General features: G+C 44.3%; 1 protein-coding gene across 1 annotated transcript; it reads left to right on the forward strand.

Annotated features, from left to right (window-relative positions):
* The first annotated feature begins 13,404 nt into the window (after positions 1–13,404).
* On the forward strand, positions 13,405–116,928 carry MIMS2 (mitochondrial inner membrane scaffold 2). Its single transcript, XM_085619264.1, has 3 exons — positions 13,405–14,008; positions 74,470–74,642; positions 115,136–116,928. The coding sequence occupies exons 1-3, from the start codon at positions 13,751–13,753 to the stop codon at positions 115,347–115,349; spliced, it is 645 nt and encodes a 214-aa protein (XP_085475390.1). The 5' UTR covers positions 13,405–13,750; the 3' UTR covers positions 115,350–116,928.
* Positions 116,929–144,179: the final 27,251 nt, after the last annotated feature.

Raw genomic sequence — 144,179 nt, forward strand, 5'->3', positions numbered from 1 at the left:
TGACCGGGACTAGAGAAAATCTGAAGCCGACATACCCTCACCGGATCCGGCTACATGAGGAGCATCGAGAGACCCCGCGAGAAAAAGCTCCAGAAAAGTTTCTAAGTCCGCTCGTAGAAAAGGTGACCGGGAGCAACCGCGAGAGCCAAGCCGCCTCCCTTCCATCGCGTCTCAGCCTGGATTCCTGGGTTGTCCCGCTGAAGCAAACTTGAAATATTTTCTAAGTCCACTACAGGGAAGTTGACCGGGACCTCATCACAAGTCAAGCCGGTGAACCCTCACCGGATCCGGACTGGCTGGGAGCTTTGAGGACCCTCAGGAAGAAAAGCTCCAGAAAAGTTTCTAAGTGTGAAGGTAAAAACTGAGACCGGGACCTGCCGGAAGCTGTAGACGCGCAGGGCTCCAACGCGCCCGGCCTGAAACTTTGACTTTGCCCCGGTCTATCGCGAGCAGGTAGCACAATATGGTGCTATAACCTTCTAAATGCTATATTTTATTAAATCTTTGGAAATTCATATCTCCGGTTCCCTACATTGGATTTTTGTCGTTTTGGTGTCATTTTAACCCCTTCAGTGCCCATGATGAGATAGTCTCGTCATGGAGCGCGGTTGCGCTGTGCCCATGACGAGACTATCTCGTCATGAACCCCGCCCGCTAATTCAGGGCAGGGAAAGGGCGGGGCACACAAGGGGTTAAAGATAAAAATATTTTTATTATGTGTTGTGTCTTAATTATTTACTGAAATTGTGTTTTTAAATGCTTTACATACCTGTCTCTGAAGTTAAGCCTGTCTGCTCGCAGCCATGTTACCAAGGGTTGAGCATAGGAATAATTTTCCAAGACCTATGCTGAGTCGTATCATGTGTTAGTGGCCTTATTGCCAGTGGCAGACCTACATTTGCCCATACCAATAACCCACTTTCAAACACTTCCAAAATGGAATTCCTTCTTCTCTCTACCTTACTCTCTCCTCCTCCTGTTCTATCATGGATGAACAATCTGAACATACTTAACAACAAACCTATTGTAGTGGAGACGGGGTTTATGTGCACACAATGCTATATTAGCATAAGCGCTTTAGAAGTAAAACGCCATCTTGCCACTTTTCTGCTTTTGCACACAACCCTACAGGTAGCTGTTATTGCATGTAAAACTATTTGCTTGCTTTTTCTTCACATGAGAAACGGTCTGTTGTTCGCATCCCTGGATGTGCACCGCGACCTTGGTCTGAACACTGTGTGCAGAAGCCGTCAGGGTCAGGTAGCAGTATGTGCTGTTGAGTTCGGTTTGGTCGGCCCACGCTCTGGACGCAACACGCGCACAGCTGCAAGTGTCTGAAACTTGGGTGCCTTTGATATTTTATTTGCATGCAGACACTTAGGGGCCGATTCCGATCCGGGTCAGAAAGCACTCCGACTGAGTCGGATCCGGAGTGTTTTCCGACCGAGCCGGACCCCTACAGTCCGACCGAGCAAGTACGATGCGCACATATGCTGTCGGACTCGGTTCGGTCGGACTCCCATAGAAGTCAATGGGAGCCAGTTTTACGACGCGTACATGCGCTCCCATTAATTGAATGGGTACGTCTCGAACAAGTGCGCCCCCTACAGTGGGTACGCGTTGGTGCCATCCGCGCCGTACATGCCTGTGTGGGGGAGACCCATGTGTCTCTCCCTATGTGCGAGTCGTACGGCTGCAGGTGTCAGGGGGTCCGACTCGGACCCCCGAAGTCCGACTGTGGGAGCTTTTGCGAGCCAGACACTCCTGCTGGCACAGGCTGTCCGACGCGTGCATCGTACTGGCTCGGTCATGAAACGCATCCATTGCACGCCACGGTTAGCTTACGACCGAGACGTACGGAGCGGTTCAGACCCGGAAACGACTCGGTTGGTGAATTTCATGTAACTCGCATCGTACTGGCTCGCTCGTACAGCTGTACGAATCGGGCGGAAAACACGCGTACTGCTCGTTGTTTTTCCGGCCGGATCGCGTTCGGTGCCCTTCCAACTTGGATCGGAATCGGCCCCTTGGAGAAAACCTTTCCAGACACAGAGAGCAGAGCTGATCCTGTGATGTGATTCACCTAAGCTGATCTTTGAGGTATGGGGTTCCCCATTCAAACCTAGAGACCTTCTATTAGTTTATAAAACTAGTTTACTAGCCAAGGGAGGGTGGTTCACAAAGTGTTATAGGACTTGTTTTCCACTATCATTTGTAATATGATTTCTCCCTTCATTTGCTATGGTATTGTAACAATGCTGATGGTTTTATTTTTAATCATTTGCCTGCTTATATTAGCCAAAGTACTTCATCTTAGAGCACGTAGTTAAAAATAAACATTTTAAACATTTCCGTGTCTCTGATTACTCTCGTTGTGGACTGATATGAGAATAATAATGAAAAGGTGTTTCTGATTCCCACCATTCCTCAGAGTACTCTAAGTCGCTTGTTCTGGGTTGTCTAATCATTGTTAGCTTCGAGATGATACGGAGAACGAATGAGACACTGATGCTAGTCGGATAGGGGTTCTGGGTACTGAAGTGAGTTTTTTGGTACACCACAATTCACTGAGGTCCTGGTTTCCTGTGCATAGTTCTGTGCATGAGCAGAATCCCCACAACATGGCGCACCCAACGTTTTGGTCTAATGATTGAGACGCCTTAGTAGTGCTTATATTTGTCCACAACACCCTCACTCTTGTTTACGGTTGACGGGAGTGACGGTTTAAACCTACCTAAATAGTTAATATATAGGTTCTCTCAAGCTTAACAATTAAAAAGGTTTCATTTTAAATTCTACCCTTTTTGTGCTACGATTTAAAATAGATTGTTTTTCTTCTCTGTATCCTTATGGCTGAAGTCGCTATTGCAGCACACAGTCGCGCACCTCTCAGGCATCAGTTGACGCAGTTCGGGGTGCCTGACGATGGCATGTCTATTATCTCTGTAGTGAGTGCCGATGCGTCGTTTCCCTATGAGCTGTTTTACTCTTGGGTTACTTTGCCGGAGGTGAATGCGGATGATAAGACGTTTTACACATACACTCCTACGGAGGTCCCAACTAATTACACACGGTATAGGACGCAATAAATTCCCATTTCTGCCTGGCAGCATCGTATTTGGTTCAATGGCACCCTCCCCCACACCGTTACACCGATTCGTTTGGGTCCCTTGTCCATTCCAGGGGCCACTTGGCCAGTCTTGGCCGGATTTACACCACATCCACATCATTTGCAAGCCCCGCTGGATGACTTACGTCAACTCCATACCGCCTTGATTACGGTACATAGGGCTTTAGTGCAATACGTCTTTCGCAATGTCCAGGTGGGAGCACCTGGAGTTGCGGCGCAACCAGCTGGCCCAGCCGGGATTACTATTAGTCCTGTCATGGTTAATTCGGTAATGGGCAAGCGCCCCCAGATAAGGACGATATGCCTTATTGGCTTGCTGAGAAATTTGACCAGCTGGAAGCAGTATTTTCGAATTCTACTCCTGTGGAAAAACACAGGATCCTTACCATTAGTTTGCAGAAAGACTTGGTCCCTGAGGTTAATGATTGTCAAAACTGGGGTAAAGTGTTTGCAGCAGTCTACTCGAAGTGCTTTGGCACACCGTCTATGACTGTACTGACCCTCCGTGATGAAGCACGTTCAAGACCAACACAGTCCGGAGGCGGCGGTTGAGTTAGGAATGAGGCTTGTCAGTGTGTTCGACGTAGTTGCTGATCTCATCCATGCTAACGTCAAGGTAGATGCGGTTAACTTTCAAGTGTCAAATGAACTGCGCCTCATCGCTGACGTCGATAAACCCAGACAGTTACCGAAACTATTGTGGAGGCTTATAAGACCATTGGCCGCAATAGTTTAGGGCTTAAGCCTTTTGCTAAAACAACAGCACAACCGTAAACTCAGACGGTTACGTCTCCTAAAGACAACCGTCCAGCTTTTTCTAAACAAAATTGGTAAACTAAGAAACAGGGGAAGCAGCAACAGAAACAGGGGTCTCGGCCCGCGTCACCAGTACAAGTGACTACTGAACGCACATATGAATTGGGTGATCGCACTAGAATTAGGTCTCCTGATAGATTTCAGGTTCCTGAACAACTTTCTCCTCGTTCTTCACAGGAAATATCGGTCACCCAGTCCGGTGGAGGAGAACGCGTCAAAGGTCAGGTACCCAACAAGGACGTGAGCAGCCCCGCCCACCTGACGGTAAAGGCAAGCAGGAAGAGTTTACACGTCAGCGACCCCCGTTTCAGAAAAAGAAGGTTGCTGCACTAACAGCGAGGTATGCCACAGATAGTGAGAACGCAGCTTCAGAACCTGACATGGGCACTAACACTGCTAGACAGCGCAGCGGAGGTTACAATAGTGCGGCAAGCACTGCGTCCATATCTGAAGGCGACAGCAACTGACACGTTTATTACTGTAGAAACTACTGACACTAGAGTGGCTCACCCTGATAGACTATATGACATAGTCCTTTTAATTGAAGGTGACATACAACGTACCATAAAAGGGATTTTTTGGGAAGATCTGACCTGTACATATGATTCTGTTAGCAGAGGCGGACTGGCCCTCAGCTTTCGTTTTGGCAGCTCCCAGAGGGGAGGAGGTAATCCTCCCATCTTTCGCACACACTGTGCTGAAGGAGCAAGCTCAGAACTTTGCAGAAGAGTGGGCACAGGTGCTTGCACCAGCGTTGTACCGTACTCAGGTTGGGTGGGATAAATTGTCGCCGAGCCATGAGATTCCATTACTGTCTATGCCCCAGCCACAACCCTAATATCCCATGCGCCGAGAAGCTAGATCTCACGTCGCAGAAATCCTTGAACAGCTGGAATATCAAGGTGTAATTGAAACATGTGTGTCACCCATGAATAATCCTCTTTTCACTGTAACCAAACCTAATGGGTCGTACCGCCTAGTTTTAGATTATCGGCTTTTGAACTCTCATTGTTGGACCTGCGCGGTACAAAACACCCACAGTTCTGCCCTCATTGATAGTCTTGTGAGAAAAAGGTTTAAGACCACACTTGACATCTCCAATGGCTTTTATAGCCATAACCTGTCCTCTATTAGTAGTCAATGGACAGCCTTTACATCTGGCGGCAAACAGAAACAGTTTAAGAGATTAGCCATGGGCTACAAAAACAGTCCAGGTGTGTTTGCCGCACGTGTAGTCTCTCTGTTAGAGAGCATTGACCCTGATGCGTACTCGTATGTTGATGATATCTATCTCACAGACGACGAACTATGGTCGCATCTGTGTCGCGCTGACCGCATCATTGTTATGTTTGTGGACTTCGGTTACAAATTTAACTTTGCAAAATCACACATTGCAGAGTATACAGTGTTGTTTTTGGGCTATGAACTCAACAACGAAGGTTGAGATTTAGCACCTCACTTCCTGAAGAAATGCGCATGTTTGCGCGCTCCCACAACTCTGAAAAACCTACAATCTTTGCTGGGTTTTTTAAATTTCGGGCGTACTTACATTCCCGGTTATGCCCTGCGTATCAAGCCGCTATATGCCTTGGTACAACCTACTTTTTCCAAATCGAGCTGGCTGCCAGAACATTCAGCTATTCTGCAATCTTTGCAGGCTGATCTTTTGGCTTCTAAATACTTATTGACGCCTGATAACCACACAAACCTGGTAATAAGAATTGTGCCTGGCGCAGTGGGTTTCACGTACTTAACGTTCAATGAGGGCGACACAGTCCCTATTGCTTACAAGTCACACCTGTACACTTCGGCTTAAATGCGCTTTTCCACTGTCGAAAAAGTTTTGACTGCAGTGCAGATGGCGATTCTGAAAGAGAGAGCACTGTCGCGCAAGGGAAACGCATGTTGGTTGTCACACCGTATCCTGCCCTAGAGGCAGTAACGAAAGCCAGTGTACCACACTCTAAAGCTTTGCATCCGCGTTTGATCCAATGGGCCACTTCTTTGACGTCTCCGAATGTCACTTACATCTTTGATGCCTCATTGCAGACTCAGGAGTATTTGCAGTATGAATTTGTTCATCCAGCTCCTCTGTCCTTGCGCCCGCTTGAGGATTACCATTGTGTCATTTACACTGACGGTTCGGCGCAACCGGCGACGGATTCTAAGCATGCTTATTCGGCAGCCTGCACAATAGTGGCTGGTATTTTCGGGAATGGGGAATTCAAATCTGATGTCGTGCACACGCAGACATTGGGTGATTGTACCGCTCAGTTGACAGAGCTTTGTGCTCTGGTGCTTGCACTGGAGTATGCTGATCCTCGTGTGACTACTCTTATAGTGAGTGACTCTTTCTACTGTGTTCAGTCTTTTAACGACAATTTATTCTTTTGGTCTCAAAATGAGTATCGTGATTCCAAAGGCAGCACAATCAAGCATAAAAATGCTTTGGGTTCGAGTCGCAGAACTTAAACAACGTCTGCCGCTCGTGAATGTAATTCATACTCTTGGGCACCAGCGCGTAGGTGTCCACACTGTTGGCAACAGTTTTGCTGACGAAGCAGCGAAAACAGCAGTGGCAACATATCTAGTAGCAGCAGTTACAAGATCCAAAAGTAAGATTGATGATGACATCTTAGCAGCAATTGCTGCGACAGAGAAGGGTGATAATTACCCTCAGGGTTTCGCTTCTAAATATTCTTATCATTTAGTCATGATAAAGTTCCCTATGTGAGAATTAACGACGTTGTTGGCAGATTGATTCCCAACGTGGACTGCAGACTTTCCTTGATAACAGCCGCTCACCAAGGTATGGCTTCTGCCCTTGCCGGCGTTTCTGCAACTGTTACTATCTTACAACAACGTTACTGGTGGCGCGGGTTGTATAAACAGACTCGTGCTTATGTCCTTAATTGTGACATTTGCCAGCAGATTAAACCTTCGACTGTTGCGCGTCCACCTCAAACACAGTTGTACATATCTAATAAACCACTTGGGTGTGTTTATTTAGATCACTGCGGTCCTTTCTCCTCTGATACTGCGTATAAGTACATCTTAGTTGCAGTGGATTCATTTCATGCACACGTTTTCTATGGGTCTGGTCACAACGGAGTGCTGATGCTCGAACTGTCATCAGGGATTTGCGTGTCTTTGTGGGAATCTTTGCATGTGGTACCCTTCATTCAGACCAGTGTCCAGCGTTCGCCTCTAAGGCGTACAAGGATGCCATGAGATCTTTGGGGGTCCAAGTCAAATTTTCGTTTCCATACCGGCCTGAGGGCAATAGTGTTGTGGAATTGAATGAACTGTTACTTAAAGCAATCCCTGACAGCCAGGGTTTTAGGTACTGGCAGGAACTGGTTGGCCCATTTGTGTAGTGTTCAACGTGCACTTAATAATCTCCCTAGAAGGTCTCTGGGTGGGCGGACCCCATACGAAATACTCTTTGGCATAAAGATGTTTGTCCCGGACCTTGATGGTCTAGACATGGCGGCATCGGCCGCACCCTTTGACGTAGATGATCATTCTGCTGTATTACAGAATCTACAAGAGACCCGAGACAGTCTTGCAAAGGAACACTTGCCCTCCACAACTGATGCTGCACTTCAGATTCCGGTAGTTGGCTGGCTACCTCGAGTTGGTGACCTGGTCCGTGAGAAGGTGGAGAACAAGAAGGAGTTTGGCCCCTCTTATCGTGCTCCAGTTCTGGTGCTTGGCGTGCAGGGTACAAGAACAGTCATTTTACCTACACTTCCTGGTCGCATGGATAACAGGTACATCTCCATTGACAATGTCAAACTACAACGAGTGGCCGATTCTTCTTAGTATGACTCCAGCGGTCTCTTGTCCAGCAATGCTGAGAAATTCTGTTTTGGCTCCGGCAAATACCAACAGGCCTGACGTAGCCATCGAGATGCATACAGTTACTAATCCTTTATTGACTCCACCAGCTGGTGGTCCAGTTGAAGATACTGAGTATACTTATCCCGCAGATGTGTCGTTGCCTGGTTTACAATCAAGTGCAGTTGACAAGTCACGTTTTTCATTTGACACTAACTCTATAACTTTGAATGCCCCATCGAAAATTTCTATTTTTGCTGATTGGTTTAAAAGACATTTTTTAATTCCCCCTTGGACTTACATTTGGCTGGTGCTCATAACTATTTTTTTGTTTATGTCAATTGAATTTGTGGTTGTATTTTTTCGTCTAGTAAACGGACACTATCTCACCGAAAGATCTGCAATTAGATTAATTGATGGAACTTTGGCTCCCCACTCCTCATCACACATCATTAAGAGGGGCCAGACTTTTGTAAATATTACTGCCTGGCCTGTGTTGGATGGGATTGTATGGGAAGTTGTCAAATTTCAAATTCATGGTCCCACAGAGGTGATAAATGTCCCCAATGTACTTTGTGTTTCTATGGGGGATGTTGTGAAACAAAACATACGCTCTGATGATTGGGATGTCCAAGCCGTAGAGGCTCTTTTTTCTGATTTGAAATATTATGCTGCTTTTGATGCTAAAGATTTGTATTTAGACACAGAAAATTATGGAGAGTTGTTTTGCTACCAACACTATGGCAATCATTTCCTGCATAAAGCAAAAACATTTAGAAATGTCGTCAATTATACCCAATGGGAACATTGTCCAGCACCAATTGAAGGCAGCTCTAAAACTCTAATGAAAAAACTTACATATTTTACTGATTTCAGTGTTTCTGAACTTGAAGCCTTTTTTTTAATGGCTGCTGAGTCAGCATCCAAGGTTACACTGACCGACATGGATGAATTAGCTATAGGGGGCTATGAGCTGTGGAAAGATACCATTGATCTTAAATCTGTTTGGGGTTCTAAAGCTTGGCAGGTACGAGGTACAGAAGCTCTGCATTGTGCGTGCCTTATCCCAAACCACATGTTGTTTTTGAATTCTACAATTTTTCAGACCACCTGCTTTGGATTGGCTACTTCTGGGAAGATGGATTCCGCTGCTATTCCTGGTCTGTGCGCTTATCCGAAATGGGATGATCGCACAGAGTTGTCCCTTGATGAATTGCAGTCATTCATTACTGATGCGTCCTTCAACGTTTCCAACTTAGATCCTGAAGGATGGTTAATATGGCAGAAAAGTTCAGATTCCTGTAAACATCGTTTTCTGGGTATGTACCATGGCTATACACAGGTTGGGGTGGACCCCCGATTTGCGTTTTCCCATTCTGTTGCTGCCTATTCTGTAGGAAGGTTATGTCAAACCTGGCTGCAAGATTCCACTTTGGCATCTGTTAAACTTAATTTATCAAAATTGAATGACAAGGTAGATTTGAATGATTTTGTTGAGGGCCCTGTGGGTGAGAGGTCCAGGGGATGGGTGTATGCTGCTTACAACGAAGTTTGGAAATTATCTCAAATTGAAGCTGCTTCTAGATTAAGGGCTATTGATCAAGCCAATTTACAAAAAGTGCTAGCTGTCATCGATAATAGCATTAACACCCTTTCTTCCAGAATTTACACGTTAGATAATATTGCTTCATCTGTTGTGGATATCGTACAGGATGATATGTCTGTTTTATATGATGGTCAAAATCAATTGCGTTCTATAATGCAGTTTGCATGGACTTTACAAACATTGAAGGCTGGGAAAGTTCCCTGGGACTACATGAACACATCATCTTTATTCCTGCCGTTTAATCTGACTGATAAACAACAGTTCATATCCATGAAGGATGCAATATACTCATTATTGCATATTGAAAAGTTGGAACCTTTACCATTCTCTGTGGCTGAATCGAACTCAGCTGTGTGGCTTATCCATGGATTGATCACTTTACTATTTCCATTGTTTAAGTTCAGTTCATGTATGAAACACTATACCTTAGGCAGGTACGAATCGTTGGGTACCGCTTTCCTCCATGAAGTTTGGTCACTTCCATTTACATACAGATGCCTGAGAGAGGGTAAAGAGGTTTATTTAAAAGGAGAGGAATGCACTTCCACATCTGATCACTCAGTAGTCTGTAGAAACATACAATTGCATGGCACTTGCAACGTTCACGCACCGAATTTAGCTTGCATTCTGAAGGGAAATCCTGTGCCAGCAATTACACCTACTTTCACGTTATTAGCTAACGATAGTTATTTGCATATAACTAATAAACCATGCTGCGGGATGCTAGTGGGGATTCCGTACATTGTAACTGTCTCACAACGAGTAGTCTGTTGTAAGAATGTCCTTTTCCCACCCCCACATGGGAGACTGGATGTATCCCTCTGGCCTTCTATACCAACCTTGAAGGCAGAGTTCAACAAGATGAGCAGAATAAGGGCTCTATTGTCTCAAAAAGAAGTCGCTCTGACTTCCTCCTGTGAAACATAGCAAACACCCGCACCGAGGTGCATGCACTTTTAAATACTGATCTCCCCCTTCATTTCGGTGCTCTGATTCATACTATATTCAATGCCTCGTCAACAACTGGCTTGGTGCATTTTTTCAAAGTTGTGGGCTCCGGCCTTGTGACCTCCTTCCAAACAATATTTGGTGTGATACCAGCATTTTTTCATTCTATTTTTTCCAGTGTCTTCGGCGGGCTTCCGTTGATTCTCACCTTGACTGCTGGTGTGCTCCTGTTGGTTTGCTTGCTCCGTAATGACTGCACAATCTGTATCACACGACAGCCTGCCCTGGCTGCTTCAACTGCGCAACCGAATGCTTGATTACTATGGAACATTACCACTGGCCACTTTGAGCGTAGCCTATGGATTATCCTTCTGGTTCGTATACTTTACTTGCGTGCAACCTGTTTTCCATTGCCTAGATTGTCCATTCGAATGGGCTCTGGATTTGTGCCTGTCGAACACCGCGTCTCCTGCCCCGGATTATGATCGACTAATGAGTCCCTTAGTGGCTCATGAGTTGGACTGTTCTGGTATCGGGATTATGGACTGTGGAGCGACGCATGGAGTCCTAGGGAATTGGGATATATATGCGGCAGCAAATGACTTCTTGGCGAGAAGTTATCTTGAAGAACACGCAAGTTGTCCTCTGATGGTGCTAGAGGCTCCGGTTATCGAAGAACATGTATGTTCATTTACTTTACTTGACTGGATGGCTGACTCTTTTACTGAACATTATAATGACTTCCTCTTGGAGGCAGTTGCAACTTATTGTGCCTACACATTGATGGATTAAATTGGCAGTTGTCCATCTTCCGCACGTTCTACTCAAGATTTTTTAATTGTTTTACTCCACATTGGGCTGTGTGACGCCCCAGAAAGAGACAATTTAATGTTTTACTTTTTCCCAGCAAATGTTTTGAACTTTCACTACCAATTACATGGATTGGCAATATGTGAACTTGGTTCTGTCTCACTCGAACTTGAACTCTGCATTCCCTATTCTGTTCATGGTCCGATCAAGGGAGGGTGTTGTGGAGACGGGGTTTATGTGCACACATTGCTATGTCAGCATAAGCGCTTTAGAAGTAAAACGCCATCTTGCCACTTTGCTGCTTTTGCACACGACCCTACAGGTAGCTGTTATTGCACGTAAAACTGCTTGCTTGCTTTTTCTTCACATGAGAAACGGTCTGTTGGTCACATCCCTAGACGTGAACTGCGACCTTGGTCTGAACACTGTGTGCAGAAGCCGTCAGGGTCAGGTAGCAGTGTGTGCTGTTGAGTTCGGGTTGGTCGGCCCACGCTCTGGACGCAACACGCGCACAGCTGCAAGTGTCTGAAACTCGTGTGCCTTTCATATTGCATTTGCATGCATGATTCAGACACTTGGAGAAAACCTTTCCAGACACAGAGAGCGGAGCTGATCCTGTGATGTGATTCACCTAAGCTGATCTTGAGGTATGGGGTTCCCCATTCAAACCTAGAGACCTTCTATTAGTTTATAAAACTTAGTTTACTAGCCAAGGGAGGGTGGTTCACAAAGTATTATAGGACTTGTTTTCCACTATCATTTTTAATATGATTTCTCCCTTCTTTTTCTATGGTATTGTAACAATGTTGATGGTTTTATTTTTAATCATTTGCCTGCTTATATTAGCCAAAGTACTGCATCTAAGAGCACGTAGTTAAAAATAAACATTTTAAACGTTTCCGTGTCTCTGATTACTCTCGTTGTGGACTGATATGAGAATAATAACGAAAAGGTGTTTCTGATTGCAACCATTCCTGAGAGTACTCTTAAATCACTTGTTCTGGTTTGTCTAATCATTGGTAGCTTCGAGATGATACGGAGAACGAGAAAAAAGACACTGATGCTAGTCGGATAGGGGTTCTGGGTACTAAGGTGAGTTTTTTGGTACACCACAATTGACTGAGGTCCTGGTTTCCTGTGCATAGTTCTGTGCATAAGCAGAATCCCCGCAACACTATCATTGTTAACAGGGCCAAATCCCTAGATGTCATCTTAGACAAAAGGCTCAACTTACATTCCCATATCAATACCATCACCAAGAATGCATGTTACCAACTGCACCTTCTCTGGGGGGGTTTGATGTTTCTTTACTGAGCATGACCTAAAAACTTTAGTCCAATCATTGATTCTCGCCGGATTGGACAACTACAACTCTCTCCTTGCTGGCCTCTCCAAAACCCTCTGAAATCCATCCTCCATTTAGCAGCACGTTTCGTATATGGGCCCAAAAGAAATTATCACATCACACCCATACTGTTATCTCTTTGCTGGCTTCCCATCAAAGCTAGGTCAGTTTGCAAGACTGCCTGTATCATCCACAAAGCCTTGCACACTTCCACCCCTTGCTATCTGACGAATAAATAAAAAATCTCAGGCGGCTCTAGACCTTCACGCAATGTTGAAAACGTACTGCTCGAACCTCCTCTGTTTGAAAGGGAAAGATTTATGGCTCACTCCTTCTCAGGCAATGCAGCCAGAATTTGGAACTCGCTTCCTCCAATCCTCCGAACTACCGCCTCTTTCCAGACTTTCAAAACAGGTCTTAAAACTCTTCTCTCCCAAAGACACTTCCAAGAATAATTCAACCCATTTCATGACCCTCAGGGCTGCTTGGCATTCACATGAGATCAATGTAGTAAATATATATTCTATACCTGCATTAACCTAATGTTGCCACCTTTAATTTTTTTTATAATCCTGAGTGTATATGTAATTTGTAGGTGTATAATTTCCATCATGTGTACCTTGTGTAACTTACTTGGTTCTATTGTAAAGCGCTCTGACACCTTTGGGTAAAGTTCACGCTTAATGAAACTGCAGTAAATAAATAAATAAGCACCACGCCAGAACGGCTTGAAGCGGCCAAAGAGTGTGGCTGCTAGCGCTGTGGGACAGGCTTGTTGCAAGGAGCCGCGCCCACCGTGGTTATCCTACATCGGGAAGAGGCGGGGCTGGCAGCGTTTTTGGGCGGGGCTAGCCTGAAAGAGCCGCGCCCACCTTGGGAGTACAAATTTGACAGGCACGGGGTCGTACAGTAGTGTCGTGACTAGCCCGCTGGGAGCCACGCTGCCACTTGTATGTGCAATGCGGGCAGGGGGCGGGTCCGACAGTAATACGGGCGTGGCTAGGCTAAAGAGCCGCGCCCACCATGAGAGTCCCAGGGCGGGCTCGGGGTGGGACAGGCAGCGCGGTGGTTGGTGCTAACTTTATGAGTGCAGCTCCCAGCGTGCCTGCCCCCTTGTCCGGAGGGAGTTCCCAGTGTATGGGAGGATCTCCGCCTGCCACTCCGCCTGCACGGAACACAGCACGCTCTTTGACGCCGCCGTAGCAGGTGTAGTAGGCGGCAGCAGCAGCACATCCCGGAAGCGAGGACCAAGAACATGCACCCGTTGTTGGTGCCGAGGATCCCCGTTGCCCTGGGGTGGGCCGGGTGCTCCCTCAGGTCCTACGGCCTCCAAGCCGGTATGTTGAGGTGCCACAGGAGTCCCCTGCGACTCGTGCACGGCGGACTCTTCACCGAGGAGGGCAGCAGGCTGCGACTCTTGGCCCTTACCCCTCATCTGCTCCAGATTCCGGCAGCCGCCCCGTACCCTGCCCGTGGTTTGTCTGTAGAGCGAGGCAGCTCCGCCCCGGAGAAGGTGGGTCCCGTTTCCAGCTTATCTAACAGTGTGCAGCCTTTGCACAAACAGATGGTGCCAACACAACGTATGTGCTAACATCTTATCTAACAAGCTGCCCTTTTGGACAGGCAGCATGCTACCTCTACGCATATGCACACATTGCTCGCACACAGTTAGTGTTCAAACACACAATCTAACCTAGGCACGCTGCACTGACTGTATGTAGCAAATACATGTAAACATTTTGAAACCAGAAAGTGGGAGTATCTAATTTTCCCCATTGTCGTACATTGAAGCAGGCGGGAGAGAGCTTAATTTAAGCCATTGTTATGGCTTAAAAAAACTGCAGTCCCCTGCCAGAATCGGGTGTGTTGGCTTGTATGGTAACTTGCATAGACTATATATCTTAACTAACACCATGCAGCCTCTGCCTGCGTGCAAATTAACTGCCCAGATGTGACCTCTGTCGAGTTTAGAACTTCTGGAGGGCGCTGGCAAATAGCCACCCATGTGGTCTTTGTGTACGCATCTGTGCATCCTTTGCATGCACGCACAAAGATATGCGTTCACTGTGGCGGTAACGCACCCGATCTATAAAACGTCTACCCTGGCATAACTGCTATCTGGCCATAGAAAGCCTATTCGCGTGCACATATACCTGGGCCACTGTACTCATATAATCCATGTGCACATATAGTACTGTTGGCCCTGTGCATTGCTCTTGCATACTACACTTGTAGGCTCGCTGCCCATACAGATAGCCATATAGTTCTCGTTGCTTTTACATGCAGGGCTTACGAGCGTAGCACTCATTATGTACCTGCGTCTTGAACACTATTGGCCACAGTCAGTGGCGTCTCTGAAAGTGTATTTTAGGTGGGAGCACACTTTGGACCACATATAAAATTGGTGGGATACATACCAAGGTTATTTATACACATATATATATATTTGTTCAAAAATCTGAGATTCGTTGGCTAGTGCTTGTCTTCAGCGTTTGCGGCCTCTGGGCCATGGGGCAGGTTCTTCAGTACGACAGCAACAATCTTCACAGGATACGGGGTAAACCCAGTCTAGCAGGGCACAAGTCCTAAAAAAAGAAGTGGAGGGACATCACAGGAAGTGGCATCATAAGAAGTGACATTTAATCTTAAGCCCTCACATATATGTTTAACATGTCTATCATGAGTACATTGGAGCACATTTCCAGTATACATGGAAACAAACCCTCCTGAAGAATCACAAGTTTGTTGGGGGCAAAGCTTACTTTTAACAAGCATTGACATGGCCAATAGGTCTTGCCTGTGCAAGATCTATTGGCTATGCCAACGTGTTTTAGCCATGTTGTACAGCAGCATGGGTAAAAGTTATTGGCGTAGAGAAGACTGGTGTGGAGTGGCAGAGCGTGTCGTGTATCGGAGTGGCATAGAGTTGAGTAGACTGTTCAGTGTTGCAGAGTGTGCAATGATGTAAACTGGAGTAGAGTGGCGTAGAGAGCAGTGGCATAGATTGCATTGGCATAGAGTGCAGTGACGTTGAGTAGATTGTTTCAGAGTAGAGTGCCAGATCCCCATCCCAAAATATGTACCAAAATTGGCACAACTTTAGATACCTCTGTTAATCCCTAGTAAGTGGTACCCCTGGTGGCTAGGGCATGGGTACTGAAGAGGGTCCTCTGGGCTGCAGCACTGGCTGGGCCACCCCAAGAACCCCTCACCAAGTCTATGCATTATGCCTCTGCAGGCCGAGTGTCTTGGTGCAGAGAAATCCCAAGAGTCGACATGGCTCACATCCTGTGTGCCATGCCTCCGATACATTGCATATGGTATAGCTAAGTCACCCTTACTGCAGACCTTTAGCCGTAAGGCAGGCTGCACTGTATCCTATGAGTTGGCATATAAGCATGAGCAGATATGCCCATACAGTGACTAGTCTATGCTGTTGTAAGTGACCAGGGGAGCCATATAGAGTACATCGGCTGGATACTTGTAAACACAAATGTCCTAGCTCCATGATAGCTTCACTGAATTCCAAGGTGGTTGGTACCAAACATCTTGTCTTAATAAATCCTCATTGATGCCAGTGATGGGTATATTAACCACTTCCATGCTCAGGACGGCTCCTGGCCGTCATGAGTCACGGTAGCCGTGTGCTCATGATGGCCGGGAGCCGTCCGACCGTTGCCGCTCCGCCCACGCGCGGCAAATTCCCCGCCTGTGCGGGCGAATTAATTAGTGGGCGGAGTTCGGACGGCTCCTGGCCGTCATGAGCACACGCCCACCGTGATTTATGACGGCCGGGAGCCGTCCTGAGTACCACGTCCAGCCCCCCCATCACGGCAGAATTTGCAGCGCGTGGAAGGGGTTAATAAATGCACACAAGATACCCTTTTAGAGGGTCCCCTGAAAACCTCTCAAACCCTGGTGTGGTCTCTGACTTGTTTTCACCTGTCTGACACCACCAGACATGTTTCTGACCTCATGGGGTGAAAGCAAGCACCTTCAAAGGACAGAGACAAAGCCTGCTCTGGGCGGAGGTGCTTCACACCTCCTTCAAGACAGGATGGCCTTCCTGGGCGGGCAGCTTCAGAGGCAATGCCACCTTCAAAATCCAGCCCAGGAACCTCCATATAGTGGAGGAGGCTATGCCTCTTTTTTTCTACTCTACTTTTGGCAGGACGAAAAGCAAGAAAATTAGCGAGGTGAAACCTGCTCCTAAAATTCCACCATCTTGGGATCGTGGAAAAGTAACCTATCTGGGTTAGGTTAGTGCCCCTTGTCACAGGAAGTGGTCACTAGAGGGTATAGACACCCTAAATGTGGGTAGTCCATTGGCTTTTACCAGTCTTCCCTTGTAATGCCCCTAAATTCAGTATTTAGGTGGCTCCTGAACATAACTCAATGGACAAGAGAAGACCAGGACAAAGAAGACCAGCAGCATGAGAACTGAAGCCCTGCTGCAGAAGAAAAATGAGCCAAACCCTACCAGCTGCTCCAAGGACTCGACAATCGCTGCTGCTGTGCCGTCCTGAAGCCTGAAAGGACTCCAAGAATTTCCCTTGAAGTGAAGATATCACTCCTCTGCACACCGCAGGCACCAATTCTGTGGAGTCCGGTTTGTCGACTTGCTACTCCTCAACGACCTTGATGCACCACCAAAGCAAGAAAAGGTCAGATCTGCCTCTCCACCAAGTCTGGAGGCACCAGGACATACTGGAGTCACAGCGCACCGGACCCTCAACAGCAATCACTAACAAGAAGAGGCCACTCCGGACTCCCAAAGCATCAGAAGGAAGAACTCCTCGAGGAACAATGAGACACCCGATACCCACTTCCTAAGTGGCCCATGTGTCCCAAGATCGCCTTTCCAAGTTGCCCGCTCCTGACTGCAAAGACCTCAAGACGGGCGCCTCTGTGAGTACAATAAATGCTTAGCACTACCCCCTGAAAAGCCTAACTGCTCGCCCACACTACCACAAAAAGAGAGTTAGTATTATCTACTTACACCTCTGTATATCAATTGGGGATTCACTGAGCTCTCTACATAGTGTACTTAATTTTATTTCACTATACAGAGAGCCAGCTTACTACACCTTGACTGGAGTGGTGTAGAGTGCAGTGGCGAAGCGTGCATTGGCACAGAGTAGAGAGGTACAGGGTAGAGTAGAGAGGTGTGAAGTGGTGTAAAGTGCAGTGGTGTAGAGTTAAATATTCATGGTGTGATAGCACACTGCCATCAAAGACAACACATTTTCAATTGAAATGACCATTACATTTGCACAGACATACCGTTTTACTAATAAACTCTGCAGTGCACAGATAAAAATGTGTGGAAATGGCATCACCTAATGTAATGCTTGGTTTTGATCATATTGAAGTACTTGTTTCCAACACACTTAAGAAATATCAAACGTGCTTCATTTGTGTTCCTAATTCTGACATACATTCTGAAATACTTACACAGTTCATTTAAATGTTGTCTTGTGCTAGAAAAAAAGTCTTTCCAACCCCCAGTATCCGATTGTCACATAAATCCTCCCACTTTGGAGTCAGAGAAAGAAAAGTAAACAAGCGCCCTCGGTAGACAGCGCCTGACATTTGACTTCAGTCTTTGAATGCACAGCAAATGTGAGGAGATGAGAACAAGATTTAAAGACCTGTTTACTGAAAGGGAGCACTCTGAAGGATACTGTCAATAAGATTTGGGCAAGGGAAGGTACGAACTGAAGCTGGACAGCCAAAAACAAGTTTAAACCAGAAAGCTGGCAAGCAACAAGCAGAATGCATTGCTAGGTCAACTTTTTGAATGCCCCCAAGGTGTCTTCAGCTGGTGGGCTGCAACCTAAAAAAGCATTTCTTATGTCAACGCTGACCTAACTACCCAGTGGCAATCGCCAAAGTGTAAAATACACATTTTTAAAATTTTAATAAAATGACATATATAATCTACTTATACAGGCTTTCTTCATCTATCAATTAATTGGTCTGATAGTGTGTGGTTCACATTTTTGTTCACCCCACCTCCGCATAGAACGTGGGGAACAGGTCAGCTCACTTCAGCCATTGGCTTACGTCTCTGTGAGTGACAACATTCTGCCCTTGAGCAATGTGCATTTATACATAAAAAGTAGCCCATTTGTACAAAAACGTTCACAAACATTGCAACTTTAAACCATAAGTCAGCAGCCAACCCAGACCTTTTGTTGTTATCTAGTTTTATTATACCCGTTTCATGTGTTGCTCACCTGTCAGTCCTTGTTCGCCTCACATTAGGGCCTGGCGCCCTACAAACCTAACGATCCCCCTGGCCAACTGGCCATCCCAAAGAGGGACTCAAATGCCCTGTGTCCCAAACATCGGGGGGCGCTGCCTATGCAGCGAAAGTCAAGGGTGCGCACTTTTGCGCAGACCTAAACGTTGCAGCTGGCACGAAGTGCTGCGCAGCTGTGAAGGTCAGGGGCAAAGGAGTGCAACTCACTCCTAACTCAGACATGCCCCCAAAGTCAAGAGAGACCTAAACGTTGCAGCTGCCCACTACTTGCTGGGCAGCAGGGAATCCAATGAGGCCTGGCACCACTGTGCCGCTCCTGTACCTCTCAGGGACTCCTAAATCAAATTCTTGCGCAAAAACGTTGCAGCTGCCTGCGCTCTCGCAGGGCAGCTGAGATCAGCAAAAAACACGGGCACCACTGTGCCGCTGGACTCAATGTGGCCCCCACATGGGGCGAAGCCTGGGCCCCTCTGGGCATTCTATCAAAACAATGGTGCCATCGTTGGAGCCACCTATGCTCTAAAACCATTGTACCCCACGTTGGAGCGGATGGGGAGCTGCAAACAACAATGCCCCCAAGAACGGTGGCACTCTGGGGCTCCTCCCAAACTGGTCTGCCCCCTCGTAGGAGCGGATGGGGAGCTGCAAACAACAATGCCCCCAAGCCCCCCACGGGGACTTTGAAAACAAATGGTGGCCGCCCGCCCGATGTCAGACTCACTCACCGGGCTCTTTCTCGTGGTGAGATTCCTCTTTACCCAGGCGGGAAGGCACAGCCCTATTCAGGTCCCAGGTGCAACTCCTCCCTCCCATCTACATGCAGATCTCTCCATTCACCACCGGGCAGACTCACCCTGGCTCCTGGAATTCCCCAGCCCTCTCCGCTCCTGTCAATCACAAGCCAGACATGCACTCCACATCAGGCAGGCAAACACACAGTACACAGAAAGGCCAACTTCTAGAAGTGGCACTTCTCCGCCCGTCACCATAAATCTGCGCACACCATTGCGCAGAATTTATTCTCACGAGTTCGCACATACCAAACTCGACCCTGCACTCCTCTCACACCAGGAACTACCAGGGACACACATATCCCCCATGCATGCCTATGGGAGGGCAGGCCCATCTCACCACACATACACAGAGTGCACGCACTTTACACTGAACCCCAGTGCTAAAGTGCTCAGAGGCCTAAAATCACCAACACCAGGTTACAGAGAAAGGCTAGGAGAACGCAAACAGTTTCGGGGTGAACCTGCCAAAAGGGCCAAGTCCAACAACTAGTAACATGCAGGGCCTATATCAGAAGTTAGCCAGAATTGGGGGCGTGGCTTGAAAGCGAACATAGCGGTCGTGTGAGCCTGTAGCTCCGCACCAGCCCGTAATCGTCCTGTCACCCCGACGGCAGACGGGGTCCGTAAACTCACCCTGGGACAGATCGGGAGCTCGGAGACGCCCAGGAGAGGTTTGCGGATCTTTCCGCTGCTTGAGGGCCTTGATGCGCTTTGAAACTGCGCAGTAGTGGAGCCGGCCTGCTGGTAACAAAATGGCGGCATAGCTTCTTCCGGCGGACCGGAGACAAGGCCTGGGAGCACCGTGATGCTGCTGTCGAGCGGAGATGTGGAGGGGGCCCCCGTGGCTGCTGACTGCAGGCTCAGGGGAGCTTCTGTGGGGCCTGGGTCGTGGCCCACGCAGGAGCAGTGAGGCCTGGTGATTCCGGGGACCGCGGAGCAACGAGATCTCACGCCGGGGGCTGGCGACTGTCCCTGGGATCTCGAGGGATCGCTGGAGTGGCCTAGGGGCTGCCGCACGTCCGGATGGGCTGGAGCTGAACTCCTGAGCGGTGTGAGACCGGAGTTGAGGATCCCTGGCATAGCGGTTCCGCTTATGTCCGCTTATGACCCACCTGGTGGCTGAGGGGGCATGAGAGTACTACCTGCTGCGGAGAGGAAGTTGTGAATGTGCACCGGCGAACTCTGGTCATCTGGGCTGTGGGCTACAACCTGTGTGCTCTGCTGAGACACCCAGTGGCTGGGCTGAAGACTCCGGGACCCAGCGCATCCTGGTGAACCGGTGCGGAGCCTTGAGAGGTGCGAGGCCTGAGTAACAAATCTCTGGATTGGTGGTTCTGCCTCCTGCCCGCTTTACAACTCGTGAGGCCCTGAGGAGGATCCCCACTGCGGACGGGTGGTGGCTACGGACATTGGCCACCAGGAATGCGGACACATCCCTGAGTATCCTTCTGTGCTGCCTGGTGGCCGTGCTGACAGCTTCATCATACCAATGACGCTGCTATAGCGGATATCCAGGGCGAGGTGGGGCACTGAGACCCAGACAACAGGGTACTGCCAGGACACATGTGAGTACCTTAATAGGACCCTGTGGCCCATGTTTTCTCCCAGAAAGCATTGCTAATGAACGATTGTGGCACAGATAAGGATTTTTTACCAGAAACACCTGGTCACCAAAGCAGTGTTCCGTTTCTTTTAGGTCTCGCCTATGCAGCGCGCATGCGCTGCATAGGAAAAAGACCTTTAGCAATCACTTCGGTTTTTGTCCCAAAAGCGTGCACGCATTCCATTGCCTTCAATGGCAACGCGTGCACGTTTGGCGATTCCCTTGCGGGAGCGAGCTTGGCACCATATGTTTGTAATTCACTTACAAACACATGGTGCCCCTGGAGCGCGCCCGCAAGGGAAACGCTTTGTGTGCTCTTGGCGTAAACTTGATTCCACCATTTCAGCGCTCATGCCCACAAGGAAATTGGCTCGATCCCTTCCCGATCCGCGAGCCCTGTGATACTTAAGCCTTCCTCCCGCTCTGAGAGCGCAGCTCCAGCAGCGCACGTTGGGCACCGGCTCGCGGCAGCACACAGAAGGCCTGCATTTGCTCTGGCTCGGACCATCGCATCCACCCTGTGGCATACTTTTGTGATGTATTTTTAAGTTGCTCTGCTTCTGTTAATATCCCCATGTGAGAGAGTCGCGCTGTTCCGAGGGCCGGCAGCAGCCCGAGAGAGCGCGCGCTGCACTGCAGCTGACACGTCTGCAATCCGGAAACCACAGCCACACGTACAGGCAGGACGAGGCCCACAAATAGGAACACTGCGAGGCAGCAGGTGCCAGCTGCCTTTCAAAACTGGCGCACGCTAGCCAAGGGACTCCAAACCTTCCCTCTCTCCACACGCCCGCCTCCGCCACTGGTCAATAATAGTAAAACCTAAGCAAAGCGAGTTAAATCTAGGCAGTGACATAAAATCCTTCTGAGGTAAGCCTGCAGATGCATTAAAAACAGGGCCGTAAGACCAGAATGGTGTATAGCACGTGACCACTGTCAGATTGGCCCACAGTGGAACCAAAAGCAGCCCTGGGAAAATGCTCAAACCAGTCCCTCTCTTTTTGTCTCCTCTTGCAACCTCTCTCTTTCCATCCATTCATCCATCTTTTAACTCTCCTTCTCTCAGGGCCGTAGCAGGGCTAGCCCATATTTTTATCTGGAGCCACTAAAACTGACGGTCACTCAGTAGAACGTTACGTTCTGCCAAAGTATTGTCATCTTCATGGAGGGTGTGGTATAAAGGCGTATCCAAGCCCTTTGTTTGTGGCTACTCAGGCAGAGCTTTCAAGTTCCTCAGGCCCATACAAGATTAGGTCATCCATTCCAGGTTTATTCATTGCATTCTGGGACTTGCAGTTCTGTTTTCATAATGGGATAAACGGGCCTACACACCCCAGATTAAACAGCAAAAATCTGAACTGGGCGAGCTATTCATGCAATGCCCTAGGAAACTTAGAACCTCTGTGAAAGAGAAGTGCTGGCACTGAAGACCTTCGATTACACTGCTGGTGCCACTGTTGTGTAGCAACTGCCCCTGCAATATAGAGTGGAATTGTTGAGTATAGCCTCTATATCACCTTTGTGTGGCAAACCTATGTGAACACTGAACTCACTGATGTGATCTAGTGACTTGTTTTACAGGTATGAGACCCAGAGACTAGTATTTTAATTTTGGCTTTCCCAGGTGCACAAACTGTGTGATCCTGGATTAATCATTTTACTCTTATGCACTTCAAATGCTGTTCCTCCCTAAATGCGGAGCATTTAAAAATAGGGTTAGCAGACCAATGTAGTTGAAAGTGGACCTTGACGTTTGCATATACTCATGCACACACACAGATATTTTCCCCTACAATCCCTTCGTGCAAAGACCAGACATGCAAGCATGCACTTGAACACTTGCACAGGCAAACATACACAACTGCACTAGCCATGGATTCTTTTACAGGCTCACACCATTCACACGACACACACGTGCTTTGTCAATCTTTATTACCCCTTTGCTTTCGGTCTCTCTCCTAATACCTCTCACTCTCAGAGTGCCTCTTCTAGTCATGCTTTACACCTTTTTATATTTCAAATTATCTTTATTGAATTTTATGGAAAAGAAGGTAAAAAAGAAGAAAATAAGAGGATCATAACAGGAGGTGGTAACATGGTCAAGTATCACAATGTACATAAAATGGTATTTCAAATGATCATAAAGCAATTACTGGCAATAGATGTACATCTTGACAATAAAATAACCTCTTAATCACCAGCTCAAGAGAGGATGAAAAGATAGAATGAGTAAAGGAAAGAGGAAAAGAAAACCAGAAGGGGAAGAGAAAAGACAGAAGAGACTGTCCAGAGCCTCGAGCCCTATACTTAACATAGCATAATACAGCAAATATCTGGCAAGCACAAAATTCATAAATGTAAAGCCCACATAGAAATTAGCGTTCAAAATAAAGAGTTCATGGCGGCTTATGAGAAGCAAAGTATTTGTCCAGGGTAGACCACATTCTCCTCGTTGAGGGTTTCCAGGGCGAATTTTGCAAGACAATGTTATCTGCCCCCCTGAGGTGTATGACCCAGTTCATCCAGCAATTGTAGGAGGCCTTGCTAGTATCTTTCCAATTGGTGAGTACCATTTTAACTGCAGAAATCAACAATAGATCAAGAAGAGCTCGGTCATCCTCCGACTGCAAATCCTCCTGTAAAAAAGCAGTTACCACGGTTGGCAAATCCCTGGGAAGTACACAATTAAATAGTTTATTCAAGAATAAGTAAACCTTATCCCAGAAGGGTTTCACTACAGAACAATGTAAAATAAGGTGAGCCAAATCTCCTCTGCCTTGATTACAATTCCAACACATGTCATCCTCCCGGATCCCCATGGAAAACAGCCTAGCCGGTGTCCAAAAAGCCTTATGTAATAGCCAGAATTTAGTTTGAGATAGAACTGGGGAAATCTTATTGTGTGAAACTGAACTCCATAATGAGGACCACGAGTCTTCGGTTAACTGAGTAGACTAAAGCAAGTTCCAGTAATCAACTACCTTAATATTAAGCTTTGAGGATTTTGGACGCAAAAGTTTGTAGATCTGGGAGACCTGATGGCCAAGCCTATTAATTTTTGTTACAAATGTGGGTAACGATGGGGAACTAGGGGACAGTCTGGATTTCGCAATGGCAGCCCTCACTTTCAGGAAATTATAAAATTCTATATCGGCTAATTGATATCTAGTTTGAAGTTCCCTGAACGTCAATGGGTATGCAGTATTTTCCAATTGATGGAGCAAAAAAAATACCTTTTTTGCACCAGGAGTCAAGGAATAGGGGTTTACCATTATAAAGAATTTTGGTGTTTAGCCAAAGCGATTCCATGTTGGAACCCTTCCTACTGACTTCCATGGCCCTATCTATTTTCAAGAGAGCTAATTTAGTGTTCTTAAAGATGGACCTAGAATGGGTGGCGACAAGACGATTGGCCGCGAGAATCGAAAGGTGGTTTATATTATTGAGGAGAGCCATTTCCACTTCCAACCACACTGGTATATAGTTACCGGGAGGAGAAACCCAAAATAGGCCTTGTTTCGCCAAAAAGGCGTATTGGTAGAGACGAAAGTCAGCCAGGTTAACGCCTCCCAGCGTCTTATCGAGCCTCAATTTTTGAATGCTAGTTCTAGCTTTTTTCCCGCGCCAAAGGAAGGATGGTAAAAGAGTATCTAATTTATGATGAAAGGAGTCAGTCAGTATAAGTGGAAGCATACATATGAGGTAATTAACTAAAGGGGTAACCATCATCTTGATAGTCTCAATTCTCCCCCACCACGTGATAAATTTTGGGGACCAGGCATCCAAAAGTTTCTTAATTTTCTCTAGAAGCACCTTCTCATTTTGATGCAGGGTGTCCATAATGTTGTTTCCAAATTCAATCCCCAAGTATTTAATGTAACCCGATTGCCATGTTAAACCAGAGTCCCCCAAAATATCGCTAGTGCAAAACACGTTTAATGGTTTAACTTCCGATTTGTCTCTATTGAGTTTATACCCGGAGTGTATAGAATATAATGCTATTGTTTCCATCAGGGCTGTTATTGAAGAATCCGGGCGTTCTGTAACTATCAAAATATCATCCACATATGCGGCCAATTTGACTCGCACGCCATTGATATCAACTCCTGTAATATCTGTGTTGAGTTTGATGGCCTGAAGAAGAGGTTCCAATGCCAAGAGAAAAAGTGATGGAGATAAAGGGCATCCCTGTCTGGTACCCTGATAAAGAGGGAAGGCCTCCGAAAGTGATCCATTAACAGCTATACGGCCAGTCGGTTTTAGGTACAGTGACATAACCATCTTAATAAAATCATTACCCAAATTAAAGAAATGCAAACAACGTTCCAAGAACGCCCAAGAGACTCTGTCAAAGGCCTTCTCGGCATCTAACGTGATGGCAACAGAGGGTTCATTTTTAGTTGCAGCATTTTCTAATACATGGCATAACAGACGTGTGTTATCATTGGATAAACGGTTCCGGAGAAACCCCACCTGGGAATTGCTTATCAATTTATGAAGGACCGAATTGAGCCTAACCGCAAGAATTTCGGCATATATTTTACAATCAACATTTATAAGTGAAATAGGTCTATAATTTTTGGGATATACAGGGTCTTTCCCATCCTTGGGGATAACGACAATGTTCGCTTCGGACATAGAGTCAGGCGTGTGTCCTGTGGTGGCACTATGGTTAAAGACCTGTTTCATAGTAGGACCTAATTGAACTAAAAATGATTTATAGAAGGTTGCCGTGAAACCATCTGGCCCTGGCGCTTTATTCTCTTTCAAGGACCTGACCGCCTTTTCTATCTCCGAGCTATTGATTTCCATACCTAACATGCCAGAATCCACTTCTGGGAGTTGTGGCAGATTGAGATCACGGAGGAAATCAGTGCACCTCTCACTGTCAAAAGTCTGATTATTTGAATACAGGTCTTGATAAAATTGTTTAAAAGTACTGAGAATGCCATTATGTGTCGTATGAGTTTGATTATTGGCATCTTTGATTGAAGGGATGACATGTTGGTTTTGTCTATGTTTAAGGTATGAAGCTAAAAGTTTCCCTGCCTTGTTGGCCTCACATAAATTCAGAGCTTTAAATGTATTAATCCACACCCCCGCACGTTCACTTAATATCTTATTGTACTCCTATTTCTTCTGTGTCAAAGTCAGCAATAGACTAGAATCATTTAAGGAAGCAATGTGGGCAGTCTCTAAATCTCTAATTTCTCGTTCTAGCTGGAGTAGTCCTTGGTTCAGGCGTTTATTTATTTTTGTTTTTATTGCAATGACTAGCCCCCTTACAGTGGCCTTCAATGCATCCCAGTGTATATTTATATTAGTATCAGTCACCTTGTTATGTCCAAGATAGTCTGTAATGGCCTCCGCAATCTTCTCTCTGTCCTCAGGGTCTGACAAGACATCGTTGTTAAACCGCCATCTTTTAGGAGTTTGTTCCTTGTGACTTCCCGTTAATTTAAGAGGAATGCAAGAATGGTCAGAAATCAACCTTGGGGCTATATCAGTAGACTCGATGAGGCAGGTGTATGCCCCAGACACAAGGATATAGTCAATCCTAGTGTACGAATTGTGAGGGGCCGAATAGAAAGTGTAATCCCTTGTGTCTGGGTGCTGGAGTCTCCAGGGATCTTTGAGATTAAGTTTAGAGCAAATAGTTGTGAGTACTGCATGTGAGCTCGTGGGTTGATAATGGCAGTTGGACTGCCTGTCAATTATCGGATCCAAGGGTAGATTAAAGTCTCCTGCCATTACTATAAGATCTTCCTGAGGTATACTATCTAACCTGTCTGAAACGCTGGACCAAAAGGAGGGATCATCCGTGTTAGGACCATATATATTGACCACGTGTAATAAATCCTCGCCTCTCCTCAAGTGAGTGATCAAAAAACGACCTTCATTGTCGTGTGTATAGGATTCTAGCGTTATGTTAGCTGATCTCGAAATCAAGGTAATAACACCTTGTTTCTTATCAGCTGGAGAGCATGCCATTTGCGAAATCCAGTTACATTTAATGAGCTTATTGTCATCCTCAGAAAGCTTTGTCTCTTGTAACATCACAATGTCACTTTTTGTCTTGGCTAAATACTCAAAGACCTAACGTCTTTTCACAGGGTGATTAAGACCTTTAACATTTAGAGACACTAGCTTCAAATCACACGATAGGGCACATTGTTTGTTAGTGGCCATCAGGAACGGTTTCAAATGGTGAACTCAATAAGTATGGGTCTTGACATAGGAACAAATGCGAATATTTTAAATACCACATAGCAGGGCTCATATGACAGCCATCAAAATCATATATCTTCAACAGCATAATAAACTTGAAAGCCAGATATTCACATCCCGAAAATTGTACTAGGGATCCAGGGCACCAGACATGTCTAGCGAGTAGAAGAAGCCAGGAAAGGAGAAGAATGAAGGAAAAGGAGAAAAAGAAAGAAAAGAAAGAAAGAAAAGTAGATGGAGAGCAGCCAAAGAATCAAATATAAAATCAGTGAAAACATTATTGAGATCTTGGGTGCTCTCAACCCAATCACCCCCCTTCCCCTCCCTCCCCACCCCAACCTGAATACTTAGCATGTGGGAGGTGCGACGACAGGAGAGTCCACCCGCACTCCAGAGGAAACAACATAATCAGCTCATATGCAGACCTTCCCAATATCTAACTATCAACCAACCTTCGGCTAATATACAAGCCTAAATAGAAACAATTACCATCACAACCAATAAAGGACGTGTACATAATATCAAATTACTTATGAATAGATACAATACACCGGATCTTCTGAAGGGAACAATGTTAAAAGGTACAATGGAATCAACACTCGCGTTACGCCGGACCTGGCGAGGACTTCCTCTTACTGGCAGAGAGCTGTGATGAATCCATGTCCTGAGTAGGAGGGCCTTCTAGATAATTCGCAAGGTCTCTGGGATCGTTGAAAAAAAGGTGTCTTCCACCATCAGTGATCTTAAACCTAGTAGGGCCAACAAAAGAAAACTGGATATTTTTGCTCCTCAACTTGTCCCTTAGGTTTAGGAAACCCCTACGTGTATCAACAGTTGGCTTCGAAAAATCTTGGGTAAAAATAATTTTTTGACCCTTCCAGATGAGTTGATGGTTTTTCCGGGCATAGCTAAGTATTGCTTCTACCTGTTGAAATCGCAGAGGTTTACAGATGATTGGACGGACCCCCTGCCGTGATGAGGTTTTAAATGAAGGGATTCTGTGTGCTCAGTCTAATTCAAAAGGATGATCAAACGTTATGCCAGTAAACTTAGGAATCCAATCCTCTAGAAAGGCTAAACAAGAGCCTAGAGCCTCCTCCGATCCCTCCGGAACACCAAGGATTCGGATGTTGCCTCTTCGATTACGGTCTTCCAACTCAGCTGTCTGTCTCATGAGCATAGACGACACATTCTTCAAGGATTTTGCTTCATTACATGACTTGGTTACAATGTCCTCAACATCACTGATCCTCTGTTCAGCTACAGAAAGTCTGTTGTTCACAGTGTTCATATCTGCTCTAATGGCCGTTATCTCCAGCTGTATAGTCTCTGTTGTTTGGTTGATTTGGCCAACTCATGGACATCAGCCAGCTTTTTAAGGATCAGGTCCAATGTACTGTTGATATCTGGTTTCACTTTGATGGGTGATTCTGACTGTGAGGGTTCGCCTTTATTTCTTTTGTGCATCAATTTGGAATCGCGGTCAGACATTTTAAAGATTTTAGGGTTGTAGTATCTAATTGGTTAATTAGTTGGTTGTCTGCTTGGTTAATGAAATTGCTTAGAGACTCCCAAAAGCGTCGTGCTGGAAGAAAAAGAATGTCTCAAGAAGGACCCCTATAAAGATAGTAGCGGCTCCCTGTAGCGATGCATGGCCATTATGTGGGTACTTATGAAGCTCCAGTGGGCCAGGTGGCCATAACACATGCTGATTGCCGTTAATTTGCCCAGGTGTGATAGAACTAGCTGACAGATGGCAGTGTAGCAGTTTGTCGCATATAAAAGGTATTGACCCAAGTAGGTAGCCGGTGGTAGCAGGTAGTATGGCAGCTTGCACAGATGAGCCCGGAAAAGAGAACAATCCTGTCTCCAGCGTGGTGTGCAGCTCCCTCCCTCCGCAATTCGCACGTAGAGACAAAACTCACAACAGATAGAGCACACTAGAGCATCAGAGCTCAAAGACTGGACCCCAGCAGAGGGGATAAACAGGAATGCCAAGGCCGCCACCAGTTGTTAAATCATGAGCCATGCATAAATTAAATGGCATTCAGATGTTGAAATAGCGCTGTAAGAGGACATCAAACGACTCTTAGGCAGTCCCATGGCACACGCTGGACTCGCGCTGGTCTCTCGAGGTCAAACGATAATTTTGGATGACAGAGTGTTTATAAACGTTAGTGTAGCTAGAAGTCCTTCGGTATCGCCGCCATCTTAAAGTCAGGCATGCCGATAAACTAACATACAGCTCGCCAAAGTTACTAAAGATGCTGAAAGTACCGTGACATCAGCACGAGCGATCAGCTATGCTCCGCAGATAATTGTAGACCTGCAGTGAGACGTCGGGTCAGCCGAACGGGACCATCTCATCGAGACCTTCGGGTAGGCACCATTTTGTTTTTCCTTCGTAGCGCGTCGCAAAGAGAATCCTCTTAAAAATCGACTATTTAGCCTCCGCAGTCAAATATAGAGGGTTCTCCAAACGCCAGACAATTTGCAAAGCGCTACCTGCGCTACCTGATGCACGATCAGTTGGTCACAGGGCTCGGGAAAAACAGCGTTTTCCCCCGGTCCGATGGAGTGACTAAATCAGGCGGCCATCCCCACTGCCGTCCATGCTTTACACCTTTTTGAATGCTCCCAGGGTGAGGTTTTTAAAGGGCCCTTTGCAAACATTTTGGGTTCCAGCTGAAAGAATGCCTGAGGTGTTGTAAGGTGGCAGAGGGCCTGAATTACATCACCTGACCATCCTGTCACACGTGATTTTGATGGTGGTGTAGAGGGGCCAAAGTCTACTGCACTTTAGTGGATGTCATTCCTCCTTGTAACAGGAGAGACAGATGTTGTTAAGTCCTCTTTCCCAAGGAGTCCTCACCATACCAGACAGAAAAAGTATCACCGTAATGTAATCCTAGGTCCTTCTTCTAAAAATAATTACAGGTAACAATATGGAGGAAATCATTTCAGAGAAAGTAGAACTTTTTACGTTCTCCCTGAATGCCCTTATCTGTGAACCCCAATTTGGGAAGCAATTGCAAAAGTAGAACCTTTTTGTATTGAAACGATTTGAAAACCACTTTTATAAGGTCTCTTTCTGAGGACTTTCATGTGCTCTACTGGAGCTTGAGGATCAGTCCATATGAGCTGCCCTATCCCATAAGAAGTAAACAAACATGAAAAAAAACCTGTGGAGCTACGCATTTTCTCTGATGTACAGGCAGGAATGGAGTGGGTGGGTGGGGGGAGATTGGTGCAAGAAGTGAGAGCATGGGCCGCAAACAGCAGCCTCAAGAAAGCTTTCTTTAAACTTTATCGCCCAAGAAAGCTTGGTTCGAGAGTCCTTGTAAACCTATTGTGCTGGGCGTATGGCTCAAGCTTGTCACAAGCCTTTAGTGGCTCACCCAGCTCTATCCACACAAGGTACACCTGTGGTCCTAACCAGAAGAGTCAAGAAATCACTTAAAAGACCCAGAGACCTTCAGCAGTCCCATCCCTTACAAATGCGTGCTGCACTGGCAATTAAGACAAGCATTGGCATAGCCAATAGGTCTCGCCTTTGGGACCTTGTAAGAAAAAAAATAAAGTGTAAAACTTCACGTTTACGTTTACTGCATCCTAAATAGGAAGTGAACGTGAAGTCTGATACTTTAATTTTTTTTTACTTACAAGGTCCCAGAGGCGAGACCTATTGGCTATGCCAATGCTTGTGTTTTTTTGTTTTTTTTTGGGAAGCAGTGAATTTTTCATAGCTTTGCTGTCTAGCTAACATCATGATTTATTGGGGTTATCGTGACCACTGCTTTAAAACCAGATGCAAACACCTGTCGCAAAATAACATTTGTGCCAGGTGTGCCTGGAGACATGTGATAATCCTTTGAACGTCTTGGTGCCAAAAAATGGGAACAGTTATACGAAGAGTATTCTTGTGCAAATTTTGCACATGTTACTAATCCAATTCTCATTTATGAGCACACAGTCCTTAATATAGTTATAAATGAGCCTACCTACTCTTGGTTTGTATGTTCAATACCTTTGACTGTGGGGGACATCTAGAGGTCTAATCTTGCTCTTTGTCTCGACTAGTCCATCAATGACTGGCATTCCATGTTACGATTTTCAAAATTGTTATGTCTAATCCTTTTCTTTCCATCATTCATTGTTACTTTATGAAGCTGGTTGTCATTATGAGCATCCAAGAACTTTGCAACAGAAAAGGGGAGAGTAGTCAGAACATTTAGTTTGAGGCTGATCTCATATGCCAGAATCCATAGATATAGCTTTACGCTGACCGGTCTGAAATATCTGCTTCTGTTCTGATAACTTGGTTAGAAACCAGGAGCTCCTCCAGCTATCATCCCCTCTTCCACACCCAGCCTTTGATCGCCACCTCCTTCCAAGCTCTCTTTGCTGTCTACAACCCTCTGGCGCTCACGGTCTCCCGCACACAGCACCTATGCTCCTCTGCTAATGGCTTTGTTAGAAAATCACTCTTGTTGTATGTTATGTCATCTACATTTTCTCTTGCAACTTGGATGCTGTAGTTCACAAATGGAAAACCCTCACTGCCTGAACATTGGTGCTCTGAACAGAAAGCAGACAACGTGTGGGAGCTGCTGATTTGTGTCCTGGGGATGGCAAATAAAACCTGGACCAATATAAGTTATTTCACTGGGCCATACAGGTCCCTGATCTGACTGAATAATAGCTGCTGGAACAGGGATCCTGCTGGTTCCCCCTTCATGCCAGCACTGTACTCGAGGACCCCTAATAATGGCCAAACGTACAGCAGCTTGCACCTGGAAATGTGTAGATATCAGCTTTTCAAGGGCCCACAAATGACCCCTTTTTCAAAAAGCGAGACCTATTGGCTTTTGCCTATGTTTGTTTAAATATAGTTGTATTTTACCATTATTAAGTTTGCCTACTTTATTGCTAAACTGTGCACTTCAGTTCCACAGCTTTTAGGTCGCGCATCAGTCCACATGCGAGACCTGCTTTAATCACTCTACGGAGTGTAATTACAGCTGCTGTTTGCCATTGGTTCAAAACTCTTTTGCTCTTGTTTCCTGGCTCCTTATTGGCCGGTGCTCCCAATACATGTCAGTTTGTAAGCCAGGAGCACCAGCCAACTACAGTTTCCTTACACTGTAGGTTTTTATCTATTAGTTTATGGACTACTTTTTTTTTTTTTACAGGAACCCCCCATACCGTGCGTTACCTTTAATGGGGGCTGTGCCACTTTCTTTAGACGCGGCTCGTCTAAAGAAAGGTGGGCAGACGCTATAAAAGTGAAAGCGCGGATTGGGGCACTTTTCACCCCAAAAAGCATTTGTTTCTCAAGTTGAAATACAAATTCTTTTTTTTTTTTTTTTTTTTTTGTAAGAGTGCCCCATGATAGCAGCAGCGCAACTTCCTTTAAACAAACCGTATCTAAAGAAAGGCTGCCATTAAAGTGATGGGGCGCTTTTACAAAAAAAGCATACTTTTTCAACTTGATAAACAAATGCTTTTTTTTTGTAAAAGCGTCCCATACTATGCTTTCACTTTTAATAGCTGCCCGCGCACCTTTCTATAGACCGACTCGTCTAAAGAAACGGAGTTGCCTGCCGAGACCTATTGCATTGCATATGCTTTTTAGGTCTCGCCCAACCCAGCGCATGCGCTGGTCTCGTGAAACTTATTGAGAGGGCTCCAAAAAGTGCTACCAGGCCAGCCTAGAGCTACAGTGCATGTGCGCGTGCGCGCGCGCGCGCCGCGCTTACTTTCACTTTCGCGGCCGCTTTGATGTTTGATCGCGGTCACTTTAGCGGCCGCACGGCCACTTTGCATAGCCAATAGGTCTCGCTTTTGGGACCTTATAAGTATTTAGTTATGCACTGTTGCATAGCTAAACACTTGTATGGTCCCAAAGGCGGGACCTATTGGCTATGCCAATGCGTTATATTTAGCGATCGGATGCGCCAGTCTAAACTGTTAAACTACGTTTGCGCTGACAAGCTAGGCTGGTGCGTGGAATTCATGTCTACAAACACTGCCCTGTCTGAAACAGCAAGCACACAGCTGCATGCTTCCTTGTTTCACACATTCTCAGTGAATGAGTGACTGAATAATGTTTTTGCACGCCAGTGTGAAGTGGATAGATCCAACTTGCTTCGGTGACCTCTTGGTAACAGACATAATCTTTCCGGGTGGGTGTTTTTGCACTCATATGAAACAGGTTCTTGAGATATAACTAGCAAGAATTACGTGTTAGAAAATGGAAAGCATGCTTCAAGGTATTTTAGGCGAGTGCCTAATGCTTCCACATTTCTTCTGCCCTGTTATTTTGGAACCTGCAGCTCTAGGGAGTTTGTGTTGTGTGATAAATTCCTGCTCGTGCGAGATGTCCACATGTATCAGAATTAACATGTGTTTTTAGGTCTCGCCTGAGACAGCGCTTTAGCGCTGCTCTGGCGAGACTTATAGTAAGCGACTTTTGGAAGTGGAAACGAGTGCATTTCAGGCCGCCAACTACAGTGCATGTGCGCCGGGCGCGCGCACCATTTGGCAGCCTGAAAGCACTCGTTTTCTTTCACTTTTGCGGCCGCACGGCCGCTTTGATGTTCGATCGCGATAACTTTCACATTCGCGGCCGCCTCCCTTCCTCCCTCCATGAATACCAGAAAATCGATAGTCATGTTCCCACGGTGAGCCAATCACACTCAGAGACATCCTAACCAGGCAACTTCAGAAGCAAAACGCTTTATTGCAGGAACGCACTCTCTCGCTTGTACGCTGAACACAAACCTCCTCTTCCAGTTCTAGATTTAGAAGAATCTTTTCTATTCCTTTCCTCACTCTCACTCGAAGCCACTAATGCAAACTTTATGCTGGAGGCTGCAAGTGAGCTGTTCATTCTTTAAACATTACACGGCAGATACGCACGCACAAGTCTCTCCCTCGGCAGAGGTCTCAGTGAGCGTTAAGGAAACCTAAAACACACACTCAGAGGATCTGAAGAGGTCTCTTCCTGAAACTGTTCAGCGGAATGCCAGCCCACTGCAGGCACGCGAACATCCGATTCCTAACGGAGGCTGGCTCGGGACATTTCAAGCCCGAGCCGCCTCTCATCAGACAGGAGCGCACACGCCGGTGCTCGAGGCACGGTCTGCAGGGAGTCGCAGCTTCACGTGTTTTGATTCACTCCCGGAGCAGTGCCTGGTGTCACTGCGGAACTAACATCACGGGGTTCGTTATCCCTTCTAGACATCTCAAAATGTTTCAGAAAACACAAGAAGTGAAACTACTTACTTCGCTCGGTGAAGCCAGGCAGGAACTAGGGGAGGCGGAAGTGTTGCTGCTTGCCTTAATGGCTTTCAGATGTGGGAGAGATGGCACTGAGAGCTGCTGTGCACAGCGCACTACATCATGGGTGGAACTGCTGAGGCGTTCAGACATCTAACATGCCTTCCTGTTAGATGATTTTGGGATCCGCGCCAAACATTACTTCTTTAACAAGCATTTGCAATGCAATAGGTCTCGCAGTTATACGAGTTTGAGCTATTGGCATTATAAATTACAGTGCCTTTTACTTATGTTTTAAAAAAACCAAACTTAAATAAAAGGCATTGTCATTTACAATGCCAATAGCTCAAACTCCTATAAATGCGAGACCTATTGCATTGCAAATGCTTGTTTAATTCAGACTCTATGGCAGATGCATCAATTGCATATCACATTGGACTGTGGCATTTTCGGTTAATGGCGTGCATGTGATGGAAAGTCTATTTGACTTGTGGGAAATTGGCAGTGCTGGAATGCTGTAAGGGAGTCTGGTCCGAGTGGCAGTGAAAGGTGGTGTTTCTCGTTCAGCTGATAATGAAAGTCTTTTTCGGTGCAGTATTAACGTGTATTTCTACAGTCTGCTGTAAGCGAAAAGGAATCCAAGTTATATTCACGGGGGATGGCGTCCAAATTAGTGTTTTTTCTTGGGATGCCTCTAAAAAGAACGGAGCACAGGAAGCATTACATGTTGACTGGTGCAACATTAATGCCATACGATATATATATATATATACACGTCATTATGTTTTTGCCATACCCCAGTGATTTTAGGTCCATCCTAGACAGGCATTTGAACTTACTAAGTTTACAGAAAGTATACTTTATTTTTTGTTTAAACTTTGCTCTTGACATGTTCCTATGACAAATCTTTTCTTGTTAGAAAAGTAATTATGGTCTTTTTTCTTGGAATTTAACTTATTACATTTAGCTTTTTTCTGTAAATCCGTGTACTTGTTTGTATTTAATTTAATTTAATTGTGGGTTTATATAGCGCTAGAATCTCCGCGCTTCGACCGCTGGGGAACCCGTCCTGGCTCACCCTGAGAGATGGTCCCTAATGGGTATTTCTAAGGTGCGACCAAGCATCCCCAGTGGTCTGGGGGGGCCGTTGTGAAGATGAGGCAAGCTAATGCCCAGAGTTGCCGAGTGTGGTCCCTGACTGGAGTAGGCACCGAGGCGAGAATTATCGAGCCCGCTGACCCTGGTCCACGACCCTGCCGCGTCGGGAATCGAACCCTGGTCCCGGGCCGTCCTCTGCTTACGGGTCTGCCGCCTCTAACCAGTGAGCCACACCTCTCATACTCAGTAGGAGTCCGATTCATTAAAGTAGTTCAGCATCACAAATGGATTAACCCATTGTTCGATCTGAAGCCCACCCACTGCTTACTGGTGTTTGGCTTTATTGCACTTGTCACTTCTTTGCTTCTTATTTGATGGTTTTTCTTCCTCTTTTTGTGTTTGTCCATCCATTGGAGCAATAACTTCTTGCTATCATTTTGATTGGCTAGCTTGTATCCTTTCACTGCTTGCATTTAAGGATTTACTTTTCTACATTTTTCATTCAGCATTCTGTAAAAGTGTCTCCATTTTATAGCTATCTCCCCCATGTGCTGTGCCCCCCCCCTAAAAAACCTTCCCCACTGAATTGCTCCCCACTCTTACAACTAATCTTTAAGTGCATAGCAACATTGTTAACTTCTCTCTGGGGTGTGGCTGAAGATCAGGCGGGTTGTTTTTGCTGTGGCCCTTTTACCTCTGTTGTTACACAGTAGTCTGTAAGCAATATGTTCTTTAACCCCTTGCATGCCCGCCCCTTTCCCCGCCCAGTGCCGCGCTTTGTATTAGCGGGCGGAGTTCATGACGAGCTGGACTCGTCATGGGCACAGCGCCACCGCAGCCCATGACGAGTCCAGCTCGTCATGGGCACTGAAGGGGTTAATGAGTTTCGCCTACTGTAGGCACAACATGCTTTCCTGCAAAATTCAGTGCACCATATGCGCTTTCACTTTCCAGGCAGCCCAGTACAATGACGGATGCTGCTTTGAAATGAAATAGGTCTCGCATTTACAAAAGTTTGAGCTATTTACATTGTAAAGGACAATGCCTTTTATTTGTTCATTATAAATAAAAGGTATTGTCATTTACAATGCCAATAGCTTAAGCTCTTGCAAATAAGAGACCTATTGCATTGCAAATGCTTTTTTTCCCCTGCTGCGTCACTGACGTGAGCTTGACTTTTGGATTGCATTAAAGGGGAGTGTAAATAGTCTCGGAGTACTGCTTGATTTTCTCCTTTTTCGTTCGCTAAAGGTCTCCATATCTGGCTCTTCGTATTCTGATTAGGTGGTCTGCAAGCTGGCCTTTGAACAATGGCCTTCACTGAAATCGCATCATAGTGTTTTTAGGTCTCGCCTGACCCAGCGCATGCGCTGGTCTGGCGAGACTTATTGAGAGGGCTCCAAAAAGCGCTACCAGACCAGCCTAGAACTACAGTGCATGTGCGCGGGCGCGCACGCCACGCTTGACCGCGATTACTTTTACTTTCATGGCCGCTTTGATGTTTGATCGCGATCACTTTCGCGGCTGCTTGGCATAGCCAATAGGTCTTGCTTTTGGGACCTTATAAGTATTTAGTTATGCAACTGTTGCATGGCTAAACACTTATAAGGTCCCAAAGGCGAGACCTATTGGCTATGCCAATGCTTGTTCTTTCTCTTCTAAGCGTGTGCGTCACAGCATTTCTCTGACTGCTATTGCACCCGAGGACCAGTATTGCAGCTTAATGCCGTTGTGCCCTTCGCCTCTGTGAAGCTGCCTATCCATTTACCGATGTGTTCCTTTGTACTTGGAGCTCTACCAAGTGGCATGACTCAGTAGAGTAACTGGGTTACAGACCCACAAAGTTCAGGTACGGTTGATGTTTTAGGTGTGCCTGGTTTATTTCTCAATAACCAGGCTTCACATCGTGTACGTGTAACAGCTCACTTGTGTTAACACTCTTGCAGTCTGCAAAACAGTTATTTTCTCTTGACAGCGTAAGTGATGTTTCTTTCGTTTTCTTTTACTGCTTTCATTAAAAAAATAAGCATTTGTAATGCAATAGGTCTTGCATTTGTGAAATTTTAAGCTAATGGGTTTGTAAATGACAATGCCTTTTATTTATCGGTTTATAAAATCAACACATATATAAAAGGTTTGTCGTTTACAATGCCAGTTGCTCAAAGTCTCGCAAATGCGAGACCTACTGCATTGCAAATGTTTGTTTGAGCAGCCTGGGGGGGGGGGGGTGATATGGGTGGTTTCTGCGTTGTTCGTTGCCGCCAGCGGCTAAGTGAGTGGCCCTTCTGGAGGTAGATGGGCGTCCATTACCTCCCTCTGATCAACGGCAGAGGTGTCATTCCCTTTCTCTCGCTGGGCCGGTCCTTTAATATATGCATATTGAGGGGGGGCAGGGGGCCTGAGCAAAAGTGGCCTCACTTGTTTTCAGGTGTGTTTCACCAGTGTAAATTAATCTGAACATTTTTTTTAACACTCCCGCCCCCCCCCCCCTCCCCTTTTTAAATAAAATTTAGCAGAAAGTGTTTTGCGGAAAGGCAATATGCAAATGTGGGCCACTTTTTTTTTTTGCGTACTTGGGGCAATTTTTAATCCTAATCCAACCCTGATACTATGGAACCCCTCTTCACATTCTTTGTGTGTGTGGGGGGGTCATTTTGCCGTACGGCCTAGTTGCCACTGTGTGGCAGCCATCCCATGTCCCGTTCACCATGCTGCCCAAGGCCTTGGGTAAGGGCATCCCTGTGCCACTGCTGCCCCCTCCTGACTCCAGTGTCCAACGCAAATAAACGCCCACCCCCTCCCCCACCCTGAATCTGAGGTGTGCACCCTAGATTTTCACCGAAACTGACTAAGTCACAGCGCCGAGCACCACCTCAGATGCACCCACCCGGCCCCAGCTGGTGCTGCACCCGGTCATGCGATTTGTGTCAGTGTATGAACAGGGAGGGCGCACGGTGTGCTCCTGTGCACTTTCGCATCTTCACCTGTGGAAAAACAAAACTTCCGAAAACACTTGACAGTTAAACTCTGGGGCCTTACCATTCTACGGCGCGGGCATCGAGCTGGGTGGGTGGCGCGGACACCGCGCAGCGGATCTTCTTCCAGTCCTTTCATTCCATCTTCCAGGACGGGCTGGGACTCTTTCTGTCACTGACTGAATGTCCTTGACTCTCTCGGTCTATGTATATTCCTGGCTATCGTGCTCTACCAGTGTCTGCCTCTTCCTGGTGTCTCAAACTATCTACGTCTGTCTCAGAGTGCCTCGATCTGTCTGTACCTGTCACTGTCTGACTCTGTCCTTATTTTCCTGCCCCACGTGTCTCTCGTTTTCTCACTCTACATATATTTGCCCGTTACCCCACCTTCTCTCTCCAGTCTCCCCCCCACCCCGCTCTCAGTCTCGAACGCCCTCCATCCCTACCTGAGCCGGTCTCTGATATTCACACTCATGAACTCTGTCGATTCCTAAACCATCTCCCATCCACTACCCCTGGTCTCCCCCCCCCCCCCCCCCCCCCCCACCTTCTCGCATTTTCTCTGAAACTCTTTCCCCTGGCGGTCTCTGTCCTGGGCGTCTCTCAATCTTCCCGTGAGTTCTTCTGCCTCAGTGTCTCGAGTGAGAGACACCGTCCTTCAATGAATAAGGTCAGTCCCGCGGGCTAAAGGTAGTCTCTCCCAGGGGCACCCGTTTGGGGTAGTTCCAGGTGGCTCGGTCACAGGGTGGCCCAGTTAGGTCCTGCCGGGGCGGGCTACAGAGGACGGTCCAGGAGGGGTCCTTCTGGGATCATAAAACCGAGACTAGATCTCGACGGGTCCCGCAGCCGCCCGGTAGGTGCTGTAGGATAGGGTCCTCTCTGAGGGTCCGGTCGGAGGGGGCTGCAGGGTACGGGTCTGGGTGGGTCCTGCACAAGAGGGTGCTCCCATAGGGTCCTGGGGGACAAGGTCCCGGTGGGTCCCGCAGGAGGTACTGCAGGGTAGGAGCCAGCAGGGTCGTACAGAAGAGTGTCGCCTCGGAGTGACCGGACCTGCTATGGTGCTGCAGGATAGCGTCCAGGTGGGTTCAGAGGGTCCTGCAGGAGGTGCTGCAGGGTAGGAAGCAGGGGGGTTATGCAGAAGAGGTTCGTGCCGGAGATTGGTTGGTAAGATTCACCCCAGAGCTGCCGTCCCTTGTTGCTGCTGACACGCTCTCTGCAGTGCACACTGATGCATCATGCCCTGGTCCTGCAAGTCCGACAGCACTCCACCCCTTCTGTTCCCGCCCTCCTGCCCAGCCCGGCCTCCTGTGACCCGGGGAGGGAGCTCAGCCTGGCCGGGGACAGTCCCTGGAAAAACTTGTCTCCCCTGAGGTGCTGCCAGCAGCTGTGGCTTCGGCAACTCCCGCCTCCGCCCCGGTGGCTACTCCTTCTTTTGTGCTGCAGGAGAGAAAACATCTCCCAGGTGGGAAAGTGAGAGTGATGCCGTGGGAGGAGAGGAGGGGGGAAGAGCAGAGAGCGGCTAACCCACGAAGAAGTAGTATGGGCCATGTGAAGAGAGGAGATATGCTGGCACAAGTTAGCAGGAAGAAGGACGACTGAGGGAGAGAACGTGGGAGACAATGAACAAAGGACGGAATAAAGGAAGGGGAAACAAGGAACGGAGGAAGGAATAAGGGAACGGGAGACCAGGAACGAGGAAGGAATTAGGGAACGGGAGACAAGGAATGGAGGAAGGAATAAAGGATTCGGATACAAACGAGCACGGAATAAAAGAATGGTAGGACGAAGAAAGAAATAAAGAGTGACTGTGTGCGTGAGAGAAATGTTAAGAAAGTAGCTGCGAAAAAGTCAACTACGAACAGGAGGAGCAGAAAGTATGGAGGAGAAAGAGGTAAAAGAGGAGATAAGAGATGGAGGGTGGGAATTGCAAGAGAGAGGCGAGATGATGAACCGAGAGGGAAGAAAAACAAGCGCCCGCCATTGCGGGAAGGCAGCCGCTGTTTATTTTTGCTTTGCACTTTCACTTAAAGTGAAAGCACAATGCAAAAATAAACACGCGGCGCCCTGTCTCCTTTTGAGACGGCCCATCCGGACTGGATCTCACGGCTTGTTTATATAACACGCCTCCTTGAGATAAGAAATTGCTTCACGACAGCCGTGAAGCAAGCGATCCAGTCCAGATGGCCCGGACCAAAAGGCGAAAGGGAGGCAACGCAAACGGCTTATTTCCAATGGCAGGCCACTATTTAGCATAAACGGTGACACCAGCCAATGGAAATGAGGGGTGGGGCTTTGAGCCCTTTTCTGAAATCCCTCTCTCACAGTATCTCTCGCCAGCAAGCAGCGCATGCGCTGCAACGCTAGGCGAGACCTAAAAAACAGAAACCAAGGTGGTTACAAAAGCCGGTCTCCCTCGAACACATGCAGAGGTGCAGTCCACTACTGGGGGAATGTTTGGTTGACTATAATTTGAAATGGCTTTCCACATACAAGGTCTAAGAACCACATGTTCTGTATTGTTTTAGTGAATGTTTGAACTGAGGGAATCCTGAACTTTGATGTGCATGACCTGTAACCTGCTAGGATTGGTGTAAACATGGGGGTACTTTGTAATTTTTAGGTTACAGTATACCAGACAGTGCAGCTGTCCGGTTTGCCAAAGACATCTTGGAGACATTCATAAAGTTAACCTAGGAATGCATTCCACCCCTTGCTTACAATTGGGTTTGTAACTCCTATTTTCTGGCTTTCTATTTGTTGGCTTTATTTGCTTTAGGCTTTGTGACAATAATGCCGGCTAACAGGGGCTTGCTTGAGGAAGGCTGTACGGAGTTTTTTTTCTTGAACACAACAAAATGTAAACATCTGTAAATTAATTATGCTGCTGATCAAATCGATACATTGGGTGAATAAATTTCCACATTTTATCGTTTGCGCGCGGTAAACTTTTATCAGTAAAACTATATGCGAGTACAAATGTAATGGTCGTTTCAATTGAAGATTTGTTGTCTGCAATGGTAGTACCCTTCCATGCCATGCATACTCCATGTTACCCCACTCTGCATCACTCCATGCCACTGCATTCTACTCTGTACCACTCCATACTACGTCACTCCACTCCACACTGCGTCCTGCACTCTTCTCTATACCGCTCCATGTCTCTGTACTCTACATCATTCCACTCTACTCTATGCCAGTGTACTGTACCCCATACTACTATGCACCACTGCACTCTTCCCCACTGCACTCTACACCGCTCCGCACCATGCCACTCTACTCTGCAACACTGCACTGTATGCGCTCTGCAACCTATGCTAGACCACTTTACTCTAAACCTCTGCACTCTGAGCTAAGGCACTCTACTCCACTTTACTCAAAACCAGTGCACTCTACACCAATCTATTCTGCACCAAATAATTCTACACCACTACACTCTATATCACTGCACGCTACACCAATTTAATCTACTGTAAACCACTGCTCTCTATGCCGCCCTACTCATTGCTACTGCACTCTACGCCACTCTACTCTGTGCCACTGCACTCCACGCCAATGCGCTGCACACCACTTTACTATACACCACCGAACTCTCTGCCCCTTGAACTCTACCCCCGTCAACGCTAATCTACTCTGCACCACTGGACACTTTCGGTGAGGAGCTCGCCCAGTAAGAGCCCACTGACGAGGTGGAAGAAGGAGCATTCGATGACCTCTCCGGCTCCGATGTGGACGACAAATGGAGTACACCCTGGCACTCTGGCAGCGCATGAGTACTGTTACCTCATACCATACTCCACCACCTAAAAAGACTTCCAATCACTTGCCCTTTCCACTCTTAGAGGTCACTGGACTGCCACTGCCATCTGGCCATGGTCAAATCCAAAATCATACTTGGGGTTCCCCACCTTCGTCTCCCAGCACTGAAAAATTCCACCAAGGCTTAGTCCTCGAATCAAGCCTCAGACCAAGCCTCGGCTGCCTCCCAGCCTTTGGGACTGACTGGCAACCAACTCCATCTACTTTGGTGCCAGACGAAAAACTTTACTCCGCTTCAAAACCCTCAATTCAGTAATCAACTGAGACTAAACCCTTGAAGCAAATCTCGGTTTCTCTGTCTCCAGTCAAGCCTATTCTTGAAAAATGGATATTAGACAGAGAAAAATCCACATTCAAGAAGGCAATGGGTGAATTATGACCTCTCCACCACTAATGAGGCCGTTAACTTTGAGGAGGAATTGGACATTCCTATGCCTCTCAAAAAGAGGACAAAGGACAGGCTACCAGCCCTCATCCTCCTTTCCACATCCTCCTTCCATCCGCATCCTCCTTATCTATTAATCCGTATCCTTCTATCCTATTCATCCTTTCCTCTTCATCCTCCCTTCCTCCCCATCCTCATTTACTCCTCATCCTCATCACCCTTTACTCCTCATTCTCCATCAAGGTCACATACAGGGTTATGGGATAACGATTAGGGATCCTGACACTTGGGACACTTAAGATACAGATCCCATGACTCCCAATGACCCAGATCTCTATCCAGCTCGCCCCTCCTCTCCTGAAGATGCCAGTGCTTATCAGTAGGTGATTGCTAGGGCAGCTGCTTATGATGGAGTCCAGTTACATAAGGAGTCTCTAGAACAAAACTTCCTTTTTGATACACGATCATCCATTCACAACTTTATTTTTTTCATCACTTTATGTATAACTGATTTAAGATGATCTGTAAGCAATTTGTGGTGACAGTGTTGCTTTTCTCGCCCCATCTTCTAGCTGATAGATTAGGGTGATATGTGTAAGCCATTTTTTGACATCTTTTATGATCATTACAAGTTGTTTTTGAGTCGAACCTAGCGCAGCTTGCATGCACTGCTCTAGGAGAGGGCCTCTTAGAAACATTCCACACTTTCTTAAAGCTCGTGCGTGTGGTTGTCACATTTTATTGGCCTTTGCGTGTGGCTTTCAATAAAGAAAGCACGCAAATGGCCTTTTCTGTAAACATTCACTCCCATGGCCTTTGGGTGTCAGGAGCGAGCGCAGGGTGCCGGCTTAATTCTTTGTATTCTTGGATCATGTTACTAATTGAGCCAGGCTTTCTTTTTTCTCAGCTTTCCCTTATCTTACAAACTTGTGTCCTACACTTCTTCTCTCCCCTCTACGCAATGGGCCCCTTTCTCTGCCCTCTTCTTTCCTTCGTATGCACCCCGTCGCCACGCCATCAGACATCCTCTCTTCCCATTTCCTTTCAGCTTGTCCGTTTATTTTTTTAATAACTGTCCGCTTCTTCTCCCCCCTCTACGTAATGGGCCCCTTTCTCTGCCCTCTTCTTTAATTTGCATGCACCTCCTGTCTCCACGCAGTGAGACACCCTCTCTTCCTATTTCCTTTCAGGTTGTCTGTTTTCTTAGGTCCCGCCTGAGCCAGCGCATGCCCTGCCCTGCGAGACATTTAGTAGTGGGGTTTTCAAAGTGCTACCACACGCTTTTGCTGGCCTAGCGCTTGCGGTTATGCGCGCGTGCAGCCGCCAGCTTTCAGCGGCCGAGGCGCCATCTGGAGCGCGATCACTTTCACTTCTGCTGCGGATTACTTTCGCGTGCGCAAACCGAACTCCCGGTCGCGGCCGCATGTCTTGCTTGTTGCACGGCCAATGATTGTTCTTTCTTCCCTTTGTTCTCGATTCTTTATTGTTGCCTTCTCATTTCCATCTGTCTTTCTTTCTTCCACCCTTTTGTTCTTCATTTCTCTCCTTTTTTTGTTTCTTTCTATCCTACATTTTCATGCATTATTTCAGTCCATCATGTCTTCCTTCTTTATTTCCTTCTATCTTTTCCTTCCTTTGCTTTTTGCCTCTTCTTTCCCCCTTCAATCAGTCCTTCTTCCCTTCCCCACATATAGATTTTTTTTTTATTTTTCCCTCTTTTGTAGCTTATGGGGTGGTACAAGACAAGCTTGCACATTTTCCACTTTATTATTAATTTTATGCCTGAACCTTTCTTAGTTCACATCAGAAACTATTTCGAGATCAATGGGTTTGATATAACAATGCTCTTATTGAAATACATTACACATGCATCGCTGCCGCTGCCACAACCGCATCACTGTTCATTTATAATACACTATAGTGGATTTTGATCAAAGCACATTTATTTATTGCCTCTGTAATGATCTGTTTGTCGAGCCAGAGATTTTTTTTTTACAAATGCAGTTTTCTTGTGACAAAGTTTACACTTCAAACAGTATAAAATGAACAGTGTTCTGAAACTGAATGTACCTATTTTATGCGCCATATTGGAACCTACCAATCACAAGAGTTTTTCTGGTGCCTCGGGGGCGGCCAGAGGGTTGGCCATCTTTTCATTGGCAGATCTAGCTCGTATCTTGGAGTCCACTGGCCACGGTGGATTGCTCCGGTGCCCCTTGGAGCCCAATGCTGATGCTACCCCAGGTTTAGAGAGTGGGGCTCTGGGCAGAGAGGCTCAATGCCCTTCTTAGCCTCTCTGCCCACACTGGGCGCTGCACACAAATCCTTAGCAGGCAAGCATCTCTGTCCACACATACTGCCCTAGCACTCCAAAGGTCACTGATTTAAAATAACGTCCATGGTGTATCTGGTGCCTTGCACTTGTTTTTCAAGGCACGGAGCGCCCCACAGCTTTTTCTTGGTGCATTGTCACGGCTTCAGGGAAGTTTCACGAGTCACTAAATATTGGGAAACAGCCTTTACATAGAGGTTTTTACCTCGTTAAGCCTTTACAACGCATTTGTTAGCGCTGATATTTTTACCGCGAATATGTATTTAAAACGCATGCCAATACAACGCATTTAAGGTAAGTTGGTGGGGGTGTTTTTAAATATAAAAACAATGCATGGTATTGGCATGCGTTTTAAATGCATTTTCGTGGTAAAAACTTGCGCGCTAAAAAATGCGTGTAAAAGGCATGCGATGTACCGTGGTAATTATTCCACAGTTAAATGTAGTTGGGGTTAGGAGTGTTCATATTAACTGTCTTCTCAGCAGTGAAATATTGGCTTAATGTTACAATAAGCGTCTATATTGTGTGCACAGTGTGTAATATTGGTGTAGAACTTTCCCATATAGGGCAACCCTGTGTTCCCTGGGGAATCCAGGGCCTCATAATAGAACTATTCAGAAAGATAATTGTTACTGTATATTAAATATCTTTTAATTTGTAAAAAAAACTTAGTGCCAGGGCTCTCGACAGGAGGACACTAGAGCTTGCACCATCTATTGCCCCCAACACACTACTAATCATCACACTGTTATAAGTGTGACAATTCATACTATTACAGGCCCCATAGCTATAAGAATGGCTTTGGAGGCAAATACTACTAATTGGAAATTTAAATTTAAATAATAAACAGAAGTTTGTGTGCATGCACCTAAATTGACAAGACACCACTACCATGTGGCAGACCGTCATAAACCCCGGAGCTGGCACTTAAGTGCCAGTGCTGAACACCAGAAAGCACTGGCACAAATTAAGCACTGGATTTCACTCAATACATTCTATCTTAAAACAAGGTAAAATAAGTTCTCAGCATGTGAAGTATTTAGAATACACGTGTCATGAAGGTGCAAACATTGAATATTGTTGCTCAGGACACCTGTTTTATATACAATGCATATTGACATTTCGGCCTCTTCTTCAAGACCTAAATTGATCCATCATCAGAATAAATGATTTAGAGGAAACGCCAAAAGACCGAACTAGTGAGTTTGACCCATACTTAGTTGCTGGGCAGGTATGTGTGGCTGCCTGCTAATGCAGATACTACCAAGAGGTTCACCAAAACATTCATAGTTTGTAGTAAATTTGAATGGACATATGTCAAAGGTCAGGTCGAGAAACATGCTAAGTATATTATCAACCGTTCACACTAAGAAGAGCGATAGTTTGAATGGATTTAGCACAATAATCAAACAGGATTAAGTGAATGTTTGTTTGTCGTCAAACTAGAGGTTTACAGCAGTTCGGGCCAGGAGATGAAAACTCACATTTTGAGTGTATGAAAGAAGGAGACTGTGGTTCTGTTGCTCACCGAGGACAGCTCAGTAACCACCCCTAACCCTTTGAGGGTCCTTCCGCACCTCCTGAACTCCTAAAGCCAAACAATGAACATTCCGTCATCTCTATCCTCATTTGATGTGTCCTTCATACTTTCCAACCGCATTGTTCCCTCAAAACGAATCACCTTCGCCCATGCACCCAACTGATATTGCCTGAGATGCCGCCTCGTCAAACGCATGATGAATGAAAAAGAAGAACGTAGGACCTGGGCTCTGGCCTCTGGTATTTGCTGTTCAGCAAATAAACCTTTCATAAATGCTCTTTGTCATCATCGGAGTAACCCACAGTAATCTCTGCCTCATATGGGATGTCACCCTAACCAAGTTCCCTCACAGTGACTGGAAGGCGCTCAACTGGATTGTGTTGCTCCAATAAACTTGCCTCAGGCACAATCTTCGCCCCACCAGATTTATCACAATAAGAAGAAGCTTGTCCCTCAAACTGCAATGCCCATCACTTCCTCCCATGCTTTGTAAAGATCCTCAAACGGCTACTACAGTAGCAGTGATAAACAAGCATTGGCATAGCCAATAGGTCTCGCCTTTGGGACCATATTAGTGTTTAGCCATGCAACAGTTGATGTTGTTGCACCAAGGACATTGTACTGGATAACCAAACACTTATAAGGTCCCAAAGGCGAGACCTATTGGCTATGCCAATGCTTGTTTTTTAAACAGTCCGCTTCTTCTCGCCCCTCTATGTAATGGGCCCTTTTCTCTGCCCTCTTCTTTCCTTCGCATGCACCCCTCCTCATTCCCTGGCTTCTGTACCACTCATACCCATACAGATGATGGTTTCGGGAATTTATTTGGCCATACACTGCACCCTAATGATGAGATGGCTGGAACATATGTCCTCACAAATAAGTACCTGATTTGTATTCCTTAAAAAATGAGATTGTTTTTATTTATTAGATATATGCATGTGACCTAAGAAGTGGGAGGTCACTACACTGAGCAATTTCATAAAACATTGATCCAGTTTGATAAGGTTTGGGTAAGTGTAACATGCACCTTTTGTCCAACATTGATCAGCAAATAATACAGATGCAGTTGATCCAATAAATATCCGCATATTAATTTCTAGGTGCACCTAACCTGTCCTTATGAAGACCCCCCCTGCAGTAAAATATTGGGGGTGGAAACGTTGACTCTTATTGACATGTAGACAGATTCATTGCTAATCGCCCTGATTGTACTCTAAAGGAGGCCACATTGAGAAATTACTGTGAAAATGCGTACATTGTTGGCTTCTTGTTTTTTATTTCTTTAATCACATGTAGAGCACCACACTTATCTCGTATGTCACTTTGTTGTTCACTGAAGCACGTGCACATCTATTGAGTTGGATTAAACTTTATTTGACCTGTTCTAAACCAAAAGTACATTTTTGGATATTCGTATTATGTGCATGTTGTTTTCTCTAAGGGAGCTCAGGCTTGTGTTTCCTCCGAGGGATCCGTTGCACTACGATTCAGGTATTTGTGCACAGTAATAATATGGGGCATAGTGAATCCAATAATTGTATTTTTTGTTGTTGTGAGTTTTATATAGTGCTAGCTAGACCCGAGGCTATCGGAGCGCTTTACACGTGTGGGTCAAAAAAGTCAACAAAAGAATATATAACAATGCAGCATTTAGGTAGACAAAACTGTCACAGGGACGCTCAACGTCCTGTGATTCTGGGCAAATCACTTCATATCTACTGCCTGACAAAATGAGGGTGTCCGTCTGTAACACAACTGGTATTCATGTAAAGCGCTCTGATACCTCCAGGCAGAGTTAGCGCTATATAAAACAACCAAAACAGTAAATAAATCCAGCATTAGGTAAGGCGTTAGTGATAGAAACTGAGCACGTCCTGTTGATGGTGGTGGGGTCTTAAGGACACATAATTACGTTTTCCTCGCTCTTGTAATGTTGTCGGATTAAAGGAAGATTCCTGATTAGATAAGACCAGAGGTCGCCTAAGAGAAGAAGATGGTAATGGTTGATGCAATTGCGACCTCTCGCGCTTTGGTTTATAATTATTCCATGCGTCAACAGGTTCCTAAAGTTTCGGCTTCTGTTAAAAGTTGCCTGCCGCATTAACCGTTCCCGTTTATGTCAGTGTGTTTTGCAAAAAGTGTGAGCTCATTTTCGTTCGATTTACAGCTTTTGCTTTCTCGCGTTACTTCCCAAATAACTTTCGGAATCTTTTTTTTCACGTTTTGTTGATTATGAGCAAGTTTCATTCCTTTTAGTTTGCTTGAGTTGCCATAGGAACGGACTCGAGAATGTCGTTCCTTAGACTTCATTAAACCACGTAATTAGCACCCTTGAAGCAAATGATGCTTGAAATATTTACTGGGAACCGTGACTCGTCCGATCCGTTATCCTTTCTGCAGGGTTGGAGGATGTACAGATGTAGATTTGCCATTTTTACACAAAGTTTTTAAGAAAGTGTAAAATAAGGCTTAAAGCGAGTTGAAGATTTCCAAAACTGGAAGCCTACAAGGTTTTCACTGCACCTTTGTACCATGCTCTTCTTTCATCACCATAACTCCCCAATAAGTGAAACTTCAGTCATTTGTCGACTGGAAGCAGTGCTTTATTTGGGTGAGAAAGGATAGGGCGTCTGTTTAAAGGGGCATGGCCAAAGAAGCATAACTAGGAACCCTTTCCAAGAGGCCTTGCCTAGTGTTATTAAGGGTATGTATAAAACGTGTACTGGCATCCTGTACTTGACATAATATGCTACCTAACCAGTATCTGGGTGCCTCTGATGCAGCGGTAATTTCACGGTAATTTCTAAATGCAAAACCTAATTTCCTCCAATTTACCGATGTAAAGGTGCTGGACCCTTGCCACTGTATATTACCTTCAGGAGAATTTACATAAACATGAAAAATCAAAAATGCATTTAATATTTAAGCCAATAAAGAGAGTTGTGAGTATTTTTAAAGGGTTTTATTTTCTTAGTGAAAAGTGAAGTTTTTCTGACCCTTTATTCATTAGTCAAATATCAATCGGGTTACAGAATTTGGAAATTAGGAAAATATCAAATTAATAAGTAACATATTACAGTCTGCATATTAAGCATCAGATGAAGAAAAGAAAATGTGGCGCAAAATGTCAGTCAAAACGCTTAAAGAGTTTCTAAGAAAAAGAGTGAGTCTTGCAAGGCTAATCAATAATTAATAATGGCAAAAATCTCCCATAAAGAGAAATACATGCATAGGACATCTACATCTTTTCAAAAGCAGTTAGTCAAAGCATGACATTTTAAAGTTTAGCACCTAAAATCTAAACCTGTTCTGATCCAGCTCCACTCTGTGCCCTGGTCTGATTCTTTGTGTCTCTGTGCTACACAATGAGTAAGACAGCCCCTCCTTCACAGACCATCAGAGGAATGTGATCTGCCTTGCCAAAATTATGACGTGCAAGGACTCTCTGAAAAAATATGAGCAAAAGGCCCCCCACCTCCCTCTGTTTCTCCTCGGACGCAATCTCAACCCAAGCTGCACCCGCAACGATCACATACCTAACCCATATGATGTCTGGCCTCAGCTGCTGTCTCTCCTAAAGCTAAGGCTTAAGTCTAAAAGCTAAAGGCCAAAAGCAAACACGCCCCCTATGGGGTCATTATTTATACTCTAATTCTTGGCAGACTTCACTAATAATTGTTGCAGGTTTCAGTAAAGCTTGCACTGATTGGTTACTATAGATGACACGAGGGTCTCACCATCCTGTTCTCATTGCAAATCCGGTTTTAGCAAAAGAAGCGTTAATGATAAATATAATCATATATTTCAGCAATATTTACTAGGAAAAATGTTTCAGTCCAGTTTCCTGCATCTTGTGACATCGCACGCAGGATAAGCATATTCTACAAACACTGGTACATTGGCAGAAAAGCAAGAATTTACAGTTCACAGTGGCCTTGAACTAGGTCTTCACTCGAGGCAAGCTGGTATATTCTGCGCATGCTCTCAAATTCAGCACCATTCTCAGCCTTGCTGGATTCACAGGCAGCCATTTTATCTTAGGCCCAAAAATAAAACAAACACAAAAACAATATTAATTTACGAAATAGAACCCATTCTGTTTACCTCCCCCATACTAATACCCTGTATTATTTTTCCTAGCAAAAGCTATTAGTTTAAAGCCGCTTTTCTATTTGTGCACAACATGCAAAATGTGTAATGTACAACATAGCATAAAACATGCACTAGTGCAAATTTCAAAGCGCACACAGTTAATACACACTCATAGCAACATACTCTGTTTTAGATGGCTTTTCATGCAAAAAGCTTTAGCCCCCGTGCAGTGATGGTGCATGGGTAATTAACACACATTAGAAAACAATGTGTTATGAACTGAATATACATGGTCTAAATATGCAACAAAGCCAAAGTCTCTTAAGACAGGAATAGGGAGTGTAATCTATAAGGGAAATGAACTGGGAGGAGAGAACACACATTCTATTTTATCTTCAAAGCTAAAGAGGAGTTTCCTCTACACTGCAAAAACACTTGTTAATTCAGCACCAGCATTTCAGACTGAAAGCATTGACCAGGCCTCATTTCATGTCTTTCATTTTGAATGCACCATAGTGCACCTTTTTAAAAAGCATTTTAATAGGCCTCATTTCATAATCTCATGTGCCATGTGTTTTCCACTTTCACCAAAATCTGAGTCATTTTAAATGCAGTCTGTCTGAAGCACAAAAATAAAGCAATGCCTGACTCGGATGAAATCTGAGCTACATCACCTCTGAGTTTTCCATTAATCCTAGACAGAACACCCAACAGTAAACGCATACACCTGAATCAAGGCTGACCTGTTGACTTTGCTAGTGCTTGTTAGCAGTACCAGGTAAATGAGCAACAACAGTATTTTTATGAATATTTCGAAATCAAAATATTCCAATAGTGAAAATATGAGCCTAACTTCAACATTACTACGGTCGGGAAAGGGGGGTGAATTTGGTCTTAAGTATCACAGTCACTCTGGTTCTGCCCTTCATACCACTTTTCTCAGAAACTTAACACTGTTAGAAACATGCACCCATTTTCCAGTGGCGGCTCCTCGAGGGAGTGCTGGGGGCGGTGAGGCAGGGTGGTGGGGGTACTAAACTCCGGAATTGGGCCGAACATAGTTGAGTAAATAAATAAAGCGAATTACACTGCATCACTGATTTTGCGTTGCAACTCGTGCAATGTAATTCTTATTTCTTTACTTGACTCTGTTCGGCCCAATTCCAGAGTTTACTACCTCCCACCCTGCCCCTCCCCTGCCCCGCCGCATTCCCTTGAGGAGCCGCCACTGCCATTTTCTGCCCACATATTTCAGAAATCTTCCATCTGCATAGCTCACACACAATCCCCTTCCTCTTCATCAGTGTCTTTTCACTCTGTCCTTCTGCATGTAGTTCGTTGCATCACCTCCCCTTCACTATGCTTTTTTTCTCCAGCACATACTCACTACCTATCTCCTCAGCTTTAAATACCGCATTTTCTTTTGGTGCCATCAATATTTCAACTGATGAGGATGTGGCCAACCACCATGGAAGTTGGCTGCTGCCTACAGTGGCTACCGTCACTAGCCTCAAGAATCCACTTACACACGACACATGATCCGCCTGCAGTAGCTGCGGGGTTTGCCCTTTAGTCCCTCTACCTACGGAGATGCTGCAGACATTAAAAAAAAAAAAATGTGCTCCTGGTTGCCTAATTCCTGCCATCAGTGCTCGACGTAGTGGAGCGCTGGCTTTGTATGCCCCATTAAGGCTTAAGGGGCACATGCTGAAGCGGCTGCGGAGTGAAGCGGGCCGACTCAAGCTTGGCAAGAGGAAGCACAAAGCTCCTACCTGGCTTTGAGAGCCAGATCTGGGCACGGAGATTCCATACATCGCAGGGGGTGGGCAGCCAATGTTAGAGGTGAGGTGTGCCCGAGGCTGCCCACCGAGAATCCCATTCCTGCTCCCGGGGGAGGGCCTGTCTAGGGTGTATTATTAATATTCTTTTGGCTCAGGAATATGTTCCTTTAATGTTGTTATGGATATATTAGAACGTACTTCTGTCATGTTGTTGGGGGTTCTGGAATGTGGGGTTTGCGGCTCAATGACTGTCCTACTGCTGTGGCTAGCGGTCGTGGGTCCTATCTGTGGAATAAACCTAACTTTGGAAAATAATTCATCTTTTGGCTTTTCACTTCATGAGACAGTTGCCACATTTTTTATGGCGACGAGTTACTAACTCACAGAGATTTAGGACCCCCTGACCACGCGTTCATATTTTGAAGAAAATACCTCTGTCTCTCTCCTGGATATTTTGGGACCTTTCCAGATTTCATACACGTACGTTTTGTGTGCTGCAATTTATTGAGACTGATTTTCATGTGCCACTGCGTACCTTGATCTTGTGGGCCTTCATTGTGTTCATTAATGATCAGTGCTCACCTACATTTTCTTACCTCGTTAATTGTCTTGAGCTGGACATTCTCCTGTGCCTGCTGCCTTTTTCAAACCATCTGCTCGAGCTGGACATTCTTCTGCACATGCCACTTTCTTCAAGAAGCTGTTGTGGATGTCCTAATGTCAATGCACTGCTCAACTTTGCAGTATTACTTCCATCACCTATAGAAAGGCACGCAACACATGTTGTTTGGTGGCCATTTTGATTGGTTGGGCATTTCTTCATTGATTTCTCAGGAAACACGCTGTTCTGTGCACTTCGTTTCCGCTTGTTTCTATGACAGGCACACGTTTCTACTTATTTTGTGCACTTTATTTCTGCTTGCTTCCGTGACAAGCCCATATCTGCACATTATTGCGTAACCATTCATCAACTCTACTTCTGCCTGTTTCCGTGACAGGCACACGCTGCTCTTTTACCTTTTATTTTATTTCAGGCAACATTCTCATCTGCATTTGGATTGCAAGGTACTTTAATTTCTTTCATGTAATTGTTGCAGTTATTTTATTTGCCTGTGGGGATTCATGTACTGTGACAGGCACACATTTACAAAACGTTCCTTTTATTATATTTCTTTCTTTAATATGGCTACTTCTAGTAATGTTGTGCAGCCGTCACCTTTTCTACAAAATCCAGGTAAACCACTTATGGCATGGCACAAGTGGTATAGGGTTTTTGAGAATTATCTAGTTGCTACAGATGCTGCCAGATATTCAGTGGCTTGAAGTAAATCTTTATTATTCAACCATTTGGGAAGTGCAGGCCAACAGGTTTTAGATAACATGCCAGTTGTAGCTGCACCCTCTGGCGATGACACTTGGGATGTGTATTCTGAACCTTTCAATGAATGAATGACCAGTATTTATAAAGCACACAGCTACTCCGTTTGGAGTGTCCTGGCGCTAACCGTACACATGAGCCTGCCAAACTTGGGGCTTTGGGGCACATGCATCATTGTTTTTTGCGGTCGCAAAGGGGCAGATTCATAGAATCTGCCCCTTCGCTACCGCAATTTTTGCATTTGGGATGGATACATCATTCCAAATGCAAAATTCACTATTTAAGTAATCGCAAAATTTGCGATTACTTAAACTGCAATCGCATTTAGGGAATCGCAAATTGCAATTCCCTAAATGCAATGCAACAAAAAAAAAATGCGATTTCGCTTTTAAGAAACGCAATTTACAATCAACTTAAAGTTGATGGTAAATTGCAAAAACTTTGAAAAATGCACAAAAGTGCATTTTTCAAAGTTCTATGTTGCACACAAACCTACCCTTGGACCAGGAGTATGTGCAACATGTTTTTTAATGGCACTTTCAGGGGTGCATCGGGGTGTCCTTTTAGCACCCTTGAAATTACGTGCTCAATTTGCGAGTACCTATTTGGTACTCACATGCAATTTCCATTGATTCCATTGGGCCTCTAGGCGCTGGAGAAGGTAGTACGGTAGTCCCAGATAGAGGACATTCGCATAGTCCAGTCTGCACATGAACGCCTGAACCACTGTCCTCGTGGAATCCAGGGAGAGAAGCGGCAGAAATTTCTTAACCATCCGCAGTACTCCAAAACAGGTTCCCACTAGGGCTTGAACCTGGGACAGCATCAAAAGCTCATTATCGATGTAGATACCCAGGTTTTGACTGTCGATTGGTCAGTTCTGGAGGGGTTGGGGGGGTGAGATCTGCGGGCCACCACAGACTCCAATTGCTCGCAGCTGGTTGGCTGAGGAATACAATCTTTTTTGTCTGGATTGCATTTGAGCTGGTTCTTTAGCATGCATGGGTAAACGATATGTGGATGAAACATCTGTTATGGTAGAGACATATTTTTTTTAAGCCTAAACAGATTCCAAAGGAATCCATTGAAGACTATTTAGCCGTCCTGTGGGTGTTAGCATCCAAGTGTGAATTTGGTACCAATTTAGAAACATCTCTACGTGATCAACTTGTTTTTAATTGTTTCAACAAGTAAATTCAAGAATGTATATTAACTTGTAAGAATCCCTCTTTAGAAGAAGTTATGGATATAGCAAAAAGTATAGAACGTTCTGTAATATCTTCTAAAATTGTAACAGAAGATGGTACCAGCAAAACCTTAGGAGATGTGGAGGTAATGCAATTAGCGGCTTTAAATAGTGCACATTTTTCTGATGTTTAAAATTAATGGAGCAATTTACAGATGTGGTTCTAGATATCATATGGGTAATAACAGCAATTGTCCAGCACAAGGGAAAAGGTGCAACAACAATTTTAAGAAAATTGGACATTTCTATATGGTATGCAGGTCTTCAAAATATAAGTGTAAAGAAAACTGTTCAGCGTAGAAAATGAGTCCATATGCGAAGCACCGAATAATGTACTGTTGAAGTTAGCACATTAAAAAAGTTCTGGTAAAAGGTGTAAAGGACCGATTTGTGAAGTACAAATTGGATCAATTGACTTAGGTGTCATGGCTGATTCAGGGTCACCTATAATGATTCTGGCAGAGAATACATTTAAAAAATATTGGTCCAATAAGTTGTTAAAACCTACATATGTCAACCCAAAGGCATTTGGGGAGTATGATATTAGTTAAATTTAAAGGAAGAGCAATTTATACTAAAATATATGTTGCATTTAATGGATGCAACATTTTGGGCTGGCAAGATCAAGCTAGTTTAGGTATTTTACCAGGACATTCTGAACCTGTGCTGTTGGGGTACTTGCTGATTTTATTTGTTGAGCAAAGAAGTGAGCATGATGAAAATTTGTGACATTTTTTAAATTTGCTGTTTCGGAAACAAGGTTGGCGCTGTTAAAGGATTTCAACATACCATTAAGTTGAAAAATAATGTCACTCCTGTTGCACAGAAAGTTAGACCAGTTCCGCATTGTGCCAGGGATGATCTTAAAAAGTTATTAGAAGATATTCGTTCCAAAGGTATTATAACCTTCAGTATGGGTTTCCGCAGCTGTCGTGACACGCAAAGGTTCAGGGGAAATCTGCTTCTGTGCGGATTTGAGGGATTTCAGTCGCAGTAGTATAGTGGATTGTCATTCTCTTCCAAGGATTCATGAGATTCTGGCTAAGTTAGGTGGGAGCAGGTATTTTACCACTATTAATTTACGATCAGTGTACCACCAAATTCCTTCATCAGAGGAATCGCAGCCATTGACAACCTTTGTGACACCATTTGGTGTGTACATGTATAAACGTATGCTGATCGGATTGGCATCAGCTGCTAACATTTTTCAGAGGCTTATGGACCAAATGTTTGGAGGGCTAGTTGGTGTCCAAGCTTTTCAAGATGATATCCTTATTCTCACTGAAAGCTTGGACCAACATTACCATCTATTAGAAAACGTTTTGAATGAGTTGGGGAAATATGGTATGACTGCTAATATAAACAAGTGTAAATTTGTCACTGAGCAGCAGGATTATCTTGGCCATAACATCTCCTGTGAAGGGATAAAACCAAAATTGTCTTTGTTGACTAAGTGAGTATTATGCCAAATTCGTGTAAGGTAATGCAGTAATTGTGCAGCCACTGAGAAATTTGTTAAAGAAAAACGTAAAGTATGTGTGGTCTGACGAGACGCAGAATGCTTTGATTGTGTTAAGGAATTGATTGTGAATGCCTCTTCCGTAAGACCTTTTACTCATGGTGGAAGAAGCATTATAACAGTGGATGCTAGCTCCAAAGGATTGAGAGCTGTATTAAGTCAAATTGTGAAGGGACAAGAGTGGACAGTAGCTTTTGCTTCAAGAACCCTCAGCGCAGCTGAAAAGAATTACAGCACTATAGAATGGGGGGCATTGGCGTGTTCATGGGCTGCAGAAAAGTTTTACATCATATTTGGGGGGAAAAATTCAATTATTTACTGACCACAAGCCCTTGATTTACATGTTGGGAGATAGTTGCTCCAACAAAGCATCTTTTATCAGGTTTCTTGCTAGATTGCAAGAATTTAATTTTGACTTTAAGTACTTGCCAGGAGGAAAGAATGTTCGGGCGGACTGTGACGCTTTTACCTGTTGAGAGTGAAGATAACCATGATGCTGGTAGGAATAATGCTGAGTTTGTTTTACCTGTGGGTGATGTTATGGAAGTTTAAAATCACTGAGAAGGAGTGGTTTGAAAGTTACATGAAGGGTGATTGTTGAAATAAAGTTGATAGATTTATGATTGGAGGTTGGCGCTGTGATAGGTGGGTGTTGGACCTCTAGGTCCAATTTGCAAAATAAATAAGAAAAGTTGTTGTCTTTGACCCCAACTATGATGTTGTGGGTGACTCACTTACTGAAAAAATTGATTGCACATGAGCACCCACATTGCACATACATCTGTCCCCTTTGCCTCCTCGAAGGGATTGCTCCAAAGACTTGCGTGGGCCACCAGTGGCCTGACTGAACTTAGCCACTTGCTAAGTGCTTTTAAGATTCAGTTGCATATGCTGCAGATAGGAAAATATCTATCGAGGAAGGCCTGAAAGGAATGAATAAACACAGTCGGGCATTACAACATTTGCAAAGAGCCACAGTTGTGCTCTGAATGAGGCTTCATGGCCTCGGATTGAAATTTAGCCCAGCACACCTCAGCTGGGGCTGAAACGATTTATCCACTCTGCTTGTAAGAAAGCTGTGAAAGTAAGAAGGTAGTATTTATTAAAGTAGAGGTGCTCATCTCTTCTGTGATGCAGATGTGGTTGATTTCTAATAGATGGACCCGTGTGTGAGTGTTGGCAATGAGGCCTATATAGTGTTCTCAGCAGTAGTGTTGTTGTCTACAGCAGCGTTGGTCTGATGTGTTTTTTGGTGTAGTAGTTCGAGTGAAGGGCACATGTGGTTAGGTGGAGTTGTACTGTGAGTGACATGTATTTCTAACATGATATGACCTATTTTGAATCATGCGCCAAAAACATCCGCTTGAAGGACTTTGGAGTTCAATCCTCCTTTCCCCTGATGCCATGCTTGTTCCCACCCACACCTGTCACATGGCTGTGCTGCATGGAGAATCATGGACTTCAGAGTTGTCTGATGGCTAGCTGGCTCTCTGGTCTCTCTGAGGCCGCTTCGTTCTGCCACACGCTACTTGTATTCACCTTGCTTGCTTGCATCGATTTTATCATGTTGTGGGCAGCATTGTGGCTGCTGGGGACGACTTGGCCAGTTAAGGTGAGGCCAACACTGCTGCAGCTACGGGTGACACCATTGCGACTGTTCTGTTCACCGCTACTGTACATGGCTCGCGCGCAGAGGCTGATACGGGTGTACGGCAGGGCAGTGGGGGCAGCAGGTGTCCTGCCGTGCCGCAGTGATTCCACGTTCAACTTCAATCATCATTGCCATCTTTTACAGCCTGGTGTGGGTGGTGGCAGCGGCTCCAGCAAGAATAGGGGGAGCAGGCAAATGGTCCACCACTACTGCTGTTTGCTATCATCAAGTAGTACTTTTGCTCTTCTGCCTATTCCATTGACTACCTGCATTACTCATCATCCGACTGCTGGGTGTAAGGCTGGGCAGGACCAGGCCAGGGCTGTTCCAGAGGCACTTTGGTACATTGGCATCCCCAGAGACTACAGTGGGTGCAAGGATTCTTGGGTGGGGGCTACACATCCTAACATCTTGTGGGCCCAAGGAGGCACCGTGTCACATTATTGCACCAGAAGATTAGCACTATTAAGCATGTTACATTATGTTGTCCCAATACCCGGGTTAAGGGTGGGGCTGGGCCCGTCTGTGACCAGAGAAGGTTGGGCTAGGCCACCCCGTAACATCTGCTTAGTCAAATTCAGTATCTGGATATATTATGGGTAGGCACAAGACAATGGGCTAAACTTTGCTTCCACATAGGTCTACAAGCAAAGATACCATGCTTGAGATAGCTATTGAACTAATTTCTATTGAAATAACTCTTAGTGAAGACTGTCCCTGGAGGCTTGGAGAAGCTATGGGGGAGGTTCGCGACAAGGTTGTGGGGAGATGCCAGCCTGTGGTAGCGTTTTGGGCGATGCATTCCATCTGACGGCAAAAGACTGTTCAGTAAGGGATTACGACAAGGAAGCTACTCATAGTACTCTAGGAGCTGCGAATGGGGTTACAGTGGCAGATCAACCCCTGTGCTTGTTTGGCATCCCAGAGTCCAGACATTGTTCACTCCTCCCTGGAACCCACTGCCAAACCTAAAAGGCCTAACACCAGAATGCTCCGACCACCCCAACAGCCGAAACAAAGAGCTGGTAGGGGAAATATGGGTGATGTAGAGTTTTAAACCTCAATGAGATTTATGGGAAATTTGCTGAAATCCTGTAAGCGTGTCTTACTCCAATTAAGGAGGTTTGGCTGCTATGGAAGCCCAAATGATGAATCTTAATTGAGGCCAAATGTCTGTAAATGCTTCCAACACGGGTCTAGCAGGACACACCTGCAGATGTTAACCTTGTGGGTCACTTATGGTGGAGTCCAGTATGGTAGCCACCTTGCTACAAAAGGAGAGGACCACTCCTGTTATTCAGGCAGGAACGAAAAGTGGGAATGGTGTGAGGAATGCCAAGGCAGGACGTGGGGGGTGGCTCCGGCCATGGGCCTCTTTACTATCAACAAAAGGTACACTGAGGGGGATGGACACTGTGGCGGAAGCAAATAGTGGAGCGGATGCAGTTCCCAGCACTATGACACTGTCTTCCTCCAGAGGTGTGTCCGTTTGTGCTGGTTCTGGCGGAAGTTCCACCATTAAAGCTCACCAACCCAGAGTCTGGGAAACAGACTCATAACAAAGTCAGAGAGAAGTGAGATCCTAACAGTTCATAGTGTCGGTTGGATTGGTGCAGCACAAAAGACTATCCGAGGAGATTGCCTGGTAGTGAATTTTCAACACCGAACAGTAGTGATAAGGCTGTTAAGGTATCATGAGATGAGGTCATTATTTCCCACTGGAATATCTGCTGTGCCTTTGGGCTATTTTTATAAGCCATCCTCCCAGCCATCATTTGCATACCTTCCTAATTCCGGTCATCAGCTGAGACACACTATGTCAGTTAACAGCTGGTTTGCACCTCTTTCTGGCCTCAATGAAATTGATTGACTGTGCGTATCCAGGCCCCAAGCGAGTAATTGCCCTGCTGCTGAGTGGGTGGTTGAATCAGCCCCATCTAACTCTAACGAGGAGACTGTTAGCTCACCTATCACAATGTTGGACTGTGTTGAATGTCCATCTAACCCTGTGATCCCCAACTCTAATGAATGTAATGTATCAATCACGCCTATTAGTCTGGAAATTTCAGATTGCCCTACCCAACACTGGCACTTAATGGTTATGATATTGGGGGAGAATGTTGATTTGTGACTTGGAATGTGTGTGGACTTCGAAGCAAACTGAACTTCCCAGATTGGTGTTGTATCATTTTAGATTGCAGTGCACTTTGTATTCAGAAGACCCGGTGCATGGAACCTATCCACGTTGAAGGGTTTACAGCTTTCTTCCTGGGAGCTATACCATCTAATATAGGGCGGGTCAAAGGGGAGGCTGCAGATCCTGGCCGCCAATTTGCTATCTGTCACCACCAGAAGTGTTGCAACTGACCTATCCTGTGCACAACTACTGTGGTTATCATTTAAAAGTGGGACTGAATTGTGGGTGATTAATTTCTACAATTACATTTTTGATTCATCTCATAGCTCCAGTGTGTATGCCTTAGATGCAGTTCTGAAGGAGGTTTTGCAGACGATTCACTCTAAGTACAGAATTCTTTGGTTGGGTGATTTTAATACCCATAAGTGTCCTCTACTGGCAAGACGGGTTTGTGGCAAAATTATTGCCATGGGGACTGGAACTCCGCACTTTCACCACAATGACTATTGGGAAGTTTTCAGTTCCCTGATCTTTAAGTATGATCTTATGCTCTTGGAAAGCAGCTGTGTGGGAACCAGCATACCAATCCCTACATTTATTGGTAGAGACGCTCATTCCTCCATTGATCACTTTTGATATCTGCTATTGATAAGGATTTGGTTCGCTCTGTTAATATTTCCCAGACAGCAGTGAGTGACCATAACCCCTTAAAATGTAATTCTCTTTTATGGCTCTTGATGCCATCTAATGACGTCCAGATTAAATAGGCAGGGATTGACCCAAGTAAAGTACTATGAGAATTGTTAATTTTAGAGTCTGACAAATTCAGCTATTGTCTAGAAGAGGAGGTAGATCATGTTGGGATTTTGAATTCCTTTGGGAAGATCACTGGAGTGCTGAAATCATTGCTTACAAGATCTATTAAATCTGGTAGGGCAGAAAAACGGGGGTGGTTTGACCATTCATGTACCCAGGCATCAAAACTTCTAAGGGAGGATCTCCATGGTTCTCCTAGGAATAGGTCAGCTATCAGAAACCTACACAAGAATTTTGAGCAGGTACTTGCAGGCAGGAAGAGATCACTGCAAGAGGACGCTTAGACTAATCCGGCCCAGGCCTCTGAGACCAAGGATTCAGCTTGATTTTGGAGCACAATAAATGCCCTTTCTAGGTCGAGCTTTAGCAGGTGCGCGCATGCGCTGCTCCCTCTGCGAGGCATGCAGTAGTAGAGTATGGGAGACTGAGCTGCGCTCACTCTCCGCCCATATTTTTCATTGGCTTCTGTCTTTGTCCTTCATAAATTCGTGATTATGAGACTTGTTAGTCCCACTTTATTATGGCCATGTCGTGATTTGTACCCTCCCATGGCTATTTGCCCCTTTACTTCGAGTATTACACTGTACAGTATGTGTTATTTAGAGCACTATTTTTTTCTGTGCCTTCTCATCCCCTCCCCGCCCCACTCCAGTTGTCCGTGCCTTCTCGCCCCCCTCCCGCCTGCACTCCCGTTGCCTGTGCCTTCTTCCCCCACACTCCCATTCTCCATGCCTTCTCGCACCCCCCGCCTGCACTCCCGTTTGTAATGCAGTAGGTCTTGTGTAATGCAAGTCCTATTGCATTGCAAATGCTTCTTGTATATGAGGTGAATACAGGTAGGAGGTCAAAGTGATTTCTTTTGTACCTGCAGATGCAGCCGGTGAAAGCTGCTGCGGAATGTGGCCAGCTCGTGATTACCGGTTTGGCGCGAGCTGTGGTGCTGGCTGCGTGGAATGTGCGGCGCTATGACAGCTATTCTAAGACTGCAGAAAGTGGAAGTGCGTTGTGTAGTTTTTCAGGCCATGGCCTCTGTGAGCTCATTCTGAGAGTGTCTGAGAGGGCATGGGGAGGAAATGACGAGAGGGGGGGAAGACAGTCTCGCCTCTGTTCTGTGTGTGCTGCCCAGAGGTCTTACCCATAATTCACTGTCGTGTAAAGAGGCTCTGGGTCCCTGGCTGTCCCTCGTCACCAAACACCCATTTTTTGTACCGACTTCTGGTTGTCCGGACCCTTGTTTATCCAGCACCACTGTCTTGAGACATCCCTGGCAATAAGTGGCACCTTGATACCAGCCCCACCTGGCAGGCCATTGCAAGAGACCCGGCGTATCTTTTGCAAGGGGAGTGTTAGGTACATTTCGGCACCGGAAGTAGCCAGCTGGACATAGGCAAGGAGGGCCTTAAACATGACCACAAATGGGTGTTCTTTAACCCAGCAGAACATTACCAAAGGAAGGGACGCACATTAAACGATATGAGAAGAAGCCAAAGTCGCCTGCAGGAGGCTCCAAAATCGAAGGACCAGTTTAAGATTGCAAGGAGGGGAAGGCAGTCGCAGGTGTACCTTTTTTTTCTTTTTGTTACTTGCAAAGTGTTTCATCTTTCCCCACTTCCTCTTTGCTGTTTCATTGTGAGCTAAAAGAGAACTAGCATCCTAACTTGGCCAAGGACGTGGAGCCTGTTCTGTTAATAAGTACAGCCAAGTCACGCACGTTCAGCCACATAGAGAGAACGCATGCACTGGATTTACTTCCTTAAAGGCTTCTTCTTTCAAAGTTGGTGAAACAGCATGTCCTTTGTTTTTGTTCATGACTAAAGAAGCCACAATGTACATTTTAAACCCTTGTAGAGAAACTCTGTAAATGTAGCTTATTTTAAGCCGTGAAAAAATCCACTTGTCTGTTGTGCGCCTCTAATATGATTTCCCATATTGTTAACAACATGGTCCCTCCTTCAATGATTACAAATAAGATTCTGGTTTACAGATTACACACTTTTTTGTATATAAAGGTGCCCGCCTCTTGATCTTTTATTTGTGCCTTAAAGTGCCCTAAAAATGGGGTTTGGCACTTTTTGTTTAGGTTTATTTCTTGCTCCTTTAGCAACTCTGCAGTACTTTCGTATAGTGAATAATGTTGGCGTGTCTCTGGGTGGATATTCCTGAAGAATAAAGTGTTGGATTTACCTCAGAATCGTAATAGAAGTGCTAAGATGGAGGCATTTGTCCACACCTCCTATCCCATTAACTCAGCATTCTTCTGTTGTCAATACTGCTGAATGTGTTGTTGAGGAGACACACACGTAGTTTTTGTCTATGGAGTATTAGCATGCTTCCTTTTTAGGCCTCGCCTAGCGTTGCAGCGCATGCGCTGCTCGCTCTGTGAGATCTATTGTAATCGAGGCAATTTTGAAAGTAGAGTGGAAGCTCCGCCCATGATTCTTATTGACTGCCGTCATCCTTTATGCTCAACGCAAGCGTCCGATTGAAAATTAGGCTTATTTTGTCCCGCCCTGTATCCTTTAGGCCCCCACCCACCCGGACTGGATCTTTTGCTCGTGCACAGCATCTCTTAATTATCCGCTGAGCACTCATTTACTCGGCAGCTCGGATGTCAAAAAGGGGAGAGCGAGTGCCAGGCGGAAGCCGGTATGATGCTGAGAAGTTCCTGTGACCTGCAATGGACATCGACTGCAGCGCGATGCATCTCATTAGACTGATTTCTAGTGCCCCCTTCCCCCAAAACACGAGATGTGAAATTAACTTGATATTAAGTGTTGGTTGCCTGGTCTTTTGTTATTTCAATGTTGTTCAGTGTGGGCGCACCCCTTAGTTGAGTACTTAGTTCATTGCCACACTGGTGCTACACTATATGATGATTTGCTTCTCGCCGCTATATACTACTCTAACCAACCCTGCATAGATTGGCAAAAGATAGTATCAATTTGCCTACCCCAAGCAGAATAAAGCTTGCTCTGTGGGGCACACAGCAGCAGTGCAGGCGCCCTCTGGAGCAGCCTATGGTAAAGAGGTCTGTAGAGTGAAGCCTGGTGCAGCACAAGGACAGGGGCTGAAAGTCGCAGATTTGGGAATTCACAGGTGTAGCTCACAAACCCCCGTTTCGTTTTTATCATTTCAGGAGGTAGTCTGCTTTGGAAGTACAGTTTTGTGTGATGGGACTTGTTTAAGGGGAGGCTGAGGCTTTTAAAAGCAACCTTACTTCTTCCAGCATGGGTGGTGGGTTTGGCAGGCACAGGGTGGGGCTGAGAATCCTACTGTAAAGCCAGAACCGAGGTTAAGTAGTGTTTAGTGCACAGTAGTAGGCAGTGAGTGACGACCTAAAGGCACTTAGTGGGCCTCTGTTGCCCTCGATTATACAGCCCCCCCCCCCCCCCAGACACAGCCCTTAAGCTGACGACGCACTACTAATACCACTGCTTTCCGGTATTCTGAACTGTACATTGGTGACTGGTTGTGCCAGCCGTCAAATTAATGCTGTACCTACTCCAGCAGCCAGTTGGCATTCAACACATCTCGGGATGTTTATCCTTTATTTGTGTGGGTGTTTATAGCGCACAGCATGCTAGGGTGACACCAGAGTCCGTTGCAGGAAGAGACCAGACATAAAATGTATGACATAGTACCATTCCTGGCACATACGTGTTGTAAATGTACAATATGTGCGCGGCAGAGGATAAGTACATCTTATCAAAAGGTTCTTGAATCGTGTGTTCACAAGATACTGTTTTTGATGCGCCAAGTCCTTTTAAGCCACATCTTTACCTAGAATACGACGTGTGCCTGCTGTGCTCCAATCAGGTAATATGGAAACATTCTAGTTTATAGTATGAGAACTGGAGTCCGAATACGATATTTGACGCTTTTCATTGTGGTGAGGCGGAGTTCCGAGTTTGATGTTATTCCATCTTTGGTGAGAAGAGCCGTTGCCATCACATTGTATGGAGGGGTAATAACGCTGCTGTACTCCCCCCCCCCCCCCCCCCCCCCCCTACAGCAGTACAACCAGTACCTAACTGCCTCGAAGTCTGTTTTCTCGATGCGTAACATAGTGCTCTAAAGTGCCCACGAGGGGGTTATTTTCCATCAGCATCCTAAACCAGCACTCGCAGTCTGCACTTGCCCCATGTGTCCTTTTAGCAGGGTCTGACTGGAGCAGAAAGTAGGTCCGGGCACCAAAAAGTGTCATAATTTGTCAATTAAATATAAAAGAAAAGTGGCCCATGTTTTTTCAAATTGAGTCAGTTTTATGTAAAGCGACACTGTATATATGTTTTGCAAGGTATGGAAGATTGCATGGATTTGAGCTTGCCGAATGCAACGTTTATAATAATATCAGGGAAAATACATGAAAAGAGGCCGCTGTAAGGTGACTATATATATATATATATATATATATATATATATATATATACATGCCATGTGCTTAAGCAGCAAAACCTGTGCATGAAATAACTAAGTGTAACTTGTTATTGGTTTGATTGGGACACGTGACCTGTCCTGGTATGGCATGAACCTAGCTACACGCAACACAGCATGTGCATAATGCTTAGTATCCCCTCCTCCATTGCCACCCTTAAAGTTGAGAAGATGCTTTGTGTACCTCACCTCTGTATGCTGCAAAAGAGAGAGCCAATGCCTATACATTTAGCATGCAAGCAGCATGCTTCTCGAGACGTTTATGAATGTATTTGTGTAATAGCATGAAGACGGTATACTGCTGGTTTCCAACAATCTTCACCATCATTGTACATCTTTAGTATGCATTTATATATTTGAACCTTGTATGGATTTTTTAGATTGGCTCATCCAGTTAGAAAGCTTAAAAAGATGGCACTGCTGATTTTCCTCTATTTTAATTCAGTGAGAGCACGAAGCAGGGTCATGTGGAAGGCAGGGAGGCTGATCTGTTTGCCCGTGTATTGGAACTGGTGCGATTTGCCTTCCTGCACACATGCTGTTGGTGTTGACAGCAGTTAATTTCCCTTCCCTTTCATTATGCACATGGACTTTTTGCTTGGGCCATAATTGCGGATGGGCAGTTACTGGTGGCTAATGCACTTTGAAGAGGACCTTAACCGTTGTTGAGAATCTGACCAGGTGCAATAAGGCTTAAATAAGTACAGCATTATATTCTTTCATTGTTCCTTGATTTTGACCCTTGCTGTGAACACTGTATTTTTTGAGTTTGCATTCATTTTGACCATTGTTGTATATGTTGCTTCACGTTTATTGTCCTGAACACATCCAGCAAACCCCACAAGATGATGGATGGAGTGCTAAACTTTTCAAACACTCACCCATAGTCAAGAGATCTGGGTTAAATCCATTGTTCCTGGGACTGGTTTCGGGTATCACCCCATATCGTATATAGAGCCACATGACCATGGCTGGTCAAATCATTGGTTCATAACCACTGTTAAAGGGTTTTCTGAACAATTCGAGGTGCTCTGCAGGTGCGCTTCCATGCACCACTGTCAATCTTGTTGAGTCATGAAGACAGGTGTAATGATATGAAACATCAGTGAGCATAAAATAAGGTCACTGTGACCGATATTGTCACCAAAACTGGTGACTGAAGGGTTCATGTTGGTTAGTTGGCAATGTCTCCCATAACACATTATTGCCTTTTAACTGCACTCTCTGGGAATGCTGTCCCCAAATATTAACGACTTGTCTTTTTAGGTCGAGCCTGGGCAGCGTATGTGCTGCTCTGCGAGGCTTGCTGTATTGGAGTATGGACTTCAAGCTCCGCACACTCTCCACCTATATTTGTCATTGGCTTGTGTCATTGTCCTTTGTAAATGTTGGCTTTTGATTCGTTAATAAGCTTGTAAGTCCCTCCTTAGTACCGACTTGTCTTCATTTGTAACCTCCAGTGAGGACTGGCCCTTTTACATCTATTGTTACACGGTATGTCTTATTTAGTCTGTAAGCACTATTTTCTTTAATGAGTTTCTCCTACTGCACTCACTATATGCTTTCCTGCAACATTGAGCGCGCCATGCGCGCTTTCTCTTTCCAAGCAGCCCGGGACAATGGCGGCCGCTTCTTTTAAATGAAATGGGTCTTGCATTTACAAAAGTTGAGCTATTGGCATTGTACACGACAATGCCTTTTATTTATGTGTTAATTTTCAAAACCGATAAAAGGCATTGTCATTTACAATGTCAATAGCTTAAACTCTTGCAAATGCGAGACCTATTGCATTGCAAATGCTTGTTGCAATAGTATACACTATTTATTTGCACAGAGAGCTAAACTGTCATTTGTTTGTTTAGTTGCGAAGAAAAAAGACGTGGCATAGCCGCGATGCCATGGGGCATAATGCAAGCAAAGACTATGAACCCTCATCTCCTTGTTTGCTATATTTGGTATGCAAGTGATTAGCTAGGTATCAGTAAACAAGGAGGTGGCCACCTTATTAGACCACAGACCAGATCATACCAGGGCTAGCTGCATCCTCCGTTCCTTTCACAGACATATTCTCCTAACAGACCATGGCTAAGACATTAGGTGAGGCTCTCCAAGGCGCGCACCATAATGAAACGTGCACATGTAGTTAAAGTAAGACAGGTAGGCTTCACTGCGCTAACGGAGGCAGGCACATGCAGACAATACACATACGTTCTCCATACATCTCGGAATCCATGTATGCAAACAGCAAATATAAATCGCACACCTGCACTTTTGCATGGGTGCCAGTTGACCACATACCACTTGTCATGCCTACACTTAGTCTAGTCATATCAATGGGGCTCATAACATGCTTTGGTGCTTGATGTTAACAGCAAGTCAACAAGTCCCAGAACGCGAAGTTATGTTGACAAATAAAAACTGAGCAGCCTGACTGTGTCACATATGACTTGGTGTTACCTCGACGATAGGCCTACACAAAGATTTATAACGGATAGGACAGATGAAAAATCTACATTTGGTGTTTTGATTGTGACGTTTTGACTTGCCTTTTGTACTGCTGCTTTCAAGGGAATACCGGAGTGTTCGCAATTTGCAACGGAAAAAATTGACTTTTAACCCCTTCGCTGCGGCGGAAATTCCGCCGCAGCGCTGGGGGGCACGGGGGGGCAGCGCGGTGGCGCGTTGCTCATGACGGAGCCACTCCGTCATGAGCCACGGTTGGGCTGTGCTCATGACGGAGTGGTTTCGTCATGACTCCGCCCACAGCGCTAATCGCCCGCACAGGCGGGGAATTAGCGCCGCGTGGGCGGCGCGGCCGCCAACGGCCGCAGCATGACGGAACCACTCCGTCATGAGCACACGGCAACCGTGGCTCATGACGGCGTGGTTCCGTCATAAGCACGGAAGAGTTAAAATTCTTTAATTATTCCGGGTCATCAAACGTTTGGAAAATCATGCGTTTGGCTTACGTTTTAAAGCAGACACTGGTCCTCTGCATGACCTCTTTGTAATGGGATTTTTTTCTTCTGTGAATGCTCTTTCTTAAAGATGCTCTTTCATTCTAACAAATCAATGAAAATAACAGCTCTTTCATTCTAACAAATCAATGAAAATAACAATCTTCCCAGCTTGCGACAAGGCAATCTACATCTTATTAAAGACAAAGAGGCAGAAACCATACGGCACATTGCTTTACTTGCATAGTCCCATCAGCAATCTACATCAACTGTGAGGCATTACCAGGTCGTTGTCTGCACCTACCTGGAGGAAAAACAGCCTTTTAGGTCGAGCCTAGACAGTGCATGTGCTGTCAGAATGACCTGTAGTAAGGGAAAAGGACTTGATAATGACATATTCCTCCTGCCTTCCCATTGGTTCAATCCATCAGTTGCTCTTCTTTGCTGCTTGCTAAATGGTTAAAAGCAAAACGCACAAGATGATGGACGGAATGTTACAGATTGGCAAAACATTCACCCCCAGTCACAGATCTGGGTTTAATCCATCGTTATTTGCATATGGCTGGGTTCAAACTGAAACTGCATGGTGAGCAAAAAAATGATGGGTTTAGGCCCAGATCTCTGTACTGGGGTGAATGTATGACATTGTTCTGCATTCTGTCCAACTGTTGTTTTTGCATTTGTCACCCCGAGTGGGAAGGGTATGCCCAGACGTGGGTCCCGTGCTCTCCATGCCACTGGAATCAAGCTATCCTGGCTGAAGAGGGGTGAAACCCCGAAACAGGTCCTAGGATGCTTGTTTCCAGTCCAGGGAGGATCTGGCTTGGCAGTTTGGGCTGGACTGTACCTATGAGGCACAGGGTCAAGACTGATTTGCATATGGCTGGGTTCAAACTGGAACGGCATGGTGAGCAAAAAAACGATGGATTAAGTCCCAGATCTCTGTACTGGGGTGAATGTATGACATTGTTCTGCATTCTGTCCATCAACTGTTGTTTTTGCATTTGCTAAATGGTTAAAGCGGCGATACCTCACTTCTGTTTTTCTAAGAGCAGCACCGACCAACTACAGTTACCCTCCACTTTCATTTTTACTCTCTTGTTCCGGAGTACTCTTTTTCCTGTTTCCGGAGCATCATTACTTCAGCTGCAGGCACTTTGCTTTTTGCCCGTCAAGTAAGTGAAATCTTCACCACTCTCTACGTTTCTGCGCTGCTCTCCACTCACATGTATCCGTGTAAAGAATATGCCTCTGCTGAAAATGGCTCCTCTTTCACTCCGAAATAAAAATATGCAGAACCGTAATAAATCCACGGCATTACCTCCTCAAACGTTCTTTACTGTAGTTTTGTTTTCTTGCAATACAACGTACTCGTTAAACAGAAGACGTTCGGGTTAAAACAAACACATTGACACTTCCCGGCGCAGTTTCAAGGTGGCGACCATCTTGAACGAGTAGTTAAGTCTTATTGCTGTCATGGTTTTGCAGAAGAAAACGTCCAACCGCAAACAGGAGCAGGCAATTCATTCAGACACGGATATGTCCGCGCCATCTCAACACTGGTGGTATATAGCTAAACAAAGCAGCTTCTACCCAGCCACAGACTCTTACGAAAGATCCCCTTCCAGGCTGAGTCTTCAAGGTAAAGATTCTAGCAGGATGCTGCACTGCCGAGACTCGAACCGGGATCCCCAGCGCTCGAGTCAGCATCTCTGGCCGCTGCGCCACATTGAGTTGTCAGGTCTATGAATGGTAATTGCCGGCAGTTCGAGATCAACAGCAGAATAAGAAGCAGGAACAGGATCTGGTTTTCGGCTGACTCTTAAACTCACCTTGTGTCCGCTCAGTGGACACGCTGCAGCACCAGGCCAGTAGTGCACTATAGATCGGGCTGACACGGGTTGATCCTGGGCAGGTCCCAGAGTCTGAGGAATCGGCACAGAACGAATCAGATACCCTCTGTATTATCAGACATTGCAAGAAAAAAACCAGCTGCAATGACATTCGTTTCGTTATCACTAGTGCGCCTGCCATCACATTTCAGACGTCCGAGGATCATTCCCATATGGTAGACAATTCACCGTACAAGGGAGTATCAACTAAGTCTTGGGTCCCATACACATCACTTTAGAGGAGGTCTTTCTTGCCATAATTACGAGTGCTGAAGGGAAAGCACCAGGGTCAGATGTGGTCCCTGTAGATGCTTTTAAATCTGAGCTGGAACTGTGAGGTCCCATTTTGACTTGTACTCAATGCAGCTGTTGGGGGCTTGATTCCCCCTTCCTGGGCTATTTCAACTATAATTCTCATTTTTAAACAGGGGAACAAATATGACCTGAAATGTTATCGGCCTATTTTCCTCATGGATTCTTCTTCTAAACTGATAGAAAAAGTCCTTCTGCAAAGACTAGAGTACTGGGCTGAAAATAATTCCATCATATCTTGGACACCGTATGGGTTTAGAGGACGGGGGACTGTAGAGCAACGTGTAAATATTGAATTGCTTATAGGGAAGTACACTAAAGCTAAAACAGTCTCTTCATTTATGCTTTGAGGACCTAAGCAGCGCCTTTGATCTGGTGGACCACTCGATACTCTGGTCTACTTTGATCTCCCTGGATGCCCTGAAGAATATTATTAGCTTCCTTACAAGCATATATGTAAACCTGCTGGCTGTGGTGTGGTATGGCCCCAATGGGTAATGTTTGTCTGTTTAAGGTCAAGAGAGGTATCAGACAGGGGTGCGTACTGGTGCCTTTCTTGTTTTCAATCTTCATTAATGGGGTGGATGACACCCTGCAGACTTTTCAGGCCGATGCACGTATTGTCAATGGCAGCTCGGTGCCAATACTATTGTATGCCGACGACGCTATCCTGTTATCCAGGACACCGGCCGGCTTACAAAGATTAATGGACTTTTGGGGTATTTCATGGCATCTAGGCGAATGAAAATTAGCAAGGAAAAAACATTCATGATGGTGTGCAGGGAAAAGGTGCAGAAGTGCAGGACCTTTTTATATTGAGTGTTTCCCAATTCCAAGTGTAAATTCCTTTTGTTATCTAGGTATTTTCTTTTCTAACACTTTATCATGGGCACAGCATGTTTCAAATACTCAGTTGAAATGGAGTCGAATATGTTGGGAGTACCGTAAAATCGGTAATCAGCCACTTAAGGAGATGGTCGAAATATAAAAAGCGAGAGGTGTATCAGCTGCTATCTATGGGTGAGGGCTATGGGTTTATACACCCAGATAAATCCCTTTAGACAGAGGAGACTTGTTTCTTCAAACGTTTGTTGTGTGTACCTAGATCTGCATTATCTTTTATAGCTCATAAGGAAACAGGCTTGCGCTATCTGGAGGACATTCTAGCTTTAAAACCCTTATTATTATGGCAGTCTATATGGACAAAAACCGAAACCAGTTTTACAAAGTCTATCATTTTAGACTGCATCGTATTAGACTGTACTCTTACGAGTCCCTGTTTGTCTTGTATAAATAATTATTTTAGTCTATTTGATCTACCTGTTTCAAGTGACCTCAAAAGTATCCTTTCTATTGAGAAGAGTGTTCTAAGGGCCTCCTTTATGAATTCTAGACTGGAGCAAAAAATGTGTGACAAATCCAGGAAGCAAACAGTTAAGACATTAATCTAATGATTTGCCAGACTGCTACCAATCACACCTGGCCTGGGTAACCAATCGCCAGCACCATTTTGTCCTAACCAGACTGCGGCTGAGCACCGTTCATTACTTGGTTGCCTTTCCTGATATGAATAAATGTCCTTCATGTAATACCCCCTCTGCCTGTGATGGTGTATCGATGCAAAGCACGCAGCACTTATCTTATTTTGTGCTGTTCATGCTGGTTTGAGTAGACGTTACTTAAAACCAATTTTTATTGCATAAAATATCAGGGATTTTAAAACCGCTGAGCGCCGTATATATTCGCACTTGGTTATCCTTTTGTATGTTTTAGTATTGCAATTTAGATTGGTGGTTGATAGTGGATCTTTGCTAGTGTTGGGCCCCTTTTGCACCCTAAGGTGCTGAAGTTAGGATGGTCTGGAGTTGGTCGCTTGGGCATAGAATTAGAGGTTGATCTTCCGGTTCCTAGTAGTGGTATTGGTGGTAAGGAACATTTTGACCAATTTAGTACTAATCTTTTACAAGACCTGTGTTTTTATGGCTGGTGATTTGTGCTGGAGATGTCAAAGCGCTTCATTGATACAGGTACACTGTTAATTGCCTTAAACTTTTCTGAGGAGGTGGTGATGACAGGGAGGGGGTTTTAGTGCTAACGTTAGGCCATTGGGTAGTGACATAGGCTAGCTCTTCCAAGCCTTTGTTTAAATACCCCTCACACACCAAAAGGGCCCTTGGTGTCATGCTTCATCATAGGGGTCTTCCCGCCCCGCTGCGGGACGGGGTGTGCTACAACCTCCGACTACGTGGGAGCACTGTTTTTGTAAAAGACTGTGTCATGTAGGGAAGTGAGTGGAAGGGTCAGGAGTGAATGCGAAGTTAAAATTAAAAAATACCTGGCTCATTGGACTAAAAACAACTTAAATATTCCTTTGATCTGGTATTATTAAAAATGGGGGGAAAAGAGCGATATTTATAAGGAACAAGCCGCGGGGAGTCCAGACATAGTGAGGCAGTGTCCTTGGAGTAAGTGTGACTATAGGCACCCTTCCCACCCCGTTAAAAGGCTCATGGGGCATCATCTCTTTAGGAATCAAATCATACAATAGTATACCTATTTAGGTATTCTATACAATGCATGGTCATTTGGCATGCTCTTCACATAGTAATCGCTACATGTATTCACACTACTTATAAGATACCTTATAAATATCGCTCCGTATTACGCAGTGAGTGTAGAAGGGATCCTTTTGGTCCTGAAGAAGAAGCCAGGGCAGGGTTTCGAAACATGTTGACAGACATAGGAGGAACAGCTCATTGAGGCAATACACCTCTTTTTCCCCATTTTTAATAATACCAGGTCAAAGGAATATTTAAAAAGAATTTAGTCCAACGAACCAGGTATTTTTTAATTTTAACTTCTCATTCACTCCTGACCCATCCACTCATTTCCCTACACGACACATAGTCTTTTACAAAAACAGTGCTCCCGCGTAGTCGTAGGTTGTAGCACACCCCACCCTGCAGCGGAGCGGGAAGACCCCTATGATGAAGCATGACACCAAGGGCCCTTTTGGTGTGTGAGGGGTATTTAAACAAAGACTATGCGTTTCTCTACCACTGTAGGAAACATACGTAATCTGGAAGTACAGAGCTATTTACATCAATCTGTGGGTGGTTCTTTTTTGCTTTATATATATTGACTTGAGGAGGATGTATCCACCTCCGCCCGCTCCTGTGAGCAGGACCTCTTCACTCCCTCCTTTGTTTTTTTGATAGCTCCTCCAAGCACCAAGAAACTAATTGAGGGGAACAAACACTGGAAAATATAATCTGACATAAAGTGACCTGACTACACAATAGTATGTATGTAGCACGAATATAAATGCTGCATGTCTTTTATCACTTGAAATCTAATCTAGCTCTTTGTACCTGAATTCTGTGAAGAAGTACTAATTATTAATCTGAGTATTTCACCAAATTTTATTTATTTCTCCTAGGAAACCAGGGCATCCTCTGAAAAAGAAACCACGGAACCAGTACAAGATGAAAAGAAGCTCAACAAGTCCCAGCAACTTAAAACTGTTTTTAAGGAGTATGGAGCCGTGGGAGTTTCCTTTCATGTTGGAATTTCATTAATATCCTTGGGAATGTTTTACGCAATCGTTTCAAGGTAAGCATCAATGGTGCATCTTTATTAGTTTAGTTATGCACGCCTTGTGACCTCTTCATATCATTTTGTATTTTTTAGCACTATTTGTGCTGGCATTTAAAGACCAGATTTCTATTCTTAGACGCAACATTACAAGTCAGACTACATTTGCTAAAAAGCATAGGTAGTTATGCAGGGCTCAGTACCCTTCTCTTAAAGGGATGGGGGCTGCCACCTCTTTTTAAATGTGGAAAGGTTCATTTTAAAAAATAGGTGCTTTTCATCATAGAATATATACACTCTCAAAAAGTGATCTAAGCCCTGAATGTTGACATTTTGAGTCAGATCACTGCATAGCAAGGGGGCTGCTTTGTCGCTATTCATTACTGGAGAGCCTTAGGAAATGTAATACATGGCAACCTGGCCTTCAATCATGGTTTGAAGAGACACACATTGTCTTGCTGCAGCATGGATGTCCTATCCATGCTGCAGCAAGACATTGTGTGTCTCTTCAAACCATGATTGAAGGCCAGGTTGCCATTTTTAGTTCTGGCTTAAGACCAGACCTTTTTGATTTCAATAAAATATGTATAATATTCTTACATATAGGGACTTACAGCCTCCTCTCTTCATCCATTGGTCTGTTTTGTCATTCGTGTTTGTTTCCACCCATTATAGCATGGGACAGTGGGTTAGGCTGCTTAAGCCACTGGTTAACTTCACTTTGAGTGACTGCATTTTGCTCTTTCACAAGGAGCCCCTCTGCACGTAAGCTGGTTCCTTTCAGTACCATGCTTTTTTTTACCTCTAATTAATTTAATGTTTCCTTCGTGTTTTTAGAGGCTGATGTGATAACAGTGCTTTTGATGTGAACACTTGGGACATTTCCATCTTTATCAGGCCCCATCTCCTGCCAATGTTGTCGTAAAGTTCTTTTGGAGAGTTTTTTTTTTTTTCTGACTGCTGCTATTTCACAAAATATCAAATTTGTTTCTATTTACAACCTGTTAAACATTGTTATCCTCGTTTTACTTCTTTCCTCTCCTTTTTCTTTTTTCTCTTGTCTTTTTTTCTTTCTTTTCTTATTTCTTTCGCTTTATTCTTCTTTTTCTTCCTCCTTTATTTCCTTCTTTTTAGGTCTCGCGACCTGCGTTGCACTGCACAGCAGTGCTCGCGCAGGTCGCGTGACCTTTAGTAGGTGAAAAACGGGGAAATCAAGCTGACCTAGGAATCGCACACGCTCATGCGTGTGCGTTTCCTTTTCAGCTCCCCCATTGGCCTTTGCGTGCGTCTTATTCTAAAAGACTGCACGCAATTGGCCCGAGGTGCGCGCATAGCTCCTCCCATGGCCTATTGGTGTCTATTACGCGCACCAAGCGCGTAATGGATACCAATAGGCCGTGGGAGGAGCTATGATTGTGCCCAGACACAGGCGTGACGTGCGTGACACTTGTTTTTCTTTACTTTTGGTATAAGCGCGGCACCCGCGCTTTACTTTTGATGATATAATTTCTATTCCGTTACTTTTGGTATAATTTCGGCACCCGCGCTTTACTTATAACATCAAAAGTAAAGCACTGGGGCCGCGATTATACCAAAGGTAAAGAAATTGATTTTTTTTTTCTATTTCTTTACTTTTGGTAAATAGCTCGAACTTTCAGTAATGCGAGACTTATTGCATTGCAAATGCTTTACTTTTGGTACAATCACGGCACCCGCGCTTTACTTATAACATTAAAAGTAAAGCAATAAGTCTCGCATTACTGAAAGTTCGAGCTATTGGCTTTGCAAATAATTCTGCAACACCAATAACTCAAACTTTTAGTAATGCAAGACCTATTGCATTGCAAATGCTTGTTTTCTTTGTTTCTTTCCTTCTTTCTCTTTCCTTACTCTCTATCTTTTTGTCTCCTCCTTTCTTTTATTCTTTCTTTATTAATTCTCTTTTTATTCATGCTTGCTATCTTTCCTGTCTACTTGTCTTTCTCTTTCATTCTCTCCTTCTCTCATTCATGCTTGCTATCTTTCTCAAAGGCAATAAGCTTGTATACTATGCCAGACATGACTGATTTACTTTTAGGACTATTTTAGCCAAGACCTTCTGATTTTAATAAATCATTTGTATAACACAGTTACTTATAGGGGTTTTAGCCAGACTTCATCCATTAATCTATGGTTGGTGTCATTCGTATTTTTCTTCCACCCTCTCCAGCATGCATTAAGGGGCAAATCATCATCCCTCTTCAGCGATTGGCTGACTTTACAAGGAGTTATGTCATGCTGCCCTTTCACAAGGAACACATCCACACACATAGTAGCTCCCATCAGTAACAGAGTTCTATGGTAATGTGTGCGTTTTTTTAGATTTAAAAAACTTTTTTGTCTGTAGCACATTTTTATATATTGATTGGGGCCTGGAATTTTCCCAAACAATAAGTTTTTAAAAAAACATGGTAACAAAACAAGAATTGCCAGAAGGCTGGTGGCTAATACCAGACAAATTGGCTTTGCCCATGCATGCTGTCACTAGGTTTTATGAAACAACTTGTTTTCATTAGCGCTTTATTCCGCGATCCAGGCATTTGTAAGTGCTTTATATAAACCCGTATTTTGACCCTATACTTCTATGACACATGTTAGTTGGGTGAAACTTGAATACAAAATAAAAATTGCACCGCTGAAATTGAACCACCCCATCATAAAACCTAGCTGAGTAATAATGGTTCTAATCATTTGATTGTTGTCCTACCAAGAAATGAGGCTTTCTAAGTCACCTTATCTAGAATGCTTTCCTTGCCAAGTCCTTGGAGCGCTCCCACTTTGTGTTCCTACATTGGTAAGCTTTGCGCTGCCGTACTCGAAGTCTCATTTCCCCCAACAACATATTATTGTTCTGGTTATTACTGTGATTTAACTGCAATTCAGGCGCTGTCTCTAACAATTCAGGAATCTGGTTAGCCTATTCTGACTCTGTGGGACAGAGTAATCATGGTTTACTAACTTTAATTTGCATATGTATAATTAATTAGCAGTTCAGTAGGGGGCTGCAAGGTGTTATTTTCACCATTGGAGTGGCTTCGCTCAGCAGAACGACGCATACTGATTTCTCCAAATTTGTATCCAAAATCATTTTGTTAGTATTATATATGCACATGTGCATTATAAATTGTAAAATACGTCACTATTTTGACGGAACTTCTCATAGTTGCACAGTTTTTCATTTGACCTTTGCGAAAGTTCAAAATTGTAGTTATTCCAATTTTACAACATCAGTTAGATTTTAATTATCACACTCCGTTTGTTTGTTCCCTGATTTTGGGGAAAACTGAGACGCCCCTCCGTGACAGCTCAACGTTTGCCAAAATTAGATTTTTGGGTTACAAAAAGTATCAAAGAGGTAAAACAAAGGTGTCCATATAGGGTTGTTGCTTTCCCACAGTGGCTTGCAGCTGGTGAGTGAAAAGGTTCAGAGATCCCTGTGGTGATGAAATGACGCAGAGTGCTTCCCACAAAAGAGTTTATTGAATGGCAAGATAAATGGCAGAAATCCAAAGGCGCTGCAGTCTGCTGCTCTCCCATGTGCCCGCTCACTCATGATTTGGTTATTTAAGTTGGCTTTTTTTGCCAAGGGCTGGTGAGCCGCATAGAGTGGATTTAATGTGCTTCGGGGGACGGATCATATGGACGAATGTTGAAAGTGGGTGAAGTACCAATCCTGCAGAGATGAATGATATGAGAGAAAGTGTATACCATGGTGATCCTGAGAAAGGGTTAACACCTTGACGGTTAAAGAGACCATGGGCAAGTCATTCTTACGCAAATGCAGGTAATGGTTGCCCCCATTGGATAATATTCCACGTAATAGAAGGTACTTTTGTGTACAACGGTGCAACGCACTGAAAGGTCCCTGACTCAAAGCTACTCTAAATACAGGAGTTTGAGCTAGCACCAAAGAGAAAAAATAGAGGTGTGTCTACAGCTTATTTGTGAGAGGAGGCAGTAGCACCACGGATCTGACATCTGGGCGCGAACCTTTAGAAACATTCATAAAAAGTGTGGGGAAAGTGCAGCCCTAAAAAGAGTGCAAATATCGGAACATTGTGGGGTTTTTTCCGCCACAAAACCGCACTGACCATCACAAAGAAAAGAGAACCAGGTTTGAGTCTCGACGCTGGCTCAACATAGTCATCCTTGGCAAATCAGTTGATCTCCCGTGCCTAAAAAAATTCTACTGTGAACTTGTGTAATGTAACTGGTGCTCATGTACTCTGTACCTTCGGATGGGGCCATGATCGCACTATATAAAAATGGCAAACAAAAATAAGTTAATCAATCTGTACTTGGTCCATGCTCCACACAAGGAACTGAAGTGACACAGCACACGCTGTCGAATGAGAAGGTAGCAAAGAGTGATAATGATGCCAACGAATGGTAAGTGGTGGGCGGGCTAGAGGCCCCTTTTTTCGAGATAGGCAAGTGACAGCAAGCGCGCTGTCTGCAGGCCCCACCTAAAAAAATTGCTGAAATATTTCCTCCGTGGCCTGTGACATCTAACGATTCCCATTCACCGGGCCTCAATTCCACTCTCTAAAAATATAAGCAAATCATGTACTCTTTGCTCTTTATTTTTATTGATTTTATTGATTTGAACTGTTTTTTTACTCATTATAGAACAGATTTTCCACTACAGCAGTGCCGAATATTTAGATTTCATATGTAGTTTTTGAACATGTCATCTCTCTAAAGGCTTCCTCACCTTGGGTTAATAATATTCCCTCAGTGCTTGCTTTGTACCTCTGGTATCGGGCAGCCATTTCTAATTATTTGCATAATTTGTTGCACTGAAGCAGGCAGGACGTTGATCTTCAGTGCAACTTTTCTGAGCCTCAGCAATCAGTCACTCTTCTCTCCCTCCCCTTTCTCTCAGTTTCTTTTGTTCAGTTGTATGTTTATTGCCACGGTACTTTGGCAACAGAGGCTGTAGAATTTACTGAGTTCTTCTGGATGCTTAAGTGGTCTAGGGCATGCACCAATCCCAACCTCCACTTCTCTAAAAAGATTGCTGCTTTGGTACAGGCTATCCTAAGTCTGCTTAGAACGCCGAATAGCTGAACAGCCCTTTTGAGGGCTGTTGAAGAATTGAATAGCCACTGCCAGTGAGTTTGCAGGGTAGATAGTCTGTCGTAGGAATAAATCTGAACAGGCATGTAGGTCAGCTGCTTCATTACCAAAGAGGTAACCTTGTTCGTATTTGGCCAGCCTCTACACACTTCGAAAACAATTCCCCTATATCCTGAAAGCAACGCAGTTTCAGAGTATCTATTGCCCGATCATTTAAGTTATAAAGTCAGGCAAAAGAGAAGCCGTGTCTCTTCAGCAAATATGTCTTTGTTTATAACCCTGCAGAATACTCGTTATTAGATGTTGCTGTTTGTGAGAAAATGCCCCTTTTTGTGTGGTCACCCCATTTTTGCTAATCTTTTGTTTTTTAGACTGTACTCTAGGGCACTGCTGTCCAGTGCCCAATGTATGTGTTCTGACCACTAAAACATGTAGAAATTGGCTAAGCCCTGATTGGCCTATTTAACTGTCCGGCACAGCCATATTACATTTTGTAAAATCTGCACCCATGTCATGGACGGTTCAATGTCACCTGTGGATTGCAGCACACATTTTGACATTCCCAAGTGTGACAAAGGAATACATGGCTTCAGGCCTACCATTGTAGCATGTTGCTGCATGCAGTGAAAACTTGCAGTGTTACCTGTTAAAATAAACCACCTTAACGCAAAAGAAAAAAAACTGTTCTAAATATTAAGTCATCTGTAGGTAGACTTTGTAGCCTAAAAGGTAGGATGCTTGGTACTTAACTGGGGGATGAGGGAAAGTGGAGTATCATGTGGTGTGGGCGTTCGTCCCCACCCTGTAATACTATCATAATACCTCAAAGATGGCCCTTGGATTCACACTAATAAATCCTTAGCTCGGTCTGGTAGTGTGGCAAAGAGCAGTCCGGCTTTATTAGAGGATTATGTGTTAAGCATTTCACAGTACCATAATTGACAATAAGTAATTGAAACGACTCTAGAAATCCACCACCAATGTATAAAATAAGTGTATTTTTATCTTAATTTAGACACCAAAATGAATGGAATAGCATACATCTAACAGGAGTTATAGATTTTTGAAGCAATATCAAATCAGTGCAAAATATTTCATGAAAAAGATTACTTTGCGGTCAATGGGAAAGCCCCTGGTGTCAATCAGCCACTTACAGGTCAAGTTACATGGAACCCTTACAGGGTTAAGGTCACCAGACCATGACAATCAGATCAATTTTACCTAGCCAGTGGAGTTTCGGTGTAGAGTTGTCCTGGCTGTCTGTGGTGCTGAACAGGTGCCGTGCTGGTGCTTGTTTTACCACTTGCACGGTGCTGCAAGAAGCAGAATTACAACACACAACATATACACAGCTGCTGAAATCAGATGAATGTTGCACGGTGTTCCCTGTAGATGCAGCATCGAGTGTGGGTATCAGTTACCGGATTGTTGACCAAAAAGCCATGGCAGGGATAAGCACCGTGAAAAGGTACTGTAACTTCACTGGGTCTGGTAGGTTGAGGTAGCGGCCAGATGAGACTACAACTCGCATAATGCCCTGGACCACCAAGATTTGGGCAGTCGTACGGAGGGCCCGACGGCCAGTGGTTCTTTGGATCCAGTGATGGTTTTTGCCTGCCTGCTTCTGGCTTCCTCAGGGTCCCTCTCTTGGGGAGAGCTGAGTGTTCTCATCATTTTCTCACCTCTTTTGCTTTGTTGCTGTGGGCAAGGTTCTGTTGTCGGCAACACGGGTCTCTTCTTGGTCCTTCCTTGATGCAGATGTTCAAATCTGAGGTTCTGGTGTCAGGGGGTCCCTAAAATCGTAGATTTAGGGGAGTTAGAGGCGTAGGAGCCAGTAGTCTATGGGTGCTAGTCCCTGCAGCTAATCTGCCCCTGAGGGGATCACATCCGGTGGTGTAGGTCACCTTTTCTAACCAAAACCATCTATTCTGCCACTTCTAAAGATTGCAGAAATGAAATAGTGATGCACAGACCAGGCTGCTCACCCTGGAGGTGTGGCGTGCCTTCTGGGGGTGTATATTATCCTGCTTAGCTAATTCCTGTCTGCCCAGTTGCAGTTGCCCCGGAGTTAGGGGGGGTTTGTTCCTCAACTGGGAGTCAGTCCTGATGCTTATGAGAGGCAGTGCAGCCTTTGAAGCTCACCGCCTCGATGTGCCACTTCACTAGCCTGCTTGAGAGGAGAGAGGTAAGACCTCCTTCCTGCCCTCACCTTTGTTCCTGACTCCTGGGAGTGGTCCCACTGCCTGGCAGGAGATCAGAATCCTTTCTTTACCACAGCAGGCGCAGGAAAGCGTGGGCTGGTCAGTCAGAGCACAGTGAAGCTGGAGCAACCTGTAAGGTCACCACCTGGGTGCATGCCACATCACCCAGGGCAAGATTCATGTCAGGGGTGAGAAGGCACATTGTTTGACATATTTTAGAGCTACCTTAATGGAGCTACCAATCTCGAGAGTGCCGGTTGGCAGCCTTTGTTATCCTATGGACTGCTAACACCTATAGTAGTTTCTCATGGGAAAAGACACTATAGGGACATATAAGCTTGCACTTGTATGTCCTCACCTTTAATATACAGCACCTTGCCTCCTGGGCTGAGGAGGCTGACCGTAGGGGCTCCTGACATATAGTAAAGGAAGTGTATTTGAAAGTGCCACATATGGTGAGGGCACAGTCGAGTTCAAACAGTTTGCTCCTGCATTCTGCAATGGCAGGCCTGCTATCAGTTGTTTGCTTGGCTCCCCCTGGATGGCACAAACCATTCTGCAACCTTGGGACCCTTTTACCACCTATGCCCTGGATTCCTTATACTAGGGACTTATAAGTGGGTAAAGTCTTTACCAGTTTGGGGTTGAACATATCTGTTTTGGGAGAGAGCTCAGGCACTGGGGTCTGGGCAGTATAGACTCTTAACCATCAGTATTTGGAGAATAATGTTTTGGGGGCCAGTAGGGTCATCCGTTTTCTAACTTATTTCCCCTGCTGCAGTAGCCAACAAACCAATTTAGTTTTCCATCAGAGGCGCACCACAAAACAGTAGCGGGCAAAATCCAGTACTTCGTGCCAGGCTAGCAATCCATCCCATAAAGTTGGGTATTACGAATTGTTCAAAAACGTTAGGCCCTACCTTTTCTTTCCTCACCACCCAGTAACCCTCCTACACCAAAATTAATTTCAGTAGATCTGTCCATCCTGCTACTGGAGGTGTGCGTATTCCTCTCCAAGGATGCCACAAAGAAAACACCAGACTCTGAGAAAGGCAGGTGTTGATATTTCTGCTACTTCCTCGTTCCAAAAAAGGATGGGGGATTCAGGACTCATGCTTATCTTAGACCTCTGAACCTTATTGCCAGCCTCTGAAAGGACAAGTTTAAAATGTTTACATTGGCTCAAATCCTTTCTGTTCTGAATCCGTCAGACTAGATGGTATCCTTGGACTTGCAGGGCGCATAATTTTATATACTCGTTCGGCCTTTCTGGTGGGCACAGTTAAAAGGTTATTTGTTGTCCCTTTCGTCGTTTCTAAATTTTCCAGACTAACCATCATTGTTTAAATCACCTGTTGTGAGGAGGTCTGTTAAAGGTTTGACAAATATGTTCCCTCACTAGACGTTTGTGATGCCACAGTGGGCCCATAACTTCATCTTGATCTGTTATTTAAGTAGGGCAGGTTCCTCTGGGTCTCCGTTTTTATTTACCGCCAGACCTGACATTAAAATCACTCCTCATCAGGCCCTGTATTCATCTTCTCAATTTTGCAGGTAAAAACACTGGTCGATGTTTGTAAACATTGACTGTAAAACTGTTAAGGTAATCTATGTTGGTGACGTAGTTGCTGTTACATTTCACATGTTATACTTCATCTTGCTTTTTCCAGAATGTTGTGTTTCTGTGGTTTTTCGTGCAGTGTACTACTTTCGTGTGGTGCATACTGTGAACTACTTTTTAGTGAATACTGTGAACTGAGTCACCTCTAGGTGTCTCTGTGAGTTCATGTTCGTGATGGGCCACCATTGTGAGCCCTGGAGATGAGGCTAAAGACATTAAAAGTTTCTTAAACTGCCTGTCCGTGGGTCATAACGGGGTTCAGAATACATGCTCATCCAGTCCTTATCCTCTGCAGATCGCACAGAGCAGTGGTCAAGTTTCCAGTTGTAATTATTTGTTCTGTGCTAAAGTCCGTGGAGGAGGTACATGTTGTGTCTGACAACAAATACAAGCAGACTGTTTCAGTAAGAAGCGTTCAAGTTTATTTTGAGTAGCAGTAGTCAAGCCCCGTACAGAAGGTATGTCCACCCTTCCTCAACTGTCTGAGCTTGGTTCTGGAATGCTGAACACCCAATGAGAAAACAATGCAATACATAGAATCATAAACACAACACCCTCCCCTCTTACCAATAAAATGTATCTAAACAATTTCCTGTTACCTGTACTATGCAAATACTGCTAAAGGCGAGAACACCACTATATCTCCTTAAGGGTAAGAGGGGTACAGAGCGAGTGCAAGTTATTTAATTAAAGAGCACAATTTTGTTTTAAAATGGTATACGATATAAAGAAAGCAAGTCTATTGCACAAAATCATGTTGTAAAATGGTGTACCATACAAAGAAAACCAATCTAATGCACAAAATCATACCAACATGATGGTTTGGCAATTCTCCTCCCTTGACCTAGCAAACACTTCCTTGTTACTGTCCTTGTTGGTGATCCGAGAGGGAGCTATCCTGGTATCAACATTTTGTGAGGCTATTCTCTCAGTTTCACTTTCGTGAGAAGTGCTTGCATACTGTCAGTTTTTCTTTTCACCACAAGACTCGAAAAATCCACTTGCACACTAGCATTTGCGAGTCAAATTCAATCAGGGCGAGCAATTTTTAGGTCCTACTCGCCCTTTCTGGCGAGTAGGAAGACAAACTGACACTTGACCTCTGCCTCTGAAAGCAGAGCAAATGTGACAAGATCGCAAGATTTTAAATCTTGTTAACTTGTCACATTTGCTCAGCTTTCAGAGTCGGAGGTCTAGTGCAATTTTTATGATTTTTCGAGCCCTGCACCAACTGCATCCTCATTCAACCAATCAAACGTATTGGGAACAGGAGGATTATCTTTCCCATTTCCCTTGCGCAGGGTCATTCTCACACCATTTCCCTTCCACAAAGTCATTCTCACACCATTTCCCTTCCACAAAGCCATTCTACTGGCATGCCAAACTCTACCATCACTCAGTAGAGCTGCATTGCATAAGCTTTTCTCAACATATAAGGTTTCCGTAAATTTGTTTTCTCCCTTCCTTACCAAGCTTCCTTTTTCCACACTCACCTAATCTTCCACATAGAGCTCATATCTTTTAGCTCAGTGTGCCTTGTCATATCTGACTTTACACACCGCTTTTTCCCTATTCAACCTGTTCCTTACCTGTTCCACAGGTACTGGGAGTTCTTCATCTAACTCAACCATCCCATGTTGGCTTTGGATGGTGGATCTTTTCCCCCTCATTAGATGGAAGGGGACATGTCCAGAGAAATTGCACTCAGTTATCCTATATGGCCGCAATGTATCCTTGATTTCCTTTTACCAATTTAGATTGTTATAGTTGGACAATCCAGTGATCACTTTGATCATACGATTGAAGAGTTCTACACAACCGTTCCCTTCGAGATGATGGACTGATGTGGTTATGTGCGTTGCAACTTAATTATTTACAAACTTCTTAAACATCTAAAATTAATTGACCACCAATGTCACCGATAAGTCTTTGGCAAACCTTCTCTGTAAAACATTTACTCTAAAAATTCTGTTACTACTTTGTTATCTGCAACATCCATCACCTTTGTCCCCGGCCATTTGGGGGGGGGGGGGGGGGGGGGGGGAGAAATGCAGCCACTACAGTAGCCTATTTCATCCTCCCGCTACATTTTGTACTGGTCCAAAGATATCTACTCCTGTCTTTTCTCACAGTGTTTCTGAAGCTTCGATGAGATGAAATGGAGGCTTTAAGGACAGGGGAGGTTTATCGGAGTTTGTACACTTTAAGCATTCCTTCACTACTTCTTCCACAGCCCTTTAAACATCCGGCTACCAGTTTGAGGATTTCACTCTACTTTTAGTTTTTACTCTACCTAGGTGACCCCATGACATCAAGTAATCTTTTGACATAATTAATTTGGTTAGACCAACCGCCCGTTCCTGAATACCAAGATCATTCTCAGTGGAAATTCAACTCCTGATTTCTCAATATTCTGCTAATTCAATAGCTAGGGTGAATTTCTCCTGCCATCCTCCCTTGATCATATCAATAATCTTGGCCAAGGTAATATCAGATTTTTTTTATGTAATCCATGCATCAGCATTCATCCCCGCCAGATCCTTTATCACTAAATGATGCTACCAAGCATTCATTCCATTCATCAAGGTATTCATATTTGATTGGCAGCGCAAGTCTACTCAAACAATCGTCAATCTTGTTACATGCCCCTGGTGCATATTGCAGCTCATAATGGTAATCTAATAAGTACATAGATAACCTTGCAATGCTTGGTGAAGCGCTGTTGAGAGCATGGGTGGTAAGTATGTCGCACAAAGGTTTGTGATCAGGAGCAGTACTGCAGAGTTCTTTGGCTACTGTCTGCAGCCTGGGAACATTCTCAAGGATGAACTTTGAGGCTAGATGAAGTATCCATCAGAAAAAGCATTACTGAAGGCACGAAACTTGTTCATTTCCAGAAGTTATCTCCAAATTGAAGCTATAGTATATCATTTGAAATATCTGATGACAAATATAATTACTTAGTCCTCCTTTAGATATGTTGCAAGTAGGACCAACCTTTGTATGATCTGTCTTGAAAACTTCAATGTTTCTTAAAAACGACTGCTTCACTTTTTAGTGAGAAAATCTCCTGCCCCACTAATGGCAGACCTAAGAGGGTTTGACCTTGTCTTCCTTTTGCTGTTCAACAATAAATGACTTTAGGGTTGGATATTAAATCAGTTCCTTGATCATTCACCTATTTTGATGGATAAATTGCAATTGTATGTTGTTGACTTGCTGTTTACAATCACTTCGTCAGGAAAAGGTGCGGGGACTCGCCTTTTCTTACTTTGCATCTAAATCTGCCTTCTGTTTAAGAAACGTTTGAAAATCCTCTTGTCATGTTTGCCCAATTTTTCAGGTCACACCGGGTAGATCCCCCTAAGCACCAATAGGTAAAAATAATTTCTTTGAAGAAAAGGAGTATTGACAAGGTATGTTCCCAGTAAGGTGCGCGCCTGCTCACCCTACTGTTTGCAGGCGTGCAGGGCCGATGCTGGAGTGCGCATCAAGAGAAAGACTTTCCGAGTGTTTTAAATCATTGAAGCTGAAGGAAGCTTTCTCTTGGCACAACCGGTCACAGGAGCAGTACACCTGCTCTTCCATAGCTGTTGTGATGGGTCCTCTGGAAGGGGAAAGTATGACTTCAGAGTCAGGCGGCTGTTACCAATGCAATCTGTTGTCATGAAGTGCATTCTTATGTAGATGCACTTAGATCTTTAGCAGGCCTTTCAAACTCTATTACTTTTGGCTTCTGTGGCCTTATGGCCAGATCTGCTAACTTTGGAGCTGATGAACCAAGGTGGGAATACTCCGCAGCGCTCAACATCCTGTGATTCTGGGCAGATCACTTAATCTACCCAGGTTTACAAAAACTATGAAACTTGTGTGAATATAGCACGTTCCAACACATGCTTTTACGACGCCATATTTAACAACTCGGTCGTTACAGTGACCGCGTTGTTTTAATGCAATGCCATTACTACGCAAGTCATTAAATCGACTTGCAGTAGATGGCGCCCTAACATTAGGAACGTATAATTTACTATTCCAACTCCAGCCTACGCAACAGTAGGGAAGGTGTTGGAATAGTAAATTATACTATTCCTTATGTTAGAGCGCCATCTACTGCAAGCAGATGTAATGACTTGCGTAGTAATGGCATCGCGTTGTAATAACGCGGTCGTTGTAACGACCGCGTTGTAAAGGCATCGCGGGCCAATGACCGCAATATAAAGGTTGTTTCCAATCCTGTGCTCATGTTCCAATACCTCGCCCTAAATAAAAACAGCAGAAAATGCACAATGTGGTAAAATCACAGCATTCGCATAAAAGAGTAAAGACAAATAGATGCAAGTTTAGTGGCTGATTTGTACAAAGTAAAACCTGCTAAAACATAGCTTCCCTGCTTAACTTGTGTGATCCTAGGCAAATATTGTATTTGACCAAAACTCAATTTTCTTCATTTTGTATATGAAAGCACTTTGAAATATGTGAGTTCATAATACCAGTTGTACAAAAACCTATTGTGTGTGATTTAATAGGCTATAATGTTGCTCTTTAACAAACTGTGCCACCTACAGGGTTTACATCACAACTGTCGTGCCTATTAGTTCACCAGTGGTTCATGTTTAAAAACTATGGGCCTCATTTACAATATTTTGACGCACAGCAGCGCAGCAAGCCTTCGCGCTGCGCTACCATACGTCAAAACAAAAGGGCAGGAATGGGCCGTATCATACAAGACACAGCGCATTCCTGTCCTTTTCCCTGGGCTGGCACGCAATGGGCTGCCATGCGCCAACGCAGGCACCGTTGCGCCACGTCTAAGGATGTCTGCGTTGTGGGGTGATTGTTTTTGTGCAGGAAGGAAATCCTGCCCACACTAAAAATCACGAAAGATGTTTTTCTCTTTCTATGTGTACTGCAGAATGCAGCATATATAGAAAAAGGAAATACGAGGAGAAATAAAGGTATTTCTCCTCGTTGCACCTCCCTTATGCCTTCCCTCTACTGATTGAACCGACCATCTGCATGAACTCGTATACCCACCCTCTCTAATGATCATACCTGATACTAATTTCAATCCACCTCAAAGACGCTAGAGTGGGCATGGAGACATGGAATGGTCTCCTTGAGAGAATTAGACTAAACCCTTTACAAAAATAACCACTGGGTTAACCACTTACCTTGGCTCCTGAGCAATGTGCAGATTGGCATAAAGCCCTTCAACACTTTGTTAGGACTAATAAGCGCTATATAAATGTAATTGCAATACAATACTCAATAAAGGATTTGTAAACTTTCCGTAGTGTTCACTCCTGGTCCTTGCAGCCCCCATGGACTTATTAATGCATGTCAGCTGAAGGGCTAAGAGTCTGACGAGGGGTCAGCCCTGAGGTGTCATCTTGGGTTGAAGGGTGAGTGATCACACTTCTGACAAATACCACTGATTCTGGTTGCACACTCGCTTGGTTAGTGAGCTGTCACATTTCTTTGATGCACATGGCCTTGATTGCAGTGTACAGAGACCATTCACTGCCGCACACAGGGGGGAAAAAATAGAGGGAACATTGCGGACAAGTGTTCCTCACTCCAGCTCCACAGCATTAGGCTCGAGTAGAAGGCAATGTTAGAATCAGCCAAACCTGTCAGAACATCACTCGATGGCTGGTCGTATTCAATGTAGCCCAGCCCGTACTCAGTAAGTACAAACAATAACTGGTATATTACAGAATGATTTCTGTTTATATAGTATTTGTCTACCAGTCGTGCTTTAGGATCATTGTAAGTATTATGACCAGCTCAGCAACAATTATGCAGATTAAGGCAAAGGTTAAATATGCCCCAGTCTTCAACACACATGGCTACATGCGTATCCTAATAGTTGACGTATATGCCAAAGTGCCAAGTCATTCACTGCCTCCCTGTATACTTTGTCTTCTGTTCTGTTTGAACACCAAGTTCAGTAGCTGTATGTCTGTACAAGATAATGGAACGGCGCTGCTTATTTAAAATAGAATATGCAAAAACCTTTTCCCGCTTTCCTTCCTTTTACATGCAGTATGGAACACTCGACCTCATTCCTCTCTTAACTATCTTTCAGCTGCCTCCTTTACAAACCATGTGTTCACCAGGGATTGGACATTTTCCATCTCTGTCTTTTTAGTTTGACCATGACAAAACCCGGCAATCCAAACACACTTTTATTAGCTGCAAAATCACACTCACAAGTTAACCGTTTTCTAGGCCTTTCACCTGCACCAGCCAGTCTCTGCATCTAAATGCACAGGCAGTTTTATGCACTGCTTGCAACCGGGCTTACATTGCATGACTATGAAAGTCATATGCACCTACCTTAACTGATCAGGTATCTGATAGATTCTGCTAATCTGCCCTTCTTTTCCAGTGTGCTGACAAGTGTTAAGAAGCGTAATAAAAAACAAACGGTTGTCAAATATATAATATTTACTGGCAAAAGAAAGGTTTCACATGTGAGGATTCTGCTCCTGCTGCAAACGTTCAGTTGAGATCTTACCAGTGGAAATATGATCACCTTTAAATATCCTTTGGTATGGGTTTTCCACAGTAATATGAGCCGAAAGTGCATTTCTTATAAAATACATTAACTTACCTGTATAGAATTGTTGTTCTTAATTAGCCATTATGATCTAAAAATGTATATTAATAAGTGAAGACCATTCTGCATGATTGTTGCTGCAACTTTTATTTGGATTTCCAGTATTCTGAATGTTGCTATTTCGCTGGTCTTTAGAGTCAAGTGTGATGGTAAATTTTCCAGTGGGGCAGTAAGCTACTATGACTCGAAATGCTTAATGACCGAAAGCGTGTTGTAAATTAGCAGCAGCTTGCCTCATGGACAAAAGACATGCTTAAATCGGCCACTTTCCCTAATTGCCTGTTGAAATAAGTGTGTTATTGTACATGGCTATCATGCTTTCAGGATAGAAAGAAACTACAGAGAAAAGGCAAAACTGATATCCACTAAACTGTATAGTTCATCTGACTGCAATAGTGAGTACACTGCTGGGCCTTCTAGATTTGCATGGTATATTGAGTCAGAGTTTCTGAATTTGAGGGTGACACTAGCCTAATTATAAACAATGTTTGGCAAAGGAGTGGATATAGTTGAGAGTAACTATCTTCCTGATGCATTATGAAGAAAAAAAAAGATGCACAACCTTCGAAATTTGCAATCCAAAATGGGGTCTTTATTTCTACAGCTGCCATTTCCATTACAACAGCCTAGAATAAAAGTTGTATAATGAGATCTGTAGTTTTGACATTTAGTCTGTTCTCTGGATAATTTCACATAATATGACGGCAGTTTCTTTTATTAAAAAGTGATGAGCATGGGAGACGGTTGCACATTTAAACCAAGATGTCTACCGCACATCAAGTTGCATCGCATACATGCCCAGACGGATGTTTTTGACGGAGATTCGTGAAATTATTCTGATGCCTGGTTTTGTGTCTGGTGTCTTCTGTAGCTACCACGACACTGGAGATCCTGCAATTTGGCTGCTTTAATGCTCACTGGAGTGTTTTTATCTGGTGGTTACTCTGTCAGGGGCTTTATAGTTGACCTTGCACTTCACTGTAGAGGGGCAACATCGCAGAAGGCGGTACTTCCTACACATATTTCCTCCTGCCTCTTAAAGGGATTATTTTAATGATCTCTTGCTTGCTCTGTGCTGGGTGAGGCTGTCAATAATGATGTGTTGCACTCTGTTTGTTTTGGTTAATCTTTCTGTCCAATTATAAAGGCGGGAATTTGAAGTCAACTTCTTTACCATAAGGCATGCTCCGGATTTTCATAAAGGGAATCTTACATGTAATTACATGGTATTTCCAGATATGGAACTAAAATCAAACTATTTGTCGACTGGAAGACTCTCGGACACACAGTCTTTTATTCCCTATCAACACAATTCTGCTGTTTGATTAATAATAATTATCACTTAGTGTTTGATTCTGTTCGTTTGGCAACTGAGCACTTTTATTGTTTTATAAAACGTAATAATAAGAGTCTGTTCTTATTATTGGCCCTCACTTCATTATTCAGAATACAGGAGTAGAGACTTTCAAAATAGAAACAAAATCAGCTCATTCACATCTGAATAAAAGAAAGCAAGCAGCGTCTCCACCACCATTGAAATCTAAAGCTGTGCACTGCACACACATGATATAGCTTTGAGCTAGATTCTTGAAGAGACTCAAGTCCTATATTTAAATACTGGCTCCATATTCTCATACATCAAGCACATTCAAACGCCTATGACTGCATTCTCGATGAACGGTACTGATAATAAAATTAAAAGAAAAAAAAAGTAATTGAAGCCTTCACCCCTGTTAGTCAGATTTCTCCTATGGAAAAAATCCATATTGGGTTTGGAAAATAGAAATCGACAATATAATCTGTGCAACTTCAAAATATCAGAAAATGTTGAAGGTCAAAGTTATAGAAACTATCTACAAAATGTTCTGTTCACATTTTGCATATAACCTTTCATGTAAAAAATTGGCAAAGTGCATTGCATACCTTTTCATCGGAAGCCACATCTGTCTAAACCCAGGCAATTTATTTTCAAGTTTCTGAGACCTCGCCATTTTATTCTCATTAGGAAGGCTACACGGGAAAACCCTTCTTTAATATTCGAAGGGAATAAAATATTTTTTCACTAGGACTTCACAAAGATGAAGTGAACATATATAATCTGTTTTCTGACTTAAGACCACCCTTGAGAGATGGACGTTCTATATAAGCTCTTTTTGACCCATCCATGATACACACATGGGAAAATATATCTCCAATTATTTCTCTTCTCCATCTGAGCTAATACCCCATTTAGACAAATAATCCTATCATGATAGATTCTCAAGATGTAGGATCTTCTGGTTGAAATTGTAACCGCCTATACATTGTCTATTCATCTTCAGTAGCAGGTCAGTATAGAGTGTCTTGTGTTGTTTTGCACATTCGCTCTACAACACGTTATTTATATGTGGTTCTTGTTTAGGAACGGTTTGTTTTGTTTGTCTATTTTTATGGGCTATTTATAATCTACTTTTGCCAAGTCAGATAAATATAAATAAAAAACTTACATCGTTGAATGTTAAACGATTGCACCATCCGGTCAAGGCGTAAAATATCGGAATATTTTTTAAAAAGCATAAAAAATGTGTTTATTTTATTCAAGAAACACACATAAATGATAACATTTCAATTTTTGTGTCAAAAGGATGGATTGATAATGTTGCTCATCTCCTGTTGTAGGTCTGAGAACGGAATGCAGTTTGTCATTTTTTTCTCGTAATGTGAAAGTACGGTTAGTAAAGCAACATAATGATTCAGATGGCAGATTTGTCAATGCCTAACTTATAATAGATAAGTATGTGCTAAACATAGTTAAAATCTATGGTCCCACCAAAGATAACCATATTTTTTGGAAATGTATAACTATAGAAATTGTTACTATTGGTAATGGACCTCTTGTTATGGAAGGTTTCGCTTTAATTGCATGATGAATTAAAAACCTTTGCAACATTTAAAAATGGCATCCGGACCAAGTTTACATATTCTCTAAAAAGTTGCCTCCTCGTAAAATACATATTTAAAACAGATAAGAATTAAAAGTCATTGAGAAATGAAAAAGTAGCTCAATTTACATATGGCAAGTGATGGTGCAGTCTGCTAAAGTACGTGCTTATGTAGAATGGGAAAAGCCGGGGAGTTAGCACCATTGGATTAAGAAAGTGTGTAAAGTTTGGTTAGAGTTTTTATTTTTTTATCCTCATTTGCCTCTTAAAGTAAGAGAGAACACCATTCCACTTGCACCAGTAAAATGGAGAATATCTTGCCCTTTTGTACATTTATGCTGGAAGGAGGGGGAGGAGGAGACGCCCGCTTCACAATTGTTTCCACCCTGGATTAAGAAGAAAAGCCATCCTCCTTCCACAACTCCTTTGTTATCACTCCTCTGTCACCCCCATATGCCGAAGCACCGATTGGGCAGCCTGGAAGAAAGAGAGAGAACACCCAAGCCAGCCGTACCGGCAGATAGGCATAATCATTGGATAACAACATTCGTTTGTTGTTCGCACCACTCAAAAACAGGAGTCCAAAATTTATGTTTTTTAAACACCTTCATATCTAGACTGGCCACATATTTAACTGAAGTTAGCCAATCAAAAAACCTGGGGGGAGACACAGAAACCCAGTTCTTACATATTTCTCTGCGTGCTAGTAGCATGGAATAAAAAAACAACCTTGACTTATCCCCTGAGGCTCCATCGAGAGCGGTTTCACTGCCAAATATAATCGACAGAACGCTTACCTTGATGTCAAAGCCGATCATAGAAGATAGAGCCTTACTCACGTCAGCCCAGAAACTCTGAATCTCTGGACAGTCCACAAACATATGCACGTCATCTCCTTTCAGGCTTCCACACTTTGGGCAGGCAACAACACCTCCTCTCCCGAATTTTGACAGCCTCTGTGGCGACCAATAAGCTCTGTGGATGGAGAAGATATGATTTCTCCTTAGGTGTGCAGGTTTCACAACTTTAAAAAGCATAGACATAGATACTTGCCACTTTTTCTCCAACGAAGATTCCTGCAAGCATCCTCCCCAAAGCTCCGTGGGTAATGTAAAAACACCATCCTCCATCTCAACCAGCAGCCAATAAATCATCGCCACTTCTTTTTTAGTAATTGACTCGTCCAAAAGTCTGTCCTCCAGCTCATTGGTGTTTCCTGTCCCCGTGCTTACATCTTGGAACCAACTCTGTATTTGTATATATTTAAATCTGGAAACTTGTTTGTTCGACAAAAGGTTGCACATTTCCCAGCTTATCAGTTGCGAATCAAGTTTAATATGATTCCAGCTTGTTAAGCCTGCCTCTCTCAACGGCCTCGCCAAAGCATCTTTTGTCCATACCGGTGAGCCTGGTGAGTCCCAGATAGGAGCCCTAGAACTGTAATATGGAATCTTTAGAGTTCTTCTGACCCTATACCAGGTCTCAGCCAGGCCTCTAAGGATCTTCAGCCTAACCTTCTTAAAGTATTTAGGGTCTGCATACTTAAAGATAAACCCTTGGCTGCCTCCTAGCTCTTGTCTTGACATAGCTCCCAACAATCTCCCTATATCTGAATGTGTAGGTGTATTTAATAACATTCTCCCATTTTTTAGTAAGAAAGCCCAGGAATAAAAAAGCAGGTCCAGCAATGTTAGGCCCCCTTTCTCTATCCTCCTTCTTAATTTCTTCCAGGCTATTCTTGGGCCTTTACTTGCCCATATAAAACTGCTAATTTGACCTTGCAATTTTTTAAGCAACTCATTGTCAAAGGGGAGAGGAATAGTGTCGAACAAGAAGGTCAACTTGGGGACTATCATCATTTTTATTAAATTAATTCGGCCAAGTAGTGTAAGTTGGAGTTGTGACCACACTTTTAAAAGCCCAGTAATCTCTTTTTTTGCTTTTTCCAAATTAATTTTCGTTAGTTTTGAAATATCATGTGGGATTATAACTCCAAGATATCGCATTGCTTCTTTTATAGCAACTTCCCCTGATTCTAAATTCCAGGGCATGATTTCAGTCTTGCTGTTATTTATATCGTACCCCGACACTTTCCCAAAATCTGCTGTTAATTCCAGGACACGACTTAAGGTGTTTTGGAGGTTGATTGTATAAATAAGAATATCGTCTGCATATAGACCTAGTTTCCTACTCCACCCTGAAAAATGAAAAGGTATAATCTCTGGGTCGTTCCTGATTTTCATAGCCAAAGGCTCTATATACAAGTTAAAAAGGAGTGGAGATAAGGGACACCCCTGCCTCGTGCCTCTGCTAATTGAAACTGGGTCCGTCAGGGAACCGTTAACCAATACTCTTGCTTTGGGGGACCTATATATGGCTTCCAGAGCTCTACAGAAATTTTTGCCCAGATTCGCTGATTCCGCAACAGACTGCAAAAAGACCCAGTTAACTCGATCGAAAGCTTTAGTAGCATCTAAAGCTATAACCGCGAGTGGTAAACCATAGGTAGATGCCAGGTCTATTGAACCTATCAAAGAAAAGGTCAATTCCTTTAAAAACCTTCCTCGTACAAAGCCCTTTTGGTCTGGATGAATCAGCTCGGCAATGGAGCCATTCAACCTATCGGCCATTATCTTGGCAAAGATCTTATAATCGCAATTCAATAAAGATATCGGCCGATAGGAATCGCAGCAATTTGAACATTTGCCGGGCTTCAAAATCAGAGAGATATTTGCCTCGTTCCAAGAAGGTGGCATAACTGCCCCATTGACAAAAAAATCATTAAAAAGACCCAAGAGAATGGGTATCAATGTGTTTGCCAAAACTTTATACACTTCAAGGGGGAGGCCGTCTGGGCCTGGAGCTTTCCCTTTCTTTCCTTGTTTTAATACCAGTTCAATCTCCCCTTCCTTAATTTCCTGATTTAAAATCCTATTCTTTTCCTCTGTAAGGATCACTCTCGAGCTCTGACCCAGCCAGCCCCCAGCCTCCTCTCGAGTAGGTTTTACATCCTCTTGATATACCTTGCTGAAATATTTGTGAAAAGCCTGTTCAATACCTTTATTATCATAAATGAGGGCGTCTGTAGTATCAGATTTAATCTGATCAATCCTACTCCTTACGCGATCTTTTTTAGTTTTCCAGGCCAGCAGCTTGCTGCAGCCTTCGCTATATTCAAAATGTGCTAGCTTACTTGCCTCCCACTTTCTCCTCACCCTTTCATGTAGAATTGTCGCTATTTCACATTTAACTGTCTGCACTTTCTGTAATAACGTCCCCCGAGCTTCTTCATCTGTCCTGGGATCAGTCAAATCTTTCTCTAGAAAGCGAAGCTGTTCCTCTAATGCTGCTACCTCAGCGTGATAACAACGCCTTCTTCCAGCCGCTATTGTACCTAATCTGCCTCTAAGAAAGGCTTTATAAGCGTCCCAAATTATTCCGTTAGCGGCAGACCCCTGGTTAAATTGAAAAAATTCTTCCGTTTCTCTGGAGAGTGCTACTATTATATCTTCGTCCTGTAAAATAGTACGGTCCAGAGTCCACCTGGATTGAGAGGCTTTCTCATGTAATTCTAAATGTAAAATCACAGCCGAGTGGTCGGACAAATGAGCACCCACATGTTCAACCTTATTAGTCAATTTAGACAGATTATTATCAATAAGAAAGTAGTCTATCCTAGACTGATGTCTGTACTTTTGGCTATAAAATGTATAACCCTTTCTTTGTCCCGCCCTCTGCCTCCAAATATCACACAGTCCTAGTTGGGACATTATTTGTTTAATAAGGGTTGACATTTTTAGATTAACACGAGCTCTGCTACAAGAGGTCCTATCTAGTTTATAATCTAAAATAGCGTTAAAATCTCCCCCCATAATAATAGGATCTAAAGAATCCACTAACTCAGCTAATTACTCTCCCAAAGGGGAGACATCATCCTGATTGGGGCCATAATAACCAACTAAAGTAAAAGGGTAGCCTGAGACCTTTGCCTTAACCAGAAGCCATCTTCCAGCTTTATCTGAAATATGGGAATCAAACACTACTTGCGACCCTCTTTTTGCTAAAATAGCAACCCCTTTTATCACTGCCGAGTGTGATGTACAAGCTACCTGAGAAATCCAGCTTTGGCACCCAAATAAGTCTAAACCTTCTCTGTGAGATAAGTGTGTCTCCTGTAAGATGATGATCTGGGCTGGGCAGTCTTTAAGGTACTGTAGTATCTTATTCCTTCTCCCTCGTACCCTAAGACCATTGACGTTCCAAGAAAGAATTTTTACTAATTCTCCTCTTTTGTCACCCATCTAAATAAAGAAAGAAAAGGGATCACAAGGGCTCACAAGGGCAAGAATAATCGAATCTAAAAAGAAAACAAAAAACATTTTTCCCTCTTTTTTTTATTTTTTTTTTATTTCTTTTGTGAGGCATCTGAGGATATTTTATTTTTTTTAATTTTTCCCACTGCTCCCCACCACTTACACCCCCAAACCCACCCTCCCCTGGAAAACCCACCCCAACTATTACATGGCTCAAGGCCATATGGGTGTTCCACCTCCCCCCCCCCCCCCCCCTTGCGACTTTGGATTTTTTACTTTGGAGGGACTCTTGTGATGCTCTCCTATGTTCTAACCTAGGGGGGAGGGAAAAAGTTTTCTTGGCAGTAGAGAGAGTGGTTTCACAAACCTCCTCCTTTTCTCCTTTTTTAAAAAATTTTATTTCCACTTTCTCAGCCTCCCCCGTCTTCTTCGCTCTCTCCCCCTTTTCACCTATCTCGCACTTTTTCTCCCTACCCAGTGTACAGGATGCCCCCCTATCTTGCAGGGCTCCACCTGCCACACAGCCCTCCTCCTTACCCTCCATTTTTATTGAACTTCGTAGGGTGTATCTGTCTCCCTCGAGAGCCACTTTCCTCCTTCCACCGGTAGCCTTATGGATGCCTCTGGTGATCTTGCGCTGGAGCACAGGGGCTTTCACTCCGCCTGGAACCTTACTGGAGGAGTAATCAGTTGTGGGGTCCAAAGAGGCATTTCCCCCTTTACTGGTGCCGCTGTCCTCTGCGTCACACAAGCCTTCGCCGCCGATCCCCCGGAAGGAGATTTTCGCCGCAGCTCCTCTCCCCTTACGGAGCTCCAGGGCCGCTCTACGCCACACCCGCTCCGGCGCCGTGTTGATGCAGGGACACTGCCTCTCACGCCCCGGAGCTTTGGAAGCGTCAGTCCGGACACAAGCAGGGTAAAAGAAAAATTATATTGCAGGAAAGAGAGGCATCCGTCAAAGTTTAGTTCGTAATCCATGTCACAGATGCAAGTTTTACACGGACGTCCCGGGAGTGCACCCGCGACCTGCTACTCGCCGGCCGCCATGTTTTCAGGTGAATCTCTTGGTTAGAGAAAGTTTGTACACTTAGCTAGAGGCCTGTATAACCTGACCCAGCGATGTCAACTAGTCATGTTTAAAGATCCCAGTTGGAGCGGGGGTTGCCGACAGGTGGGACAGTCAGAAGCAGGTGGTTACAAGGCCTAATAATGACCTATACACTGCTCCGCACTTCGCCTAGGAGGTCCTGGGCCTCTACCTTTCTTGAGATGCGTGAATGAATTTGACCAGGCACAGTTTAACATGATATTGGATGGGTCAAAAATAGCCAGTACTGCTTCCCTGCAAGATCTTTTGTCATTAGCAATCCACCCTCTTTGTAGAAGAGTCCTCCTGTCCTCTAGGAGGGTTGGGCACAAGCTCAGAACATGTATTATGTCCTCTTTTTGCTGATTGCAGAGCCGGCAAGTTGCCTGTTCCTTACCCCTATACCAGGCTGGGAGATAGCATAGGATAGGGATTACCCCCATCCTCAGCTTCATGAACTGTGACTTTGTTGTTTTGTTGTAGGGGTTATTTAGGTAGCACTGTGGTTTCAGATATTTATAGGTACGCAGTGTCATCCAGCTGTGTTTCTGTGCAGAGAGGTTAGCCTTGTCTTCAATTAGTGAGAGACATTTTGTGCTGATTTTTGCAACCCTTTTGAATTCCTGGTGACTGATTGTTAAGTTCCAAGTGGTTACTAAGCCGAGTATGCTAAGGGCTTGAGTCAAGTAGAGCTTTCCTACCGACCTTTTTGTGGCCAGTTCCATCCATAGGTGGTGCGCCAGAGTACCTTCATTTAAGGACCTAAGTCTGTGACGGCTTATTGCAAAGGCCACCTTACGTTGCCAGCGCCTGTCTGCATATACCAAACTCCAGTCTTATTTAAGCAGGTGATGAATGGGAGGGAAGCTGGAAAACTGTTCTGTAAATCTTCGTGATCATTTTGTCAAGTGTCACACTCCCCCGTCTTTTGATTGCCTCACTCCCATATGTTAAGGTCGGGATAACCTTAGCCTGGGCTACTTGAAGGATGGCCATACGTGTGGGACCTTTTCATTTTGTATAAACAGATCGAAGGGCGACCGATAATGCAGTGTCATTCTTTTTCATTTCATTCAGCTGGCTCTTGTAACTACCATTATCCTTAAAGTGGACTCCTAGGTACTTGTGGCATTTAGTTGCATCGAGTTTCTCGTGCTCGAGGGACCACGTCTGCTTTTGTGTTCTAAGACCTCGAACCGTAAGGATCTTAGTTTTCTTTTTGTTGATCAGCAGACTGTTCCTAGTTGAGAATGTAGCGATTGCATCCAGGAGACATGTAAGCCAATCTTTGTTTTGCTGATAAGAACCAGGTTGTCTGCTTACAGTGGGTTTGAGAGGAAGAAACCGCCCAATTTGGGCGGATGAAAATTTATTGTATTGAGGGACAGGTCAGATAGGAATAAATTTAAAAGATTCAGTGCAAGAACACAACCTTGCTTCAGGCCTTGTGTAGTGTTCATGGGCCGTGACAAGCGTGATCTGTTTTTATTCTGACCCATGTAGCGTGGTGCAGCAACTGCAGGGTCCTGAGCAGAGTATCCGGGATGTTGAAGTGCAGGCGTTTCTGCCAAAGCTTCCAACTGTCAACTCAGTCAACCGCAGATTTGTAGTTGATTAAGCCCATATAGACAGGGTGATTGTTGGATTCTCCCTGGTCAACTAGTAGGGTGAGTGCAGTGTGAGACAGTAAGATCCACAGTTGTGTGTGCTTTGTGTAACCAGTTTGATTTGGTGGTATGATTTTGTTTGTCTGCCCATGTTTGTAGTGAGTCCTTACACCCCCCCCCCCCCCCGAAGATGGGAGCTAGTGTCAAACCATGCAATGAGAGTGGGATACAATTCTTATCCAGTAATAATGTGTAAAGGGGGCTAATTGGGTCGCCCAGACTATTAGATCCTCCTTATAGAGAGTCAGTGGCATACCGCCTGGCCCTGGTACCCCTTTCTCTTCATCCTTTAGCAATTTGTTTCCTGACTAGGTCCTCAGTGATCAGGCCACCCAGGAATGGCCTGATGACGTCTCCCAATGTATCTTCTGGGTCAGTGCTGGCCGCTGAATCTTCCCCCTGCTTATGAGATTGATCGAATGGTGATTGCTTAATGAAGTGTTCATGTAGAAAATGGTACCACGCTGGCTACGAGATGTTGGAAGAGGCCGCTTCTGGCAGAGTGCAGCCCAGTCCGTATATAGTACGCCAGAAGTTTACAGAGTTATTTGTCCTGTTGTCGTACAATAATTATGTCCAGAATAAATCCATGTTTTCCTTTGATTTTCCCTTTTCTCCACCTTCAGATGTCTTCGAGCCTCCCTCAAACTGCTTATTATTTTTGGGTCCATAGGTGATCTTTTGAGGCTGCTCCACAGCTGACGGATTCTGTTTTTTTGTGCTCCTTATTATGTGGCTGGATCCTGGTCCTTGTGTGGCAGCGGCTTTGTCTTTCCCAGTACCAGCTTTGCATGCTGGTCTGCCTGCTTTTTGGTGAACATTGCTCAGCTAGTGACTGGATCTCTAAGTTATGGATGTTGGCTAGTAATAGTTTGGCTTCTGCGACCAGAGTAGGAAGAATGTTAGTTGAGCACTTGATGCATTTGAGATTGATTTAGAGCTTTCAAAGCCTTGGTCTGCTGCAGCATCATACTTGTCAAGCCTAATGTTGAAAGTAAGCTCTTGAGGTCGGTGGTCACTATCCATTTTTTCACCGAACCCAAATTAAATGATTTTATTAATTAAAGGAAGGCTGGCAAATGTGTAGTCAATTAGGGAGGCCCCAGTGTTTGTTAGATAGGAGAGGCCAGATGGCTTGTCGGGCAGGAATCCACCATTGAGGGCTCTCAGACCGAGATGTTCCAAATTTCCTTGGAGGGCCGGTCCTTTCGGGTCCTCTTTATGCCACCTGCGACATGCCTGGGGTGGTATTGTCCAGTTGTCATCTTGCATCTGCGTTATCTCATTTGCGGGTAAGTTGGTCATTAGCCACATACTGAAGTCTCCTGATATTATAATATCTATACTGGGGTTTTCTGATCTAAGATTTAGAACAGTGCTGGTCAGTTTTTTGGAGAGGGCTGCCCTTTAGTCTGAGTTGGGACAAATGTAGACATTTATCAAAGTTAGTGGCTTTGTCTGGCTGTCAGCAGTTCTGAGTGAAGTGCCTACTACTTGCAGCCTTGTAGTATCACTGCCTTGTTCCCAAGCACGGATAGCACTGTTTGCTGACACACAAATTGCGAGGCCTCCGCTTCTGCGGCCCAACATCAGTTGTTTGATTGCTTGGATGTGATGATTTATGTATCCTTCCAGTTGGTGAGCCGTCTGCGACCAAGTTTCTTGTAGTAAGATGATTTAGAACTAGCTTAGATAAGAGATGGTGTCTCGGTCACCCACTTTGTTAACCAGACCGTTGATGATCCAAAGCATATCTGGAGTGGTCATTTAGAAGGTGCAGTTTGGATACTGATTTGTCACCTCAACAGGCGGGTTGAATTCAAGGTCCCTGACAACCGTGCCCAGTTATCTGCTCCTGGCCGGTCGGCAGTTTGTTTTATCTGCTCTGGTAGGATTACCGAAGTTTTTCTTAGTGTGCGTCTAAGGACTAGGTAAACCCTTCTTGGCTGAGCTGTTCAGCTGACCGAGTCCAACAGACTTTCAAGAAGGTGAGTATAATCTTGTTCCTTGGCGGGGGTGATGGTAATCCACTACTTTTTAAAGGAGTCCGTTTATTCCATGATTTTCGTGGCTAACTCCGTGGTTTTGTCAGGTTACCTTTGTTTCGTTTTTCTGGCCGTGCCCGGGTGCACACTCGAAAAATGAAATCTCATGCGATGTGACATCTCCCAGCACGCCTGTGGCTCAGATTAGCTTAAGTATGTTACCTCGGTTTAGGATCTCGAATGGGCCTTTGGAATTATATTCCAGGTAGAATAATGTGCAAGCGGCTGAGGTTTATGGTTGCCTTATATGTGGGTGACCATTGTGATCTCTGACAGGCATTTTGATGGCCCGAGTTGGGAGAGCTAGTGGAGTGAGCCAGTCTGAGGCTATTCCCTCCAGGCCAAGAAAGGTGCCTGTCATTCCCAATGTTAAAGTGGACCGGTTCCTGGATACTGGAGGTGAGCCCCCTTCATGCGGGTTAAGGACCAGTATTGATCTTGCAGTTCTGGGGGGTGGATTGAGGGATGTTCCGGGCTCCTTTTGACTCATTATGGCTGGTACAATGGTGTTTTGCATGCCGTTTGCTTGGTAGAGTTCCTCAATGTGACCGGTTAGGGGCTTAATAAGTCTGTTCCAATTAACTGAGAAGGTGGTCGTCCAGGCTATATAGGGCTCTGGACTGAGGTAGCCCTGTCTTGCCAGATAATTTTTGCATGATTAGCAGCGGGGACCCTTTTTGCTGTCATGTCTGGGTCCGCTGCCTCTGATGTGGGGCTTACTTTTGTGGATTCCGTGATGTTAGTCTTTTCCCTGTGAGTAAGTTCTGAGGTTTGACTTGGTCCATCAGGCGCCCCTTCCACGCCACTCAACTGCGTTTGTTCCTTGTGCAAAGTGGTGTGATCTGCACGGTTTTGAGTTTGAAACGGAGGGTAGGGTATCCAGTTATGTTTCATGGTTCGTATTTTGTTGCTGGCCTTCTTTCTTTTAGATTCTTTACTTTTGGAGTCTTCTTCGTCTACATAATGGGCCCTGTCTTGTCCAAATGAGGGTGCAGGATTGTCAGCCGTTAGTTTTCCCATCTTGGTGGCCTGTGTGGAACTTCTTACCTCCTTCTGAGGCCTCACTTCTATAGATTGGGGGCTTGATGTTAGTTATTTCTTTCATTTCGCCCACTAGCTTTGGCATCACATCCTGAAGAGTACTTAGTTTACCTAAGACTGGGGAGCAGTTGTATGTTTGGAGAGGGTGGTCCGCGTCTGCCTGAGGCCGTTTTATCAAATTTATTCAAGCTTGTGATCTTTTCGTCGATGTTTGCGACATACAACACAGGTGTTTAGTAGGCTAATCTGTATGTCCCTTTTGTTGGCTTGTAAGGACATTGCGCCCACCAACCTTTGTAGGATGCCGAGGGCTGTGGCCCAGATCGGCTCTTGTTTGTCCTTTGCTTCCTCTTTTGTGGCAACTGAGGGGCTTGAGTTTTTAGGGGCTTCTTCTCCATAGGATGGCAACATGATCTCCCATTCCTTGGAGCGGAGATAGGATAAGTCCTTTATAAGACAGTAAGAGTCTTCGCCGGCGGGTATCAGTTGGATTCATCCGCTTGCCTGTGACTTTTTGCTCACCGGCTTTTTCGGAGCGTCCATGGAAGGCAGTAGTTCAATGCTATTGTTCAACCCTGGCCCACCTTCTTCATCTCTTCTTCCTCTCTTCTTCCTCTATCTGATAAATTAGGTGGGATAAATTTTCCCCTCACAGTGGCGAGTTGGACGGGGACTGCAATAGGTCCACCTCCATTTTTGGTTTTGAGGCAGCATTGCTGGGTATTATCTTCATTTTTTTTTCTTTGTCTTCTTGTCCTGGACTTTCTTTGCACCATGATTTGTGACAGGATTTGGGGCTCAGGTTGATTGACTGAGCCCCTGTCCGGTTTGGAGACTGGATACTCTTTCTCTTGGGGCGACCCATAATGGGCTCAGGGGATCCAAGATATTTTCTTATTCCGGGTTTGGTTTCTAGCTGGGAGAGTACTGAGTTAAGATGTATGCCCCCCCCCCCTTACTGATGGTGACTATCAGGCTCAGAGTGATGGGCAGGCCCTTAATGCTTGAATAACTTGAAAAGATGATGGACCCTGTATTTTTGAGGAAATTAAATTTAGAGGTGATATTTAGCTGAAAGAGATTGGTGCTAGGTCCTAAAAAGCTGGTTGCAGTTGTGTGGAATGTTGAGTTGATCTGCAAGCCTCTTGGTGGTGTAGTTGGTGATATGTCAAGTATCTGATCAGGTACCACTGCAAGTTCTGAACGGTCTAACCTCTGCTTCTTGTGGGCCACCACGGGCCCCCTTTGTTTTCAATAAATAGTGCATGGCTTTTACGGGGGCCTTTTCAGGGGCTTCAGATGGGTGTTAACATCAGGAGGCTGAGTGCCCTAGAGATCCCCCTATGCCCTTGGGACAGGTCGCTGATTTGCTTTCTGGTTTTGGTGATCCGTTTTTTGTGTTCTTGTTAGTACGATGCTAAACTGCAGAGTTGGTGTGTCCAGTTGTGGTTACAGGCACGGTGTGGGGGTAAGTGGATGGTGCAGTGGGCACAAGCCGCACCAACCTAATGCTTGCAGCATCTGTGGAACTCCCAACTTCCACAGCCACGTCTGCCTAGGTGGCCCCTCCCCTTCGGCTCTGCTGGATGCTAGGTACTATGAGCATGACAGCTGGAGAACTGAAATCTGCTTAAAGTGCTTCTGGTGCTATGCCTCGGCAGAGTTTGAGTAACTGAAGTGCCTGCTGTTACAGATCCCTAGTAATGATGTTGGTGTACTAATGCTGATGCTAGGACAAGAATCTGGGCAGCTGTGGCTCACGGAGGGCAATAGATAGTTGACAGGGTGTGATAGTGGTGTGTGGAAGGTAGTACAGACAGCAGGGAGCAGGCAGTACAAATGCATTTAGCTCTACTCAATGTGCTCTTTTTGTGTTCTGGTTGTGAACTGGTCATAGCACCCCCTTGTCCTCCTTGGCCCACCAAAGTTTGCCTCGGAGCAGGCCACAATCTTCTGTCGCCGAGCTCCACCAACCTTGTCCAGGGAGGGAGGACAAGAGCAGGCTGCAAGGAGCTGCGTGTGGACTGCACAAGGCTCCAGGAGCGAGCCAGCTTGCTCACAGCAGACGCTGCTGCAGTCCTTTTAGCCCCCCTCTCTAGCATTGCTTCTTTGAATTAGGCAGCACCGCCTGACTTGAATGGCCCAGAAGGCAGCACTGTGCAGGCAGCTGCAGCACGCCCGCCTGCCCTTGATCCGGGCTGCCAATTGTGGGCACCGCAACTCAGGTAGACCGCGAGACAGCATACCACAGACTCTTCCGCTTCAGGCTTCCCCGCTGTGAGGCGGTGCCAAGACCGATATGCTGTTAGCCTGCCTCACTACAGAGTTCTGCAGGGTACCATGGAGCTCCCGGCACCGCACCGTGTTCTGCTCCGGTCACCAATCTCTTGCCCCGTGTGAGCTCTTTCTCACCACACGGTTCGGGTGTCCAGTGTTGAAAAAGTGGGGGCTGCCACAAGGTCATCAGTGGGGGCACACAACTGCATGGCATGGCTCAGCCTCACTAAATGCTTTGCTCTGATCTCCATCCTATGACAAGTCACCTTTTTAAATGTTGCAAAGGTTTTTATTTATTCATGCAATAAAGTGAAACTTTATGGAAATTTTTTTTAATCCAATTCATGACACACTCTTTGATAGACTTTCTTCTTATACATTTTGACCTACTAAATCTTTCTATTTATTTAAAACATTTTTGCCACTACTAAATTGATAGATTTCTGGAGGTTTACGAAGCCTTTGACTAAAGAATTTACCTTTTTTCTAATACTCACTCTAGTTACTCTAGAATTGATTATATACTTTCCTCAAAAAATGGATGTGCTATGATTACAAATTAAAAAATTGGGCAAATTATAATCTTACACCAAAATCCGTATTTGTAAAGCGCGAACTACTCACCCTTACGAGTCTCAAGGCGCTGGGGGCCGTCGTGGAAATTAAGTGAGCTATTTCCCAGAGTCACATGGTGCTAAGCTGAGCTGCTGCCGGAGCCGGGGATCTAACCGTGAACCCTGTGCTCCGAAGTCAGCTGCCCTGGCCACTGCACCACAACTCTCCACACCACACTTTAATATATTATTCTCTGGCTTTAAATGAATTGCAGTCTCCTAAACCTAGATGGAGAATGACTATAGATGTGGATTTATAACAAGAAAACACTACCAAGCAGTTAACTACAATAATTACTATTTTAATAACCATAAACCTAATGATACCAACTTGTTTGTCCTTTGGGATGCTTTTAAGGTTTACATTGGAGGTGTAACCATATACATATTGGCCCATGAGTATAAAGCATTCTATTCTAGATTATCAGTATTGGAAAAACAAATTGCTGAGTTTGAGAGATTTTGTATATCTTCAAGCTGTAATGCATACAAATTCAAACTTAAAAAAGTAAGATACTAGTATAATTATCTCTTAGGTAAAAGAGTTGGTTTACTTATTTCTCTGGAAAACTCTAATTACTATTTTAACTCTAACAAATAAGGATGTCTTTTCGCTAACTATTGTCATATTAAGAAGGATAAAAATCAAATTGTGTGAATAGAACTAATTAAGGAGCATTACTCTTAACTGTTAAGGAGATCAAGAATTTTTATCTTGTTAATCTTAGCTTTACAGGAAACCTGCAGTTCTCCAAGAAGAAACTATTTACAAAGTAACCTGCATCAGATTTCTGCAGAAGATAGAAAAAGATTGGAAACCACAAATGTTATAAAATAAATGTATTTATCCTTTAAGTGTCTAAACTAAAAAAAAGACCCCTTGTATGGATGGTAGCCCTGCAGAATTGTATAAAATATTTTTGTTTTTGTTGACATTTTTCAAAGCTATACTATATACTTATGTAGATTTTCCAGAGTAATGAAGTGATATCAATGCAAACTAGACTGCCATAAAGGAAAAGAGATCTAGGGAATCAGTCTGAATAACATGTATGCAGTCAACAACTCGCAATCGCATCCCAGTAGGTTGCGTAGAGATAGTCGGTTACATCATGGGCAAAGAAACCGGCTCACACATCCCAAACACTACAAGTTGGCATAAAAAATTGTTTCCAGGTTGTGAAACATAGCATTCTACTGGCGGAAACAAGTATACATAACCGTGTCATGGCAAATATATTTATGGTATCTGAGGTAGTGGGCATTGGACAGTGGTGTGTCTCTAAAGGCGTGGTAGGCATCCTGGAGGAATCTGACGTACATTGTTGCAGATAGGTGGTAAATGGAGTCCAAATATCTTTAGGTCTAGATTGAGGAGGCATAAGTTCCCAGTAAGTTGATAATTGTGCTGGACAAAAAGTAACGTCTCGTATCCATGTCTCAATTGTGGGGGCATAGAGCGCCTACCCCAATGCATGGCCACTTGATGCTCCACTAATAAAAGGTACATGGCAATGAGGTGACGATCTGCTGGGGGAGGGGCTGCGTGTCCTCAACCTATCCCAACAATCCAACCAGGGGTGAGCACAGCAGCCCTGGACCTGTAATTTCTTGAATATGGTTGAACGCTGCCCCGCCGAAACTTGCTCTGCAGCACCAATAGTTTGCATCTGTACTAAAACCCATCCGAGAAATCTGCAACAGAGTGTGGTAAACTTGATACACAAATTTGTAATGGTAAGAGTCTGTAGTTTGGGGAAAGATGCTCTAATTGACCACAACAATAAACCCATTGCTCATCCATGATAGGGGAATCCAGGTCTGTTCTCCAGCACTCCAGGTTTTTCGGGGCAACCACTGGGGAATTGCATCGTGTAGTGTTATAAAGACACGTTATTAATTTGCATGAAGATTAATCCGTAAGCATGTGTTTGAACTGAGAGAGGGTCGGGGTGGGGCAGGGAACGTGTCACGCAGTGCATGGCATATGGCCCGTAAGTGATATGTTAGGAGTTCTGAAAAGATAAAGGGTGTGGTTATCCCAGTTTGTGGAGGTGTGAGAAAGTCCTCATCTTGATATAGATCCGCTAATGTTGTGATTTTAAGCTTGTGTGCCTGTCTGGTCGCTCCAACATCGGGGGTGGGGGGGAGGAGTTGAGGGTTTGTATGCCAGTGAGATGGACGGGACATATAGAATGGGGAGTTTAACCCTTTTACATAACCCATCCCATGCCTATCTGAGGGTTTTGACTGTTTATCTCCCCAGAGTTGCTATAAGTGTCGTAGAGCACAGTATGTAAGGGAGTGGGGGGCGGCTCAGTCCCCTCTATGTGGCTTTATGAGATTGATACGGGGACAGAGACAACCAGAAATGTAAAATTTGAGCTTGTTCATGGTACGCATAAAGTGTAAGATCTGGTGCTCCCATGCTACCCTTTTCTAGTGGGAGTGTGAGGTGTTCCCAAGAAACTCTAGGTTGCTTACCTGCCCAAATCAGGGCGACAATGGAAGATTCTAAACGCTTGAAGAATAGTGATGTTCGCGTTCTAGGTATGTTAACAAATAGATACAGCAATTTGGGCAAAACAATAATTTTCGTGATTGCTATCCGACACGCTAGGGATAAAGGTAGCTTAGACCAGTTGCGCAACCTCTCCTCCAACCATGTGATTGTCTGGCCATAGTTTATATTTCACAGTTCCTGCGTATCTCTGATAAGTCAAATCCCCAAATATCTGACCAGACCGTCGACCCACTACAATGGATAATCTGTTGTGAATGTTCATGTGTTGTCTGTGAGAGGAAATAATATAGACTTGGTCTAGTTTATACGCATGCCAGATACACCACCAAATTGAATCCGCTCATGAGTCGTAGGAGCAAGATACTCTTTTGGGTTGCATACTTATAATGTGATGTCATCTGTCAAAAAGAGAGACTACCAAACCCCTTGTAGTGAAATCAGTATCCCTCTTACTATGGTGCTGCCGTAAGCACACTGCTAGAGGCTGTGTTGCGATGACAAATAGAAGGGATGACAAAGGCCCCCCCTGGCACCTGCCACGGGTAATAAGAAAGGATTCCGATAGGAGGTAATTTAAATGTATTTTAGTGATGGGGTTTGCAAAAAAAAGGTGTATCTGTTGTATGAAGGTAGGGCTGAAGCCAGGCCGGGCTAATGGTGTGAAAAGGTATGGCCATTTCAAAGAATCAAACACCTTTGTGGCGTCTATGAGAGCGGCCAGTTCAGATACCTGGAGGGTCGTCCTGATGCATCACAGCAAATAAGGTGCACGGATTGTGGGATGTGAAACGCCCAGGTATGAATCGAGACTGATCAGGTCAAACTATCAAGGGGAGGAGCAGCTTTAGCATATTAGTGAGAAGTTTGGCATAGATTTTATTATCCACGCTGATTTGTGACAGTGGATGATGCGAGTCACAAAGATTAGCAGGCTTACCTGGTTTTAATGAAGTGATAATTATGGCTTCCCGCATTGATGGGCGCAATGTCCCACTCTCCAGTGCTTCTTTATAGACAGCCAGAAGATGTGGTGCTACTATGCAAGCATATCTCTTGTAAAAAGAGGGGTTTAACCCGTCCAGCCCTGGAGCTCTGTCTCCCGGCAGGCTCCTAATTACCTGTATAATCTCGGTGGTGATTGGTTCATTAAGATAAGTACGGTGTGCCCTGTCTAGCCACAACAGCTGGATCGTATCAAAATATTCCTCCAGTTCAGTAGTTATCGGGTTTGCATCAGAGGAATACAATTTGGCATAAAACGCAGTCATCGTGTCGATTGGGCTCACAGGGATCTAACTGTATTGGAGTCCGCATCTTGCAGTTCAGTGACAAAGGTTGAAGTTCGGGGAGGCCTCAGCATATTAGCGAGGGTTTCATCAGGACAATCTCCTTCACCGTAAAACCGAGCTAAGATGTGTCAGCGTAGGAAGTGGGTCTCCCAATGGGGTTCCTCTTTAAACTCAGATTTTCTCTCTGATATTGGCAAGATGTTCTGGGTTATTAGTGTGAATGTATTGTGTCTCCATATCGTGAATGTCCCTCTCCAGGGAGTTTCTGATGGCCTTCAGCACTCCAAATTGTTTAGCAATACATGCACCTCTGATGACCAACTTAAAAGCCTCCCACAGAGTTGCTGGCAATTTCACTGTATTTTCATTGAATGTGAAGTATTCTAGAATCTCTTTGCAGATTTCCTCCCTGAATACAATATCTAGCAGCGCATCTGAGAGCAAACGCCAGACAAAAGCTCAAGGATAGTTAGCGGAATTGGTAACTGGAGTAAGACAGGGGCATAATCAGACAATGTACGTGGTAGGTGTGCAGCTGAGGTGGTCCAGGTCATGACGTCTCATGAGACCAACTGAAAGTCTAGTCTGGACCATGCATTGTTTTGTGCTGACACACAAGTGCCCTCCTGGTTTTAAGGGTACATTTGTCTCCAAGTGTCACCTAAACAATTTTCGTGGGTGAGTACCCTAAGTGCTGCCATTGCCCTAGGATGTAAATTATGGGAGGTGCCCAATCAATATGATGTATCATCCATGAATGCGTTAAAATCCCCACCCCAAATTATAATGGTGTTCACAAGCTATGCGATTTTTAACCAGATATCAATAAAAGAAAATCTGGATCATCTTTGTTGGGTCTATAGACTGCCACCAGCGTGACCTGTCTCTCAAGTTGAGAGCCCTACACAGTGACGTATCTGCCTTCTGGGTCCACCAGGGATTGGGACGTCACCCACCTGAGTTCTCGCAGTATTAACACTACAAGCCACCCCCACCACCACCTTAGTTGAAGTATGCTGATGCGAATATGTCACCCCACCAGCGGGTCAGTAATCTAGGTGCCTATGCGCTGCAGAAGTTTCTCTTGGAGAAACAGACATCTACTTTGTGTCTGAGGAGATGTATGTACTAGACGTGTTTCCTGTGGTAGTTGAGACCATGAATATTCCATGTTAAGCATGTGGCAGATGCCATTCTAGGTCCACAGATAGAAGATCATTGGAGGCTGGCCATTACTGAGTAGGCCGAGTCGTAGTCTCACCAGTATGTACGCCAATATGACAATCTCATTGTGAGAATAGGAAGTAATACCGCCATGTGATTTAAATTTAAGAACATCAATCCAAGCATATAAAAAAAATTCCCCAGCAACTGAGCCCAACCCAATGTCAACTGTTAAAACCATCCCAATCTTCCCGCCACCCACACCAACCCCCCCAATCAGGTTGTGACACGTTTCCTACCCTGTAACCAAAATTCCGAAATTAGTAGTCTGGTGATTAAAATGGGTATTATCCCTGAGGGACTAGGAATTGCTGGCAAACTACCCTGCCAGTAACATCTGGTTGGCTGAGCCTTGTTACACATTTAGAGCAACCAAACGAAACTCAACATCACAGCACACTACAGTTAAGCGGAGCATCACAAATGAAGTGATAATAGTAAGGCCATCAGTAGTAATTAAACCTATCGACATACGCCTATATAGGTATTGGTATGCACCAAATGAGGGCACTTCTCTTTTGCTATACCCCCACCAAGGCTAATTAATAATTGTCACTTAGTCTAACATCAGCAGATGTATGAGGCGGGGCCCCTGGGAGAGATGCAGGCCACCAACATGTTTAGTAAATTTGTGGGCAGATTTGGTATCCGTGAAGTAATGTAATTTCCCTTCCTATGAGACACAGACTTTGTCTAGGTACATGAGTGTATACAGCAAGCCCGCCTGCTGGAGAATGGGTTTAGCTGGCAGAAAGTCTGGGCGGGCAGTCTGAACCGAGGTAGTGAAGTCTGGGTAAAATTAAATGTTATCTTCCCGTCGGGTGCCCAGCCACCTCAGAGCGCTCTTTGCCTCAGGAATCAGCTGTCTCCTAGGCCGGGCCGCCAACAACGGAGGACCCTCCAACCATCTACCCCCCCAGTGCAGCTCAGTCCTCGTAGTGTTAGCGTAGCATGCCAATATAGGATTCTCCTGGGTTGCTCTGATTTGGGGTGCTTAAATGTAGGATTGTATGCTTGACCATAAGAGCCCTCTCAAAGAGCGATCATCTTACAGCTCGGCAAAGCTGCGCCCCCTTGCTATAAAATATTTCAGTATCTTCTATGTTACCACTTTTATTTCACAATTTTTAACATAGCCCTAGTGTTGAAGGTTCTTTCAAAGCATTGTTATTGTACTCTCAAAATCGGATACAAATCTTACTTTCGTAGCCAATTACCAACCAACATGTCTGATAAACTGAACTTGTAAAATCTGTGAAAAAATCTTAACAAAACTGCTGACCCCAATTTTCAGTTCTATATTTCAGTGTAACCAAATAGGCTTTATAGAATGTTAGACACTCCACTCATAACATAACACACAAATTGTATGTCATGTTTTATCCTACATTGACAAAATCAAATATTCTGCTGGTCTGTTAGCTTTGGGTGCAGGAAAAAGCTTTTAACAAAGTAAACTGGCAATTCCTATTTAAAACAATGGAATCTTTTAATTTTGGTCCTACAATTTGGATTTGGTCAAAGCATTATCAACTAGTCCTCTAGCTAAATTGTATGTCAATGGCAGTTTTTCTACCACCTTTAATTTAAATACAAGTAGTAGACCAGGATGTCCCCTTTCACCCCTTGTATTTAGTTTTGCTAAAGAACCTTTATTATGTTTAATTCGTAATAGGAAACAATACAAATATATTATAACACTAGATATGACTTTGAAGGTTTCAGTCTACTCTGACAATGTTTTATTGTACATTGATGATAATTCTATTTATAGTCAATATATTTTAAATACCATTAACAAATATGCCTGAGTATTTGGGTGTGCATTGAATATTAGTTAAATTGAGTTTTTCTTTTTAAATATTTTATGTACTTCTGATATATTAGTTGGCACAAATATTGTATGGAATCCTGTCCGCCTCCAATATCTTGGCATTGTTTTCTCCACATTGATCAAAGAAACGATTGACACAAATGTCTAAGTTAATGACTAAAACAAGGGAAAAGTTAGAGAAATTGTCCTCTCCATTTGAATTGGTGGCATTGAAGTGAAGCTGTTAAAATGGTCTTTACTGCACTTATATGTTGTATACACTATCTATGCTACCATTTCAGACTCGTTTTTATAACAATTTGAACAAACTAATTAGCACATTTATGTGGAATAAGCAGCCTTCCTGCATAAGTTATACATTTTTACAGTTGAACTTAAAGAAGATGGTGGGATGAGTTTACCTGATTTTAAGCAATAACATTCAAAATTTCTAATTGCACAAAGTTTGTTATGGTTTAACAATGATACCCTTTCTTCCGTTTCTAAATGGTTGGTAGTCTAACATAACCTTCAAAAAGCTTTTGCGTTACCAGATTGTCTATATTTAATAGTAAATTTGGCAAAAACAGGCCAATTATTAATGCTACTAAATTTTCCTTTCTGAATTTTGATGCAAGGTTTTATCTAATATAAAAACCTTAAACTTTTCTCTTTCATATCATTTTAAACTAAAAATGAATAAGCATATATTGTATTAGAAAACATTGATTGAGGCTGGTATTTTCCATGCTGGGGATATCTGTTAAGGAGGTATGTTTTTATCTTTTTCAGAACTGCTACATAAATTCCATTTACATAGAACGGAATATCCTAAATAAGAATGCCTGTGTAATTTTATTCTCAATGCTATAACATCTGCTAAAGTGTCTGATACAAAATTATGTATTCACTTCTTTAGTCGCTCTGGCCACATTGCTTCCAAAGTATATAAAAACCTCATCAATACAGAGAAATCCAATCTTATTGATTTTGTACAAATATGGAACTCTGACTTAGAGGTTCAGCTTTCCATAAGTCAGCGGAGAATGGTCATTCCATATTGCAGGTTATTTACCTGCCTCTATTACCCAAATTAATTTCTTAATTCTATGCATTTTTTATGGCCTCTATCTAAAATGTTTAAGGCAAAATTAGTTGATAGTCCAAATTGCTGACATTTCAAAAGCTCAATAGGATCATTAAAACATGTTATACGGCTACCCAATAATTTTCAACTTGTACAGATATTTGGAAAAGTATTACAACCATTTTTAATTTAAATATACAACTTTTGTTTAAGGGGGTTAATAAATCTCAAGCTCTTGTGTATCCTGTTAATAATGATGATATGAAATTCTTTGATTTTCTTATTTAATCAGTAATTCAAGTAAATACTCTTAATTTGAAGGATAGAAGTCCGTTGTTCATGCTAGGCCATCTCAATTGTGAACCATCAACAGGATTCTGCACCCCTAACAAATCCCCAGTACCATCCTATACAAATAGGTCGACTCCTGGCTCATATATTACTAAGTCTAATAATTCTATTCATACTGTAAATCTGGAGTTCTAGATATTACTTTAGCCCTTTTATAATTTCATTTTATTGTTTACAACAGGCTGTTTACAGTATTTAACCTTAAGACCGTAATGATACGATTGTTTATTTATTGTTGCATATATTTACTTCTCTTGGTAATATTTTTTGTATGTTCACAATTCTGTGTCTGCATAATATGCAATAAAAATATTTGAACTATAGAAGTGATCGACGCAGATTACATTGAGCATTTCATATGCATCATCTTGATTTTGTAAATACTGCTTCTAGTGTTGAAATATCTGATTGTTCATTGCCACGTGGTAGGGTGTTGAAGAGAGGGTTGTCATGAGTACTGACGCAAACCAGGAAGACCAGCAGTGAAAGTAGCACAGGCTAGCTGTACTGATGCCAGAATTACAATAAAATGTCAGTGTACATTATAGAAGCAAGTATAGAACATAATTGGCCAACACTGGGTCAGATCTGAACAGCTATTCATCTTTCTGTTGTTGATGGCCAACAATATGCTTGTGTTAAATCTTAAATGGTTTTTTTTTTTTTTTAACACTTGATATCTTTTTCCCTCCACAGTGGTGTCGACATCAGTGCAATCCTCCTTAAAATTGGATTCAGCGAAGCAGTGGTACAGTCCAGAATGGCAGCTGGCACGAGCACCTTCGTCTTAGCCTACGCCATCCACAAACTCTTCGCTCCAGTTCGCATCAGCATCACTGTGGTTTCTGTGCCTTTTATAGTTCGATATTTCCGAAAGATAGGCTTTTTCAAGAATCCAGCACCAAAGTAATGATGTAAACCTGAAATTGACTAATTTCTACACAAGAACTAACTAGATATATATATATATTATTTTTTTTAATCTGCTGGTCTCTGGCTATTAAAGTAGCGTGATTGTCACCACGGTGTACTTTGTTTTATACATATTGACTGTTGTGTGCTTTTGGTTCCTTTGAAATTCTATATTTTTCAGTGGTCAGAATCAGTAGGGTCTTTTAACTGAGGGGGAAGAGAAAAAGAGTTGCAACTGGAGTGACCCTCCGAGACTGGGCAGAATCCTGCAGATTTTCTTTCAGTGTAAACCTCCACGTGAAGACTAATGGAGCCTTGCAAAATAATAACTGAATGGTCAAGAGGCTTAAAAAAAAGATAGCCTGCATGTTCTTACTCATTCGTCCCTCGTTCAAATGTAAGGTTCTTGAAATGCCCATAGGATATTAATATGGTTTCAGGAACATTTTGGATTGAAAAATACAGAAGATTGACTTCATTTGGAAACCAGAAGAAGCCACAACTAGAAATATTAATAAGAAGCTCATTTCCACATTAGGTTCTGGAGCTAACAATTCTAGGTCTTTTGATTGTATGTCATTGTTAGCAGTATTGGCTGCTTGATATTGTTGGTGTGTTTTTTTCTGTTGGTGTGTTTTTTATTATCGCAGTTGGTATGATTTTATGAAAAGTCGGCTTTTGTTGTGGTGCGGCACTCGAGTCCATCCAGTGACTGTGCTTTGATTCCACGTTGCCTCCTCCCCACTACAACACAGGACCTGCTCAGACCCCTCTACTACTACTACTTCTACTACTACTACTACTACTACCACCACCACTACCACCACCACTACCACCACCACTATTTTTTACATGTTAAATCCCACCAACTGTTTTCACCATCTTCTCTTTCCACTTTTCTCTGAATGTTTTAGGCAATTCTTGCCATGTCCAATGGTTCGTACGCCTGTGGGCATCGTTTGATAATAGCAGATGCTCATTTGCAGACTCCTCCACCTAAAGGGCACCATCCCCCATGCCTTGTTTCCCCCATGGTGAATGATAATGAACAACCACCCCTTCCCCCAGCAGTCTTCCACAATGGTAGCCAAGTGATGGGTATTGCATAGCCAACATAAGGCCACGCCCACTTTGCAAAGCTATTTTGACCATCCTCCAGTGTCCGCCTGCAAACCTTCTACCAACATCAGGATGTGGCCTGTAATGCACCAAGTAGACTAATGCATTTCAGCTTGAATTGACTTCTTACTTTGACATCCCATACTTCAAATGTACCGAATTTATATTTTCTTTCTAGGTCGGGTTGGACCTCTGTTATACTGTGAAGTCTCGCGCATGTCAATATTAACATTTGCAGAATAAGTGTCTTTGAAATGTTAGTTTAAGGATTTTTAAGGTTTTCATCGAGACACTCACTGCATCTTGTATTTGTAGTGAAAAATACCACTGGTGCTTAATTTCTGCTAAAAGGGCTATGCATTACATAGTGTATGGGCAGTGTTGTCTGAAGGATGTCAGCCCATGGTTTTTTTTTCTGTGAACGAACTCACTATTAAAGCAAGTCTAATCTTCCAAAACATTTTAGCACTGGATTTTTATGCATGAACTGTGAAATAATGTGTGTAACAAACACACCTATTTTCTCTTAGGTCCATACACCCGCCGACTTCCCCAGACTTGTATAGACACCCCAAGCAGCTGGGGATTGAAGAAATTTCGCTCAAATTAAAATCACAGTGAATGACTGATTACATGCAACCACACATCCACACTACCAACCTTTCCAGCTTCCCCTAACTCAGGCCCTGTTCTCCTGCCAAAGAGGTTGTTTACGATTCTCACAAAAATTACATGGGTCAGTACTTACCCATAAGTTTCTTTGGGCACCCTGTGCTGGTGGCACTTTGCTCTTACATGGTCGCTTCCTTGCACTCTGTTGCTCCTCTTATTTTTTCCTGCCACAGGCAACTAAATTCAAAGAATGCCTATCCCGTGGTTTCCAGATCTCCCACTGGCTATTCTTGCAGTGTTTGGTCACTGGTCATCCCATATGCTGTGGTGTTCTACTATTGGGTAATCAGTACTTAATTGCATCACTGATCAGATAGCATTCGATCTCCTAGGGAGTTCCAGGACTTGTGTGCACATCAGTGATCGATTATCAAAGCCTCTTTACCCAGGTTCCATGACTTGATCTCAGTGGAAAAGCCCCTCAGGATAAAGAAGCATGAATGCAGTGAATAGGCAGACTGCTCCCACAGTCACTATACTGAGGGGGGTCACTCTGAGGGGCCAGTTTGGCCCAGTAACTAGAGCCTGCAGGTCAGAGGTCATCTTGGCCTAGCACTGAGTTTCAGCCATGTGTGCCAGCTGAGCCTAATCCCAAAACAGTCTTTTAAAAATGTGTTAACTCCATGTAGCTTCTATTCATATTATGTATGTGTTTGTCTCATGTTGATATGCACTTATAGGGTGGCCAGTGAATGCAGATATTTTTGGTTGTTTTCAGTGCCTTTTGTACAGCATGATTATGTAACAAATTTAGCCATAGTGCAACCCTTGTAAAGCAAAGCATATCAAAGCATACCCAGATAGACTGATTACAAATCCTTGCTTCATCCCATCAGTAGACATTCGCCCCAAAGTGCAGGAGGTCGTACTGAAAAACACTTGGCATTTCCATTTGCAACAAATGTGGAAACCCCTGAATTACCTATGTCTGAAAGTACAGGCATCGAGACCTTAGTGTTGCATGTGGCTGCACTTTCTATTCTGGAGGAAGGTTTTGCCGGTAAACCCATCACCCAGTGTTCGGTGATACTGGCCATAGCTATAACAAATAAAAGAGAATCTTGTTCTGCGATCTACATGTCATCTGCTTTTGTCTGTTCAACCAAGTTATGCCAATTCCTCAGTTGCACAACCCAATCGCTCACTCAGCCTTGTTCTTTGAGTCCGCAGGAACAAGATAACTGATCTCTTGGTATCGACCCAGCATTTTTCAGGCCAATCCTCTGTTCCTATTCCAAAGGGATCACAACGTGCTGCGCATGATTAATCAACTATTGATCTAGCGCAACGTTTAAATCCATCTACCAATAAAAAATGTTTGAGCTCTGCATCTCTTGGTACCTAGAATACTCTGTTGGGAGAAGTCCCAGAAAGGAATGGCAGATGCAGTGATGTTTTCAATACAGGCTTCCAGTTTCAAATAGGTGGCATAAGAAGTTTGCATCCTCCTGTTGCTCTGCCTGCATTCTTCACCTTAGAGGGCCTGGTGAGGCTTTAAGTTTTTACACTTAATCTAACCTTCTTTCTTACCATAAGCATTGATCTCTCAAATTTAGATTCCATATTATCGGTTTGTGCCAGCATTGCCCAGCCTCCTGTTCACTCTACAGCAAGACCCATTAAGTCCACAGATTTGGCACATCCTCGGATTATAGCAAACCATAATTCTGATGAAGAATGTCTGCCAGTGAATTGCACCATTTTCACAAATGGAATGCCATGAGGAAGCTAATTCACAAGGTGAACCATCCCCACTTAAATCCGATAGTGCGTTTGGTTTTCATCCATGTTGTGATCTCAAAGATTCTAGAACGCTTGAATGTTACACCCCAACCATCTGGTATTTTGACCTCTGGTAATCAGAGGTCCAAAGTAAGCAAGATGATGACTTTAAAGAGGTAGGCGATTTAGCAATTCCATGCTTGTGTGTCATTAATGTCTGGAAATTAGTGTACACACCACTCCACTAATTTGACATAGCTTTAAAACTAGTTGACATGTGCCTTAATAGAGGGCTAAGGTATACTGAGGCCTTCCCTCTTTGCCAGAGCCTCTCCGATCCTCATTCCTTGAAGGCTGGATGATAAGCCTAGGACCACTTGACCATAGTTTTCCTTGCCTTTACTATCTATCCTCCCCCCAGCACACACACAGAAGTAACTAATAAGCATCTTAAAAAGAGTTCGTGAAAGCCTGGCAAAAGACAATTACAATTTTAATCTCTTCTGGATTCACATATATCATCGCATTATCCAGGATTTTGTCTTGGAATGGTATCTTACCTAGTGGAATTCTGAAAGTTTTGGGTGATCACTGAAAGCATGATCGACTCGCAGCCCACAATTTCAAACCCTCAGAAGCCATCTTTTTTTCTGTCATCTGGTTGGGAGGTATGTTTGTCATCATATTCAAAACAAAAGAAAAACTAAACAAAAGGGCAGAAGATGTGAGATTTGAGCAGATGCAGGATCTTTTTTGGAATCTGAGACTCAGACAAGTCATATGAAAATGTTTCTAAAACGTTTTACATTTGTGGCTGTTGTTGTTTCTGGTTTCAACATGAACAACATTTTCTTAGTTTGGGCTGAAGTCTTGTTACTTTTTCCATGGTCGGGCTCCTTGTTTTGTAATTTGTGGCATCCACTGGAGCACAATGACTATCTCATGCTTGTGCATATTTACTACAAAATCGTTGAAATTGAGAGGGAGTGAAAAACTCTGTGTTGCGTAGTACAGCATTCACCTGGCCCCCTATTGCCAAAACCGCAAACCTTTTAAGTCTTTGAAGCAAAATAATCATACATGAAACCAGCCCTAATACCATCATTTTGGATTCTGAAGGTGACTGTCCAGGATCTCATACCTGACATGAACAAAATACTAGCACAGATAATTTTGATCATACCCAGTGGTCTGTTGCCCACATGGCTCTCTGTAAGTTCATCAGGGCACAAAGACAAAAGGGGACAAAGAAATGAAACGTCCTGTATTTCTGTTGTTCACTTTAGGAAAACGGCTCACTCTGAATTAGGACCTGAAAGAGACAGAACAGTTTCACAGCCAGTGCCAAATAAAGCAAATTTGTTTCAAGTTGAAAATGTATTGGAGTACTTTGAAGTACTTGAGTGAAATTAGAAACATTAATGGCTCTGTTAATATTTTAGTACCAAACTGATGGATTTGGCATTCTGTGCAGGGTCATCCGCAAACATTTTGTCTACATCCTCCTGTTTTCTGAACTTGTTTTGTTGGCTTTTGTGTCTCTGCACTTTACCACTGCTAAATAGTGCTTGTGCTCTTGCCTCTAAGCATGATAAAATTGGATGACACACAATTGACATATTTAATTTACCATACGACCCTAGTAAAGTGGTACTACATGGACCCAGGGCCTGTAATGTAAAGATACTAATGTGACACCCACCTAAGCAGCTTTTTAAATAAGTCTTAGTTCTGCCATTTTAGCATGTATGCTGTTTCCCGCCTGGCCAAATAAACCTTTTTATGGGCCTAAACCTGCCTCTTTAATACTTATGTCATCCCCAGGGTAAGGCCTAAAGAGCCCCAAGGGCAGGGTGTGGTTTATTTAAAAAGTAGGGCATGTACTTTTAAGTTTTATTTGTCATGGCAGTGAAAAATTCTTAAATTCGTTTGTCACTACTGCAAGGCCTGACTCTTCCACAGGAAAAAATTGGGATAGCTTATTATATTTAATAAGTCATCCCTGTCAGTTGAAATCAGGTGGGAAAGTCCAGTTTAGTCTCTACAGAATTGTAATTTTAAATCCTCTTCAATGGTAAAGTTGGATTATAAGTCACAATTCTGAAACTGCCACTTTTAGAAAGTTGACATCTTGTCCTAAACATTTGTTGCCTGTATCCTGGGTCACATGACTAGATGTGTCTGTCAGTTGGTCTTTGTTACTCCCAGACAATGAGACAAAGGGGCAATAGGTATTGGCAGGTTGGGCCATCTCTGACTTGATGGGGCAAAAGGGTAGGCGGTACTGTCACCTACCACACTTGCTCATCACAAAGGCTCTGCCTCAGCACACTCACAAAGGCTTTTACTCTGCTGTTTTGTGCTCCCAGGCAAGCTGGGCCCAGTGCAGGGAGGCAAGGAATTCCAGACACCTCTGTAGGGAAGCGGCTCTAGATTAGCTTCTCCCTCTTTAAAGTGTGTACCTGATATAAGTAGTGGATCCTCACACCCAATCCTTCAGACCACTTCTCGACCTGTGGACTCTGCCAGGAAGAAGGACTGCCTAGCTGTGAAGTCTTCCCTGACAACCTGCTTGATGGCCAAGGCCTGCTTTTGTTTCCCCATGACTCTTCTGCTACGGTACGCGGCCCTGCTGAATCCAGCTTGCCTGTGTAGACCCAGGCGTCCAAGTAATCTCCAAGGGTAAGTTGACAGGCTCCCTGTTCAAGCCAAAGGGACCTAACTGGCTTCTTCGACGTCGATGGATCTCTACGCAGCCCATCGACTCAAGCCCAGCACAACCCAGATTATACTCCATGCCGACCCACCTCTTCGCAAGTCCTGGCGGCTTCTTTAACTCCGATGCCAACACCAGCCCACCACTGTGCAGCTTTTCCCCAGGACCAACGCATTGCAAGTCTCTGCAGGGCCCACTGGCTTCCTCGGCGACTCAGGACCTCGTCGCTGCATGATACTGGATCAGGCATCGCGGCTTCTTGTGACGGTTCCTCGACATCGTCCCTCACAGCTCGATGCAAGGACTTCACATCGCGACACCTAGGACCACAAGGTGCTTTTCAGTAGACTGAACTCAGTCCTGTATCTGGTCTGCACTCCATCACGGTCGGCCTAAACTTGTGACTTGGACTCTGTCTACCACAACCAGAAAACGGTTGACGCTTCTTGCTTCTTTGTACTTGATGTTCACAAAATCTTTCAAATTGCATATTGCCCGTTCTACTAATTGAATTTTTGTCGTTTTGGTGTCAATGTTAATACATTTTACTTGATTGTCTCAATTGTACTGGGAGTTTTCTTGTGTATTCACTTTATTGCTGTTTGTGTGCTGCATAAATACTTTACACATTGCCTCTAAGTTAAGCCTGACTGCTTTTGTCCCTAGCAGCCAGAGGGTTGGACACAGGATAATTTGTTTTTTTTTTTTTGTGTTTTCCTGACTAGAGTTGTGGTTGCTGCTTGAGTGGGGTTTCATACTCCCCACCCCCCCCAACCAATAACCCAATTTCCTACACAAACAAGTAACCCTAGTTCCTAAGAGATTTTTGCTTCAGATGGTATTCCCAAGTCTATTCTCACGGGCAATGATGTTCAATTTGTTTCTGCTGAGATGATGGAATTTTTGGGAAGAACTAGGTATCACTCATTTGTGTACTGCACTCTTATTACCACAGGCCAACAGCTTGGTTGAATCCATGAACAGGTTGGTTAAAGCATCCATCCAGTTAGCACTGGAGAGATGGATTGCGCTAAAAGCTGTACTCTGAGAGAAACTTTGGGCGCACCGCAATACACCCAACATGGTGACCAAATTATTACCTTTCCAAGGTTTGAGGGGTAGGCTTGCAGGGTCCAAACTTAATCCTGTTTGGTTGAAGTGTGAGAAGATGAAGTTGATTGATGCAAGTAATGTACAGAGATATCAGGTGTAGTGCAAGTAGCGCTATGACGATAAACAATGTGTGTGAGCAAGAGTGGCATGTGTGAGATTATGTATTTGTGAAGAGTCCAGGATGGATACCCAAAGGGAGAGCTAAATAGTGTGGTCCAAAGCGTAATGTTCGGGTAAAGAAAAATGTAGTTATCTTGTGTGATGGTAGTGTTTCAAGTATGTCCTGGCTGGCAAGATGTGATGGGAGAGTTAAGCAACAATCCCAAGTCAGATGAGAATGGGGCTGAGAAGACAACTGGAGGAAGTCGTCACAATCTCCGTACAAAGAAACCACCCTCCTACTTGTTTTTCTATGATTTGAGTGCCACATAATAAAGTTGGATATTAGAGCTGAACATTTTTCTTATGCATCTATCACAGCTGTAACTTTATTTGTATCTTATTGGAAGTTAGGCTGTGCTAAAGCATTCGTGGCCATTTGTTGAAAAGTATATGTTTAAATTATTCCGTTAACATTTTTCTTTTTGCTGTTCTTTTGGAACTATTCACTTAGTAGTGTTTCTTAATCTTTATAGTGGGGTAGATGTGTTGTCTCTTTTACCTGGAATGTCACTGATAAGGTGTTCCATCTGTGATGCTCCAAGGGGACCAAGGCAACTGGGGTGGAATGTTGTGAGAGAGTTGGGATAGCTGATGGAGCAGAAGGAAGCATAAGACTGTGTCTCTGTTGGTGGAATAAAGATCCTGAACTCACCGTGCTGTCCAGTGTACTACTTTAACAAACACAACTTGGTACGGGCTCTTCCATCTCTCGTGTAAGCACCCTTTTCGTACAAGCCTACGGATTACTACCCAGCCGCCGGCATTCAGTCCATTACAGGGTATGTCTGTGTAGTTTTTTTTGTAGATGCATTCACCTGGTGAGAGATTTCACCATTTCAGCCAGACCCTTGCAGTAGTCTAATGTGATGTCATCAGTTATTGAAACAAGTACAGCTGCAGGCGCAAATGCAAGTCTCATTGCTCTGCCCATCACCATCTCATGTGCAGATAACCGTTTTTGTCTGTCAGGGGTGCTTCTCATGTTCATCAAAATAAGAAGGGAATCAGGCCATTTCAATACAGTCCTAGCAGGCACACTCGCAAGCTTGTTCTTGAGAGTTCCATTTGTTTTGTATTATACAAATATATCCACATGGACTGTAGCACTGTATTTGGCACATTTTATTTCGAGTCAGCATTGACATACAAATCCTGAGAATTCTTTTTGTAGCCCAACTTCTCCAACGTTCTGTTTTTGTCTTCTGGAGCATCTTCCTGCAAATCGTGTATCTCACTCAAAGGAGTTTGCACTGAATCCATAAAGAAACTATTTTTATGATTAGATTCCTGTACTGCATCATTTTCTAATTCATTACTTTCATTTTTCTGTACCACTGACTCTTCCTGTCGAGCACAGTACTTTGCCATCAGTTCAGCGTATTTATTTTCAAGCGTGACCATATCCTTACCAACATTCTGAGCTGTGTACCTGATCGCAACTATTTCCTTTGGCCTTTTAATAGCTCCTAATGAATCCAACATATTTTTTAGTTGGAGCTCATACGGAGGTCATGTATTCATGGACAAGACCAAAACCATACTGGCTATCTGTGTAAATTTTCATACTCAAATTCTAAGATAGGCAACAAGTTCGAGTTAATGCAACCAATTGTGTCCCTTGTGCTGACATCACATTTGTTACGTAAGGTGCTTCCAGTGTCTTTGTAATAGAGGACACTGCAGAGGCAGATTTTATGCTCCATATTCGGCCCTCACGCAGTAACTGTCCACCAGCAGTGTCAAATCAGCCATTCCAAATGAATTTCTTTAATGTCTGGTCTTGGGTTTAGCGCTTTACTCTTGTCACCTCCAAGCAATCATGATTCAAATCACCATCTATTTAATTTTCCCTGTTGTCTTCCCTTTTTTCTGGAATTGCAAGCAGTGTTGCAGGATTCAGTACATTACATCTTCAAATTGATCTATTTTCTGCTGCATGTAGTATGGTCTGCTCATATAGAGTCAATCTACTATGCATCATGTGCTGAGTGCTCGTTAAAGGGATCTCAACTAAGTGTGAAAGATAAACAATTAAAGTATTGCCCATCACAATCCCTTCACTTTGTTCAATTGCCAGACAAACAGCTGCAGCTGATTTCAAACAACCTCAGAGACATACAGCTGCTGGATCTAATACAGCAGACAAATATGCCACTGGGAGCATTAACCCTCTGTGTTTCTGGGCAAGGATTGAAAGTGCTGATCCATGTTTCTCATGACAGAACAAGAAGAACATCATAAATTACTTCTCTTTTACAGTACTGCATTTTAGTCTGGGAAACGGTATGCCTATTCTCAGCCAGATTGTTAAACAGAGCAATCATATCCAACTTACAAACTTCTTTAGTTTTAGATGCAATTAGTGAATCATCTATATTCTGCACTTGTACTGATTTACATGGCAATTTTAGACTCTCTAGATCATCAGTATTTGGGAGAAGATTGAAGGTCTTAGACTATGCTCTTGTGTAATTCTGCATCAAATGAGTACTTTATTCAAAAATTGGAACACTAAAAGGTACTGAGATTCCTCATGAAGAACTATCGAGAAGAATGCTTGACATAGGTCAGTGACTGTATACCATTCTACTTCTGTGGGAATCTGGAAAAGAATCACTGCAGGATTAGATACCACTGGAAGGCATGAAATAAATGTTTTATTACTTTTCCTAAAGTCTTGGAAAATTCATGATTTTTCCATTTGGTTTCTTAATTCCCATCACCGGAGAGTTGCAAGGACCTCTCGAAGGATTCCTTTTCTCAATCACTGGTTTCATTCCTTCCTCTGCCTTTCTCATCAACTTGGATTGCCTCACTCTTGGGAATATTGCATTTAGATGTATCTTTATTTTAACTGACTTTGTTCCTCTGATCAATACAATCTTTTTGTCTGTGAAATCCCATACCTGTTCTCTGACAGTAAGACTTAAATCCAGAAGTAGGTCTTCTTTTGTCATCACTGGGTATAACTACTCATGAGTCTTCTGTACTGAGTTGAAAGACTGAATCCTCATCCTGTGTTTCAACTGCAAAACCCTCCAATATACAATAGATCACACAGTTCATTTTACAAAGAAAGTTCCTTCCAAGGACATTCACTGGACTTGAATCACACAATATGAACTACTGCTTATTCTCCATTTGACAAGTTTTAACTGCAACATCTGCTGTAACCTGATTAATAAATTGTTTATTACTGATCCCTACAACTTGACCTGTTCTTTCAATAAGGGGTATGTTTGAGACTTCCACAGAATGAACTGTAGAATGGGTAGTTCCCATATCGATTACTAATGAAACCGGAGGCCATTTACTTCTCTGTCAATTTATGGTTCACTCTGATCTACATCTTGGACTGCTCTAAGTAGGCAATCCTCCTACCCCTCAGGCACCATCTTTGTGAACTGCTCTCTGCCAAATCATCATTTATGATCTTTGTATTCTGTTGATACCCTACATTGTATGGCATTTTTCCCCCTCGTTTGCTGCGTCACTGGAGCTGCTGGCATAGGTATTCGAAATAATTTTTGATTTTGTGTATTCTGCTTTGAATTTTGCCCATTTGACATTCCACTATTTCTCTGTATTTGTAGGACCTGTTCTTAATTTAACTGAAGCCTGTTCTTCAGTATTGTACATCAAAAGCCTACCAAATCTACATTGCCAGTAACATTACACCAAATTCAATCCTTAGAATGCCAATGCTAATTGTTTTAGATGATAGGAGAAATGAGAGAATTGTGCCTGCATTTTTGTCTGTACCTCTCTAGTGCTAAGAATTGCAGTGGGACTGTTGCTTCGATAGGTGCACTTTTTACAACTCGAGTAAGAGTTTGTTTCAGAACACCATCTCCACTAACACCCCCTATCAACTCCTACTGAAGCTTGAGCTGTCCCTGCTGGTCTATAAGTGTATAGTGGTGGTCTGAAATTGAAATGCTTGCATATGACTCTCTTATCCTAATCTGTCTCAGCCTGTTCTACCTTATGTTTTGTTTGTATATTTCCTCTCTTCTGCCTCTGCTGAAACAATAGTAGCAAATGTTTTACACATCCAATCATAGCTTTGCTCCAATTTTTCTTCCTTCGTTCTAGCTTACTGTCAAGCCAGTATCTAAATGAGCTCTTTGCTTCCTTAGACAATGTTTTTCACTCTTTCTCTGTAGCCATACAATCCCATTTATTTAGTGCCTCAAACTGCGTAGGCCTGGGCAACGGCTTCATATTATACATCATTTTTCACAAGGAATCTAAATTCTTAACCTTGAAAGGACCATCCAATGTAAACTGAAAAGTCTCATCAAAGCTACGTATTATTTCATTCAGTTATCCAAGTGCACGTGTAGTACCCAATCTGTTTAGTAATTTCATTGGCTGGCCTTCTTCGGCTGGCAATTTCTGACCCCCTCTAAGCACATCTGTAGGTTTGGCTTTTGTTAGTACACGTCCCATTGTCAGATTTTGCTAAATTGTCTTCTCCCAAGCTCAAATCTTCTTGAAAACCACAACAAACAAATTAGCAAACAACAACCAATCACATTGTGTTTCTGTTAAAATTCCTCCTATCAAAGAGTGGCTTAGTCAGTAGCCAACCAATTGGAACACTGCTTCGTGGTGACGTCTTATCAATCCTAGCACAGATCCTGGCTAGGCAACCAATCACATCACAACTTATCCCTGAACAGGAAAACAATTGCAAAACCTCTTTAAAATCACATAAATAAGTAAACACCTTGTCTGTTTATCCAAGAAAGGAAAGAACGTCAAAACAAAGCTTATAGGATTGATAATTCTAATAGCAATACAACAACTCCCTCACAAGTACACGCCCAACCTGCAGTCGTCTACCCGGTCAGTGTGCCTGCTCCCATGCACTCAAGAGAGAGCAAGTTACACCAACCCAAATTAATATACTCAACCTGGAAAAGGAAAAGTCATTAGCTCACAATCCCTTTCTATGTGAAAGTGGCGCTGTGATCTACACACCACTATGACAGACAAGTAATCAATTATCTCAAGATCTGGGATTTCAACGGATCCGATAGCCAGCTCAATTCAATAATCTGAACACTTAAACATTAATCAATGATTCTGTAATATTTCCATTACTTAGCAATGAGGGACCAATAGTGATGTTGGCAATAAAGTCATCAGTATGGCTGAATAGCTATTGTTCAAACATTCAGTCAAAGCACTAAGGGGCTCATTTAGAAGGCCTGTGTGCCACTGGAACGTCACTTTTAATGACTCCCCAACGCCATGTAAAGCCACCCTGCATAGCTTTGCATGGCCTCGTAGATATGATGTGAGGCAACGCAGCGCAAGTTGCTACGTTGCCTCGCACTGTGATAGTGAGACATGGCATTGGCGTTACGGTGGGTGTTCCCACATAACGCCCATGGCATTTGGCACATTCCCAGATTTATAGCATGCTGTAATCCTGGGAATGTGTCAAAAGCCTTCACCTCCCCAAGGGTGGTGTAATGGTTGCTTTTGTGAAGGAAGCTGTCCCTTCCTGCACAAAAACAACCTGATTTCAATGCAGAATCCCATGCACCTTTGTGCAAGGGTGCCTGCATTGGTGCTAGGCAGCCATTTGTGTGCCAGCGCAGTAAAAGAGGACCGGAATGCACTGTATCTCAGAGATACGGTGTGTTCCTGAGCCTTTCTTTTGACCTTGCAGCACTTGTTATGTAGTTAATCTCAAAGCTTCCCACACATGTAGCAGGGCACTTGTTAAGCCCGTTTTATCCAAATCTGAGTAATATTCAATCCAATCCGCCCTTCCTTTGCCTTGGACAGATCCTTTTGCCATCCCATTTTCTATCCATGTTTGGCCTGAGGCTCGAACGTGGGTTGGCCAGTCGAATAAGACGAGAAGGAACTGGGCAAAGCTAGCTATCCTGGAGCCTAATTCACTACTCGATGTACAAGGCCCCATGCTAAATAATGTAGTGGAAGTTGACACTGTTAGTAGCGACGTGGATTAGATACGTTTTGGAAGCTGTGGTCCCCACTGCGTGTAGAAAACACAGAACTCTTCCCCCTGCAGCATGGTATAATGAGGATCTTAATCAATTGAAAAAACGATATAAAAACCTGGAAAGAATATGGCACAAAACATGCAACCAGGAGGATAAACAAACCTAGAGGACGGCCTTGAAGGACCACCAGAAGAATTGCCGAGTTAGTAGAGGTAATTACTACCTGAATTAAATTGCTGGGGCAAATAATTGTCCCCAAGCTCTTTTTTAGAGTGGTAAAGAATCTGATCAAAATTCTGCTGCCCCAATACCCCTCTTACTCAAGCCCAATGTGATGAGATCGCTAACTTTTTTGTAAAGAAAATTGAGGATATTGAAGTCTTGTTTTCTGAGGCCTCTAATACTTGTGGTGTTGAACCTTCTCATGCATCGGGCGAACTGAATGCTTTTGCCCCACTGGAGGTGTCCTCCTTCATCTCTTAGTTGGCGGCAATTAGGTCTGGCTCTCCACTTGACCCTCGTCCATTTTGAGTAAGCTACCTATGTTTGTTGCGTTTGAATGCCTCCCTAGTGGAAGGCAGTGTGCCTTTAGCATGGAAGAGGGATTTTGTTACTCCCCTACTTAAAAAGCCTAATCTTGACCTGCTTCTATGGTTAAATTACAGTCTAATTTCTTTTTTACCTACTTTAGCTAAGTTGCTAGAAAGGCATGTGAATCAGCAACTCACAGGCTATGCGGAGCAAAATGAGATTTTACATCCATTGCAATCAGGATTTAGGGCGAGTTACAGTACTTAAGCCGTCCTCCTTGGTGTCATGGAATATCTGTGTAGCTAATTAGACTGGCAGTTCAGCGGCACTGATTTTTGTTAGATCTCAGTGCTACATTTGCCACCATCAATCATTCAACTCTGCTGGGTCGGCTGGGAGGAATTGGAGTGAAAGGTACTGCCTTGGCCTGGCTTAGATCTTTCCTGTCTAATCGCACCTTTCAGGTGCATTCAGTTATACAGGTCGAAACCTCATCGGTCACCTTCCGGGGTGCCTCAGGGCTCCACCCTGAGCCCGGTCCTGTTCAGTCTTTATGTGGGGCCTGCTGCTGACATTGTGACGTCCCATGGTTTGACGCTTTTTTCTTATGCCGACGACATGCAAATTGCGTTGTCCTGATCAACTAGTGACAACCAAAATGTGGAAACCCTCAGCACCTGTTTGGCACATTTTATGTTTGGATGAACAGTAATTTGCTGAAACTAAATGGGGACAAATCAGAGATCCTGTTAGTTGGTGACCATCCCCATCTCTTGCCTTCTACTCTGAGCTAAGCCTCTCAGCCTGTGCAGGCAGTCAAACGTCTGGGGAGTATAGATAGATAGATGAACTATCCATGACGGTCCAGATAAACAAAGTTGCTGCCATATGTTTCAGGATCCTTAAGTGGCTCAAGAAAATCAAGGTATGTCTGCCTGTGGTGACACAGAACTGTAGTGCGGTCCTTAGTGACATCCAGAATGGACTATGGAAGCGCGCTATATCACTGTGTGGCTAAATCGCAGCTTAAACGGCTTCAACTTGTTCAAAATTTGGCAGCCAGTATGCTTCTTCATCCGCCTACACCCACAGTCAGTTTGCTGCGTACCTTACATTGGTTGGCCATTGAGCAACGGGTCCAATTCAAGACCATATGTTACATGCACAAGTGCTTTGCTAATTTAGGGCCACTGTACTTAAGATCGTTGGTGTCCGAATATGCTCCCAACCGGAATTTGGGTTCAAGCCACTTCGATATGGTCACGGTTCCTAGGATCAGGAAGTCCAGGCAGGGCGATCGGCATAACTGGCCCCTAAATTTTGGAATCACCTGGCACCTTCACTGAGAGCCTGCAAATCGCTCACAGTGTTTTGAAGGAACTTGAAGACATAGCTGTTTCCCACCGTGTAAGTTGACATGTTGGTTTATGCTTTAAGATTTGTATTTTTCTTTCTCTATCGTCGGCATAATATGTTTTCCAGTTAAGCACTTTGTTTGTGAGGAGGCTAGCGCTGGGAAATCTGACAAGGTAGCCGTGCGCTATAAGTCATTGTAACATAACATAACATAGGGCAGCGCTGCTGGAAGGCTTGCAGTGCTGCCCTGTGCCAAAAATATGTAAATGAGGCCATAAGTCCCAGCCAAGGGACTATAACTTGCAGCATCAGCAAAAAAACCTAAGCGACGTGACAGCTACTGGAAGTCGATTTGATGGATGCCTCTTGGGTCGGTATATAAAACTTTTAGGACATTTTTATTGTAAAAGAGCACCTGCCGAGGTGTGGAGGCAATAGAAGGAAAAGAAGTGGATGAGGGAAACATAACTCGTTCGAATAGCACATGATGGAGAGAACGCGAGGGTGAGGAGATCACCTCATGTGAGTAGAAGCAGGACAGGGAAGAAGCAAGTCAGAGTGAGAGCAACACTTGGGCTGGTAGAAGTACACAAGAGAGAGCAGTACATATGAGAGCAACAAGGAACAGATTGGCGCATGAGGGAGAGAGCTGGAAAACCCTTGCATTCTCGTAGTGCGTAATCAAAAAGAAAAAAAGATCCCTAAAAATGAACAGTGGAAGGAAGCAAGTTAGCCAGTCACAATGATGTAAACCGTTCATATATCTTTAGCTTGTGCAGTCTGGTAGGACCTACAAAATGCTAACAAGATATCGCAAGATCTCCCCATAAGCTGTGAGTCAGTGATGGAGTTCAGATCCAGAGAGCACAGACAAATGCCAAGGGAGAAAGTGGTTCACCTTCCAATGTGTTAAGAGCAGACTCCCTCAGTGGGAAAGAGAAGGTGATGTTGAAGAGAAGCAGCCAAATTACATGTTAAAAGGTCCAAGTAGAAGCAGCCCTTACATGGTGGCCATGTTGGAGTGGTACAAACAGCAGGTCAAAATGTAAAGCTAAGGCAGTAAAAAGAGGAAGACGAGATAAGCAAGCCATCAACTGTTTGGGGGGGGGGGGTTGGGGCGGGGCTGAAAGCAGTATACCTGGGGTGTCCAAGAAAAGGGGACTCACAGAAGTACTCATTTTTAAATAGAAAGTCTATCACATATTCCCCGTGTGCATCAGTGCATGTCAGTTGGTGTTGATTCAGTATCAATGAACTCGCAGGTTGTGAGTCACCTTTCAGAAACATTACATGCATATATAATATGTGGCATAGAGTAGGTGCAGCTTTAAGAAATTGTCCATCTTTTCCTGAGAAACAAATGTTTGAACTTGTGGTATTTATACTGTTCTGCCACTTCAAATAAAATGCTCATTTCCAGGCGTAAGTTACCTGTTCTGCATACTATAGCCTTTGCTGTACCTCAAGCAAACATACTACATTAACATAAGTAGCTGGCTTGTTTGTTCACTTATACATTACAGTAATTTTATAGCTAGTAGATGTAATGTTAAATATCTTGGTAGAAAAAAATCCTTCTGATCTTTGAGAGACTGATGGTTTACTTACTCTCCAAACGGATGACGCGCTTAAAAGTGGAAATGAATTGTTACTCTGAGAAAACCAGACACGAATCAAGTTCAGCACGAGGCCTTGAAGAAGGGAAGGAGCTGCTGTCTTCAACTCAAAAATCGAAATAAAAATGTATTTGCTTGTGTGGATAATGTTAAATATTTGACTTGAGGTCATACAGACACACTTTGACTGAAATATTTTCCCTTGGATATATTTTCGAAATATCACGGAGAGAGTAATCGGTTTATATGCTCTGCATATAGCAGATAACCAGCCAAGGCCAAGACCTCGCCTCCAAACGTTACACTAAGGGTCTCACTTATGGGCTTTTGCATACGGCAGAGCAGTAAGTCACATTGCTGGACTGCCCTACATCAAAGTGAAAGGGCAGGAATACACTGTATTAATCCAATACGGTGCATTACTATCCTTTCCCCCAGCACTGGCACCGTTTCAACAGCCTCGTGCCAACTCAGGAACCCTTGCACAATGGTGCAAGGTTGCCTGTGTTGTCAGCAGGATTGCTTTTGTCCGAGGAAGAGGCACCTTCCACCACAAAAACAATCCTGGGAGGCGTTTTTCTGCAGCACACATGGAAGGAGGGGGGAACTAGGAGCAATAAAGTTATTTCTCCCCGTTACGCCTCACCTCGGGAGGTGTAAGGTTTTGTCGCTTCCCCAGGTTTACATGGTCTTGTAAATCTGGGGAAGCATCAATATCCATGGTGTTGTATGGGAACACCCACTGCAATGCCCATGGAACGCCTCCCGTGCTCAGAGTAAGGCAACACAGCGATGTGCGCTGCCTTGCCTTACTCCATATCTGAGACCATTCAAAGCCACGTAAAGTGGCTGGTCGCGGCCTCATAGTGATGATTTCAAGAGTTAACCATGCTGGAGCATCACAAAAATTGATGCTTCGGCAGCACAAGGGGGTCATAAATATGCCCCTAATCGCTTTTTAGCATCCATCTGATTTAGGGTTTTGTCATCGCCAGTCTTAATCTCATTCAGACTCATCACATGATCCGAAAGTGACATTCTATACCACACAAAACACTTTAAAGTAATAGTTTAGTCTAAAAAGAAAAGTTTTTGGATAGTGTATTCTAACAACCACTGGCAATGCCAAAAGGTCTGGCTTTAAAGGAATGTTGTACAGATATGTGAAGCATTACATGTAAATAGCATGGTAATAAATGTATTTGTGAAGAAGCAAAATCCAGCGCACAATGGAGACAGCAACACTGATGCCGGAAAAAAGCACACAATGGAGAGAAGAATGTGGGGTTAGGAAAGAGAAGCACAAGCGAGAGCAACACTGGGAAGAAGCAAACAGTGGTGTGAGGAAAGTGGGGGAGAAATACATGAGGGAGAATGAAGAAGGGAGGAGGAGACATACACGAGAGAGCAGCACACATTGAGAGCAGCATGGAGCGCAGGGAGGTTGCCAGGGAGCACACAAGGTAGACAACTACTGGAAAATACATGCACATGTGCCCCCGCAAATAGCAGTAGGGGCGCCATTAGTCGCACCACAGGCAGGAGTCATGGTAAGGAGTTCCTCGTTGGTGTCTGCACAAAGGTCGTGATGTCATTAAAGGGCGCCCTGGCTCAGGGGGCTTTTAAGGCAGCGAGGAGCTGTCCTCTTTTCTCTCCACCGTGCTTTGGAGTCACTGGATCTGTTGCTGCAGTGAATGACCCTCAACACACAAGCAAGATTTCTTTTTAGTCTAAGGTGAGTAGTATTAGAGGGGCGCAGTGGAGGGGACCGCCACTAGCGTAGCCATGGTGTCTCATTACCTCATAATCTTTGCAACTGGTCGGCAGGATTGCGAATGACGCAGTCGACGCAATTGTATTTATTTTAAGTCAGGCTGTTGGTACATTGTGAGTATTGATGTGGTGTGTTGTTAGAAACTGGATTTTTGGTAGGCTAGAGCATGTGCCAAAGCCAAGCAGAAACCACCACTCTAGTCAGGATACGGGAGTTACACTCCTAAAATAACCCCTGCTCACCCCCTTGGTAGCTTGGCACGAGCAGTCAGGCTTTTCTTAGAGGCAGTGTGTAAAGCATTTGCACATAACCAACAGTAATGCAGTGTAAGCACTACAAAAGGACACCACACCAGTTTAGAAAAATATCCAATATTTTTTTATACTTAAGACAAGACTAAAAACGATAAAAAAATCCACAATACAGTACTTAGAAATCTTCAGTTATCAAAATAACCTTGAAAAACAGTTCCTTGAAGTCGATAACTCCCTCCGGGGCTATCACGGCGTCGTGAACAAACAAATCCAAACAGTTCTGGCTGACCGCGGCGTCGCAGGCCAGCTACGGTGTCGGGAAGACCCACAAACAGTACCTTTTAGAAATGCAGGGCGACAGGTGACCTCTCGTTGAGCTTCCGAAAGCACGGCATCCGCAGGCGCCGGTTCCGGAGGTCGGTGTAGGAGTCGTTGGGCCCTCGAAGTCACACACGTTGCAGATCGAACTCCTCTTTGTTGAAGTCAGGAGTGCTGGCGTCAGCAGACATCGGGTGTTGCGGGGCGAAGTGCAGCAGTGCGGCGTGCGGTGCCCTCAGGTCATGGTGCCAGCAGCGGCTCGGTGGCAGCATCAGATTGGGTCGTCGGTGAGACCAGGGTCGCAGTTCAAAGTGAATGTGGTGCTCGTCGCAGTGCTTGCAGGTCGCGTTGCAAGCAACGGCGCCGTCGCTGCTAGAGCGCTGGTGCCTGGAGTCGATGGCGCCGGCATCGGTAGGCCAAGGCTGTGGTGCGGGATGAGAGCAGTGCGTCGTGTAACTTTACAAGCGGTGCCCTCGAACCACAGTGCAAGCAGCGGCATCGATTTCGGCGTGGAGCATCGTCATTGGGGAGGCCAAGGCATTGTCGTGAAGCAAGGCGGGGTGGAGTCCGGTGCCCACTGGTCGCGGTGCGAGCAGCGGCTCGGTGACGGCGTCAGCAGGTGTTGTCGGTGAGAAAGGGGTTGTGGTTCGGCGTTGCGGCGGTGCCCTCTGCGGTGCTTTCAGGACACGGAGTTGGCAGCGGCGTCGTAGTCGGCGTCGGGTTGCTTTTTCCTCTGTTGCAGCACAAAACACACAGTCCCTAGTGCTGAGGGCAGAAGAGCTTAAAGTCTTTGCTGTTCGTGAGACTTCTTGAACAGGGGGCAAGCTCTACCTCAAGCCCTTGGAGAAACTCACAAAGTAGATTGCAGAAAGTTCAGTCCAGTCCTTTCACTGCCCAAGACAGAAGCAGCCACTGCAGGCCAACACAGCAAAGCACACAGCAAACTGGTAGTTCCTCCTCACAGCTTCACCGGCTCTTTTTCTTGGCAGTCTTCTTTAACCAAAAGAGTTCTAAAGTTCAGGGGTCTGGGTCCCAATATTTATATCCCGAAATCCTTTGATGGCTTAGGCAGAGAGTGTCTCTGCCCATCCAGAACCAGTTCTGCCTTCTCTGGTATGACTTCCTGGCAGGAGGTGGAGACGGCATGGTCAGAGGCAGACCAGGCCCTTTGAGGTGCAAGGAAATCTCCTCCCCTTTCCCCAATTGCACCCCAGGTCTATTCAGCCCTTTCCTGACCCACCTAGACTATCTGGAGCCACTCCTGCTCCCCAGCATACTGTCATCCAAAACCCAGACAGGCAATCTACATTCCAGCAGAGGCACACGGGATGACTGAGCAAGAAAATACCTACTTTCTAAAAGTGGTATTTTCAACCACAGAATGTAAAAATCCCCTTCACTAAAAGATGCATCTTTAGATTCTAAGTTCAGGCATACTAAACTTTATTTTCCTACCTAATTCCCCGGGCCAGTTATGTTTATAAGATGTTATAAACAAACTCCCCATTCTGTCCTATGGGGAACAGGTAGCCTTGCAATAGCGAAAAATGAAATTAGCCGTAATTCGCTATCAGAACATGCCACACACACCAGGGCATGTCCTACCTTTCACATACTCTGCACCCGGCCCACAGGGGTGCCTTGGGCCTACCTTAGGGGTGGCTGACATGTAAGAAAAGGGAAAGTGAGGGACTGGCAAGTGTGTGCACTGGCCAAGTCGACATGTCAGTTACAAACTGCACGCAGACTCCGCAATGGAGGGTCTGAGTTACCTTTTCAGGGCTACTTGCGTAGGTAGCACAATCAGTGCTGCAGGCCCACTAGTAACATTTGATTCACAGGCCCTGGCACACTCAGTGCACTTTACTAGGGACTAACAATTAAATCAAATATCCAATCGTGGAAACACCAGAGTCAGAACCAGGAGGTCAGAAAGCAAAAACTCAGGGGAAACACGCCAAAAGATGCCAAGTCTAACGTGTTATTTAATATTTGGCACATTTTTAGAAAACGTTTGGTGAAAGTTTAAAGAGGTACTCATAGCTCATGTTCACAGTGCATGCCCAACTGGTAGCCTTTTGGTTAAGGTCTTCTGATCTTGGAGATTATGGGTTCAAGTCCTGGTATCTACATGCTCTTGTGCGTACTTTCAAATTCTGTTTTATTGCAAACAGTTAAACGAAATAAAAGGGAAGTTAATTGATGATAACGCTGATGAATACAGGCCCCAGATAGGCCCGCAGGACACAAGGGTTCGCTCTCCTGCAAATGGAATCTACAAGGAAGTTGGCACGGAAACTGCAAAGTACAAAGACAAAGTTTATTAACCCTTAAGGGTGGTCCTACAATCCATACAACACCCTTCAGTATTGCATAGAGTAGCACAAACAACTTGCGTACATGGTCCCCTTTTATACACAACAGAGGGGCTCATAAGTGGGTGGATACAACATGAGGCAAAGAATATTACCTTTTATGGTCATTTTCGATACAGAATCAATATATGGGTGGAGCTGACACACTCCTTGAGCCCGCGAAAACATGGTCAAGCGAGGACTAACTGATAACAGATGTGGTCAAGTCTGGGCATGCGCCAGACGGACAAAGGAGCTATTTATAGACTGTTACTAGGCAGATTGCAAGAGCAACTAACACGAAGATAGGACTCTTCTCGTGTTGAGCACGTGGAGACATGACAATACAAAATGGAGTCCAGACTTTAGTCAACATGACGAAGGAGACTTGGTCCTAAAGGGGAATTCATGTCTTTAGTGAATGCTTAATCACATCGACGTTTCAATTTACAACAGACGACCCTTTCAGCATTTACTGAAGACATCCGGTTTGTTAGGATAATCATCGTATATGTCAATTGTCATCATTTCCTCTACTTCTTTAGCTAAATGTTTCTGATAAGTGACATTGGCAATAGCTTTCTTATCAGGAATACAGAATGATACACATAAAGAACAGAGCAAAGGACCACATTGGGCACAAATGCAACAAGAAAACAGAACTGCTACAATAATACAGAGACCAGTTAAGACCTTCCACCCCCAAGCAGTGATCAATGCCCAAAACCATCCAGAAAAGGTCCAAGTGCCGTTTTCTGTGTGGATTTCAGCTGCAATTTTGTGCAACCTGTTGATAGCATTATAAACTGACGGCGTGTGGTCAGGGATAAACACACAACAACTACTTCCGATAATTTTACAAGCTCCACCTCGGTCAGCTAACATAACATCTAACACCATACGATTCTGCAATGCAACAATTCTAGTAATCTGTAATTCTTCCGTAAGATTCCCAAGAGCAGCAGCGGTCTGGTTTGTCACAGCCTCTACCACTCTTGTTAACCTTCGAACTTTCCTACTATTTAGGGCAGCTCCAACGAAGAAAAACAATCCTAAATTAAAATCAATATACTGCTGCAGACTAGTGTCAGTCTGATCCACGTCATCAATTGATAGAGTACGTTTATACCTATTTGCAATCACATTATTTAACAACTTCAAATCCTTATGATAAGATGCAGGTGCTAAGAATACAGGGGGCAATAGGAATGCTACATAACATACTCCGGACCAACCGGCTGGCAAACGGTAATAACCTTTATTTCCACATACGAAATATGTATTATGGGATGCTAAGAAGGTACTGTTATTCAATCCGTCGATATTTAGAATAGTGATGCAATCACTAACACCAACAGGAATATAACCCACACTCTGGACACACAGGTCCGCTTGAGCTTGTGCCACTTGAATCACAAATCGGTCTCTCCCCACAGTGTCTCTGGTGTTCGTGAAAATATAAGGAATCGATTCATTGTCTGGTCGATACTCTTCCCATTCCCAAATTGTCCCATTCGCTTGCGGGTATCCATCTTTATCCTGATGACATTCCCTATTAAGTCTGAAGAGTAATCGTCCCACTGTAGGTTTCCGGGTGGCAAAAAGCAAAGTGTACCATGCTCTACAAGAGCCATTATGAGAGAAAGGAAGAGGTATAAATGGCGTTCCTCCTTTCTTCTGATGAGCTGGCATCATACCGCATATCCAACAGTTCGTGGCATTCGTGGCAACGTGGGTATGATGCAACATCTGGATGAAAGTGTTATTCAAATAAGACTGACGATGCTTCAATTCTTGATACGGAAGGGTATAAAAGTAGTGCTCCTCAGGCACTGGAGTGGTCAACACAAGTAACTTTCGAGCAGGAGTCACATCCTCCACAAACCATGTGGTTATCCCAACAATAGCTACTGTGAGCATAAAACCTGTTGCACAAAGGATTTTCTTTTTCTCCATGTCAAAATAAAGAATCAATATCTTCCTGAAACTAAAAGGTTTGTCAGAACTCTTCCCCTTGGGCAGCGGTTGATTTCTTCACCAGCGGGCCAAGACGGGTGTCACTACACTAATGCAGGGCTGATCCCCCCCCCCCCTTGCCTCATTGGCTCTCCGTTTCACTAACCCAAGGGCCGTTCTGACAACATGTCCTGATACTGAAGAATTCACTTCCTTGGCCTCAGATGATATCGCTTTCCTCCAGGAGTCGCGTGGTCCGGGAAGAGCTCCTGGGTGTCATTCGATTCCACAGCACGGCCTTTCTCTGCGGTCAGAATTTCTCGTTGATCGATCAATACAGCAGGCTCCACCAGTCCGGGCGGTACTTTGCGACAGTGCAGGGAATGGATCCAATTCTTTCTGTTGGAAACCCGCACAGCCGTCCTCGTTGCAAGTAGGACCTGCTCAGGACCAACCCATCTCGGCTCCAAGCTGTTCGTCCTTTCGAAAATCTTCACCATAACATAGTCTCCAGGCCGGAGACTATGTCCTTCGCCGGTGGACCGATCAGGGAGTGTCTCCCGGACCTGTTGATGAATAGAAACCAAGTTATCCGTTAACTGTGCCAGATAATCATTCATCATTACACAAGGTACATCATACACAGCCTTAGGTCTTGGTAGACCCCAAATATTCATTGGGCGTCCGAAAATAATCTCGTACGGTGTAAGACCGGTTCGAGAGTGCGGTATCGATCTAATTGACAATAATGCCAGTGGTAAAGCATCTGGCCAAGTCAAAGATGTCGAAGCTTGGATTTTAGCGATCTTGAGCTTCAGTGTACCATTATACTTCTCGACTAGTCCTGCAGACTGAGGGTGAAACACTGCGTGGAACTTCTGGGTGATGCCCAGACCCTTCAGAACATACTTTATAACATCCGCTATAAAGTGGGGTCCGTTATCACTCCACAGAAGTCTACAAACGCCATACCGAGGGAAGAACTCCTTCAACAGCATCTTGGCGGTAGTCATTGCAGTATTGTCTTTCGTAGGGTATGCCTCAACCCATTTGCTAAAGGCACAAACCACTACTAGAACATACTTCAAATTGTTACAGCGCTCAAGCTGGATATAATCCATCTGCAAAACCTCAAAGGGTGCAGTAGGTGTCACAAATCCTCCTGCTGGAGTTCGAGTACCCTTTCCTGGGTTGTACCTCAGGCAGATCATACAGGTCTGCACCACCCTCTTTGCCGTGCTAGCAATCTCTGGATGCTCCCAGACTTGGGTAAGCAATTTTACAATTGCGGAAGCTCCAACATGTGCTAGCCCATGTGCCATCTGAACCATAGGTTGTACAAAAGCCGTGGGTAACTTCCATCTATCCATCTGCTTATTTCTCCAGCAACCCTCATCATCCAATTCTCCCTCACTGGACCATTGCTCCCGTTCTTTATCAGAAGCGGTCCTCTGTATTTCTCGCACTTCTTCCTTTGCATCGTGCCATCTTTCTACCTGCGACTTCACTACATACATGGCAGTAGCACCGGGCTGCATCGCAGTCTCCCGTGCCACCCGGTCTGCTAACGCATTCCCTTCTCCAACTTTATCAACTACTTTCTTATGGGCACTACATTTAATGATAGCAATTTTCCTCGGATATGTCAATGCAGTCAAAAGGTTGTGAACTAACTCTCCATGCATTATTTGTACTCCATGCGACGTTAAAAACCCTCTCTCCTTCCAGAGCAGGCCGAAATCGTGCGCTACTCCGAAGGCATACCGGCTATCTGTATAAACATTCACACACAATCCTGTACTGAGCTCACATGCTCGTGTTAATGCTATCAGTTCCGCTGCTTGAGCTGATTTCTGTGGTATGCGTGCTGTCTCCACTATTGTTTGCAGTGTGGTAATTGCATATGCTGCTGAAGTCGTACCATCTGGTAGCTTCAGGCATGATCCGTCCACCCACAGTTCTCCATCTACATCTGGAAAGGGCGTATCCTGGAGATCAATACGACCCTTTGTTTGTTCCTCAGTCACAAAAATACAATCATGTGCTTTCCGTGCTTCAGACTGAGTCTCGGGGTATGGCAACAATGTGGCCGGATTTAACGTTACACACCTCTTTAACGTAATATGAGGAGCCAAAAGCGTCAGCTCATATCCCGTTAAACGGGCACTGGTCAAATGCTGCGTCTTTGTCTGATTAAGCAGGGCATCAACAGCATGGGGGACTAATACCAACAGCTTATGAGATAACACAATTCCCTCGCTTTGGCGTATTGACACAGCTGTCGCCGCAACCGAGCGAAAACAACCAGGCAATGCTCGGGCAACAGGATCAAGTACAGCCGAAAAATATGCACAAGGGCGCTGCTTGTCGCCGTGCATCTGCACTAAAACTGATAATGCAAATCCATCTTTCTCATGCACATACAGCGAAAAAGGTTTGGTATAATCAGGGGTCCCTAACACTGGTGCTGAACAAAGGGCCTGTCGTAATTGCTGAAAAGCAGCATCACACTCATTTGACCAAGGAAGCGGAATAGGTGTGTCTTTTGTCAAAAGGGCTAATAATGGTTTGGCTATGTGTGAGAACCCTAAAATCCATTGCCTACAAAAAGAAACAAGACCCAAAAATGCACGCACGTCCTTCTGCGTGGAAGGTACTGGCGTGTCCAAAATTACTTGGATACGATCTGGTGTGAGTGCACGCCCCTCCTTAGACAAAAGGTGACCCAAATAAGTCACCTTTGGTCTACAGAACTGCAATTTCTTCCGAGATACTTTGTGATTGTGGGATGCCAAAAAGGAAAGCAAGGACAACGTACTCTTCTCACACAGCTCCGGAGTGTCAGCCGCCAACAAGATGTCATCGACATATTGAATGAGGGCGACACCCTCGGGCAAAACAAAGGAGTCCAATTGTCTTTTCAAAGCTTGACTGTAAATGCTAGGGCTTTCTGTGTAGCCCTGAGGGACTCTACAAAATCGATAAGACCTATTATTCAGAGTGAAACCAAAAAGGTATCGACTATCGGGATGAATAGGAATCGAAAAGAAAGCATTTTTCAAATTAATGACCGAAAACGTCGTCGCCGTAGGCGGGACCAAAGTAAGCAACGTCGTGATATCAGAAACCACTGGATACTGAGGTATCACGATCTTGTTTACTTCTCTCAAATCAATTATAAACCGATAAACCTTGGCATCCGTATCCTTTTTCAAAATGGGTAGAATCGGGCTATTACAGACGTTGTAGGGAACTTCCTCCACTACTCCCACCTTAATCAAATCCTGCACAATCTGTATAAGGGCCTCCTCCCCCTCCTGGGAAATACGATACTGCGGGAGGCGTGGTAACATTGCCCCCTCCTTGACACTAATATGGACAGGCGGAATCACCAGCTGTCCTACATCGGTATCCGAAACGGCCCACAAAGTACGGGGAAGAGTTGCTAACACGGTATCCTCTGCAACCACACACATCCGTTCAGACAAAGGGTGATTATCATTTAATATCACACGCACACCGGCGGGGGAACAGCGGATCGTAGCTCTGAAGTGCTTTAGCATATCAAGACCCATAATGTTGTCCGGCGTGTTCGGAGCAAGCAAAAACGGACAGGGTGCAGAAAAAGAATCAACCTGAAATGTGAGGGGCCGAGAAAGAGGGCTTCGGGAGAGTGTACCATCAAACCCTACCGATGTAACCATTAAGCCAGATGGGGGAGCCCTCGGAACCAATTGTTTAGACAGCGCACTACGAGTCGCTCCTGTATCTACTAGGAACTGATCAGTAGAACCCAAAACCTCAGCTGATACATAAGGACCCTTCTGATCAACCGGCACCTCAACTGATTCTAACCCCCATCCAACGCATTCCTATGCATGCTGAGAATCATGGTACCCAGAGCGGTCAATCCCTGACACTTGATACTGGTTGTGCCGATCAAAGACATTAGGTCTGTCTCGTTGCTGCCCGGCGGGATCAAAACGAGTGTGATCGTTAGAAGTCCCTCTCGAATTCGAGAAAACCCCTCTACCTCTCGGGCCACCCTGATTATGTCCCTGACGCGAAGCATGCAACGCCGGGCAATCTCTGGCCCAGTGTCCCGATTGCTTACAATACGCACATTGATTCCTATTCAAATCAGATCGGCCCGAGGGAGGACCATAAAATCCTCCCCTACTTCTATTGGCACCCCGACGGGGCGGACCATATACTTGCGCTAACATCACCTTTGTTTTTAAATCTTTCGATTTCTTCTCCTCCTGTCCCTTCGCTTCTTGCTCCTGACGCTCATAATACTGAGCTATAGTCAGGAGGGCTGTCGGGGTCGCAGTGGACCAAGAACTTTCACTCGCTTTTAGGCGGGCTGCGATCGCCGGTAGTAAATTCGCCACATATTTATCAGCAAAGAGGTGTCGACCCGTATCATCCGTAAGTGACTGACCACTAAAATCATGAAACGTCTCCTCAAAGCGCGTAAAGAAATCTGCAACTGATTCATCGACTTTCTGCTTACACGAGGCTAACATATTCCAGTCAATCTTTTTAGGGGGGATGATTGTCTTCAACTTAGTCAGAATAGCAGCGGGGAGATCTAAGATAATCTGAGGTGGTTTCTGCGCGGGTTTTCTCTCCCTATCCTCATCCTCCAGCTCAGACCACCGAGCCTTAAAAACGGCAACATCGTCCACCTTCCGCACAGATCGCCACATATCTGGTGGTAAAATAAGCCCAAAGAACAAATCTATATCTGCTAAGGTCATAGTACAAGAATTCAAGGCCCCCTCGACTTCTTCGTAAAAGGCCGCTGGATTCTTGCGGGGATCAGGCAACGCATTTTTTAATGCCATGACATCAGCCCTATGCCAAGGAGTATAAACCCAATTGTACACAAAATATCCCTTAGCATCGGCAGAGGTAATATCCGAACTAGTCCCCGCTCCTTTAGGAGGAACATACAAAGGTGCCGCCTCTCGCATTGGTTTAACATGCACTAGGTCGCTCTTATCTGACTGGGGGGGAGACAGCTGCTGGTCGTCCGCCTGCAAGGTCAAGCTCTCTTCTTCCTTGTTCCGGCGCGCTTTTTCCCACAGTCGGAGCATTTCATCCCGTAGCGCAAACAAACGTCGGACCGCATCAGGCACCTGGGAGGGAGAGAAAGTACCATTACGCAGTGCTCTA

The sequence above is a fragment of the Triturus cristatus genome, chromosome 7 (genome assembly GCF_964204655.1).
Source record: "Triturus cristatus chromosome 7, aTriCri1.1, whole genome shotgun sequence".
Taxonomy (NCBI): Eukaryota; Metazoa; Chordata; class Amphibia; order Caudata; family Salamandridae; genus Triturus; species Triturus cristatus.

What these genes read in the sequence shown, in the direction of transcription:
- MIMS2 (XM_085619264.1), top strand. Translation starts at nt 13,751, where the DNA reads ATGCACCCGTTGTTGGTGCCGAGGATCCCCGTTGCCCTGGGGTGGGCC. An exon ending in GCAGCTCCGCCCCGGAGAAG is followed by an intron (nt 14,009 to 74,469) that starts GTGGGTCCCGTT and finishes TATTTCTCCTAG; the next exon opens with GAAACCAGGGCATCCTCTGA. An exon ending in TTTTACGCAATCGTTTCAAG is followed by an intron (nt 74,643 to 115,135) that starts GTAAGCATCAAT and finishes TTCCCTCCACAG; the next exon opens with TGGTGTCGACATCAGTGCAA.